The sequence below is a fragment of the Amphiura filiformis genome, chromosome 14 (genome assembly GCF_039555335.1).
Source record: "Amphiura filiformis chromosome 14, Afil_fr2py, whole genome shotgun sequence".
NCBI classification, from domain to species: domain Eukaryota; kingdom Metazoa; phylum Echinodermata; class Ophiuroidea; order Amphilepidida; family Amphiuridae; genus Amphiura; species Amphiura filiformis.
Window position 1 is genome coordinate 35,441,178 of NC_092641.1, and position 144,179 is coordinate 35,585,356.

The 144,179-nt window shown below is 37.7% G+C and overlaps 2 protein-coding genes across 2 annotated transcripts in view; one reads left to right on the forward strand and one right to left on the reverse strand.

The window, feature by feature from the left end:
- The first annotated feature begins 8,658 nt into the window (after positions 1 to 8,658).
- LOC140169387 (guanylate cyclase soluble subunit beta-2-like) lies at positions 8,659 to 96,935 on the forward strand. The gene is made up of 14 exons (XM_072192645.1): positions 8,659 to 9,037; positions 38,726 to 38,799; positions 46,854 to 46,948; positions 50,707 to 50,976; positions 53,839 to 54,014; positions 54,670 to 55,150; positions 70,498 to 70,661; positions 74,041 to 74,197; positions 74,540 to 74,688; positions 75,087 to 75,233; positions 76,228 to 76,382; positions 83,566 to 83,720; positions 94,980 to 96,165; positions 96,683 to 96,935. Exons 1-14 carry the CDS (start codon positions 9,035 to 9,037, stop codon positions 96,933 to 96,935), a joined length of 3,465 nt encoding a protein of 1,154 aa, XP_072048746.1. The 5' UTR covers positions 8,659 to 9,034.
- Positions 96,936 to 133,196: 36,261 nt separating this feature from the next.
- Positions 133,197 to 144,179, reverse strand: part of LOC140169388 (SID1 transmembrane family member 1-like) — a gene marked incomplete at its 5' end in the record, with an annotated part of 162,726 nt that continues 151,743 nt past the window's right edge. The window contains 7 exons of the mRNA XM_072192646.1: positions 133,197 to 133,657; positions 134,110 to 134,223; positions 135,459 to 135,569; positions 136,050 to 136,155; positions 137,474 to 137,520; positions 143,723 to 143,796; positions 144,102 to 144,179. The exon at positions 144,102 to 144,179 is cut by the window's right edge and continues 25 nt beyond it. Of these exons, the coding sequence (XP_072048747.1) occupies positions 133,595 to 133,657; positions 134,110 to 134,223; positions 135,459 to 135,569; positions 136,050 to 136,155; positions 137,474 to 137,520; positions 143,723 to 143,796; positions 144,102 to 144,179 (593 nt within the window). The remainder of the gene's footprint in view (positions 133,658 to 134,109; positions 134,224 to 135,458; positions 135,570 to 136,049; positions 136,156 to 137,473; positions 137,521 to 143,722; positions 143,797 to 144,101) is intronic.

A 144,179-nucleotide genomic window follows, 5' to 3' on the forward strand; every position in this document is an offset into this window, starting at 1 on the left:
AACCCTTCGGTGTTTTCTTCTCATATAAATTGTGTTTTGTTTTGTTTTGAAGTCCCAATGCATATCAGGGACCTCAAATAGGAACAAAATATTTATAAGCAGTTGGACAACTGCATCTTAAAAACATTTTTATGGAGATTATCCAAAGCTACAAAGTGATGCTTACTAAGCTTTTGGCTTTTCCGAGGTATCAAATATGTATTCGCTTTATTAAACCAACATAATTATATTAACAACCAAAAACCAAATTTTTATCAAATAACTTTTATTTTGTAGCCAAGATTTAGAATATAATCATGAGTAATTTCAATATCCTGACACGTAAGATTACAGGTAGAACTTTTGAATGACCCTCATATATTATTATTATTATTATTATTATTATTATTATTATTATTATTATTATTATTATTATTATTATTATTATTATTAATTATAATAACACCGCATGCTGCAACAATCCTGTAACATTTACCCGTAGTTGTGACAAATTTTAGATGTTGAATAAAACGACGGAATACGTGGTTTAATTATTACGATCGAAATATTGGTGGAACGCGTAACACTGTGCGTACACAGCGTGCGGGAATGTCATAACACATCAAAAGGATCGAACAGACTCACGATCGAGTGAGTGACACGTAGTGACGTCATATACGCTGGTTAAATAGCAATTTTCTTTGTTTTGCCTAATCTGTTCGGGTTAAAATTACACTCGGTTTCAGAGAAGAGCGGCAGTACCTTGCTCAGATCATGACGCGAGCGTCCTGTTAATGAGCGACATACGCGGAGCTCTGTGTTCCCTGCAAGAGCGCCGATCCGCTTTCTTACAGCTTTTCTGATTGGCTGCTTTGATATAGGAGTGTATGAATGTGTTTCATTTTCTTACAGCTCAACTGAAGAACAATATACGAGACGACAAACAACTAGAGCTGACCTAATGTGAAGTCACTTTTAAATGTGTTGCCGCAACAATAGTCGTAGACCCCTATCTGACGAAACGACATACTGGCAGTGGATATTAACGTCATCGGTTTTGATAATACCCCGGGGTCACTCCCATTGTGGCCTGTACACCATCCGCGATAATGAAAACGCGTAAAAGGGTAGTTTTTCGTTTCACGATACGCGCGTAACGCGTTTAGGGTGTCAAAAACATGAAATATTGGGATAAAGGGTAGCAAAATTGCAATTGCTAATACGCGGAAATGAAATTTAGGGTATGAAATTTGATGCAAGGAATAAAATCCCTGTTTAGGGTATTGTTTTAGCCAAGGGTTAAATCCTTGTTTAGGGTGCTTTTCAAAAGTTGATTACATCGTGGATGATGTACAGGCCACAATGGGAGTGACCCCCCGGGGATAATACACATGCTCAATACAATATTAAACAATAAATCAATTTACAATATAATTGAGTGCTTTCTACATCATCTGCTTTATACTTACCGTTTTCATACATGGATTAATCCTAGAAAAGTATATCGCTTTGAGAAACACAATCTGCACCCACTTTTCATTTTTCTATTTGCAAATGGGCCTCTGATTTACGCAGTAGCAAAATGAAAGTTTTTTTCGACATTTTTTAGCATTGCGCAGTTGAAAAGCGAGCAGTGAACGAGGGTAGCATGGTTGAGAAAACGATCATCAGAAATACAGAGGAAAGAATACAAGTACTTTTAAAATCACGAATTATAGCAGCACCATTGCAGCACATAAACATAATATTTGGAAGAAAAGTATTCTAAACAATTGAATAAATAAATTCTGGTAACAGATCCAAAATAAAGTACTCACTCGGTATATTTCAGTTCCTATCAGGAATCTTTTTCACTCTGGAATGACGTTGGAAGGATCCTGATGAATGTCATCAATAAAGTATTTTATCAATCGTACGATATAAATGCAATGTGATCAGTCGGACCCATCAAATCAATCGAGAACATCAGTTAGTGAAAATAGTTTAACACATTAGGAAACGAATTTGGAGAAAACCTTCTGTTAATAAAATACTATGCTGAGCCACCAGCCTGGGTGGCTCACGCTCCAATAATTTCAGATGATTGAGCTCAGTAATACATCAAAGAATGTCTTCCAATTCATGAAAACAAATAGATAATCAGCTTATCGGATTAAAAGCTTAGAGGGAAGGTCTTGCTGCTCAGCGAGTGTTTGTAATTATCAGAAGGTTTTCTCCAAATTCATTCTCTAATGATTGTGTAATTATATGCATATTGTCGTTTTATCATGTTTATTGGCACAAGTTGGAATTAGACACACATTAGGAATAAGCTCATATGACAACGATTATTGGATTGTACATGTACATACTCAATTGAACAATAAAATGACAGCAAAGCAAATTTGTAATATTGCAAAGAGTCTATTTATTTGCGTATCCGATCTGAGAGTGCCCAATTAAGTGTAACTTATATGATATATTTGTGTATATTCTCAGTCATCCAGGTATATAATATATCAAGTTGATTTAAATTAAAATCTAGTCAACTGGACTTACTATTTATTGACTGGCGACGTTTCACATCCTATCCTGGATGCTTCCTCAAGCCGTCTGAAGTCGTTACTTTGAGTTTCGCGCCTAAAGGGATCGACAGACGACACGATGGAGACGTTTTGGCTGGACAACAATCTCCTTGGAATGGAAGAATTTACATTCCATTTACATTTACATCTAAACTATTTTTCAGATACGTATTTGTGTAACGTTGTCTGAACGTATTATTCAAACGTTGTCAACAGGTCTGGTCAAACATTGCATCAACGTCGAAACAACGTCAATACAACGTCATAATGATGTTATATCAACGTCCAAAAATCATCGTTCAAAATAACGTTGTCACTACACGAATACGAGTTCACAGATTTACGTGTTTACAACGTAAATGACAACCTAAGTCCAACGTAAGCGAACGTTGTGACTACGTAGTGTGTTAGCTGGGATATGCCTATGTTTGTGCTTCTAGTGATAAAAGTTCAATTTGCTGAAAGTTCAATTGTGTGGCTATCTCATCTTTCTTGTTCTTTATTCATTATTAATGCCACTGTACCAGCACGTATATCATTAGTGGTGACGTCAACAAGTCTGTTGGACCTTGGACGATCTTCAAGGACGCCCATTCCATCCTTGAAATGAAATCTAAGGACCATTTCGTTGCTGTTGAATATCAAGGACTTCATCACCATTTACAGCAACTGTACATTATTCAATTTCATTTTAGGGTTTCACCACCGTCGGGAGAAATTTCCATGATGACCCTGTGTTCACTTCTGGTAGTACCTGTGAATCAAGGAGGTAGGCTTTCTGTGCAGAATATCCTGCCCATATGCAGTGATGTTTTGAAGGAACAGGCTTTCAAATGAGACCAAATTCATTACCGGGCGACAAGTAGCGTATCTTGTTCTATGAACTTTTGTGACCGCCCTAGCCTTCGTAATTTAGCGTCTTACCATTTTTTTTTCTTAACAAAAACCTACTGACGTGAGGTTTTTTTTTCCGTTGCGTAAAGGACCAATATTTTATGATGGTAATTTTTTTCTTTTTTTTTTATAATGTATTAACTTTTTATTTCATGCTTTTTCTACGCTAACCTTGACCGAGGTTACTCCATTTAAACACTGGTCATCCAACTGGTTATTGATGATCATCATTCGTGTCTTAATCTCCAAGGGGACTTCCATTATTTCCATTATGAAAATTAATTTTATCTGGTAGAATAAGAAAAGATTCGGGCTTAATGTAGTTGCTTCTTTTACTGTGTCCTTGCGTAATATCCAAGGACAATCAAGAACCATGCATTAAGTATTAAATTATGTTTAGTAACATCTAGCATGACTACCGTGCCATCGTTTTCTCGTAAATCGTAATCTAATCACTGTTGATTGTCGACATCTTGAATACGCTAAACCAGTCTGTGATGCTGTGACTATGTCATTTCTAACAAAATTGACATAATGGCACTAACTGAATCATGGTTATTCCATGGTTATTCAGAGATGACAAAGCTGAGCTGAAAGAACAATCGCTGATATCAAAAGCATCATTGCTTCCTGGTCATGACTTCTACTACCACTCTCGGAAATCACAGATGCGTGGAGTTTGCGTCATCACTCAGAATGGGTTCAAAGTAAAACTTCTGCTGTAATGCGCTATAAAGTACTTCGTATTATTATTACCCAAGAATGTACGTTACTTTAATATAGAAATTTATTTCATATGGAATGTTACAATATAGCGCCGAGTCATGTGGGTAATAATAAACTGTACATCGACGGCTAAGGTCTATTTGTGTTCCTGAAACCCCTAATACGAGTTTCTGCTATAGCCAACTCTCATATCTGGGAAGAAAGTTTAATACATGATGAACTTTATCAGTTTATCCGCGCAAAATAGGACTTTTTTGAAGAAGAACAGAGAAAAGAAGGAAGGAAAGTAATTTAAAATTGGTAAGTGTTCTTTGTTTCTTTTAGCAATCAGTTGTTTATTTTAGTATAATTGCATGATCTTTATGATTATGTTGTATTACCAGGTTCTCTTTCCATTCCTCGTGTATAGACGAATCCAATTTCACGCATTCCTACACCTCAACGGCAGCCATAGCTGGGTCCCCCCTTAGGTCTATACCACCTAAAATGTGAAATGTTGTGGCCTTGGCGGGGATATTAAACTGCATTCCATCATCCGCGTTACACGTACACAAAAGAAGAATGAAATTTACAACACAATACAATTCAACATTGATTTCAATCCAATTTCAATCCAATTCAAAAAGCGGATTCAATCCACCCAATTGGGCAGTCACAACACGGGTCACAACTCCAGTTTGGTGCAGACGGGACCCAGTAATGGCCGACTGAATTCTGACCATCACTTGGCTCGTTGGATTCGATAGGATAGGATAGAAATATCAAAGGTCATACCATCTGCATATACCATATATTATGCTTTGTATTGTTTGTAATAGTTTTTGGTTCATGTAGCTGTATATATTCTTTTGTAAAGCGCTCTGTTCTTTGTGGGGCGCTCAATAAATGCCTATTATGTTATGTTATGTTATCTATATACAATGTATAATAAAAGGAAGCTGTGAAATTTTTTCCTTCCTACACACAGATCACGCTAATATGCAGCTCCAAATTTAGAACACTTGCTCATCTTAATATAGGGCACTTTATTTGAAATGATTTGAGAGGTAAATAATAAATGAAATACGTATTTGTTTGTTTCAACTAGCAATGCACTGAATATCATTGGCTATTTGCCTTATTGGTACAGGAGTTTTATGTGTGATGATGTAACATTTCTCATATTGCTCATATTACACAAAACCTTTGATACAATCGATCATAACATACTCTTACATTATGGCCTTCGTGATGCCGGGTCGTGATGTTGTGTTAGAATGATTAAGAAACTAAGCAACAGAAAACAATATGTTTATTATAATTCTTATAAATCAGAATCACAAGATGTTACATGTGGTGTTCCACAAGCATCAATCCTGGGTCCACTTCTATTTATACTCTATGTCAATGATATAACTAATGCATCTAAAGTACTCGAATTCGTCTTTTTTTGCAGACGATACCACCATTTTGTACTCCCATAAAAACGTAGATCCCCAGACAAACCTTGTTAATTAAGAATTAAAGGAATTGGTTTAAAGCTAATAAATTGTCAATTAATGCCACCAAAACAAATTACATGATACTTGGCACACCCAAAATGACATCGGTGAACCAAGACCTTCACATCACATTAGACATGCTAGATCATTGACTTTACAAATAGTGCATCAAACTTCCCTGGGCTTCAAGGATGAACAGGTGATTAATTGTGTTTTCAACTGATTGAGTATCCCAGGTTAATGGAGAAATAAAACAAACAAACAAACTAAATTTCTTGGTGTGCTAATGGACGAATGCAAGTGCCACATAGGTTGTTATCCAAAACTATTTCAAGAAATGTCGGTATCATGAATAAGTGGAAGCATGTGGTTCCAAATCGTATTCTATATAGTACGTTAATATTGTCTTACTGAATTATGGAATACTTTGATGGGGAAATACATGTAAAACGTAAATAAAATTGTAAAATTTCAAAAATGGGCTATAAGAATGGTGGCAAACGGCCACTATAGAGATCACATAGTGCCATTGTTATTATAAGTATTAAAAGTTGAAGATATATACACACTGGAATCAGGTACAATCATGTACAGGCACTCCATAAATGAGCTGCCCTGTTCATTTGATAATTATTTTATTAAACGTTTTGAAATTCATGACTACAAGACAAGATATGGAAATGACCTAAATTTAACCAAAACACACGAAAGTCTTTTCTGATCATGCCATTCTTACAAGAGGTCCCATTCTTTGGATTTCTTTAGATAAAAATCTGAAAGCTTTTTATAAATAACATATAACTAATAACATTTCTGCAATCAATTCAAAATAAAACTTATCTCTAAATATAACTAATCTTCTCCGCCAGCACTTCCCTTCCCATTGTCTTGTCTTTTGGTTATGTTATGTAAAGTTGCTTTGATTTGGTCATTTCACTTCATTTTTAGAGAAAGGCTAACTTTCAGGCCTTTATGGTCTTCCAGTCTTTTCCTCCATATGTATCGTGTTTGTTTATTTTTTGATGTTTTCTGGTAATGATTTTGATTTTTATGGACATAATATGTAAGAATGAAATGAATGTATTTATTCCTAGCTATATGTAAAAAGAGAGATATAATATAGAGCTATATGCACAGCTGAAAGAGTGCTCAATACCTAGGTAGAGCAAAAATACATAAATTTCAACACATTAAGTCGGGATGGTACCCTGGGTTTCACGTCCGTTTTCTACGGGCGATCATCAAGCCAACTGATTATTTCTTTTTACACAGCTTGTTACCTTTCTCCTATGACGACAAGTCGATATGAGTTCAGATTTCTTATTTAAAGTGTTTGATTATTGATGATTTCGATTTTCTCCTCTAAGCAAAGGTTGCATAACCCCGATTGACGCATCGATGTATTTGACCTTTTACTATGTCCCATCGAATTTCAAAGTCCCTTTCCTCTCTCTTTAATTTCCATACACACTTGGAAAGTTCTGTTTCAGTTGAGTATTTTTCGTGCCGGAATGATTTCGTATGATTATGGTAACGTGTTTTAAATGGGCCACCAGACAGGCCTACATATACATTTTCTGTGTTATCTGATGACAAGTGGTAAGTGAATCGGTAAGTGAATCAGTGCTACTATTTGTAAGGCACCTCACAAGACACAGAAGTTGCATTGAGTTACACATGGCTTTCCAATAGAGGTTGTCCGTGTTCTATACGCTGCATATCCTATTAGCGACTGCTATAGAGGCCCTGCATCATTTCATCGATTGGCTCCAAACAAAGGATTTGAACCGGTGTCCTTCACCGTAGTTATGGCGGAGTGCAGTCCATTCAATCAAATGTTGTCATCAACCTATTTGATCGTAGTGCAGGTTTATGTGTGTGAGACGAACTGTCACGGTAGATTGCAATCATGCTTTTGTTGAATGCATTTGAGTAGTCCGCCATATTTACGGGATGATACGTTACATGCAAGGCCTCTATACCTTGTTTAGGATTTTCAAAAGAAGTACCTGGATGTGCAACGATGACAGTTTAAGGCCCCGTATCCATATGCTGTTCCCTTGTGGCGTGTGCCCTTGTTCCGTGTTCACTTGTTCCCATGTGACCCGCCACACAGACAATGAACCTTTGTTCTGCTTAGTGGCCGTGTCCATAGGTTTTCTGTGTGGCAGGTCACATGGGAACAAGTGAACACGGAACAAGGGCACACGCCACAAGGGAACAGCCTATGGATACGGGGCCTTAAATAGCCCGCCAAAGACATGCAGGTAACTCTGAGGTCGTGCATTGAATTGGTTTGAATGAGGAATACGTGGATTATCTCTATTGCTTTACTAGATACTAGTGACAGGAGACCCGATACTTATAAATCATATAGCCTAGTGATATGTTGTTTCTTTGTATTGATTGATCGATACATTTTCATTTTAGGGTTGTCTAGTCCATCGACCATACACGCAGTCAGATGTAGGGCTATCTAGTGGGTCCTTACTATGTGGACTAGTGCAAGGTAATCTTAATTTAATAACCATAGCGATGGGTTTACACTATTTTAATGTATTGCCCTGCACTATAAGTAGGTTGCAGTAATTGTCTGTGTATGCGTGTATTTATACCTCTCTTTCCAAAGACACTCATCTTACAAGTGCGAATGAAACATATATGGCCATGTGTCGAAAGTTGTGGCCCTCTTCCTCTGTTTTTTCTATAGCTGAAAACATCAATTTTGAGATGAATGGTTATACCATTTTATGTACCAATTATATGTATGTAAAAGTATACATTTGATACACTATTGCTATAAAGGGTTGCGCTCTTCGCACGCAATTCTAGTTTTATATTCTTTATAATATTCAAAGTATAGTTTCATGCTGAGCAGACAAAAAGGGCGATGGTCCAATCAACTATCACTGCTGTTCATACTGTTTCTATGGTGACCACTCCAACTAGCGAGCCACATCTCACTACAAATTGGTACGCGATAGATGGATTAGGTATTTCATGTCACACCGTTGACAAGACAACACAGAAGTGAATCAGTGCTACTATATGTAAGGTACTCCACAAAACACACAAGTTGCATTGAATTATACATTGCTTTCCAATCACCTGCTTCCGTGCCTGGGCGTTAAACATACGCAGTTCTTATAAAGAATATTTGAGCCGCTTATTATTCGCGCGGAAAATAATCACGACTTTGTGCTTTTACAAGTGCAATACAAACCTTGATATTACAAAATATATTTCGGCATTGTAAGTAAAAACGTGGCATTTAACAGATGACAGAAGCCAGAAGAAGATTTTGATATTTTCTTACGCAAACAAGCAGAATTTTGAAAGCAGGCGACGGGATTGGATTTGGTATTAAGAAGGAAGGAAAGTAGTTCAACAATGGTAAGTGTTCTTTGTTCTTTATAGCATGTCTATTTCAGTACAATTGCATAATCTTCCTGAAAGTAATCAATCAGATTCGTCAAACGCATATCTCATTCACGACCTGAAGTGAAATAGCGACTTTTTGTCATTAACAAAGTAGTTCGGCTCAAAAGGAAGCTTATTGATCATGTTGATCTGACTGTGAATACGGATAACTTTTTGTCATTCTGTGACAAAATAATAAGGATCTAATAAACTCATTTTCTGCTTTTTACCGGGCTGACCACATCGGGATGACTTGCACGGAGGAAGTAGGGCTAAGTGACCGCTTATAGGTTGAATTCCCAGTCTGCCTAATCATGAAGCTCCCGTGGCCAAGTGGTTAAGGCGCTGGTCTCGTAAACCAGAGGTCCTGGGTTCAATTCCCGGGCGGTATCACTTTTCCTCTTTCCTCCTTTAATCATTGTTCGACGGCGAAACTGATAAAATTGCATCATAGTTTGCTTATTCCGTCGAAAAAAGAAAAAAGCCGCTGTTTTTCATGATAGTTGGTCTTTTTAACAGTCATTTGTCATGGGTTTGTTTTACATAGGCCTATGTCAGTAACTGACTGAGAAAGAGATTAGGTATTTTCGTGTCAGGTCATCAGCATGGTCAGTTGATATAAACAGTCTTATCTCTCACAACTCCCGTATTTTGCGTGTGAGTAATAGGCCTGGATGTAGTTCACACAGTATTCAGTGGAATATTAAAACGAATAGGAGTCGACAAAAATGTGGTCATCCATGTTAGCGATTGAGCGCCAAATAAACTTGTTCTGCATAAAATATTGTCAATTTTAGACCAAGGCTATGCTTTTATGTACCCAACAAAAAATGTCTCGTAAAAATGATGATTTGAAGGTGTATATAAATAATGCTTTAATTGAAAATGTGTATAAATTCAAGTATCTGGGTGTGTGGCTGGATCCAGCCCTAACCTGGAATGAGCAAATGAACAAAATCTGTAAAACTGTTTCAAAACGTAATGGTCTGCTGCGCAGACTCAGAAAGGTTTTACCTCAAAAAACCCTCAATCTCCTGTTTAAGGCTCTTATTTTACCTCACATGGACTACTGCGACTCAGTGTGGGGAAATGCTGATACGACCCTTCTGAAAACCCTTGATAGGTTGCAAAACACTGCTGGCAAAATTATTCTTGGTCTCCCACGTAGATACCCCACTGATGTTCTTCTAAATACCTTGAAGTGGGACAAACTTGATGCCCGTCGCAGTATCCACCTTAACATCATGGTCTATAAGAGCCTTAGCAACATCCTCCCACTCCCTTTATGTAACATCTTTTCCACAGTCAGTAACAGTCATGGCCACTCCACTAGATCAGCATCCCAAGGTAATCGTGTCCCTCCAACTAACAGAAGTGCCTCTGCCAAAAGAAAATTCTCCTCCAGAGGTGCACTGTCCTTTAATCTTCTTCCTACCAGAGCAAAAAATCCGTTGCCAGCTACAGTCGGTTATTTTAAATATGCTTGCAAGTAAATTTCACCTTATGATGTCCTGTAGTGCAATATCACTGTTTTTATATATCATTGTTGTTTGTATGCAAATTTTATGCCTAGCTGGTCTAGTTCTTAATGTATTCATAATTTTGTTAAAATGTGCAATCTTTCTTTCCGTTTCTTTCTGTTCTTAATTTGTCACCTTTCTTTTTTCTTTTTTCATTTTTTACTTTCTTCCTTTATTTTCATCACTCTCTCTTCCTCTTTCTTTGCATTTCATTTACCTACAATTTGTACGCGGCTGCTTGCGCTCGCGCTGCTTTAATTTGCGTGTTGCCCTATTACGTACTTTTAGTATCGCGTTTCTTCTATTTTGTTTTAGGCGCTTGCAGACATTTTCTATTTTGTCACTTTGATAAAGTACTCTTGTGCGGAACGTCATGTCAGTATATTAAAAAAATCGGTCGAGTTTTCATTTATGGGAGATAACAACCTCTTAACTTATTTTACACTCCAAGTACTCCGAAGATGACCGCGCTGGTGATCTACCAATGAACTACCCCTCCAACTAATAGTATCTGGGTGTGTGGCTGGATCCAGCCCTAACCTGGAATGAGCAAATTAACAAAATCTGTAAAACTGTTTCAAAACGTAATGGTCTGCTGCGCAGACTCAGCATGGTTTTACCTCAAACTTAAAAAACTCAAATCTCCTGTTTAAGGCTCTTATTTTACCTCACATGGACTACTGCGACTCAGTGTGGGGAAATGCTGGTACGACCCTTCTGAAAACCCTTGATAGGTTACAAAACACTGCTGGCAAAATTATTCTTGGTCTCCCACGTAGATACCCCACTGATGTTCTTCTAAATACCTTGAAGTGGGACAAACTTGATGCCCCGTCGCAGTATCCACCTTAACATCATGGTCTATAAGAGCCTTAGCAACATCCTCCCACTCCCTTTATGTAACATCTTTTCCACAGTCAGTAACAGTCATGGCCACTCCACTAGATCAGCATCCCAAGGTAATCTTGTCCCTCCAACTAACAGAAGTGCCTCTGCCAAAAGAAAATTCTCCTACAGAGGTGCACTGTCCTTTAATCTTCTTCCTACCAGAGCAAAAAATCCGTTGCCAGCTACAGTCGGTTATTTTAAATATGCTTGCAAGTAAATTTCACCTTATGATGTCCTGTAGTGCAATATCACTGTTTTTATATATCATTGTTGTTTGTATGCAAATTTTATGCCTAGCTGGTCTATGCTGGTGTATTCATAATTTTGTTAAAATGTGCAATCTTTTTTTCCGTTTCTTTCTGTTCTTAATTTGTCACCTTTCTTTTTTCTTTTTCATTTTACTTTCTTCCTTAATTTCATCACTCTCTCTTCCTCTTTCTTTCTTTGCATTTCATTTACCTACAATTTGTACGCGGCTGCTTGCGCTCGCACTGCTTTAATTTGCGTGTTGCCCTATTACGTACTTTTAGTATCGCGTTTCTTCTATTTTGTTTTAGGCGCTTGCAGACATTTTCTATTTTGTCACTTTGATAAAGTACTCTTGTGCGGAACGTCAGTATATTAAAAAAATCGGTCGAGTTTTCATTTATGGGAGATAACAACCTCTTAACTTATTTTACACACCAAGTACTCCGCAGATGACCGCGCTGGTGATCTACCAATGAACTACCCCTCCAACTAATAGTAAGACTACAATCATAGAAGTTAGTCTTGGGACAGTTAAGCACCATGAACTAAAATCGATCCCTCTCCCCACCCCCGTTACAATGTTGATCGGGGTCTTATCATCAGGCTCCGTGTTGGACTCTGCAACATTGATTGGTGGGGGAAGGGGAGGGATATGGCATAGAGGCGGGGTTGAGGCACACGTAGAACATTACTTGAAAAACATCCATCAAAATTTACGTAACTGGGCATGAAAACAATAGAGAGATTGCGAAATTTACGTGAAACGTGACACGGGAACGCGAACAGCAAGCTACACTAGTCGAAAATCGGTTATTATGCCCTCTAGAGGGTGAAATCTATTGTGAATTGGTCAATCGTGGAATTACCGTAAGGCGATTACGTTGCGGTTGGTAGCAAAAAATGACGTTCAAAAAAGACAAAAAAACCGCATTATAAAATGCAGAAAAATGTTATGTTTATCTTGTTATGAAGCGAATCAAAGTATCCTAATAGAACAAGTAGAGTCCGACATGTAATAAAATCCATTTTGGGGGTTAAATTTTGATCTCGTATAGACAAGAAGAAGTGAACAAATTTCAATTTTTTTCGACGCGAATTCGAACGGGCAAATTGCCTATTCATTTGTGTGTGGAAAATGCCGTCCAAAAATCAGCTTGCGAAGAGGCGTTTTAGGCAAGATTGTGTCGTGTTACGGCAAAAATGCGGTATAATTGTCTGTTTGGGACGGGGAACAGAAGTTCGTGCAACGCTATTTTTCGCCTTGCTTGTTCGTTGTGCATTAAAACAGCTGTCAAAGTGTTTTGCTTATGGATACTATTCAGCAAACTCAAAATGTTTTTAAAACATGATAATGCATGTGTTTTTGGTTTTAGTTAAAACATTTTGATAACATATCGATGTATGTTTATATAAAAATCATGAAAACTCGTGTTATACTGAAAAAGTAATACAACAACATTTTAAGCCAAAATTCGAAATGCTATAGTAAAATATCACTTGGCAAACATATTTAAGTGTCTATTGTGTTAGAACGTTTATCAGCAAGTTTTGAACAAAAGGTTTTTTGCATGTTATTAAAACGTTTTATGCCCTTGACCCTCACATAACCTTTAACCCGACATTTAACGTTTTCTGTAATATTTTTGTGTTTGCTGGGTAGTAATCGAACTAGGCATATTAGATTATTTATTTTCATTTTGCTTTAGAAAGTAAACAGGGTATTATTTATATGATAATGGAGTTTGTTTCTTGTTATTCGAATAATATACACCAAGACTTCCTAGGCATCCAACATCAAACTCTGTTTAGATTATTTAGACAAATAGCATACACGTGTGAACATAGGCCTATACTCATTTTCCAAAACTCAAATATCGCTAATCTGGACTGAATGCTTAGAACATTATAGATACAGCTAGTCGTATTTGCATATCAATACCGAGGAAAGTAGTTCGATGAAAGAAGATAATCTTCTCTGGTTCGATGCACCCAAGGTGAATCAATGGGTGCTTCCTATTACCTTTAGATTATTTGTCTCAGCATAGCGCCATCATGATTGCAATTGCGTTTACACGTAGTCTTGGTTCAGACTCTATGCGGCTATCACGAACATACTAGGAACGACGAGCGTTAGGACCGACACAAACTGGCTGTGTAGGAGGCTAGTTTGGATGTGAACGGGACTATGACGTTCTACCGCAAAATGCAGAAATCCGTAACCCGTATGGCGTTTGCAGTGAACGCCTCTCCGCAATCTCTCTAATGAGTGCAATTGACCACGTGTCCCAACACAATATTTCTATGATTGTAGATTCCTGAGACCAGTCATTGTCCTACACCACATTTCGCCATACTGCATTCTAGAAACGCTTGCTGTTAGAATAAGAAAAATTTTAATGCTAATTTATTGCACATTCTAGGGAAGCGTGGTAACCTTTTTAAAATAACCGAGTGAGAGGGTTTTCAAGAAAATATTTTTCCTGTCAAAACTGAAGCATCCTCTGTATAAAAGAAAATATGAATATGAACTGCACATCATATATAACGATTCGTGATACCCAATTGTAGCACATTTGATGTCGTTTAAGAGGCAGAGAATTTTATTTCAATTTTATATACGCCAAAATATTTTTTTAATTGAGTAAGAATAAGGATAGAAAAAACGTTGAAAATTCTATGTGAATATTACATTAGACCCAACCAAAGATTACTGTTTCGTTTTTATGGTAATCTAATCTTTTATTTCCTGAAAAAAACATTAAGGGTCTAATGTCGATTATTCACATACTTGATCAAAACATCGAACGTTTATACAAGAAAAATGGTAGGTTCCTCTATAGTATTTTACTGACCATGGAAATGTACTGACACACGAGCACGTGTCAAAATCGATATAATGTATTGTCCATATAGACGCCCATTTATCATGTTTATTGTTGGATTTTTTGTATAGGCCTATAGAACACGCATCAGTTAACAACAATTGAGCGCTAATAATACACATTAATGTTTTTAGGTAAATAAAATTCCAAAATATGGTACGTTTTCTGCCTTTGCTTGTCACGTGGTAGGACTATGTTGAAGTTGCGATTATATCTTCAAATAAGTTACAAATGGATTGCAACAAGACAAGTGGCCGAGTGGTCTAAGGCGCTGGGTTCATAGTGTGTCCAAAGTAGTGCGCCGTGAGTTCGAACCCCGCCTCCGCCAATCTTTAATGAAATAAAATTAAAATTAAAATTTTACTTTTGACATTGCACATCCCAGTTCCAGCAGTGCAAGCTATGCTCAGCTCGGTGCTCAGCTGACTCTAGCTCAAGGGTCTGCTGGGTAAAATAGGGGCATTGACTGGTTTACGCCACTCATACCACACTATTACCATTATTCAAAAATGGGTAATTGTATTACAAATCTGTAAAATGCGTTGGAAGCAGAATTCATTTCTGCACATTTTGACACCTCATTTACAGCAATTGACTAAATATTGACGTCACATCGTACATTTAAATCAGTGTAACCCAAGATTTGAAAGTTGCAGTAAATTGTATTGATTTTGTATTCAGTGTAATGGAAGAAAATTTGTGTAATGATATCTGAGTGTTTTTGTATTGTAAAAATTTGTATGTAAGTGGAACTTTCAAATCTGGACCTTACTACATTAAATTGACCGGTGTTTTATTGTTTTCTGGGCTATCGTATCAAATGAGGTGTCAAAATGCGCAGAAATAAATTCTCCATTTTTGAATAATGACTATTATTTAAGGGGAGTTACTTTTTTTGAGATGTTTATTTAAAAAGACACATGGCGTCAGTTCAATTGTTCATTATACCCGTATGTTTATCTGACGTGTTCTTTGACATCTGCGGTTCAATGCCTAGGTACCGTGTGAACGTTGTAGCGCAGGACGATATACTCAAAAATTAAATGTATTCATCTAATAATAATAATGATAATAATAATAATAATAATAATAATAATAATAATAATAATAATAATAATAATAATAATAATAATAATAATAAAACTTTACTGTGGAATTCCATAAATCCAAGTATCCAAAATTCACGTACTCTCTTAAGCTTCGTACTCTAAGTGAGTTGTTCTCCAGTTATGAATAACTTAGTAATTTTTTATAAAAAAATATTATACTGAATTTATTATTATGTTAAAATAGCAATGTTTAAAGACCATTGCCAACATTGTCTGTCTCTCATGTCTTGTCCGGTCTTTGTCTCACATGTCCTTAATCGAGTGTATAACTTTTGTAGGGTTGCCTACATTTTACGAGCTTTGCTCTGTTTGAAAAAAAAATATTAAAAAAAAAATATATGCAGTTCTGATGCCTTCCGCAAGGAATGCGACGAACATCATTCGAACCTAATACCTATAGATTAAAATCTTCCGCTCTTCTCCAGTGTTCCTCCGTGGCTCAATTGGCAGAGCGTCGTGCTAGAAATACGAAGGTCGCCGTTTCGAATCCGGCCAGATGCACTAGGGTTTTTTTTTCAACGTTTATGTGCGCTGGCTGCTCTGGGTAAAGATTTAATTTTTTTTATCTTTGCTCTGTTTGCCCTCCAACCTTTAGTGGTTAATAATTAAATAAATTAGTGATGAAAGTAGGTTGATGACAGTAGTCACGCACACAGATCATGAAGATGCTCTGAAAGCCGATATTTCAAAATGTTCAATTTACGACTCGCAATATAAAGCTACCAAATATTATGAAATTTTCAGGCAAGCTAACTTTAGTTATTATTTATCATGATATCCATTTTTGACGCCCGTGCATTTCCTTGCTGGATGATATGAACACTTTTGTGATTGTGATTTTTTCTCATTTTTCCGGCCACTTTGAGCATGTTCAAGCATCATTATTTTCCATAAAATAAAACTTTATAAAAAATATTTAACATACTACAACTTGAAGTAAAAAATATCACGATTTAATGGGATTTTATGTGCAGCAAAGGTCGTGATGAATTCTGTAGACATAACTGCATTAGTGCCCTTGGATCATTAGAGTCTGCGAAATGTAGTTCTAAAGCTCATTATAGAGGATTATAGAGGATTATGTATTCAAAACCACTCTGCCATTAAAGCCTCTAGAAGTCGAAGTGAACACGAAAATCAATAGTGGGCTGTAAATTATGAACGAAAATACGTCAATTTAAGAATAATATTTTCCATATTTCCTCATAGACTACAAAATTACCTCTTATGTGTTAGGTAAAAACACGCCACAAGTTCTTTGAAATTAATGATTCAATCAGGTTAAAATAATTTACTGTTCCAAACGTCCAGCTTGGTATACTTTTGTGTGTGCTGATATTGCGACCGTAGTGAGCGAACCAAATAGAGTTTTTTTAAGCCCTTTTTGGTCAAAAGAGGTCCAAATTTTGAAGAAAAAAAGTCCACTTTTTCAAAATCCGCCCCAAGTCCACTTTTTCAAAATCTGCCCCCCCCTCAAAAAATCCTGGTTACGGACCTGGGGTCGCATTCAAACTCTCATATCTTGTTAAAAGCCACACCAAAGTACTCCTGTAGTCATAGGCATTCAGAAAATTTAGTTTGACCTCTCTTTGACATACTTTTTTGAGTAATAAGCAAAAAGGTCAAAGGTCATCCAGACCTTAAAAAACCGTGGGAACGGCGTTACCAGAAAATATGTGAGATTTTTGGCATTCGGTGAGAGCAAAATGTAAAAAATATGGGGTCATTGGGTGAGAACATGACCTTTGGAACCTGTGGATGAGAGCCGAAACAGCATCAAAAAACCTCGAAAATCGAATTTTTAGTTCAAAAAGGCTTCAAATTTCTTTGTTTTTTTCAAAAATAGGTAACAAAATCAGTGATAAATGAAAGTTGCTGTTCAAATTGAAAAATAATGGTCTTTGGGTGACAGATCAAATGGAAAAATAAGGGGTCTTCGGGTGACAGAACATATGTTCGTAAAAAAATATGAGGTCTTTGGGTGAGAGCGACGCTGATAAAGGGGGTCTTAACAGCCCTACATACGCGTCACCTCCAAAGTGGGAGTGCCCCCGGGATAATCCCTTGAACAAGTCACACCACAAATGAAACAGTATTACATAGAGCTGGGAGTCAGCGGATGCTCCTGAAGAAGACCCAGAAAATGCAATGATTTCCAAAGCCATTGTATGAGGAAAGTACATCTGAAATGTTTGTTCCTTACGGGGAAGATTAATGGAAGGAGAGACAGAAGGCGCCAGAGGACAATATATCTTCAACGTATCGCAGCCTGGTTGGGTGTGGATTTTTGTTACGAGTCGCACTGACTCAAGGCCAAAATCACCTTTTACCCGAACTCACACGAATGCACAACACAAATACACTGTTTGATTTTAAGCTAACAAAATCTAAGTCTTTAATTGAAAACAAAGTATGCTTGGTACATATAACAACAATTACAATAAAATCACACAATTAGTTTTATTCTATCGGTACTTAACCAGCTGTCTTCTTGTTGGTGATTCTAGAGTTCTTGCAATATTCGGGACGACTGATGTAATATATCCTTATTCACTTGTCCTGCGAAAACCAGCGAAGTCCAGTGTACATTTGCGTTTATAAATATCCTTGCGTATGAAATCCTCACACGAAAATGATGCTGCTTTCTCCTATTGCTTATCTCTCCAAAATATATCTCCTTGCGCTGATTTCTCCAAAATATATCTCCTTGCGCTGCTTTCTCCAATAATGGTGTTTATTTCACCAATCACTCTTTTTCCAAGGAACATGTTTCTTTAACACAGCTCCGCTGTTTTTGACAGATGCGTGGCCTTCACAAACCCAGCAAACTCCAGTAATTCGACAGAAGAACTTAAATCCTTTGATGAGGAAGAGCACTTTCGTGTGCTCGCAATCTCCTTCGTTGCTGTATTAAAATAGCTCAATTATTGGCTACATAAACTGGTTAAAATGTACTTCTTTTTTGAAGCCCGAAGACCATCACACACATGTGGAGTTAACAATCTCCCATGACATTCTGTAAAGTCCTAATTTAAGCCTGCAGCTTTTTGTATCAGTACTCATGCAAAAAACCCATCATCTATTAATAGACCATTACTTCAATCACATTTTCACAACATTGCTGCAATCTTGGGATTTCCCAATATTAATTATACACATTCAACTTTCACATTACACCACTTCCTGGGGGTTTTCCTGATGGTGCAATAATGAACTGGGGATTTCCAAGTTCCAAACATAGCTCTGACTTTGTTTACAATAATTTGGGGGAATTCCAAAATGACTTTCCACACCAACTATTACAAGTACAAGGGGCTTTCCCATCTCATGAAATACCTTCAGCTTGTAAACAAAGTTAACTAATTAAATTAAATTACTCAGGGCACATCACACCCTCCCCCTTAAAAGAAGAAAGTTCGAATGTAATGAAAACTTTCTTAAATGTTTTCCTCTTTTACATCAACTTCAATATATTATTAACTTTGAGGATTTAACTCATCATACACAGTGACTACTTGTCACACAAGTTCCCTTTTTAAAAGAATTCTTGTTTACCAGGGTTTTTATGCAATTTTTCCCTTAATATGTTTGATGTCAAGTTTGTACTCTTGCAAGGTCAAACTCCACCTCACCAGTCTTTGGTTTTTGTTCTTCATCCTGTTGAAGGTGAGGGGATTGTGATCTGTGAAAACAAGCACAGGGTATACTGTGGTACCCAAATACACATCAAAATGTAGCAATGCTAATAGCAATGCTAGACACTCCTTCTCAATTGTGGAGTAATTTCTCTGGTGCTTGTTGAATTTCCTTGAAAAGTAACATATGTGACCATCCACCACGAAGTGGTAGTAAAGTCGGCTCTAGATCATTTTCTGTTTATTGCAGATTTTGAAAGAATTCACTTTCAGCTTTAAAATGACACCTCAACTATATTTTACATAGAAATCCATATACTGTTTTTGATTGTATCTCAAAATGGAAAATGCCGACTTTACGACCAGTTTGTGGTGGATGGGCACATATAGGGTGGTCAATTTGATCTTCACCCCCACAGCCTATGTCACTGGCATCAACAGTCAGCTTGAACTGCTTCTGAAAATCAGGTGCAGTAAGTACTGGTGAACTCATGAGTATTGATCTGATTTTGTGAAAAGCATTTTCACACTGTTCTGACCAAATGAATTTTGCATCTTTCTTCAACAAATCAGTCAAAGGACTTGCTATCTCTGAAAAGTTTGGACAGAACTTTCTATAATTGCCAACCATTCCTAGAAATCTCATGAATGCCTTCTTGTTTACAGGTGTGGGGTATTGCTCAATTGCTTCAACTTTGGCTTTGATAGGTTTCACCTGACCTTGACCTACAAGATATCCCAAGTATGTGACTGTGGCATGGCAAAACTCACTTTTTACCAGATTGACTGTCAATTGTACTTCAGACAAAAACCAGCCAGCCCACTTTAAACCAGCCAGCCCACTTTTTGCTCGCACCTTCTGATGTACAGCACCAAATTTATGTTTTTAGCACCGCACCGACTGTGAGGTCCAAACAACTCACTTCCAGTTTAGCTCAATGAGCTGTTATAGGAAGCCACCCACTGAAGACTGAAGACAGCTTCTTAAACAATTAAATCATCTACATACGCTTCACATCCCTCTATGTCTGACACAATTTGGTTCACCATTCTCTGAAATGTTGCTGGCGCGTTTTTCAACCCGAATGACATAACTTTGTATTGGTAAAGACCAAATAGTGTACAAAAAGCAGAAATCTCTTTGGCCCGGTCTGTGAGTGGAACCTGCCAATACCCTTTCAAAAGATCAAATTTGCTAACAAATTTTGCATTCCCAATTTTGTCTATGCAATCATCAATTCTTGGAATTGGGTACGAGTCTGTCTTTGAATGAACATTTGCAGCTCTCATATCTGCTACTAATCTGTATGACCCATCAGGCTTGGGAACAAGAATGCATGGTGAACTCCACTCACTACTACTTGGTTCTATGATATCATTGTCTAGCATATAATTGATCTCATTTTTGAGATGTTCCATTTTCAATGGATTGACTATGTAAGGATGCTGCTTGATTGGTTTTGTATCACCAACATCTACATCATGAAATGCAGCATTTGTTCTACTTGGCGTATCAGGAAATATATTGTCAAATTTGATAATCAAATTTGCAATTTGACTTTGTTGATCTTGAGAAAGATGACCTAACTTTGAGTCCAAATTAGTGAGCACATCAGAATTGTTCAATTTTACATTATACTCCTTGTGCTCCAGCTCTTTATCCTGGTCAAATGTGACATCAGAATTGTCATCTTTACTTTTGTCCCGGGTTTCGGCACCAATAGCAAAATTGGAACTTGAAAAACAAAAATTGGAAATGGCAGAAAAGGAAAAAAATCTAATATTTAGGCATTATTTAATGACCTCACCCATCCCCACCCATCTCCACCCCAACTATCAATTTCTTCTGTGAACTGTGGAATGTCTAGATATGAAATGTTATAAATATTTATATTGCTTCTTTCTTTGCATGTTCTTCTCCTCTTTCTTTTATTTGTTAGCTTTGTGTAATTGTATGTTGTAACTTAAGGCAGTGTAAGGGGGTGCTCGCTTCAGGCTTTTTGAGCATCTCCTCATTCAAATGTTGTGTCTTTTATATATATTTTGTATGTCGATTTCCGGGGTCGATTTGTATGAAAATAAAATGATGATGTATGATGATGATGATGTACATCATTTCCTACAGAGTCGTGAGATATGTCAAACTTTTCCCTTAGTCATAAGGAACAAAAAAAAAGTCAGCGGTCGCATATCTGTAGGATCATTGGTCAATAAGATATAGTCACTTTTTTAAATTTTTAACCAAATATCTTAGAGAGTCGTGCCATATGTCAAAAAGGAACAGAAAAGTCAGTGGTCGCATATCTGTAGGATCATCGGTTAATGAGATATAGTCACTTTTTTTGTACGTTGTGCACTTAACCCCCTTGTTTTTTACTTCTGGGTATCGTTTGGAGTCAAATGATTTTTCATTTTAAAGCTTATGATATATTTTCTAAACACGAAATAAAACAAAATTGACCGCCAGCCGACTTTACAGCTGTTTCGTGATGGACGGTCACATATATTCATTAACATATTAAATCGTTTATCCCTTTTGGTCAATATCGAATTGGTTTGTGGCTGACTTAGCTTGGGGCCAATGCATGAATTGGCATATGGCCAAGTCAACTGTGGACGAATTGGTTTGGGCCGAATCGACCGGATACCAGGAAATGCCGAAAAATTACGTACTTTTACAAGGCAAAAAGCAACTTTTCTAGGCATTGTTGACATGGTGCCCCCGCTAAAGAAAGTTTCCTACTATAAAGACCTAACTTTTGAGATGGTTTGTACGGTTTGAAGGTGCAAAATTAACAATAAGCTTAAAATAGGCGCCGTTACCGCCGGGTCATCATCAACAACTTTGACAGATGACGTCATCAGACGCAATCTCTGTCTTGATAATATCGACATGGACTAATATAGAGCACGTAGTGTGATGGACTAGAAACTTCACGCATCGATCTGAGGACAGCTTTCAAACATAAGTCTTGATAGTAATACGCTGTTTTAATTAGCCTATATCTGGTGGCAGCATCATTTTCTACAGTCACGTGATAATGGCACCGGCGAATAATACACGGGGAAGCCGACGGTGTCCACATCTTTTTTTTTTTTTTTTTCCTTTTTCAGCTTTTTGTATTTTATCTGTACTTGGAGCTGGTGGGGGAGAGAAAGCATAAAATACATTCAGGAAAAAATACAACTCGAACCAAAGATCAAGGCTCCATTTCAAATTTAACCCTAAAAAATCACTCATTTTTGAAACCGGACGTTGTTCAAATTTGCGCCAAAACTTCACCTCTGAAATAAAATATTGGGATTTTTTCTCAGATTCCTTCATGTAGACACTTGCCAGAAGCAAATGAGCTGAAAACGGGCGAATTTTGACTATTATCTTAGAAAATTAAGCCGCAACAAGCTCAAATAAGTGGTGGACTATTTTAACCGAATTTCACTGGTACATAAATCGTGGAGTGATTTGGTGGTGCGCCCTCTGAAAAGATTTGAAGAATAGAAGGCTGACGTTGCGCCAAAACATGTGGGCCTATTTAATGATATATGAACTACCACTCATGTTCTTGTCAGCGCTACAGTGCAAAACTTCTCTTTAACATTACATTCAAATAATAATTACATTGTAAATTGGAACTGACACCAATTTTTTTCAGGAATACTTGTTTAAATAGCACTGTCGGAAACTCATGATCTCCCTGGCCACACTCAGTAATACTCATTGAGTATCCTGATTTTAACTGGTTAACATTATTTTCTCTCTTTTTGAGAGCTAATAGCTACATCCATTCACATTACAATCATATCGATACAGGTCTGCCTAGAATTATTATTAACATTGTGTTTTATCCCCTATCTGGGATTTTCCAAATGTTCAAATAATAGACATTGCCATTTCACATTACATCACTTCCTGTGGGTTTTTCCCACTATTATGTCCATTTCACAATCTGTCTCAGGGGATTTTTCCCCTTGACATAAATAGTCTTCATAAATGATGTTGTTATTGCATTCATCTGGGGTTTCCCCCTGATGTCGTAATAAACAAACTATTGCATGATTAGAAAGGTAACTTTCCCTATTTCATGAAATACAATTATACAGGGTACATCACACCCTCCCCCTTAAAAGAAGAAAGTTTGAATGTAATGAACACTTTCTTAAAGTCTTTCTCATTCACGTGAACTTATGACAATGTCAACTTGGAAGTTACATTACAACTCTTACACTTAACACAGTGACTACTTCCCAGCAAACACAAAAACTTTTTCAAAACGTTTTAAATAAGTTATATTTTGGGTTTTGGTTTAGGTAAAACCGTTTTAATAACATTAAAATGTCGGGTTATATAGTCATGAAATCGTTTTAAAACGTTTTGTATGGAAACACACTACAACAATATCTTTTAAATGTTTTCGAAATGTCTTTGTAAACTATTTTTGCAAACATTTTCGGCCAAATATTTTGTCAACACTTAAATAACATTATGTTAAAATATTTGCACCCAGCAAACACAGAATGTTCTTAAAATGCTTTTTACAAAACGTTTTAATAACATTTAAATGTCGAGTTTTTAAAGGTCGTGAAAACATTTTAAAAACGTTATTGTAAATATTTTGGGCAAACATTTTTTGCAAAATATTTTTTCAACCCAAAATAACATTCTGTTTAGAATGGTTTGTACCAAGTTTTCAAAAATGATTTTGGTATGTTATTAAAACGTTTTTATACCCTTTATATAACCCGACATTTAAATGTTTTCTGTAAAACATTTGTGTTTGAAGTGCAGTAAATTACCAACAAATGTTATTTAATGTTATGAAAACGTTTTATACCATTAATGTACCCTTTATATAACCCGACATTTAAACGTTTTCTGACAACCTTTTATAACCTTTTGCGAATGATGTCAAAAACGTTTTGTGTTTGCTGGGTTGCCACACACATGTTCCTTTTTAAAGGAATTTGTTGTTTGCAAAAACATACAGAATTCTGTTCTGCTTCTTCTAGGGTCAATGCCCTTTGATTGGTTTCCTTGAGTTCTGGGTCATTTTGTTGCTCCAGAATCAGCTTGTCATGACTTAATGGGTCTCTCAATGTTTCCCCAATTTGTTCATGCTCAGAGGCTGTGTCATTTTGTCTTTTTATCCCCTGGAGAAGTGGGTTTATCTTCTTTCTCATTCAACTTTGACACAAATGTGTCGTCCAAATTGTAGCCTAAGTCATCAATTTGGTTGTCCTCAATTGTTTCTAATAGCTTCTAATGAGGCCTTCTTACCCATTGCCCGTGTCACTGCACATGCAGGAAATATCTCCTTTTCCTCACTATTATCATCCTGCAAACAGGGCTTATTATCTGTGACTATTGTGTCAGGTAAAACCTTCCCCCCTGCCAAATCATTTCCTAGCAACATGGACACTCCCTTGACTAGCAATTCATGTCTAACTCCTATGGTTACCGGACCAGAAACCAAGTCAGATGTCAAGTTAATTTTGTGGAGAGGTACATTAAGTATTTCCATCCCAATACCCTGGATCAAAGCATTACCAGCTGAACTATCCTCATTAAAGGGCAAAGTTCCTTCCAGAATCATAGACCGTGCACAACACGTATCTCGCACAGTCTTAATGGGCTTTGGACTACCATTATCACCAAGTGATACCACTCCCTCTAACACAAATGGTTTAAATTCTTCACACACCTTGTCTGTCTCACCTTCCTTTTGTGGGAATTCTTGTTTCTTGATTTGACTGACTTGTTTCTTTGACCCAAATGACACTGCACACCCTACAGTATTATTAGTAGATGGCTGCTGTTTTTGTGCGTCTTGTCTGCCTTTTAAGAAATAACACTGGGTCATCGTATGCCCTGGTCTCTTAAGGGATCTAAAATGAGCGTTTATTGCGTTTCGACAGTATTTTTTGTGGGACATGAGAGCACCTCGGACCTATCGAATTGCATTCTGAATACGAAGCATGTCTTTCTGATATCAAATAATTTTCATTTTTGAAAATCACAATATAATACAAATTTTATGACAAATTATAAAAATCTGATATTTGTCAAATTTTTGATATATAACAGTCCTCGAAGTAAATTATATAAATCTAATGATATATTCTTAAAGTGTATGTAGCAGGGAGGAAAAGCCGACGGTCAAATGAAAATTTTGACCTTTCATATTGAAGATATGGATTTTTTTCCCAAAAAGACCTAATTTTTTTTGGTGTTTTGGGAAAAAAATCCATATCTTCAATACGAAAGTCAAAATTTTCAATTGATCGTCGGCTTTTCATCCCACCTACATACACTTTAAGTATAAATCATCAGATTTATAAAGTTTACTTCAAGTACTGTTAAATATCAAAAATATCAATTTTAATGATTTGCCATAAAATGTGTATTAAATTGCGAATTTCAAAAATCAAAATTATTTGATATCAGAATGACATTCTTCGTATTCAGAATGCAATTCGATATGTCTGATGTCCCAAAATAAATACTGTCCAAACGTTCATACCCCAGCCCTTAAAGTGAATACAAGTTACTTTGGTTTTAAATTCAGTCCCAATTTTTGATTTGTTACCTGAACTTCCTGAGGTCCCTCTACCACCAGCACTATGCTGTGAATTAGACTGAGGTTTCACTTCTTGTGTGCCACCCTGATTTGCTCTAGGTTGATTATGGCTGAACCTGTTTGAATAACTTATGTTATGACTAAATTTACTCGCATTCAATTTGTGAATTGAGCCATAGTCGTCCGGCATTGTCGCCGCGTCACTTAGCGTTTTAATTTTGCTAGCGCTTTCATCCAAATGGGATTTAATGTCAACATGGACACATTTCTTGAACTCTTCTACAAGAATCAATTGCCTAAGTTGACCGAAATCATCTTTGACTTCTTTTGAACCAAGCCACCTGTCAAACATTTGTTCTTTTACTCTAGCAAATTCTACATGGGTTTGATCTGCTTGCTTTCTTGAATCTCTGAACTTTTGTCTGTATGCTTCAGGCACCAGTTCATAGGCCTTAAGGACTGCTTGTTTGACTTCTTCATAATTATTACACTTCTCTATTGGTAGAGCTGAGTAAGTCTCTCTGGCCTTCCCTACAAAACTACTTTGTAAAAGTAGGGTCCAATGCTCTTTAGGCCATTTCAAATTTGTAGGTACCTTTTCAAAATGTTGAAAATACTCGTCAACTTCTTTTTCTTTGATAGACCATTACTTCAATCACATTTTCACAACATTGCTGCAATCTTGGGATTTCCCAATATTAATTATACACATTCACCTTTCACATTACATCACTTCCTGGGGTTTTCCTGATGGTGCAATAATGAACTGGTGATTTCCAAGTTCCAAACATAGCTCTGACCTTGTTTACAATAATTTGGGGGAATTCCAAAATGACTTTCCACACCAACTATTACAAGTACAAGGGGCTTTCCCATCTCATGAAATACCTTCAGCTTGTAAACAAAGTTAAATAATTAAATTAAATTACTCTGGGCACATCACAATAATATCAAGATGTTGAGATTGGCAAAGAAATACAGGATGGATTGGTATTACATGGTCGCCAACGTCACCGGATATGTGTGATGTGCCCTGAGTAATTTAATTTGATAATCTATATTTGTTTACAACTTAAAGCTATATCATGAGAAATAAGAGAAAGGGGAAACCAAGAGTTTGTGTGTTATGACATACAGTAAACAAGCTCAGTCAGGGTTGGAAAATCTCCACTATTCCAGAATGTTCAGTTTTGCTTATGTCAACTGGGAAAATCCCATTTGCTAAAATATCCTGAATGTGACAGAGTGGTCTATAAATAGATTGTGGGTTTTGTGTGAAAACATTGGAGTTCGCTCTTTACAGATTATGAAGAGAGCAGAATATGAAGAGAGTTTGTGGGGTCTCTATGTGTTGGACGTCGTTGTGCTTCAAAAGGAGGTACATTTTAACCAGTTTGCATAGCCACTAATGTGTTATTTTAATATAGCAACGAAGGAGATTTTGAGTGTATGAAATACTTGCTGGAGTCTGGTTTATAAAACAACACATCTGTCAATAAAGTAGAGCAGTGCAGGAAGAAGCATGTTTCCTGGAGAAAGAGAGTGATTGGTGAAAGAAACACCATTTTTGGAGATTGTCATTTGCGCAAGGACACTTAAAAGTGTTTAGAGAAAGCAGTATCACTTGTGTGCGAGGATTTTATAAGCAAAGGATATATATATATAAATGCAAGTGTACAGTGGACTTCCCTAAACTGATTTTCGCAGGACAAGCTATATGCATCAGTCGTCCAGAACAATGCAACATAACTCTATGGTCACCAAGAAGAAGACTGCCGGTTAAGTAGTGATAATTAAACAGAGTGATTATATTGTATGTGCATTTATTGCTCATGTACCAATCATATTTTAATTAAAGACCAGATAGTATAACCTTAATCAAACAGATTACTGCTTGCTCACTGTTGACAAGGGACAGTCTTCTGTGAACAGCTCTTTTCAGAGCCACCAAACCGTTTGGATTAGCATATAGGCGAGGTCTGCTTGCTCACTGTTGACAGGGGGTAGTTTTCAGTGAACGGCTTTTTTCAGAGCCACCAGTAAGCAAGAGGCGGCCTATATGTCTCATTCTAAGGTACTTTAAAATCAGAGCTACTCCTGACGAAAGCTTGACAGGTCTAAATTGTCCGACGCGAACCCGCTAAAAACTTACAAATTGTTATGAACTCCCGTCGTAAAAGCCTATCCTGGCGAACCCGCTAAAAACATACAAATTGTAAAGAAACAGAAATTGCGGAAAAATACAAGTTTGAGAAAGAGAAGTCATCCAAACTAGATCATAAATACTCATCAAGTTTCTCCTCAAAGTCAGGGTTTGATGTTACAAAGTATGTAAAGCTTATGCCTAAATTAAAAAAAAGTTGACAAATATTTAATATTTTCAACATTTTGAAAATACAGCTACAAATTTGAGCTGGCCTTAAGAGCATTGGAAACTACTGTTACAAAGTAGTTTTGCGGGGAAGGTCAGGAAGATGTACTCAGCTTTACCAATAGAGAAGTGTAATAATTATGAAGAAGTCAAATAGGCAGTCCTTAAAGCCTACAAGCTGGTGCCTGAAGCATACAGACAATAGTTCAGTGATTCAAGAAAGCAAGCAGATCAAACCCATGTAGAATTTGCTAGAGTAAAAGAACAAATGTTTGACAGGTGGCTTGGTTCAAAAGATTGGATGAAAACGCTAGCATAATTAAGACCTTGCTTGAAGCAGCAACACTTGCAGATGACTATGACTTAACTCACAAGTTAAATGCAAGTAAATATAGTTATAACGGAAGTTACTCAAACAAGTTTAGCCATAATCAACCTAAAGCAGGGTAGAACACAAGAAGGGAAAACTCAGTCTAATTCCTAGCATAGTGCTGGTGGTAAATGAACCTGGGTGTGTTCAGATAAGAAACCAAAAGGTGGGACTATATTTAAACCCAAAATAAGTTGTACTTGCTTTTCACAAAGTCAAATCAATACTCATGAGTTCACCAGTTCAGAAGCAGTTCCTATTGACTGTTGATACCAGTGACATAGGCTGTGGAGGTGTTGTGATGCAAGAGGGTGAAGATCAAATAGATCATCCTATATTATGTTACTTTTCAAGGAAGTTTAACAAGCGCCAGAAAATTACTCCATAATTGAAAAGGAGTGTCTAGCATTACTATTAGCATTGCTACATTTTAATGTGTTTTGGGTACCATGGTATACCACACACCGACATCGCCTGGCTAATAATTACTTTCTCTGCAGAGATACTAAAATCAATACCCGGGATCGATACACGTGAATGTCCTATGCACGAGTTTGATATGAGACGAAAATCTTTGGATACCGGGGTAGAAAATGATGAATATCTCCCGTAAATGATTTCGTATAAAGAAACCAGATATGGTTCCTTGCACTTGAATATATATTTTGAACAGATATGATAGTCGTTACCTTGCGTCTTGAGAAAGAACCGTGCGTCTTACGTCAAAAACTGACAATAATTCTGATTTATATGTGCCGAATTATATAGCGCAGTGTATAGGCCAATTGTGTCGGTAGTCTATAAGAATATGACCTATGGCGTACCATGGTCACTCACACACTAGCGAGGTCAGTCACCGGGCTAATCGGGGCTATTGTCAGTAGCCTTAGTCAAGATGTCCTTCGGCCCATTATGCGACTCAAAACTATTAAACAGGTCGATACAAAATGGCCATGCGTGGCGGTGGATTCAACCTACCATGGCAATTTCCGCCATGAAGATATCGGGGGCGATGACACTCTGTACCATGTGCCTGCATATATTGACAGATCACAATCCCCTCACCTTCATCAACAAGATGAAGAACAAAAAACAAAGACTGATGAGGTGGAGTTTGACCTTGCAAGAGTACAATCAGGACATCAAACATATTAAGGGAAAAGACAATGTAATGGCTGATGCCCTGCCCAGAATTGCATAAAAACTGACAAACAAAAATCCCTTTAAAAGTAACTTGTGTGACAAGTCGTCACAGTTGATAATAGTTTGAAGTTGATGTTTTCATTACATTCAAACTTTCTTCTTATAAGGGGGAGGGTGTGATGTGCCCTGATTTTTTATGTTTGTTTACAACTTAAAAGCTATATCATGAGAAATAAGAGAAAAGGGAAAACCAAGAGTCTGTGTGTTATGACATGTTTTAGGGCAAACCCCTTTGGATACGTAAACTAACTTAGTCAGAGTTATTAATAATCTTGGGAAATCCCCACAGTTTCAGAATGTCTAGTGTTGCATAATGTTAACTGCGAAAACCCCATTTGCTATAATAAGCTGAATGTGACAAAATGGTCTATTAATAGATTGTGGGTTTTTGGGAATATAAAAAGGTGAAAACATTGGAGTCCGCTCTTTACAGAATACGAAGAGAGTTTGTGGGCACTCTATGTGTTGGTCGTCGTTGTGCTTCAAAAGGAGGTACATTTGAACGAGTTTGCATAGCCAATAATGCTGGCTATTTTAACAAAGCAACGAAGGAAATTTTGAGTATATGAAAGATTTGCTGGAGTCTGGTTTATAAAACAACGCATCTGTCAATAAACTGGAGCAGTGCAGAAAGTAATATGCAAATTACCTTTATTTTAATTAAAATTTATGAAGCCATACCACTGATTATATATGCATTGATAATATTATTGAAGCATGTTACCTCTCTATTCTAAACCACGGTCTATCAAAGTATACTCAAATTTGAATTAGCATTGTGGATAATACCTGCACAGGCAACATGCTGCATAGTTAGGAATCATTTCCTAACCAGTTGGTCGCACCGGACTGTCCAATGGTTCCCGGTTGCAACGATGTTTGTAATTTTAGCTTACATTTTCAATATTGTGCATTATTTATTTTCCCCAAAAATGTAAACCTTTTTTTCGCGAAATAAAATTGAGTTCGATGTAAAAGTGAACTTTGCTCCCCCCCCCAGGCTTTCTCAACTTGTGGCGCTTGGAGTCAGTCAAAGTGGCGCATGAAGTGGCGCACGGTAATTTTAATAACTTTTTCACATAAATCTTGAACAAAAAAGAGGTGAAAATACCTAATCTGAGCCTGTAAAAACCTTAAAATCCATGAGCTTCTGGGGGCGCTGCCCCATGGACCCCCGATAAAGCACCACTGCACCTTAACCGCTTTGCATGTTTTTCCCCTTTGTGTTGGCGCTTCATGATCACTAAAATTTTCCAGTTGGCACTTCAAATAAACTAGTTGAGAAGGCCTGAATTCTGGTGGCTAATTTTATCATACTAATCTCCTCAATAACATGGACATTTTGTAATTGTAAAATTTTCTTAAGAAAATGGAATGGTTTAGTTTTTACCGCTATATAAATGGCATGAATAAACCCTCATACAGTGTTATGATTAACTTTACTTTCATGAAAAGTACATACATTTCACTGTGAACATCTAAAATCTGAAACCAACTTTCATTTCTAGCTAGTAATAAGAAGAAAATAGTTCTAATGAGGGGGTGCTATTAGCCAACTTCTGCCTTTTTAAAGCCTGTAAAAAAGGCCCAGCGCATAGGGCTACACGGTAAGATGGCTTTCACATGCTCATGCATGTGAGTTTGAGAGACGAACTTTCATTTTGTTGGCCTTGAAGCATGTTAAATAAAACTCGCGAAATATTTTATTTTTTGATTGACACATGCAAATAAATCCCACTGCTTTTATATTACACGGCATTAATGACAAAAGCTTTTAATATGTCTTAAATTAAGCCTCAGACTTATTTTAACTGCTTTTTAAAATGCAACAAAATGAATTAAAATGGGTCTGTTCTTGGCTTGATTACTTCAGGGAATTACCACCGTATATTCAATTGGTTATTGTTTTGGCAGCTAGTGGAATAGATTTATAACGGATTAAACTGACCATATTACAATTGAATACCTGAGTGGAAGAAGGGCCAACTCCAATTTTTTTTACAAAAATGAGTTAAACCCAGCATTTTATTGCCAGCAGACTGTTCTTCGGTGTGTGTGAAAGATGAGCCAAAATACACTCTCTAAATGGTCTTCCACGTACACTTAATCATGGTTTTCATGGAAGAAAGACCCAACTCCGTGGAGTTGGGCCCTTCTTCCACAAATATAGGGTCAAAGAGGAATTTTGTTCATCCATGAAATCTGCTTTTCGCTACAATAAACTTTCTTGTTAACATATTACATAAGTTGCACTTGTGCATAATGGTGATTACCTAATTTCTGTAGCTATTTACAAAAACGGAACTGGCACTTGCAGTATATTAGTGGAAGAAGGGCCCAACTCCAGCTTCTATTAAGACCTGTACCGTTGCCATGGAAACTTCATATATAATTTCGAATGTATGCTATATTGTATGTTCATGTATTAAAGGTCCCTGAAGATGAAAACATTCAGTCTATAAAACTTTTCCAAATATTAAGTTTTTTCTTAATATCTCAAAAACAGTTTTGATGGAGTTGGGCCCTTCTTCCACTCAGGTATTCAATTGCGTAAAATCATTCAAAATAGAACTAAGAAATTAGGTTGAGTTTAAGAGTTCATGTTATTAAAGATCAGGTATATTGCTCGGACAACATCATATCATTGGCAAGGTAATATTATGAGGACGATGAAAATGACTCCTTTTTTGAGAAAATAAGACGTTTAAAATTGATATTCCGCAAAAACCAACTCAAGCGGCGAGTTCCTTCGAACGAGACTGATTTGACTTAGAAAAAGATTGACGTCATGAACTGATATGTGCCTGCTTTGAGAAAAGGGATTGTAAACGCTCTCAATGCACAGAACGTAGAATGTTGTTGTACTCAGAAAAAAGTCTAATCAAGTGTTACAAATTTAATGGTTTTTAAACATATGGACAAAATCAGTCGCTTCCTTTTTTATATATTAGTAAATTGTGATATTACTATTCATATAACAAGTATTATTTTTCAGGTGACTAACTTTGGAATTAAAAGTGCTCAAACCCATTACAGGTGAGCGTAGGAACAAATTTAAAGTATACACCTCTGGAAAAGGTAACCGTTACTTCTAGTTTCACAGCATACCCTACATATGTTACATCAAATATTATACGTCAAATAACAAGTCTGTAGGGTCACTACTCACTAAAGCACAGATGTGGCCATTTTAATCACAAACAATTATTTAAATGACGTGTATGGAGCTCGAGCAAACTGACATATGAAAATTTTGAGAAAGAAAAAATCAGGACTCAGCAGGGATTGAACCCGGCTACTGGATTAACGGTCCAGCAACCCGGATTCAATCCCTGCTGAGTCCTGATTTTTTTTTCTCTCCAAATTTTCATATGTCATGTCAGTACAGTTTGCTCGAGCCACAAACACGTCATTTAAATCATAATTTCTCGGGCTTGCATCATTTATTTCCGATCCTCGCATTATATTCCTTTGTGTTGCATTATCTTACGCCCTGCTAGGGTGAAGCATATAGGCCGACTCCTTCTTTATATAAACAATTATTTATTTACATTTATTTTACGGTATAAAAATGTCAGTAGCTGAAGACTTACATAATATTAATAATACTAAGCACTACATAAATTCATACAAAAACATCGAAAAATAACAACTTTTGTTGGTTACCGAGACGATGGCTGATTTGGGGCCCGCAGCTGGCAGCCCTGGCCACGATTGTTGGTAACCCTTCGGTTAAATGCCTCTTTGTTCACTTCATCTGTCAAGCTATCAAAGGAGTTATGCACATCAACCTGGTAAATTGAGAAAAGTGAGCTAGCAAAATTCAATCGCACGATGGACAAATCCAGTTGAAGCTTTTCATGGAAATCAATGTTTCATAACTCCGCTTGACATTAAATAGTACAGTGACAACCGGTTTAGGGGACCGTTCACAAACACTTGTAAAGGAGTGAGGCAAAAAAGGGGGGGGCAGAAAATTTTTGACCCTCCTAAGGGGGGCCCTGAAGAAAATGACCACAAATTTTCCTAGAAAAATTAAGTTTATATGCTTTTCTATGGGGTTGACGCATAATTTTCATGTCAAAAAAAGGGGGGGGGGGCTAAAATTTTTGAGATCTCTAAAGGAGGGGCCCCGAAAAATTTTCGCGATGAAATTTTTTTGTATCGGCCCCCCTTTCAAGTGTTTGTGAACGGTCCCTTAACCTATTATATATTCATAGCTGCATCGCTACTCTATTAGCGATTGGCTTTTAGTACGGAGTACAAGTATAAGCTTATATTGTAATAGAAGCTACTCTCAGCAGCCCGGTGGGCAGTTTATAAAGACATGTGCTTTGATGGCTATACAAAATTATTCTTTACCTGACGCGGACGATGTGACCTGAGCATTTGTTCTGGTATGAAAACTTTGATGAAGAAATGTGAGAAAATGGATATCTCCTACCATATGTAATCCAGTCTTCATTTGCAGTTGAAAGATGTACCTCTCCGTTGAAAACGGAACCACCAAGCACCATAGCCAGTAGGATGAAGTAAAATTCGACGATGTCCCGGCGGTATTGCGTAATTTAGATTTAACATGGTGAATTCCAATTCAAATGACACTGATATAAAGTTTAATTTTTTGTGGTTGCGAATTGCTAAAAAACACCAAAATGTGCTTCAACTACTAAAGGAAATGTCCAATGTATCATATATATCAAAATTAACTAAGGATTTGCGCGATAAAAAGATGATTTTTAAAGATTAACATTCTGGGGTGCAGAATAAAACAGGTTAGGGCACCCTCAATTTATTGATTACGGAATAAAGTGCATACATACAATATACTATAAATAGTACCAATGAATACGTATATAATTAACCCTAACCCTAAACCCTAACCCTAAACCCTAAACGCTAACCCTAACTCTAACCCTAACCCTAAAACCTAATCCTTAACCCTAACCCTAAACCCTAACTCTAACCCTAACCCTAACCCTAAAACCTTCCCGCTAAACCCTAACCCTAGCCCTAAACCTCGGACTATGCGGTTAGTGATATATTGCGGTCCAGAATGGTTGCAGAAAGAAACTAAGTTGACCGGTCTAGTCTAAAAGTAACTATCGGACTTTCTGGTTGATTGGCTCAAGAGAGTCGCACAAGCGGACGGACAAGCGGAAAAATACGATAGACTATGGTGTCTAATCTTTTTCTCCAATATCAGGGAATTTATTGAACTCTACGTCATTGGATATGGCGGATGGTGAGTGAAAAAACCTTTTATTCTTATTTTCTCATTCTTATTTTGCAAATACAACAAAGGTAGAATTTGTTACTTATTACAGGTTATTAAATTCATTTTCCTTTTGCTGTGATTAAGGTCAATATGAGAGAAAACATTGCGGCAATATTTACCATTATTATGTTTTGTTGAATCCAAGGGCGTAAAAATATTGGATCCAAAACATAATAATGATAAAATTGGATGCTTTACGCCCAATATTATTTTATTGGACGAGACTACCAATGAATATGGGCTTAATCGATCCAATTTTATATCAATGACGTACGGTAATATGGAAATGAACCGTGAAATTAACAGTGTATTATTATAGCACCGTGTGACCACACAAGTTATGAAATATAGGCCTAATCGATATTTATATTTTTGATCGTGTCACGTTGAATAATTGATCGAAGCCGGGATCGAAGCAGCAGAAAAAAAGTGGTTCACAGCATCTTGCGAATGGTAGTAAGCTTTAGCAAAAATTGCATTGCTCAATTCATAGCGAGCGTGTAGAAGAATTCAAAATCACATTATATACTTTCGTAGGTCCTGTGTTTCTTGAGTTATGTTGTAAAGAGGGCTATAACAACATCACTTTTGTAAAACGTACATAACTCATTAACAACAATAAATTAAACAAGTTTTCAAAGTATATGATTTGTAGAATGAACTTGTGCAAAACACCAAAGTGATATTTTTCAATATTATATTGATTCAGATAATGAAAATTGATTTTATTTGGCTGCTTCGACCAACAATACCTCGTATACCCTTAAGCTACTAAATATAATATATTAGATATCTTAAAGCATATTAAAGCCATATTATAACATTTGCTGTTGAGGACGCCCTCACTGATTTTTTAAAATTCATTTTTTTACACAATTATATTGTACTTTATTAAACCAATATACCCTGCAAAAATCAAGACTCTAGGTGCTGTAGTTTTGTCAAAATCCGATATTTTGAATAAAGCGCCGGAACCGGCGTCTTATTATTACGATGGAATTATTAGTCGAACGCATACACGATGTTCATAACACACAGTGCGGGACGGTGATCTACACAACAAAGGGTCGTACCATAACATGACCGAAGGAGTGGTACGTATTGGCGACATACGCGCTGGTAGTAAATTCCAATTTTCTTTGCTTTGACGTAGTTGTTCGGCTCAAAAATAAAAGGGGATATATCTGACAGTATAAACTAACATTTTATGTCAAAGAAATGCTAATCTATTTTGTATGATAATGTTATATATTGCTTTAAGTTCGCTCCATCATTCGTTTGAGCGTAAGTAAAAAAGGAGGACCCCTAGAAACACCAGTTTATTTTGAAAATGATTCGAAACAAAAACATGTGGGTTATTAGGAAAAACAAAATTAAGACAACTTTATGACAATAAATCAATTTGCAAAGATCCGATAGAAAACTCAATAGCACTTAGTATAACCTGCGTGTTGTGATGAAATTAATAACGACATTTCGTTGAGAGAATCGAAGAGATATATGCTTTATCAAGGCAAAAAAACACTACATAGATGGAAATGAGTATTTTGCACGTGAAACTTGACTGATAAGAACCTACAGGGATGGAGTCTGGACCAAAGACTACGAATCGGCTTGCAATGACAAAGTCCCAATATCTGGAGGATTCTTGTGAGGATGCGGTGGATATTGCCACTTTATACAAACATTCCTCATAGAACACCAAAGTTTACTTCAGAAAATAAAAGATCGGGTTACCATAACACCGAAACAGTGTTCTTTTAGATATTTAGCTATCTTCCCAGGCAAACACAAAAATGTTATTAAAACTTGAGACGAAATTACCTTTAAATAACCTTTAAATGTCGGGTTATGTGAAGGACATTAAACAGTTTTATACAACTCAATGAAGAACCTCATACAAATTGCGTGTTATGTACCTAATAGAAGCTAAATCTCTATATGAACGTTTCTCATTTCATATCATAACATAAATTACTTCATGACATGTTCATGATTCATCTGTTTTTTACACTTTGCTGGTACAATATAAGTAAAATGACTAAAAACCATCTTCACGATCGATCTGTTATTTCACGTAATTTATTGTAGTTCTGTTATTTGTTGTCATCATATTTTTGCGACTCTGATATTATTTTACATTAGTTGTTGTTTATTTTGCCTGTTTAGCGGTAGTGATGTTGCCTTTTGACAATATCTGAGAGACATATCACACAAAAGCTCGAACAAATAAACTGAAACAAAATATTGGCATAAAGATCAAAACAGTTTCTTATTCTAAGAGAATAAGAAATAAAGCCATCAAAAACTGTCACAATAAACATGATAAATGTGAATTAGTAACTATATAGCAACTCTGTACCAAAACAACTTGTATCTACATCGATGCTCAAAAGATATTGCATAGCCTTCTGCATGGATTTTGATTAAAAGTAGAGAAATATTAACAGATCAGATAACTCACATGTATGTACAATGATGTAAGGGATGTTAAGTTATGTTAACCTATTTCCCAACTATAATAATTATTTTGCCAATTCGTTTATAAAGTAAATATATACATACGATTTATTGCATGCTCACAAAAACTTGAAATCAGCAAAAGTATAATTATTTGGATTTATTTTAAACCATATTTCAAATCTATTAAAACACACCTCATTCATGATTGAAAATTTGAGTTGTAAATTGAACTTCGATCAAATCGTCGCTCGCCCTGGCAAGACATAGTGGCGTATCAGCCATTTTTGACAAAATGAGATAAGATCAGTTTCACAATCTATATAATGCTCTACATTCTGACAAACTTTCAAGACATGCATGTCATTAATTAATTAAGTATTGTTACTAATTAGGTTTGGCGTATCTCACTCAATGGAATTATTGTGTACGACATAGTGGCGTATCAGTGACATACGCCACTATGTCGTAACTGAATAAGTGACATTTTTAAACTCGGTATATAGATAATTTACGGACGACGTATTTTATGCAATTTTAACCATAAAATGCATCAATACCGGGATCAATACCCATCCCAACTTCTGACTGGTCTAGATCCACCCCTGCCACCACTACTTGCCCCACGCTTTGTTAACGAGAATGTTTACAGGCTTTTACAATGTCCATCCGGAAATTTTCAATTTGCCGGCGTGCAGTGACTTTTCACCCTAAAATAGCCCCTGAAATAAACGACAATAAGCCATCCAGGCTGAGGCTGACACTCTTTCTTTTTAGGAGATGCTGTAAAATATGGAAAAATTGCTTATATACACGATACATTCTTATTTGTACACGAGTATTTTGCCTTCTACAATGTATATGCTGGCGATTTCTGTATTTTGTTTCAGACATAATTTATTACTTATTTGGGCAATGAAATTATACCTATCTTTATAATGCAGTCATCGATTACGTCATTCTACAGAAATCACGAATCAATAGTTGGACGTCTCAAATTAGTGAATTTACGAGCAGATTGATTTAGATTGAGATTGAAAAGAAAGAAGAACAGAAACAAAGTCTGCTGCCCGGTATGACTCTCTATCTAAGTCATTTTCTTTCTGTTTGTTTTACTACAGTATGGGCTTGTGAACATAGCGATCAAAGATTTGGTCCTAGAACGGTTTGGAGAGACTACGTGGGAACTGATGAGGTAGGAAATGAAAACAAAATATAAGTAACAAAGTACCCAGCAAACCCAGAACGTTTTCGACATCATTCGCAAAAGGTTACAAAAGGTTGTCAGAAAACGTTTAAATGTCGGGTTATATAAAGGGGGTATTAAGAGTATAAAACGTTTTCATAAACTTAAAAAACATTGTTTGATAATCTACTGCTCAGCAAACAAAAATGTTTTACAGAAAACGTTTAAATGTCGGGTTATATAAAGGGTATAAAAACGTTTTAATGACATTCCAAAAACATTCTTGAAAACTTGATACAAAACATTCTAAACAGAATGTTATTTTGGGGTTGAAAATATTTTCAATAACGTTTTAAAAACGTTTTCATGACCTTTATATAACCCGACATTTAAATGTTATTAAAAGGTTTTGAAAAAAACATTTTAAGAACATTTCTGTGTTTGCTGGGTTCAAATATTTTAACATAATGTTATTTAAGTATTGACACAATATTTGGCACAAATGTTTACAAGAATAGTTTACAATAACATTTTTGGAAAACATTTAAAAATATTGTTGTAGTGTGTTTTCATACAAAACGTTTTAACACGTTATCATGATCTTTATATAACCCGACATTTTAATGTTATTAAAACGTTTTTACCTAAACCAAAAGCCAAAATGTAACTTATTTAAAACGTTTTCAAAACGTTTTTGTGTTTGCTGGGTAATAGTAGAATGCCAAATATTGTTGCTTACAAAATGGTGCTAAACCATTCATACTGCAGTTATTATATCACTCATACATATAAATTCTCGACAGTTCATTGGTTGATTACCGTTTATCATTTTTACTATCACCCTCTCCGTGTGATAGTCTTTACCGTCATGTGCTCTGCCGAAGTGCGCCTGCGCAAAGTCGTGCGCTGACTCTTAGACTCGCCGACTTTAGTTATGGAGTGGACCCCAAAATGTGAAGTATATCACGGCAAAACATGGTGTTATGTTGATGAAAAATGTATTTCCTACTTTAAATAGTCTTTTAGTAATATAATTTATGCATGAGTGATATAAAACAAATATTAACTGTCTTAAATTCGTGTAATGGTCGAAATACAATCACTCGGTGAAAGATGGATTGTTCCATTCCACTCGTCGTTCCGGCTCGTGGAATGGAACAATCCGTCTTTCACCTCGTGATTATATTTCGACCATCACACTCACTGACAGTTAATATTTGTATATTGTCCGTTTTCCTATACACAGTGCTCTCACCATTGACGCGCGACCTTTACAAATAGTGTATGTTTAAAAGTATAGGCATTTGCCTAGTTAACATCACTGTGTGAAAAATAACCGGCCAATATTTAAAGTATTCTCCAAACTTCTAGCAAATATATGTCTCTAACATGACCTAAAATTACAGCTAGGTTAGATGTTCAGAAATAGTCGCACTTTGGTAAAATATGAGTGAGGGCAAAGAATATCTAACTCATAGCTAGCCAACTTCCCGTGTTTATTGAATGGAGATTTGACCGAAAATATTGGTAACGGACCGCTCACTTCTGAAGGATGCCACAAAAAAACAACGGTACAAGCTACATTTAAAGTATTCTATGAAATTCTAGAAAATATAGTTTTGTAACATGTTCTAAATTTTTAGCTAATTTAGCTGTTTGGAAGTATTCGCACTTTTGTGTTTTAGGAAGAATATGTAAACGACAGATAACACCAAAAAATATGAAGAAATTATTTCCAAACCGTGTTAAGTCAACAATCATTATGTTGCTCATTTTCAAGAATGCTGGTTAATAATAAGCAGACCATTGTCTCATTTTGTGAACAAAGACTCACATACCATTGTTACCTTGCGTTTCCTTTATAATTGGTTACCCAACTGAAACTATAATACCAGCTCATTGCGATACCGCACAGGTAAAACTGACATATGTGCACAACCAGAAGAGATCTGATTTAATCAGTTGAGCTGTTTTCAATGAGTGTTAACTTGGTTTAATAGCTTTTAATGGGGTTTAAGTCCTGCAAAGGTCGTAGTGAATTCTACTGTAGACATGACTGCATCATGTTTGCATTACACGTGGATTTTCTGCGATTTTGGCCGACGAAGAACTCCCTTTCTTAGGAGGAAACGAGGGAACTCCCTTTCATATCCCCTCGTAGCGCCGCCCGAGGGTACTTGAGAAACACAGGGGACAATTTACGGAGCGTCATTTGGGACCTATAATAGCTTTCGATGCGTTTGAAATGATCTGATTAGAGATGAAATGAAAACTCGACCGGTGTTTGACCGCCCGTTCCGTCCGGTTTCCATTGTTTAGAACAATATAAACCGGACGGATCCGGCGGTCAACCACCGCTCGAGTTTTGATTTCATCCATTGTTTATTAAGGCTAAGGGGCACACCATTACATTTGCAGGGGTGGAAGTTTGAGTCGCCGAGTGGAACTTATTTTCTTCCCGAACATAGTGGTGAAATTTAATTTTCTCCGATTTTTTAAGTAGCCCATACATACCTTATTCTTTTCTTTAAGTTTGACTTATTAGTATATGGGGGCTAAACAAATTTTCGTCTCACTAGTGAGCGAATATTTTTCCAAACAACAATATCACATACAATCGAGCCTCGACTAAATGCACAATGCCAGCACGGTAACACGTGATGGTCTATTGATCTACAGATCAGCAGTCAATTCTCCTAACAATACCAAATGTGGTACTTAAAAATAACTGCCCAAGACAGTATGCTATTTGGAGTGGGAATTTTGAACCAGAATTTGCGTGTTGGTGCAGTTTACGTTTACAGCTTGCACGCATGGTAAGTGAAACTGTGTGCGGCTAAAAAGTGGTTTTATTCATATGAGTATAACTCTGGATTTGTATTAGCAAAGACGACAGTTCTATTTTTATTTAGACGTTCAGAATTAGCTCTTTTTAATTTGTAGCGGATTCCCTTTTTTTTTTTTTTTTATAGATTTCGTATAAAATCACCACAAACATGAATCAGCCTGTACACGGTCGATATAAATATTCCCAATATTTTCCCCAATATTTTCAACATCAGATTTGATAATACCTATCTACATAACATGTAGCAATACAGAGGTCCTGGTTCACAAGACATGCAAGAAGGAGCAATTTTCGAACGACAATATTTTTCACGCGTTTCTGCACATCATTTTCGCATTATTTCTTCAGTAATTTATTTTTCAATCCATATCTTGTGGTTAAAGAATAGGATAGCAACATTTGCACAGTATTTCTTGTGGGACTTGAGAGCATATCAGATACACTAAATTGCAATCTGAATACAAGGAATGTTCCTCTGGTATCAAATAATTTTGATTTTTTTATATTTTTGATATTTTACAGTCCTTGAAGTAAACTATATCAAATGTATGATAATTATGTCCTTGAAGTGTATGTATAGCTGGGAGGAAAAGCCGTCCACCATTGACCTTTCGTATTGAAGATATACATTTTTTCTCAAAAAGACCTAACATTTTTTGGTCTTTTTGGACAAAATCATATCTGCAATACTAAAGATCAAAATTTTGCAAATGATGGACGGCTTTTCCTCCTCCCAGCTAAGGGTAATCCCAGAATGATATATACCGTGTTTGAACAAAATCTCAAAATATATAGTCCTACTTATTCTGTGACTTTCATGGAAATAGCTTGATTCGTTTTGGCGTGACATTTCTATTACTGAAAATGGACAAAAACTGCATGTGTGTAATTTACAGTGCAAAGGCATTATAACACATGGATCCTTTATCACCATCGTCCAGCCGCACTGTGCAATATATTGGAGAAATCCTACATTCTTTTATGAGAAATACAACACCAAATTTGGCACAGATGTAGAGTTTACAATGCTAAATAATTCTTGATATGGGATTAAGTGAAACATATCAATATGACATCAGATATAAACTATTAAACAGGTCGGAACAAAATGGCCATGCGTGGCGTTGGATTCAACATACCATGGCGATTTCTGCCATGAAGATATCGGGGCGATGACACTGTGCACTGTATCATGGTAAAACAAGAATATGCTCATTATCCCTGCAGAATATTCCTTGAGAATATTTATTTTTTACTCAAGGACGATCACGATTGATTCAGTTTTTTTAAAAATCTATCTGTATACTTACCGTCGTTTTATCTTTTCAATTTCTGTTTCCGTAACCGTATCCGTTTTTGTAAGTCATTGTTATTTTGAAGTGGTAGTCTCCCAGGTGTGACCAATCTTTTATTCTAGCCTTTTGTTAGTTACTGAAAATTTGAAGCTCGTGAATTTCAGTTTTCGTTTTGGTAAGTTATATTGATTTTTTACATAAAACCTTGATATGTGCGGTTGGGTGCTAATCTAGACAAAAGAAGAGTCTAAATTTTACGGTCCTAAATTCGCGGGAAATTGTACGGCTTCAATTGAATTGTGTTTGGTGTATATGCACTTACGCCTAGACGTAAGTGGCTCGTAAAAATTGTCTTGCATTGAAATATATACTAACCATGTTGCCAAGTTATAAGCAGAAGTCTTTCATATTGGCGATGAAACGAGCGTCTAAAATAGTTCAATATCTCCCAATGAGGCGCGTACAAGTGTTGCTTTGGTAATCATGTTTTATATTGAAATGCAATACAAAAGAATTGCATTGGAGCAAAGATAATGTATTCTATTCATTCGTACCAATTGTAAGCTAATCTGATAATTGGTTGGGTCTATAGACGATTCCAAGTAGCCAAGTCATGGTCAGGATTTGGTCGGACATCTTTGGGTAGCCGCTAGCACCAATCTGGTGCTTTGAGCGTCAATTGTGCAAATAAAAGCCGCCTAACACCTAGAGAAGATGCAAGGACGAGGAGGGTTAATAGAATAATAGCTAATAATATATATATTGGAGATAATTCCGCAGGTAATCCCGTCGCATCTATTCATACATATAGTCCTTTTGTTCGCAAGTACATCAATGCATAGATACCGCGTGTAGTTAATCCGATTATTATGTCACTTCAACAGCGAATAGACCATGCTGTGTGTTTTGTCGAAGGGAACTGTATTGTGTTATTCTTTTGTCTGCCTGTGTTTTCGCGGAAGGTGTAAAACGGGTGATGGAATGCAGTTTAAAATTTCCGCCAAGGCCGAATCATTTCACATTTTGAGTGCATTGTAGCCGACGGCTACCCAACTAAAGGCTGCTAGTCAGGTGTAGGAATGCGTGTATTTGGATTCGTCTATAGACGAATCCAACGAGCCAAGTCATGGTCAGGATTTGGTCGGCCATCTTTGGTTTCCCGCTAGCACCAACCGGGGGTTTTGAGCACCCGATTGTGCAAATAAAAGCCGCCTAACACCTGGAGAAGATGCAAAGACGAGGAGGGTTAATAGACTAATATATACAATAGAGGTAATCCTGTCGCATCTATTCATACATAGTCCTTTTGTTCATCCATTTGTACATCTATGAATAGATGCGATGGGATTACCTGCGGAATTATCTCTATTGTATTATTCTAGGCTCCTCGACCTTCTCTAGGTGTAAGGCGGTTTTTATTTGCACAACTGTCATGACTGTTGGAACTGTATTGTGTTGTCATTCTTTTGTCTACCGTTTTCGCGGAAGGTGTAAAACGGGTGATGGAATGCAGTTTAAAATTTCCGCCAAGGGCGAATCATTTCACATTTTGGATGCATTGTAGCCGACGGGGACCCAACTAAAGGCTGCTAGTCAGGTGTAGGAATGCGTGTATTTGGATTCGTCTATAGGGACTTACATAATTGGTATAACATTTGCGTTAAACCTTGTTTGCTTTGGGGAAGAAAAGTACAATACTAGAGGCCTTGCATGTGACGTATATCATCCCGTAAATATGGCGGACTACTCAAATGCATTCAACAAAAGCATGATTGCAATCTACCGTGACAGTTCGTCTCACACACATAACCCTGCACTACGATCAAATAGGTTGATGACAGCAGGATTGGACTGTGCTATAACTGCAGAAGCACTTCAGGGAGGAGGGATAGCATGATTGATATGATTCTCGAGTTCTGTATGGAAGTATTCTCAACGCTGACACCGCCACGTCAATGGGTTACGAATGTAATCATTCCTCTACCAAAGAAAGGTGACCTCTCTCTCATGACAAACTACCGTGGTATTTCGCTTATGTCCATTGCCGCAAAAGTGTACAACAAGATCCTTCTGAACAGGATCCGACCCACATTGATCCTTTACTGAGAAGCAACCAGGCTGGCTTTAGATCGGGTCGCAGCTGTGCTCAGCAAATACACATTTTGAGGAGGATCATGGAAGGCTTCAAGGAGTACCAACTTCCTTAACAGTCACTTTTGTGGAATTCAAAAAAAGCCTTCGACTCCATCAACAGGTCCGTCATGCATTTTTCAGTGCTGCGGCATTATGGAATACCAAAGGTTGTGGTCAATGCCATCCAGGTGCTCTACAAAGACTCCAATAGTGCCGTTATGGTAGATGGCAGTATTTCAGAGCCTTTCAAGTAACAACTGGAGTGCTTCAGGGTGATGTGTTGGCACCATTCCTGTTCATTATCCTGGTAGACTACCTTCTGATGAAATCAACTTCTGGAATTGACGCTGGAATTGTTACCTACCCACGTCGGTCAAGCAGGTATCCTGCCAAGATGCTGAATGACCTGGACTTTGCTGATGATATTGCCCTGCTGGAATCTTCCATAGCCTGGGCCCAGTCACAGCTTACTAGGACTGCAACCGCAGCAGCAGATCTAGGCCTTGTCATCAGCGCACCTAAGACAGAATATATGACTGCAAACTGTAACGCCCAACCAGCACTTGAAGTCTATGGTAGTACCATCAACCATGTCACAGACTTCAAGTATTTGGGTTCCAAGATGGGCTCTAGTGTTGCAGACCTAAAAAGAAGAAAAGCGCTAGCCTGGGCAGCTTTCTGGAAACTGGAGCGCCTTTTGAGAAGCCCGTCCCTGCCAATCGAAACAAAAATCAAGCTGTTTCAGACAACGTGTGTTACTGTCTTTCTGTACGGGTGCGAGTCATGGGTAATTACCAAGGACATGGAAAACAAGATCAATGCATTTGCAACATCTTGCTACAGAGTCATGTTAAACATCAAGCGTGTGGATCGGATTCCAAATGAAACCATCTACAACCTGACCAACACCACTCCATTGGTTGCCAGAGTCAAGATTCATCAACTAAAATTTCTCGGCCATATACTGCGTCTTGAAGATGGCGAGCCTGTGAAAGAATATGCGCTTTATATTCCACCACATGGGAAGAGGAAACCGGGACGGCCGCGCACACTGTACTTACAGTATGTCCAGCACCTCCTGGGAGATACTGAAGAGATGCTGCAGCCAAACAAAATTGTTTCGCTTGCCCAAGATCGCAATAGTTGGAGAAAGCTTGTAGTCGCCTGCTCCGCAGCCGACTGATGATGATGATGATGACCTGAAGTCAGTGGGGTGATCACGAACTGTACATCAGCGGCTAATGTGTGCCTTTTGTGCTTACGGCTACTCAATCACACCCTTGTCTGTTATGGTAACAAAAGGTACTTTTCATTCCAGTAGTCGCTTTCACGCGCCTTTCGTTTGATCACTTATTGACAGTAGCCTACTAGGTAAAGCGTTAATACACTGTCGGGTCAGTTTACCGATTTAATGGCGGAAGCCCTTTGTCCCAAACAAAAGGTACCTTTCGATGAATAGCTTGTCAGATTTCAAATCGGCACAAGTTAACAATGCGTTACATAATCTATTGCTTCTCCATCTTTAATAGCTCCATGGCCTCTTCTGCCACAAATAATAGTGTGATGCCTCTTGCATATGCACATACGCATTAAAATTACACATTGTCTGTGAAGGTAGGGTCTTCCTAGATTTGGGGTCATAACTCATTTAAGAGGTCACTGCCGGCTGTGCATGCTCGCGGTTGAAGGCGAACGAAATCCGTATGTAGTTCTTTCATCTGTCAATCGTAAAGGGAGCCACCGCATCCATAATTCTTTTTTTTTTTTTTTTTGTATATTTTTCCCAGAACCAAGGCCGGTGTGGACGATAAGTTTGTCAATTTCAGTCAATACCCCGATGACGTGACATATAAGTTAGTTGCAGTGGCGTCCGAAATGTTAGGTAAGCTTACTTCGTTTGCTTATACGAAGGTCGGTCAGTATGTAATGAAAGTTGACCTTTGACCCCATATGTGACGTGGTATATCGATAGCAACACTTTTGGGCAGGATCGTAAATGGAGAAATAGCCAAAATTGTCAATACTATTACATAGGTTAATGACATTAAATGGGGAAATAACCAGTAATATTTATGCAACAAAAGCCTTTCTTAACAAAATAAGGAAAAGGCTAATGTATGTGAAATTTATTACGACGTAGATTATTGCTTCTTTTTTTTTTTTTTTGGCCTAAAAATAGAAAGGTATCAATCGAAGTGGACAAAATAATGTTGCAACGTTACAATGTTAGGATTAAACCCACACAAGCAGATGTTATATTTGGCCATTACCACACAGGAAAATTTTACATACAGCCTGTCTCAAAAAACAAATGTGCAAGTAAAAAGCGCCCTCTTTGGCAATTATAAAATACCGTTGTGACATGATGCTTACATCAACATCAAGGGCGCAGTCTTAGCTCTCAAATGCCGTTTGTTCTGCTCAATTTGCTTGTTTTATTCTCGAGATATGTTTAGTTAACAACAAAAGGGTAAAATCACAATTGTGCCACTTTTACTAGGGAAGAGGGATGTTTTTAAAACAATGATAGCTGATGTTGATGCGTCTAATGCACTTCCCCCTTCGTGGCTTGTGCATTAGACGCATCAACATCAGCGCGCGTGCATTATTTTGTCTAATTTCTCTCCCTGATGCTATCATGTATCGTGTGCAGATTTTCGTGTACAGCCCTCTTCCTGAGTAAAAGTGGCACAATTGTGATTTTACCCTTTCGTTGTTAACTAAATATAATTATCTCGAGATTAAAACAAGCAAATTGAACAGAACAAACGACATTTCAGAGCTAAGACACATACTGCAGTTACTGTCCGTTTTCTTATATACAATTCACAGTGCTCTCACCCATTGATGCGTGACCTCTACAAAATAGTGTATGTTAGAAGTATAGGCAATTGCCTAGTTAACGTCACTGTGTGAAAAATAACCGGCCAATATTTAAAGTACTCTTCTGAAATTCTAGAAAATATAATTTTGTAACATGTCCTAAATGTTTAGCTAATTTAGATGTTTGGAAATATTCGCACTTTGGAGTTTTAGTGTATGTTATAGGTAATAGGACATTGCCTTGTTCACGTCACTGTGTGAAAAATAACCGGCCAATATTTAAAGTACTCTTCTGAAATTCTACAAACTATAGTTTTGTAACATGTCCTAAATTTTTAGCTAATTTAGGTGTTTGGAAATATTCGCACTTGGGTGTTTTAGGAAGGATATGTACACGACAGATAACACCAAAAAATATGAAGAAATTATTTCCAAACCGTGTTAAGTCTGCAACCATTATGTTTCTCATTTTCAAGAATGCTGGTTAACAATATGCACACTATTGTTTCATTTCGTGAACAAAGGCCCTCTCAGTATTGTTACCTTTTTATAATCGTTCATCCAACTGAAACTATAATATCAGCTCATTGCTCATTGCACAGGTAAAACAGAAACATGTGTAGTGTGGATTTAACCAGAGAAGATCCGAAGTAACATAGTTGAGCTGTTTTGAATGAGTGTTATCTTGGTTTAATATCTTTTAATGGGGTTTAAGTCCTGCAAAGATAGTGGTGAATTCTACTGTAGACATGACTGCATCATGTACGCCCTTGACGTTCATGTAAGCATCATGTCATAACGGTATTTTCTAATTGCCAAAGAGGGCGCTTTTCACTTGCACAATTGTTTTTTGAGACATGCTGTATATTATCAATAAAATAATGAGAGTTACGGGAAATATTCCGATATGATCGAATTCTGCATTAAGCTTGTGTATTGAATGTAGTAATTTAAAATACAGAAATAGAAAAGTATGACGCAATGAAATATGCAAATCAACGAAGTAAATAAAATGAAAGATTAAAAACCCTCATTTCAGCATCTTATTTCGCTTTATAAATCGACTCATAAATTCGGCAGTGACTGCAGACCTATTTTTAGTACTGAGTACTATGAACTTATTCTTATTTCTGTAACATCCTTTGTATTTTAAGCATTTACCCCAAGACAGAGAAATTGAAAACACTCGGACGCAAAATTTGCATGCATGTTGGCAATCAGACACGACAACCATTTATTGACTTTTGTTTAAGACCCGCACCAGTACCTACAACAAATAAACAAACAAACAAACAAACAAATTCTCAGCCGTATAATTGCCAAATATATAATAGGAGATTCTCTAATCGAGCGAATTACCCAACCCAAGACTCTAGCGAAACAACGACCAAAGGCGCAGAAAATCTCGTTTTAGCAAAACCAAATGTGATCCAAACTTGCACTCTGGTGGCCGCCACCCGAGGCTAAATTCTGAGCGTTTGACCCCGAACCCGTGGATTATTCATCAAATATCATGGCTGGAAACTCAACAATAAATTATGGTACTGGTGCATACAGATCCCACGCTCCCAAGTGGAATTCCTGAGACTCTTCAACAGGTGGTCTACCTGAAGTTACAAGGGATCAAGTCTTAATGTTAGCATTCTATGACATATACATATATCATAATAAATAAATACAGAAAAGATAATTCAAAACCCAGCATTATTTTCTTTTGCTTACTGTGTGAAGTCTTTGACCTTATAAAGACTACTTTACTGTTTTTGATGACACCGGACTTGTGCCTGCATGTAACAATACGATTGTCAATTCCTGTACATATATATAGTTTTGACGACTTACTTTCCCTCTTGAACTATCATTCTAAAAAGTTTGATACAGAACAATTATATAAATTTTATGTAGCAACATATTGAACACATGATCTAATTAAACAGTGTACATTGTAAATATGAAGATCTGAGAAAGGAAATTAATTGCAAGTCACATGTAATTTTAATGATCGGCGTCAACTCTTTATTCCTCCCTCCTTATCTACAGGGACCATAATTCTTGATTTTTCTTTTAAACTTACAGACAGTTAAATGCTTTAATTAGCTATTATTTAACACACTACCATGTAGTAGATAAAATATATCTGTATTTATACAGGTCATTATCTCATTACTGTCACACATAATTATATTTTACTTCCTTCTCACATGTCCACACAGGGCGCGGTGGGTGGGAAGATTTTTGTTGTTGTCGTGTCCAATACAAAACCAACAGTGAATAAAAACCACCTAATCACGTTGAAACCCGCGAAGGCAGCAAATCCCATTGGTTCCCGGGTCAGCCAAACAATACAAATTTATCTGCATGACAATGATTGACATCTGACCCGGTAAACAATAACATGGATTGGTCCATTTCTCAGCAAGGGTAAATTGAGTTTAACTTGTTGCACTGTGTTAAACTTTATTATCTGATCATCTGATCATGTAAGATTGAAACTATATCTGCACACATATTTTCATGATGTAATGGATTATTAACCGAATCCAGAGCGCTTAATTTGACTGGTTGGTCACCATGGTCACAATCTGTTTAACCATGTTAACACGTGTAAGAACTATAATCCGATTAACTTGTCATGATTAAGCGTATAACTACGCATTTAATATCGTGAAGACCGCGTGAAATTTCTATAGAATGCATAGAATTTTGTTACGGACTTGCAACGAAAAGACGGCAAGTCATTCTAGTCAATTTTGATGTCACTCGTCTTGGCTTGACCAAATCAAATAAGCAAAGTTTAACAAATTCCTTCTTTTACAGGTGTTTCAGAAGATGACGTCTATGAACTTTATGGCGTATACTGGGTATTGTGGACTATGCGCAGTGGACATGATGCCTTATTTAAAACGCTCGGGGACACCTTGCCAACTTTTCTTTCTGGTTTAGATTTCTTGCATAGTGTGTACATGAAAACAATGTATGCAGACATGACAGTACCCCAATTCAGAGTAGAAGATATCGAAGATGATGAAAATACTATTTTGCTACATTATATTTCTAGTCGATACAACATGTGGGCGGTAGTTGCTGGTACGTGAGTATATTAAATATATCAGCTTACGATAAGACTGAGATCAGTTGAGTCAGAGTTAATAAGGGTAAAGTTGGGACAATGGGTTACAAAACGATGGGTATACAACAACAAATGTTACACTTTTATAGCATCATCATTCAAAATACTGTTGTAACGTTTCTCGTGTGTTATCTTCAGTAGACAGCATGTAACGGCAATTGAAAAGTCTTTCACATATTGTACATTTTAATAAGTAGTACACATAGACCATGGAGGTATATAAATAAATGGAGGATGATCCAGCCAAGCCTCTTTTGTACTACGTTGGTTATGACCAATTATTGTTGAATAGGCAATTTCAGGTTTATATTGATTATGCTAAGCTGATTACATTGTGAAGTCTGTTTCACTGGCCATTGATTTCAATGGGGTAAAATGAAGTTTATACTTATTGGAAATTAAGTGCTCATGTTTCATAAAAGTTTGATATCAAAATCTCATTTTCGCCAAAAATTGAGTGCTTAAATTGCATCAAGAAATCAGTCTTTTTGAAAAAAGAAACACCTTATCTGTTGTCATCTTGTGACTCTCTACATTTTGGTCATGAAAAATTGAATTAGGCCTATGACTTTTTTTTCCCAAAAAGTTATGACCCCCCCCCCCGTATATTTGGAAGCCCCTCCCTCCAAAGAAAATGATAGCCTCCTAATAATATTAATAATCATTTAGGCCTAAATACTGCTAATTATTTATTATACAATGAGAAGTTTAGTGATGATGATTTAGGCGGCCTATACGATTTCATGACAATACAGAATTAAAAGTTTAAAAACAATAACATGACATATCCGTCATGGCACTCAATCAATTTGACCCGAAGCTTCAACCAAAATCACGATTATCATACACTAAACTATGAGAAACTGTTTAAACAAAGTATATAGGGCCTATACATTCCATATATCAATTTCTCTCTAGAAAAGATTGTCAGGTCATCACTTTTGCTTGAATTCCGAAGTACTTCCGGTAAATTTTTCTCGCTCGTAACTCAAATGGCCCAAATTGGCCCAACATAATTGTTTCACAATCGGAAGGTAAAAACGTTTTGCTTTCATTTGCACTATATTTGAACTCCCTCAGACCCCCTTAAAAGCTTGATATATGAACATGAAAACTAAGTATATTTGTCAAGTTACGGCACAACTAGTGTAGAAAACAGAACATCCGAATTTCTTCGGGTTTTCGCACGATCATACATTGAAACTATAAGCTATCAAAACTGGTGACTTTGAACTAGCTGATTGACTAGCTGACGTCATTATACAGTCTCTTTTACAAGGCTTCCGGTACGGGTTATTGTAGGGTCAATTCCTATGAGGAAATTTTGGGAGTGATAATCAATGAACCATGGTAGAGGCTCATAACCATCGTGGATATCAATAGCTTGGCTGAAGTGGCTGGTCAATTCAAGTTTGGTGACTCATTGAATAGAGGTAACGGGATAATCTCCACTTAGGAGATTAGAATTCTGGCGATCATTCTCCATTTATTTATATACCTCCATGCATAGACCGCCCAGTGTAATAATGATATGAAACAAATTATATTCAGCGTAGATGACATAACAAGGATAACAACATGTAAAAATTGTGTGAAAAACATAAGAATGTGTTCGGGAGATAGCTGATGGATTTTGTTTTATATCTGACTCGGACATTCCTGTTCGAAATTTGCTGCCCACACCCAGCATTGCTGTTTTACATGCACTCACCTGAGTACATGTATGTTATACTTCGATATAAACTTTGCAAAATAACTAAAAGTGCACAGCTAGCTTACATTATCCCCCTCCCAATCATTTTTCTATGTTGGCAGACTATAATGTAGGAATGGTAGTGCTGTAGTCCAGATCAACATTCAACATTGCAATAGGGAGCGAGAAAGATGTTGGCAAATTTACGCTTTGGTGTGACAACATTTATCACCAGGATTGTAGCTAGTGTGTAAATTAAAGCAATAATGCTGCAATAATATTAGTACGAAATGACAGGAATAGGCTGTCCATTTTAAGCCAAATAATGAGGTGAAGTGAACGAAACCCCACTGGCTATTTTGGACACATAGAGTTCTATGGGCAGTGTACTTCGGTTATATCTATATGCACTTTTATAAATACGCACGTGACCCATGGGCACGACATACCAAGACCAACAAGCGTGACCAAATCCTCATGCATTGACCACTATACAGAAAGGGATACGAACTCCGAAGATAAATATCATCACATTTAAGTATTAATTGAATTGCAAAATTATTACACATTAAGCAATTCCGAATTTGTAATATGTTATCAAAAACAACATTTTGAAAGTATTTGACGACGGAAAAATATTCAACGACGGAAACGCTTACAATATAATCACAAAGTTGAACAAAATAGACAATTTTGCTGCACAGTAGTCGCATGTTGTTCCGCCTTTGCATTCAAATGTATAGAAAGACCACTCGCTATTTAGAAGGTCACTTCGAGACTTACCGTCTATAAGCGGTTATGGCAGCACGGTGGTGGTCACGTAAACATTTATAAAAGCGCATTTATATTATATAACATGGGGGAACTTTATGTCTGAAATTGCTCTGTTGACCTACTTCATGTAAATATACACAACGAATTTGGCTGATTCAATTATTATTGTACATGTTTTGAAATCATGGATTTCAGACATAAAGTAAGCATTGTGGTATAAAAATGACAGCATTCAAAGATGTAATTATGAACAGTCCTTAATGGACACAAATCTTAAGTTTAATAAACCACCGATGAAAGCACCTCACCAATCATAACTTTGGCCTCTTATCATTTATTGTGGAATACACAGGAGCTGTGAAAGGCGTTGCCAGGTTCATCTTCAATACCAGGATTAATGTAGAAAAAGTTGGCTTCCAGGAAGAGCACTACATGGATATCAGAAAGTCACACTACATAATGAAAATCACATATTTGGAGTTCCATCTTCCATCTATGGGCATCACGGCAAATGAAATATTGCAAAAGGTATGCGGGAATTATTGGATTTGTACAGCAGTTTGCAATTAATTATAAAATCAACATTACAATAACTTAAAGCCATATTATAACATTTTCAAACAAATTAGATTAGCATTTCTCTGCCATAAAATGTTAGCTTTTACTGTCAGATATATCCCCTTTTATTTTTGAGCCGAACAACTACGGCAAAGCAAAGAAAATTGGAATTTACTACCAGCACACATGTCGCCAAATACGTACCACTCCTTCGGTCATGTTTTAGTACGACCTTTTGTTGTGTATATCACCGTCCCGCACGCCGTGTACGTACTGTGTGTTATGAACATCGTGTATGCGTTCGACTAATAATTCCATCGTAATAATAAAGCGCCGAATCCGGCGTTTTATTCAAAATCTCGCATTTTGACAAAACTACAGCACCTAGAGCCTTGATGTTTGCAGGCTATATTGGCTTAATAAAGTACAATTTAATCGTGTAAAAAATGAATTAAAAAAATTCAGTGAGGGCGTCCTCCTCAGCAAATGTTATAATATGGCTTTAAGTTGATGATGATGACGACGACGATGATTATCGATACAAAGTGCCATTCTTGCCGATGTTTATATTTTGGGGGGCTTATCATTATTCTTATTATAATCGATACTTTTTATTTTTTTTTAGGACTGGACAAGTGTTGCTGGTGATCAAAAACAAGACGAATTAGAAGTAATTCCAACCTCGCCAACTTCAGAGGGCAAGTGTCCCTTTGCACATGACAACAAAAAAGAAGACTCAGTGCTAGCGCAGTCCATCTTAACTGCGGGAGAAATAGAGGCTGCTGTCGGACTCGGCGGAAAATTCAAACCTAAAATACCAGAGCGTGTTGAGATCGACGGACAAACATTCATCACGTCATTTCCGTATCACGTGGTGTTCGATAAAAATATGGTCGTCAAACATGGCGGTGCCAAGATGCAGGAAATATGTCCCGGTTTGAACACTGAGGGCGCGCGGCTGGATGACTTTCTGATATTAAGACATCCTTTGATCTCGCTGACTGTGGCGAATATACAAGTGTTTATCAATAATATCTTCATGGCAGAAATCAAGAAAGAGGTGATGTCGCACACTTTTAAGAACAAGCCACCTATGTCAGTCAGAGGTAAGCTTAAGGTGGTACTACACCCCTTGTATTTTTCTCAAAAACTAATAAAACATTGGTAACAAAAGTTATGTATATTATAGGGCCAAGAAATCCAGTTACTACACTTGAATTTCAGTGACTCAAGACAAGCGGTACGTTATTTATGATAAGAAAAAAGGTACCGCTAGAATGTTCCTCATTTTTTTTATATGATGAACCAAAATTTATCAGGGGGTGTAGTAACACCTTAAAGCCATATTGTAACATTTCCATAAAAATATATTATTTTTTCTTTTCTATAAAATAGTAGCTTTTACGGTCAGATATATCCCCTTTGAATCTAAACAAGTGAGATAAAGCATATGACCGTCCCGCACGCCATGTACGTACTGGTTTATGACCATCGGGTACGTGTTCGAGTAATATTTCCATCGTAATAATTAACCGACGGTTCCTGCGCTTTATTCAAAATATCAGATTTTTGACAAAACTGCAGCACCTAAATTTTTCCAGGGTATGTTAGTTTAATAAAGTACGCTGAAAGCTTGCAAAAACCAGAATTTTGAACAATATTGAGGGCGTCCTCCTAGGCAAATATGGCTTTAACAAGTATATCAAAGTATATGAATTGCACTAGAAGATCATAATAAATTTCGTTGTGATCATGGCATATTGCCGAATTTAAATTAAAACATTTCCGGACGGACTTTGTAAATGCTGTCGTTAGGGGAGGGGGGGGGGGGGGGGGCTGGGACAGGAGCAGATCTAGATCAGTCAGGGGGCACTGCATAAGCTTCACCAAATGTGTAAATATGGCCAAGGCGTCGCGCTTGCTACAAAGAGTCTGAGTTGGAAAAGGTTTACAAATTACAAAGTTTTGAAAATGAATGGCCAATTAAAGCCATTTGGTGCATCATCTTTTATACTATTATTGAAAAATAAAGGAAAAAAAAGAAGCAAAAAGAAAAGGGGGTTTAAAAGCTATCTAAGTAATAGAAAACAATATGTTTCATTTAATAATTGCTCATCAGATTTCATATTGCCTGCGGTGTTCCACAAGGGTCGATATTGGGTCCACTTCTATTTATCTTGTATATTAATGATATTACGTATACATCCGACATACTTGGCTTTGTATTGTTTGCTGATGACACCACCTGTAGCTTTTAAGGATTACTTCAAGAAACGATCAGAAATTCATAATTACAAAACAAGACACACCAATGATTTGCAATTAACAAATAATAAAAAAACCTTTTCAGACCAATGTATCAGAACAAATTGCCCGTTCCTTTGAACAAGTTCATTTGGATTGTTAGATTTCACTGTTAACATAGTTCGTTTTATGCAAATCCAAGAAAAATGAAGATGTTAAACTCACATTTTTGGTGACATTTCACCACTACACTAGTTGTTTCTTCAGACTGGCAACCCATCACATCTGACTGCTTCCTTTTATAGGCAACAGGTACCTCTATAGAGGGCGTGATGAGTTGGTCAAAGATGTTGTTGAGTGAGTAGGCCCCCTCGTCCTTGTTTAGAGTGTCTTTTCCTTTTCGGCGTATCCAGATGGCTTCTTTCAGCCACCTAGTGGTCTTGTCAGCTTCTCTGTCTTTGACTTTTGAGTCCTCCCAATTGATGGAATGATTGGTAGAGACAACATGATCAGTGATAGCTGACTTGCGAATGTCTGTGATAGATGTGATAGTGATAGACGGGTCAGTGAAACTTAACATACACAGGAAGAAAACCCACACCGATCAGTACCTTCAGTTCTCCTCCCACCACCCTCTCCATCAAAAGTTAGGAGTCGTCAGAACTTAACTAGACCGGAGTGAGTCGCTAGTCACTGAGGAAGCGGACAGACAGAAAGAGGAGACCAATATACGCGAAGCGTTATCTGGCTGTGGTTACCCAGATTGGTCGAAAAAAAAGTCAAACAAAATAGAGCCACTCCAAAAACAAAGACTACCTCAAAGAATAAAGATGACAGTGAAAAGTCTAAAGGTATATGGTTGTAGTTCCCTATGTAGAGGGGCTTACCGAGCGAATATCAAGAGTTTTCAAAAAGCATGGCTTTTCTACCGCTATGACACTTCACCGCACCATCCGCAGTATGCTTGTTCACCCTAAGGACAAACTACTTCCTCAACAAAAAGCAGAGGCGATATATGAAATTCCCTGCGGAGATTGTGCTGGTACCTACATCGGAGAAACCTGCCGTCCATTCGGCGTTTGCCTCAAAGAACACCAAAAAGAGGTGGAGAAATTTGAAATGAAGCCCTACACAAGAGCCAGCCGCACGTCATCTATCACAGACGTTCACAAGTCAGCTATCGCTGATCATGTTGTCGCTACCAATCATTCTATCAATTGGGAGGACTCAAACGTCATCGACAGAGAAGCTGACAAGACCACTAGGTGGCTGAAAGAAGCCATCTGGATACGCCGAAAAGGAAAAGACACTCTAAACAAGGACGAGGGGGCCTACTCACTCAACAACATCTTTGACCAACTCATCTCGCCCTCTATAGAGGTTTCTGTTGCCTATAAAAGGAAGCAGTCAGATGTGATGGGTTGCCAGTCTGAAGAAACCACTAGTGTAGTGGTGAAACGTCACTAAAAATGTGAGTTTAACATCTTCACTTTTCTTGGATTTGCATAAAACGAACTATGTTAACAGTGAAATGGCCCCGTTCTTCGGAGTTCTTTAACAAAAACAATAAAAGAATCAACTTCTGTGAAACATTTTCACATCCAATTTAAGCACCACCTATTATATATCTACATACAATCTCACTAGTATCCCCGATCTTTGAGCCAGTTCTTCACTGTAAAAATAAGTTGGTCATTTTGACCAAAAAAATTAGTCAAAACAATGTCTATTAGGAGCCATTAAAATTAGTCACAAATGTGTTCTGACTAATGAATATTGGTTATACATGACAAATTAATATTAGTAGAGCAAATGATGTCTGACATGACTAAACATTAGTCAGGTGACTTTCCCATTTAGTCAGTCACAAATTTAGTTAGTCGCAAATTCATGACAAATTAATATTAGTAGAGTGCAAAGGATGTGACGTTTGTCGTGTGTCTTTCCCTTTTAGTCATTCACAAATTTAGTTAGTAGTAGGGCAATGGATATCTAAAATGACCATACATGAAGTCATGCAACTTTCTGAGTAGTCATGCGACTTTTTGATTCAGTCAGTCATTGTAATGACTAGCTATTTAATGACTAACCATTTTTGTCATTATGATATGTACAGCTATATAGTCAAGAATTACAACAGAACAGGTTACAGTAATTGTAAATATGCTGACAGCTTTGCATGGATAAGAGCATCAAATCTAATGTAATGTTAGTCACTGCTTTGACTAATACTAAATAAAGGGTTCACACAAAATAACTCCCCCTTAAAATTACAAAACATTTCTTTGCACAACTTGACATACATTTCGTTGATTTGAAAAATCTAAAAACCTGTTAATAAAGGAATCATTTTCCTACCCTCCCAAAGTTCTTTAAAAAAAATTTTGTTTGTTTTGGCCAAAAATAATCACATTTTCCAAAAATGATGCTTTCAGAAAAAGTTGCACTTTTCCACATCCTGTACATGTAATGTACAAACACATTCTCGATATCAATGTTTTGATTGATTTAATGGTGTTTTTGTTTTCTTTGATTTTTATGTATACGATAACCCAGTCACCCATGCAATCATCTTGCAGTATAAAACAATGATTTATTGACGTGTACGGGGTATTTCTAGAGGTTTTATTGAGCCGGTGTTTCAAAAATGGTAAAATCAATTTAGAGTTACAAAACATTTCTTTGCATAACTTGACATTCATTTTGATGATTTCAAAAATGTAAAAACCTCTGAATAAAGGCAACTTTTTGCTACCATACCAAAGTGATCCCTTCTCAAAATCGTTTTGTTTTGGTAAAAATTAATCACATTTTTCAAAAATGATGCATAAAAAATTGCACTTCGTCCCATACATGTAATGTACAAAAGTTTCTCGATATCAATGTTATGAATGATTTAATTGTTTTGTTTTTATTCACCTTTTTGTCTCTGATCTCTTAGTCACCCATGCAACCATCATGTAGTGCAAAATAATGATTCGTTGAAGCTCATTTCTACATAAATGAGGATGCTGAAAAGTGCAACTTTTTCTGAAAGCACAATTTTTAGAAAATGTGATTTTTTTGGCCCTCCAAAAAAAGATTTTTAGAAGAATGAACTTTGGGAGGGTAGAAAAACGATTCCTTTATTCACAGGTTTTTAATTTTTTTAAATCAACGAAATGTATGTCAAGTTATGCAAAGAAATGTTTTTGTAATTTTAGGGGGGAGTTATTTTTTGTGAACCCTTTACAAAAGTCACCATTCAGTCTAGTGAAAGCATTTACACACAAAATTGATAAAATAACAGCTACAAACTGCAAATCCGATTTCACCGTACACACTTTCCACAAGTCATCGATTGAGTAAATGAAGTAGGTCACATGCACAATGACCTACTTAGTTCAGTTTTTGAGCCACTTATCACGTGACTCACTTAAGTGAGTCACATAACCACATAAGTTTTTTTTATGTTGGTCAGCATTTCCACCAAATTTTCTCACTTTTTTACATTACGTGATCCTCCGCTATTTTTGATTTGTTTATTTGATCATCTTGAGTGCAGTCTTAGCGATTATAGACACCAGAATTACTATTTCGTCAATCACTGGCATGATGACATCTTGACATTATTACCACAGTAAAACTATGCTTTATCATTGTTAACTTATAGTAAGTTTACCTCGGTTTCCACTTGAGAAAGGGTACTTGTTTTAGTAATTACGCTGCATACACCTTGCTGGCCTATCTTTAGTGAGAATATTCTTGAAAAACAGGATGATTTGATCCGGGGATTTGATGTCCGTTATCACCCTCACTAATTGGAGTTGATTAAACACACAAAACAAAATGGTGGAAATTTAGAATGTTTAGCCTTGCTTTCGAATATAGGCACTGACTAGTATATAATTAGTCAACATTAATGACTAAGGAAATTTGGTCATTGTGACTAATTTATTGAACTAAATTACTAACTAAATTGGTCAATTGGAACACAAAAGTTATTTAATGGTGAAATAAAACTAAATAACAAAATTCGTCAAAAAGAAACTTTATTTAGTCAAAGCATATGACTAAGAAACATTGTTATGTTGACTAGTATTAGGACAGAATGACTAATTGAATTAAGTCAATGGGAAACTTACATTAGTCCATGTGCAAAATAGTCAAAACGTTTGACAAAGCCAAATTGGTCGTTTTGACTAATTAATCGGACTGAATGACTAACTTATTTTTACAGTGTTGCTGTGTCTGATTTTTTTTTTTGTCTGTTATTGATGTTAGTGTAACTTTAGTTATCTTATTATTTATTGTAATATGTTTTAAGGGGTAGGCTACTTATCAGGCCTCATTGGCTTTCCAGCCTACTCCTCCATAAGGTTTTGTTTGTTATTATGATGTATTGTTTTTAATATGGAAATAATAAAATTGAAATTGAATTGAAATTGAAGAAATTGACATAATTTCAACCACGAGGAGCCAGAGAGGTGGGCAGTTCAATTTTTCTTGCCCATAAATTAGGCAATTAGGCAGACAAAATTAATAGGCGAGCAGTTGTAATTAATGACCTTCATGCACGTAGCCCCGGCCCGTAGCTGGGGTGGATCATACAAAGGGTAATCAAATTGTAAAAAGTGGATATTGACCACGCTCTCTAAAAGATCGCTTGGTGGCTCTTTTCACTTTGAATATACTACTAGGTAGGAAGAAGAAAATGTTTTACGTTTATAACTTTGCCACGATTCTACCTATTTCTAATATTCCGAGTTATTTGAATGCGCATATATCACGTTTCTCTTATTCATTTCTATCGATATAGTCAATAGTGACATTAGCATACCAACATGTAACCTTGATAAAAAAAGACTAATAATGCATGTTGAGAACGAACGGTTGGTAAATTTGAATGCAACAGAGTGTTTGCAAAAGCAAATAAAATAACTAAAAACCATCTTGACGACAGATCTGTTATTTGTTCTCATCATACTTTGTTGACTCTGATTATTGTTATCTATCACTTGTAGAATGAAGTTGTATCTTTAGTTGCAACTGCAAGATTGTAGTATATTTTGCTTGTTAAGTGACTACATCTTTTCGGTTAGGCGCTATGATAAATCGTTATTGTTATGTGTTATGTTAACTTATATATTGGCGCAAAGCGCAGAACGTTGGTTTTTCTAACAGCTTCTTATTCTATGAAAATAATGGTTTTATCTGAAACTACCACAATAAACGTAATAATGTGTGAATTAGTAACTATAACAACGTTGCATCAAAAGAGATATCAACTTCGATGCTTAGAATATTTTCTTTATGGTCTCCTGCATGGATTATTTGACTAAAATTAAGAAATAGTAACAGATTAGATAACCCATATTCAGCATGTCAAGTAAGGGCTGCTTGAAAGTTATGTTGACCCATTTCCCAACCATATTGACGTAATAATTATTTTGCCCATTGTTTTATTAAAGTAAATACACACGGGTGTACAAAACAATACACAGGTGGAATCACATTCGAAATGTGTAAAAAGTAAAAGACAACAACAAACGTATTCTTTCAACATTGCAAGTAGGCCGATACCGGTAACTATATTATCTTAATACTATTCTGGTGTTTCTGCATGCTCAAAAACTTGAAATGAGCACATGTATTATCTGCATTTATTTAAAACCATGTTTCAAATCTATTAAATGGGATCAGTGAATTCTTTTAGAGTTTGTGTGGAAATTGATCAAATTAATTTTAATAAATTTAGCTTTCTATATCATTGTGTACTTTTTTGACAGTTATTCCTGCTCCGAAATTATTTTGGGCAATGGACAGGTTGAATATACTGAGTTGAGCAAAATAATTAACTGGGTGTGCATTTGCCAACTCAGCTTACCAATCTTCTTTACCACAAAATGTTTATTTAAAAATAGGGTGCACCTGAAAGACAATGTCAAATTACACAGAAAAGCGTGTATAAATCGTATCTAAAAAATATCATGAGATTTCACTATTTTCACCCCTACTAATATTAAGGGATCTGGAATGAGCGTTTTGAGCGTTTCGGCAGTATTTTTGTGGGACATGAGAGCACATCAGACATATCGAACTGCATTCTGAATACGAAGAATGTCTTTCTGATATCAAATAGTTTCCATTTTTTGAAATTCACAATATAATACAAATTTTATGACAAATTATTAAAATTGGATATTTTTCACATTTTTAATATAACCGTCCTCGAAGTAAATTTTTTTAAATCTAATGATATATTCTTAAAGTGTATGTAGGTGGGATAAAAAGCCGACGATCAAGTGAAAATTTTGACCTTTCATATTGAAGATATGGAATTTTTTTTTTTTCACAAAAAGACCTTTTTTTGTTTTTTTTGTGTAAAAATTCCATATCTTCAATACGAAAGGTCAAAATTTTCAATTGATCGTCGGCTTTTCATCCCACCTACATACACTTTAAGTATAAATCATCAGATTTCTAAAGTTTACTTCGAGTACTGTTAAATATCAAAAATATCAATTTATAATCATTTGCCATAAAATGTGTATTACATTGCGAATTTCATAAAACGAAAATTATTTGATATCGGAAGGACATTCTTCGTATTCAGAATCCAATTCGATAAGTCTGATGTGCTCTAATGTCCCACAATAAATACTGTCCAAACGTTCATACCCCATCCCTTAAGAGTACCTATTATTTACCTCCTTGGCATGAGTAAACTATGAGACTAGCTACGCCCCTGTTTGGGAAGTTAAAAACAATCTTGGCCCCAACCCATCCAACTTCAGATATATATATATAAAAAAGCAAAAACAAAAACAAAATCAAAACAAAAAACCGCTGACTTGAAAAAAATATTTGCAACATTTTAAAGCATTTTATACAAAATACAGGCTGAGTAAAAAAACCTGCAGTAGAGCAAAGAATCGATATTTATGTAAGAACCAAGTCGAACTTTCCCAATATTGAAAGATTCTATAAATGCCATACTCAATGGCCAGCTTCTGCGAAAAATGAAGTGAATCGCGACAACCGTTTAATTGTTATGAGTCCTTTTGCTGCGATACCCAATTTCGTTATTTGTCCACGAAGTACCATGTATTTTGGATGAGAGCACACAGTGCACGGTAAAGCACGAAGATCTGAAACTGACTTTAACTTAAATAAGGTTGATTTTTGCGTTATTTTAATTTCTTTTTTTTTTCTGTTCAAACAAACTTTCTAACATTATTTTAAGTCCTTCATACCTCACTCGACTCCAACTTCAGTTTTTAAAATCCCAATATGTCCAACTTACTGGATATTTTGTAATTCACTCCACTTCTTATGGCCAGATGAAAAGTTTGACATATGGCACGACTCTCTAGGATAATTGGTTAAAAAGATAGAGGGTTAAGTGCACAAAATTAAAAAGTGACTATATCTTATTAATTAACCAATGATCCTACAGATATGCGACCACTGACTTTTTTGTTCCTTATGACCACAGGAAAAGTTCGACATATGGCACTGCACGGATTTTTAATCTCACTACACGAACGTGTCAGGTGGCACGTTAAAATAGCCCCTGGATTCAATCATGTTTCACCGTTGTTCATCACCGATTACAACGATGTGTCCGCGTCGTCTGAGTGGTTTACTTAAGCGAAGTAAACCACGCAGACGCGCCGGACGCGAGTTGTTCATCGGTGATGAACAACGGTGAAACATGATTGAATCCTTTTCAACAACGAAACAAGCTAAAGATGTCTGATTCACAAGATTATTTCATTCGGAATGTCCATTTGCCATTGCCACTCAACCTTACAAGAAGATCGCGGTATTTTCTGTTGATATCGGCAATAAAACTAAAGAATAAAGCGGTAATATTTAGCTGCTACCGCCAACATAAGAGAGTTCATGTTTACGCATACGTTCAAGGCATGGCGAATTTTACGCGCTCATGCGTAATGCGTACGCGTAACCTTGCGTTCGCGTATACGCTACTGGACTGTGGATTCATCACGGATTAACAATGGTTGGCTCCTGTACAAAGGTATAGGAAGAGTTGTTGAATTAGGGATTCAATCATGTTTCACCGTTGTTCATCACCGTTTAACAACGATGCGGCCGCGTCGTCTGCGTGGTTTACTTCGCGAGGGCAGCTTTAGCTGCCCGAGCGAAGTAAACCACGCAGACGCAGACGACTATTTTACGAGTATTTAGACGACTATTTTACGACTATTTGACGAGTATTTTACGAGGAATGTCAGTTAATCATTGCCACTCAGCCTTACAAAAACTTCGATGATTTCTCTTTGATATCAGCAATAAAACTACAGAATAAAACGGCAATGTTTAGCCGCTACCTGAAAAATACTAACTTCAACTTGTAAGCTGGCATACGCACAAAGGTTCCAGGCGTGACGAATTTTACGCGCTCTCGCGTAACGCGTAGTCTCGCTCGCGTTCGCGTATACGCTACAGTAAAAGTGTGGGTTCATCACGGTTTAACAACGGTTGGCTCCTGTACAAAGGTATAGGAAGAGTTGTTGAAAGCTAATTTATTCCTCAATCACGCCAGTTATTTAGTTATGTTTAATTGTGGCGTTAAAATACCCAAACAATTAAGTTTCCGACGATACAGTTCTTACTAGACAGTGTCCATGGTGACGGTTTATAATACACTCTTCCTAAGCATACTGTACAAATATTTCCCGTATTGTTTTTGTGTCAGTTCCTGCAGAACTGACACCTTCTACTACCGTAGGTTTGACGATCACGTGACAATTCGAATCATGTCGAAATATCACGTGATCTGTAAAAATATCAATATCGATATCAATACTATTTGCAGCAACGAAACGGACTGATCATGTACTAGACTGTCTATTTGAATACAAGTATCGGGAGCATAGCCGTGCGCGTGCGCAGAAGCTAGTCTCAATTCTAATGTAAATCGGGACAAACCGTATCGTCAATTTAGTCCCAAACCAATTCGCCCACATGCCAATTCGAACCCTGTATAATTGATGAACAAAAAAAGTTGGCCAACTTTAACTTTTTCGTGATTTTCTCCATATTTAGATGCCTTGATGTCTTGCATTCGGTCACTTAACCCTCTATCTTTTTAACCAAATGTCCTAGAGAGTCGTGCCATTATGTCGAAATTTTTCTGTGGTCATAAGGAACAAAAAAGTCAGTGGTTGCATATCTGTAGGATCATTGGTTAATGAGATATAGTCACTTAAAAAAAAATTGTGCACTTAACCCTCTATCTTTTTAACCAAATGTCCTAGAGAGTCGTGCCATATGTCGAACTTTACCTCTCGTCATAAGGAACAAAAAAGTCATATCTATAGGATCATTGGTTAATAAGATATAATCACTTTTTTGTGCACTTAACCCTCTATCTTTTTACTCAAATACCTTAGAGAGTCGTGCGATATGTCGAACTTTTCCTCTGGTCATAAGGAACAAAAAAGTCAGTGGTCGCATATCTGTAGGATCATTGGTTAATAAGATATAGTCACTTTTTAATTTTGTGCACTTAAGGGATCCAAAATGAGCGTTTATTGCGTTTCGACAGTATTTTTTGTGGGACATGAGAGCACCTCAGACCTATCGAATTGCATTCTGAATACGAAGCATGTCTTTCTGATATCAAATAATTTTCATTTTTTAAAAATCACAATATAATACAAATTTTATGACAAATTATAAAAATTTGATATTTTTCAAATTTTTGATATATAACAGTCCTCGAAGTAAATTATATAAATCTTAAAGTGTATGTAGCAGGGAGGAAAAGCCGACGGTCAATTGAAAATTTTGACCTTTCATATTGAAGATATGGATTTTTTCCCAAAAGACCTAATTTTTTGGTGTTTTGGGGAAAAAATCCATATCTTCAATACGAAAGGTCAAAATTTTCAATTGATCGTCGGCTTTTCATCCCACCTACATACACTTTAAGTATAAATCATCAGATTTATAAAGTTTACTTCAAGTACTGTTAAATATCAAAATATCAATTTTAATGATTTGCCATAAAATGTGTATTAAATTGCGAATTTCAAAAATCAAAATTATTTGATATCAGAATGACATTCTTCGTATTCAGAATGCAATTCGATATGTCTGATGTGCTCTAATGTCCCAAAATAAATACTGTCCAAACGTTCATACCCCAGCCCTTAACCCTCTATCTTTTTAACCAAATGTCCTAGAGAGTCGTGCCATATGTCGAACTTTTCCTGTGGCCATAAGGAACAAAAAAGTCAGTGGTCGCATATCTGTAGGATCATTGGTTAATTAATAAGATATAGTCACTTTTTAATTTTGTGCACTTAACCCTCTATCTTTTTAACCAATTATCCTAGAGAGTCGTGCCATATGTCAAACTTTTCATCTGGCCATAAGGAACAAAAAAAAGTCAGTGGTCGCATATCTGTAGGATCATTGGTTAATGAGATATAGTGACTTTTTTGTACTTTGTGCACTTAACGCCGCGTTCAGCAAGTCATCATCATGAGGACACTCACACTACGTGCTCTATATTATTAGTCCAGGATAAATATCGAATGATCTTCGATTCATCTTCGTCCTGTGAAAAAATTTGAAGAATAAGCTTGAAGCCTGACGTTGCGCCAAAACAGGCTTATGTAGGCCTAAGTGTAATGATAAATGAATTACCACGGCACTATTTAAAATGTTCACTCCCTCATTTCAAATATATAGTTTTGGTTTCTCTATTGTTCAGAAACCAAAAATCAAGGGATTAAAATGTGGAGATGAATTGGTATGCAATCATAACACTATTGTGCTGGGAGGACACAAGAGGGTATATATAATCAAAAGTATAATGGCCTATAACCATACGTATATAATAGCCTATTGTGCTAACATTTTCATTATCGATAATCTATCAACGCCGGCGACTTTTGATGCTCTCTGCCGTAGATGGCACACTTCCATGACACCATAAAATTGCACCCTTGTTCCGAGATTCGTTTGATAAGTTATGCATAGACATCGTTGAGACATAAATGATGGATACGAGGCCTAGACCTACATGTAGAAATCATGTGCATATATTGAGGGGTGGGGGTGTTTTGTTTATTTGTCTGAAATATAAACGATGCATGATGATGTAGATGATTTGATTATGAATTAGATTATTCCCCGGAAAGCACAACCCATACCTCTTACCTATGTTCCCTCCGCCACCTATATATATCCTCCTCCCTCCCCCTCCCCACACTCGATATCGACTCTTCCCTATTATTCCACTCCACTCTTGAGCCCCCCTCTCCCCCTCCTTTCCTTCCCACTTCCAATGCTCTCTCCCCCCTGTTTCTCTTTTCCCCTTACCCTTACCCCCTCCCCCCCTCACACACACACCCCTACCCTCTTTCCCTGGCGATCTCTTCTATCTCTCTCTCTCTATTCTCCAATAAATAAATTGAATAAAAGTTAGTTTAAACCAGCTTTCTGTGATATTGATCTTCCGTCATGCGACATGCACATAAATAGGGTTGTGAATAATAGTGTTTATATCACTGAAGTCATAATCTGTCAAGTGCCTATTGTAATGTATGTGGAAATATTTTGATGGTCTATATATTTTCACAGTGAAATCAGCTTAGGCTAATTCGTAGTCTCAAGTCAATGCTTTCAAACTAAATCAATGCTTTCAAATGTAGACTGCTTTGTTCGACTTCTCTGCTCGTGAATATTGCACTGCGAAATTTAAACATTTCTTTTGTATACTTAGAGTAGGTATCTTCAAATCAAATAATTTTACGATCCACACCACTTGTAAGAAACTGAAACCAAAACCGAAACTGACTGACGCAAATGTTCGGTTTTAAACAAAAGGTAGAAACAATGAGTTCGATATCTTATGATTCAAGTGGTTAGGCAGGACAATAGGAAACCACGTGACCAAAACCAAAACCAAAACTAAAACTATATATTTGAAATGAGGCACTGTCAGTCCTGCGGTGCAAAACTTCTCATGCAATTCCATCTTTAACATTACATTCAAATTTTAATTACATTGGAAATTGGAACTGACACCAATTTTGTTCAGGAATATCTTGTTCTATTTGTTCACTGCCAGAAATGGGTTGAACAATAACAATTACATGTACCATTCATTTATATATTTATTTTTACTAGCGGGACACCCGCGCTACGCGCGGGTCCCCGCTAGGTGAGTAAATGGGAGCGTTCACTAAAACGGGAGGAATTACTGAACAGGTAGAATCATTGAAAAGGTAAATTTCATTTATCTGAGTCTGACCCTCGTTAAGCCTAAGTTTCCATTTTAGTTTCTTTCTTTCTTTTAGTTTCTTCTACATGGGCCAATTTTGTTCCATTTTTTAAAAACATTTTGCTGCTAAGCTTGCAAATTTCCGTTACCATGTTTTTATTTACTCAATCCTGTTCCCATTATTTTCTAAGTCTGTCCTTTCTTACATTTCCCTGTTGACTTCATTTTTTATTTGCTGCTTAGCTTGTGATTTCCCGTTTTCATGTTATTTATTTAGTTCTGTCCTCAGTTTAATAGCTTTTTTTTATTTAAATCATCTAATTTTATTAGATTTTATTATTCTTTCCTTCTTTGGCCTATTTTATTCCGTTTTCATTTTCTTACTGTGACTAACTATAGGCTAACCCACATACTCGTAGGCCTACCTGTTTGTCCTCATTTTGTTTTCTTTTTTAATTACAGTAGGCCTACCTCTTCATGTTGTTTGTACTTTTTAACACACATCTTTTCCCTGTATTTATTACGCCTACGGTCGGTCGTTCACCCGTATTATCATTCATTGCGCGACTCTGCGTCGTTTACGCGCGACATGGCGTAGTGCTGCGTTACCCGCGCGCAATCGCTGCGCTACGCGAGCGGCTTGGCATTAGATACGCCCGTACGACGCGCACGGGCTAGCTTGACAACTGACTCCCTTTTTTGTTTACCCAGCATAGCAACGTACCACATTTTTACTGATTTTGAGGCCAATTCTTGACCGTTTTCAACCAAATAAAGTTTAAACACGTTCCCGTATATTCATCGATCTCCCGTATGAATTTGGCGACATTTGGATCGAAACTGACGGAGCCTTTATAGCATACATAGATACATAGATAGATACATACAACATTTCCCTATTTATAGTAAGATATAACACCTAAGTAGATCCTTGCCATTTGATTGGTTGATTGTTGGTCACATGTCATTCAATAAATAAACTATTTTACGGCCTACGTCACTACCGTGGAGTTTGGTTATATGCGCCGTGCATTTTCGTTATATGCACCTTGCATTTTTGTTATATTCCATACGTTCTATTGCATGGCTAGAGAATTGCATGTTTTTTCAGTCCGATCGGCCATACCGGGGAAATACGGGAGATTTTTAAAACAACACACTTATTTTGTGGCAATTCTGGATGATGAATAACCGTTAAGAAATATAATCCACATCTACAAATAAAGCTGCGAATATGCCTATTCTGATTTTTTTTTTTCTTTGGGGAAAGTAGAAAACAAAGTGAAAAGGTAAGCTTACAATACGCATTGGTTAGGCCCTGCATGCCTGTGGCTAGGTAAGCTTAAATATCATTTTACCGCATAGGAAAAGCCTGATATTAATAATAAAATAGGCCCTTATTATAATACTTTTGAACATGTTGAATGGCTTATTTTTTGGTGATACAAGAATATATTGCTAAAAAAGGGCCTACTTGTCTATACGATTCGTATGATTTTTAAAAACTCGTCTCGTGCAAGGCCATTACAATCAACCAATCAAATGACAAAGATCTACTTAGATGTTATATAAAACAAATAATGAATGTTTTTCATTCGTGCAATGGAAAGAATATTTTCATTCGTTGACAAATGCAATGTTCCATTCAACTCAGCTTCGCTTCGTTGAATGGAACATTCCATTTTTCAACTCATGAAAATATTCTTACCATTGCACTCATAAACATTCATTATTTGTATAATATGTTCACACATTGTCAAGAAAGAGCTAGAGTCGATATGTTATTTGATATAACATCATTGATTTCTTTTCGTCCTTGGTAATCTCAACTTATTTTGTGTTTGAGTTTGGCAGAACAAATCCCGGTGAAGATCGATTTTCCTTTACATGTACGGTCAAGATGAAAGAAATGGAATAAAGTGTGGGTTATTCCATTTTGTAATTAATTTGTTTGTTTTCTAACAGGACAGATGATTTGGATGGAGCAATGTGGTTGCATGGTGTTTCTTTGCTCACCGCGAATTACTTCGCTTGAAGAATTAAAAACAAGAGAAATGCACTTCTCCGACATTGCACCACATGACATTACAAGAGATCTTATCCTATTTAACCAGCAGAGAATTGCAGAGGTAGGCCTTATCATGATAATAGGATTTAGATATGTATCTTTGGCATCGAGGAACAGGCGAAAGGCAATAACTAATATAGTTTACTCTGTTCATTTAGTCCTGTAATTATATTGTTATTAAGGTGATGCCATCAGTATTGTCTAAGAATGGTTACTTACTCCACTAAAGACCTAAGCTGTATGCCTTTGACAGACTGTATTAAGCATAAATATTGAAAAGATATGGTGACATGACACACACCCTGCCGTACACCCTGTCCAATTATGAAATCTATATATCTTCAATTATCTTCAATTCCAGTGCGTTCAACGGGGATTAAATTTGTCTATACTACTAGGGTCATTCAAAAAGTTCCAGCTCCATCATCGCATCTCTGGTATCTTACGTGTCAGGATATTGAAATTATTCATGTTTGCGCCCTTAAATCCAAGCTGCAGAATAAAAGTTATTTAATGAAAATGTGATTTTTGGTTCTTAAGATAATTCGTTAAAGCGAATACAGATTTGGTGCATCGGAAACGGTTAAAAACGGAAGCCAAAAGTTTAAGCATCATATTGTAGCTTTTGATAATGGCCATAAAAACGTTTTCAAGAAGTGGTTGTCCAACTGCTTACTCTGGATATTTTGGTTCTAGTTGAGCTCCCTGACATGCCTTGGGCCCTCAAAACAAAATGAAACATGTTTTATATGTGAAGAAAATATTGAAGGGTTCAACAGACACATACATGTTAGTAACATTTGCTAGATTTCGACTAGACCCCGCGTTTAAGGGTAATTCGTAATTATGGAAACGTGGAAATAAGATGAACAGTTTGTTATTAACCTTGTATATACTTACAACATACAAAAACTGTGCATAAGACTTGTTTTATTTTCACTTATGAACCAATTAGTATGACTTGAACCAACAAGTGCTCACCCAATCGAAGTCAACAACCTATGGAAAAGGGTTAATATTAAGGCTATTCTGAACATGTATCAATTTTGTTGTGCAAAAGCTATGACGCTCAGTAAAACTGTACTATCTGCAAGCGTTAGATATTTAACGCATTTGAACAAAAAGAAAGCAATTTAATCATTTTCAGAAATAAATCTGTAATGATTTCCACATAGATGTTGGCAACCTTTTAAATCAGAATTAGCCTTTCTTTGCAGATCGCTGCCGATGATCCAAATCTTCACTTTAACCATGTTAACCAACATATCTTAAATCACACTTTAATCAAATAACTTTTATTTTGTAGCAAAGATTTAAGAGTGTAACAATGGGTAATTTCAATATCCTGGCACGTATGGCAGAGATGAGATGATGGAGGTAGAACTTTTTAAATGACCGTCGTAGGTCAATTGTGACCAAGAAATTTGATTATCTACTATACTGCAGCAAACAAAATTAATAATGAAAATCGGGAGTTTTAAAAGCTATGTGGACCGTCTTCTAAGAATAACCTTTTTCTTTCATTTAGTTTTTATACCTACACATTTTCCCCTTTTTCTGTCTGTAATATATATTGAGAATTAACTATACAATCAAAAGTTTAATTGTCGGAAATATATCTGTCAAACTATGTGCACTCATTTTGGAAACCTTGAACTATTATATCAAATTATCAGTACATGAGGATGAGGCACACAAGTAATTATACAGGAATTCTCAACAGCCCATGAAATACGAATTTGCTTGATTGATTTTTGTTACAAATTATGTGCAATTTCGCGTTGACAGAGACAGATATTTTAGGTCAGATTTGTCTGTTATTTGTTCCAAAAAAATCAATTTAAGCTTTTTATATATATATAGTCATTGCAGATGACTAATCTGACGTTGATAATATCGTTTATTCGACAGATTTATTGATATTTTTTATGTCCCTGCTTTCTTTTTTATATATTTTATCTTGGTGATTTTCTTCTGCTTAAATAAGCATGTTCCGGGTCGTTAGCGCTATTGTGTGACTTCAATCATTTCATTAATTTATTTATCTTATCAAATTTATGGTTCGCGAAAATATAATCGAGCTACTAATGGTTTCTTGTGGGTTGATCTGAAATTGGTATCTACATGTAAATATTGACGTAAATGTATATATATCCAGTGAAAAAGTATGCGATCACAAAGGTAGAGAGTGCTCGATGTTCGAAAACAGAGCTAATAATATTTCATTAAAGTTGAACTTGGCTAGTACATTACACTACAGTTCTGTTTCGTATGACAGGCGTTAAAACGCTGCTACACTCATCAGGTGCATTTGTATAAACTGACAAAGATCCTAAATCATGAGATGAGAGAGATGCCTGGTTGAAAAAAGTTTTAACTTTTTTCAAAATATAGCCTACATTATTGATCAAGTGTAAAAAGTGTCCAAACACCTAGCTATTACACAACTAAAACTTCCTCCTGTGCCTACAGGCCGTGACAAATTCACTTCTACTGTTTAAAGTACATTAGGCCAAGTAAAAAATAAAACATGTTTCACGTCCGGGTTTTCGAAAAAAAGGAGGAAGAGGGGGCTTTTTATTTTCTATTTTTTATCGCAAAATTGGTGTAAAATACCCATACTTAGAGCCGTTTTAGCGTACAATCTGTACATACAATAATGCCTGGAAGATTATGAGGAGGCCCTTTTTTATTTGTTGTTCTGAGAGTTACACCCCCTCTAATGATCACAAAACCTTCCTAAAATGTTTCTTGTATCTTAACAAGGCTATAGAAAGCATCCCAACTTCCTAGACATATTTTTTGAAAAGTTATAACTGAATTTCAAAAACAAAAATTTATTTGAGAAAACCCTCAAAAAAGGAAGCGGGAGGGACGTGAAACATGTTTATTTTTTTATTTGGCCTTATGTTCCACCCTGACCCCTTGGGCCAATGGACTTCGTCCACCTTGTCCACTTGCTTGCTACACCGCTGGGACGATTACATCAAGAGCCACTGTAGGGATTGCAGTAATTTGGGAAAATAGTGACAAAATAGTTTATTCTACTCAAATGCGAATCTCCCAAATATTGCTCTCCGGGATATCACTGTTTCTTAAAGCCATATTGCTTGGTAAGTTTAAAAATGTGAAGTGTTGTAGGGTCATTGTTTTTAAGATTCATCTGACCCTCGGGATGATGGTTGGAGAAATGTGGTTTAATTGGCCCATGCATCATCTATGATGAATCCTCTTTCATGAAAGTGATAATTTTTGTATCGAATGTGCTATCTGTTTCTAGATCACAATTGCCTAATTTTGCCGATTTGGATATCACCAAGGGACCTAGTACCTGGTTTTAACAAAAAACCTGTAAAAATATCAGTGATTGCTCAAAATAGTTTGCATAAGTATATATAAAAGTAACGTTGCGATGAATTTATGCCCGTATCAATATCCAGGTAGAATTAGCGAGGCAACTTGAGCAAAAGAAAGAAGAATTAAGAGTGACTATGAGAGACCTGGAGATTGAGAAGAAGAAAACAGACACTCTACTCTATCAAATGCTACCGGTGGAAGTGGCCAATGAATTGCGTGAAGGACGGACTGTCGAAGCTGGTAAATATAATGCACCATCTAGGGACTCAATAACAATTTGGTACGGATAGCAATGTTTGCACAGTATTTTGTGTGGAACCTGAGATCACATCATACACACCAACTTGCATTCTGCATACAAGGAATATACTTTTGATATCAAATAATTTTGATTTAAAAAAAATCGCGATATAATACAAATTATCTGATAGGCTTTTACCACTACGCCAAAAATACTCCACATTTAGAGTGATACCGTTGACATGTCTTCTGACGAGTTGTCACAAGACAATTCTCGAAAGAAAATATATTGATATTAATCCGTGATGTTATAAGGCATTGATGACATTTTTTCTAATGCAGGAGAGTTTGCCGCCGTGACGATTCTCTTCAGTGATATTGTACGATTCACTGATATGTGTTCACAGTGTCAACCAATACAGATTGTGAAATTACTAAATGAAATGTACGTCAGGTTTGATGAACTTACCAGCGTTCATGGAGTGTACAAGGTACGTGAAGAGGCTCTTCAGAAGATCCACACAACATAAAATGGTTTAGTCGGTCTTCTTGACCAGACGGGATTTAAAAACCAAGCAGACTTCATAAGATAAAAGTGCATGGTATTTTAAGGGTATTTTTTATCTTTTCAGTTTTTGTAAGTCTATTGTTCAGAAACGAAAACACAAGGGATTAAGTGAGTTGATCTGTAACTTGAATTCATTGTTAAGCTTGAAGTACCAATCAGCTTATTTAAATAGAGGTGGATGCCTGTGTCAATAAAGGCTGGATAAGAAGACATTGTGGAACACTAGTGTTTTAGTGGTCTAGTACCCCTCTCGTTTTAATGATCGAGTATACCATGACATTATAGCTATAACTGGTTTAATACAATGTTTTATATTGCTAGGTGGAAACCATAGGTGATGCATACATGGTGGTCGGTGGTGTACCAATCCCTGATGATGCTCATGCAAAACAGGTGGCGAGTTTTGCACTTGATCAGGTGCAATCTGTGAGTGATCTCACATCACCTATCTCGGGAGATCCAATCAGGGTGAGTTGCTTTGATTACAATCTGTGAGTGATCTCACATCACCTATCTCAGGAGATCCAATCAGGGTGAGTTGCTTTGATTACAATCTGTGAGTGATCTCACATCACCTATCTCAGGAGATCCAATCAGGGTGAGTTGCTTTGATTACAATCTGTGAGTGATCTCACATCACCTATCCCGGGAGATCCAATCAGGGTGAGTTGCTTTGATTACAATCTGTGAGTGATCTCACATCACCTATCTCGGGAGATCCAATCAGGGTGAGTTGCTTTGATTACAATCTGTGAGTGATCTCACCTCACCTATCTCGGGAGATCCAATCCGGATGAGTTACTTTGATTACATACAAGATGTGAACATAAACCCGGAAGACATGGTCTATGCTGTGCGTGGCATAACCTCACCTCTCTCAGTAGATCCAATACCATGAAGCTGAAAAAGAACAATCATCCATCTACTTGACCTGTCACCACACCCCGGGCACCAAATATGGCCTGCCATTATGTGACAAGATGGGGATAAATAACATAAAGTGGAAATGCCATACAATCATCATCACCGTAACATGAGAAGAAAGAAAATTGTCACATTTGATTAGAAAATAAATAAATTGATTAACAAAGTTAATTAACAAACATATTATTTTATGCTGCTGCCTGTTTAATAATGTATGATTCATTGCAATAGAGGTATTTGTTCTTGGTAACCGAATATCCGATTAAAATAAAATTTTCAGTCTTGTATTAGGAGAGAATGGACTCGCATATTTCAATCAGACAAAAATATATATCCAACAGCGCTACCTTAAAGCTAGCATTATAAGTATCTCCTTAACTAATAACAAAAGGTGCTCACTGGTATCTTGGAGGCATTGTCTTTTTTAGAGACATTTCTTGTTTTATGCTGTTGCATGTTTAATAATGTATGATTCATTGCAATAGAGGTATTTGTTCTGGTCTTAAATTGGTCGCCATATTTTTGTGTGAACACATAGATTCGCGTTGGGATGCACACAGGACCAGTAGTTGCTGGTGTTGTAGGTGTGAAGATGCCTCGGTATTGTTTATTCGGTGACACAGTGAACACATCATCACGAATGGAGAGCAATGGAGCTCCAGGCAAAATTCACTGCAGTGAGCCCCTAGCTAGGTAAGCATAAAGAAAGGGGCGGATGTAGGGGTGGGTCCAGCGAGCCCCTAGCTAGGTAAGCATAAAGAAAGGGTGGATGTAGGGGTGGGTCCAGCGAGCCCCTAGCTAGGTAAGCATAAAGAAAGGGCTGATGTAGGGGTGGGTCCAGCGAGCCCCTAGCTAGGTAGGCATAAAGAAAGGGGGCATGTGTAGGGGGATCCAACATTTGTAAAATGTTCCTTTCCTATCTTCCTCCTTTATTCATGTTTTCCCTTTCCTCATTTTTGGTCTTTTCTACCCTTGTTTGGAATTTTAGGAGGGGACTTGGTCCTATGTGGATCGGCCATTCTATCTACAATTAGTATAACCTTGGCTTGGTATTGCGTTATTCCATTTTCATGCATTGTATTTAAGAAGTCGACAAGTGTGGCAATTTGAAATCTTCATAAAATAGCAAAATATATACAACTCCGAAATATTGATTTTGAGATACAGCCAAATAAAGTTTTGTTTCCGGTAGTCCTTCAAGAACGACTCTCTGCTGACAGAAGTTTAAAACTATATATCGAGGCGAAGCCGAGGCGCTACTCGGTCTTCGGCCTCGTTGTTCGGCCGAGCCCCCCCCCACATAGCCGAGGTCATTCTTGAAGGACTAGTTTCCTGTTGTTTTGGAAACTCTTTAATTGCTCATATCTTTGGAACTGGTTGTTCAATTTGAATGGGGTTTTGTAAATGCTTTTTACTATCCTATAAGAAACTGAAAATGTAATATTTCCGAGTTCCGACTGATTTTGCTTGATCGCATCACATTATATTGTCACCAATAGCTAGTATCATATGTAGGGTTTGCTGTCCACCGGATGATAATAAACAAGCAACGGGAATTCATCATGACAGAGTGGCCGTTTATTCCATGTCGACCCATGCACTATTTATTTTTACATTCCATATTTTACATTAGATAATTATATCTAACTTAAAAATAAATATAGTATCGTAATTATATTTGCTTATATTGGCAACTCCAACCTGTATTGATGGTTGGATATCATTGGAGGCAAAGAAATCATGTTCATTTGTTTAATAGAATCAGCTTGATCAAGTGCAGTATGTATGGCACGTTGATGCGCAGGAAACTTAGTCAACGAATGTTGTGTCGCTCTTTGCCGACAGACCGGATGATCAAAAAACAAAACAAAATCGGGGGAGGCACACATTTTGGGTCGGCTTGTTTCATAGGAAATATAAATATAAATAAGAAGATAAAGAAACTGCACTTTGGGTCTTGCCATTATAAATAATGTAATCGAATTTCGTAATAAAAAGAGAAAGTAATTGGTGTGATGACCCATTTTATTCTGTTCTGCCTTCCGCCAAGACCCGATTCATAGTCCAAGCATTCAACGCCGAATATTTATACAACAAGTATTCGTTATTCAATTTCTTTCAATATATTTGACTTTGAATATCTGGTGGAAATAATTATGCTATCGGTCGACTTTATGTCAACAAGCGTTCCTTACAAGTTAAACATGACTAGAAAATGGCAAACACATGCAATCTCACATAATTTTATACCCAAATGAAGGTGTTTACCGAACGTGTACGTATTTAAACATGATACTAACGACAACTTTGAGATTTTTACACCACTGGATACCTCTGGCTACATAATGTTTATGTACCAACTATTTCTTGCAGATTAATTCGTTTAGCAAAAATATCGCCAAATTTGAATTTCGTTCTGGTGCACTGGTGCACCAGAACGAAATTACTAACACATTGTCTATGGAGCAGTGTAATACACATAATCATGCATAACTCGCAAACGCAAAATCGGAATCAACTGAAATTTTGGAAATAAGCTTTATTCGTGGATATCAACTGAAAAATGTCATAAAAAGAGGATGCTAGGATCACGAAATCCTCCTTTAAATGAAAGGGCCATGTGGTCCTATAATATTTGATCATTAGAGTTTATATAAATAAATAAATTGAACATTTTGTACATGTTGCATCGAATATTCTGCTTCGATGAAAAACTATGAACCGGGCCTGAATCTTGTGTTGTAATTAATATCGTCATTATTATATACATGTTTCTCATTTGCAATTTTGATTTTCTGAGTAACAAATCCATAATTAATCAAATTTCCAGCCGCATTCTTTATTAACTTGTGGAATACATCAAAAGATGTATTCCACAAGTTAAAGGAGTATTTCGTGTTCCCAGCATCCTCTATATGTCATTTTTCATTCGATATCCACGAAAAAAAACTATTCCCACAATTTCAGTTGATTCCGATTTTGCGTTCGCGAGTTATGCATGATTATAGAGAGATTGCGAAGAGGCGTTCACTGGAAACGCCATACGGGTTACCTGTTACGGGATTGTGCGGGCGGACCTCATAATGCCGTTCGCCTCGAAACTTAACTACAATAAATTTATGGTGGCGCTATGCTGAAACAAATATATCTATAGATGCCCTGCATGCTTTTATCGATTGGCTCCAAACAAAGGATTTTAACCGGTGTCCTTCACCGTAATCATGGCGCAGTCCAGTCCATTCAATCAAATGTTGTCATCAACCTATATGATCGTAGTGCATTTTGCTTTGTGTGTAAGACTAAGGATCATGCTTTTGTTGAATGCATTTGAGTAGTCCGTCATATTCACGGTATGATACGTTATATGCACAACCTCAATAAAGAGATATGAATCGCCATTTCACCCTTGGGTGTATCGAACCCACATTTGTATTGGTATGAAATACGATTGGCTGCATTCAGTTCAGTTTAGATCATAGCATCGATGTTTTGCGGGCTTTTTTTTGTCTAAATAACCAAAACAGTCTAAACGCAGGACAACCGAACTTTTGTTCTGCTTAGTCGCGCTAAAAGTCGATCGATACATGTTAAAATCAACACAATTCCGAGATACACCTTTTTGCTATGAAATTTATTTTCTCGGTCAAATATAAAGCAAAATTTTTTTTTTTCTTCAGAAATGTCAAATAAAAACATAGTGCTTGGATGAACATTTTTTTTAAAAATCCTGGTGTTAAAATTAAGCATCCAATTGTGTCTTTTAGTGTGATATTTTTGATTTTTATAGGCCTTTAGTTCGCCCGTGAGCTTTTTACAGAAATTATTTTTAGCGTCTCAAACTAATATAGTTTGCTAAAGAAAGATATTTCCCACCTCTGTAAAGCACATCGTGTGGGTCTATATATTATAGTTTTGTCAGAATTTCCGTTTTTATTTTACCCTTTTCCCCTTTATGCTCCGAAAATGTCAAACTTAGTTACTTTACCTCGAGAGCAACCAGCAAAAATAATCGATATTTCAATTGTTGTCAACCCAGGTCCCTTTTCCATTGAAAACCAGGATTGCCTGACCAGCGATTTGGTAGCCCAAATCCCCAATTCTGGTAAATGAGGTGGATTTTGGAAATTTGCTCCCGTGATAGCCTGCAATTTCAATTTATAGGGGCTATGGATTCCATGATTATGAAAACCATTTTGTCTGTTTGTTTGTTTGTTTGTTTGTTTATTTATTTACCTAGGATGAGGTCCATGGGAAAATCCACTGTCCAAACCTAGAACAATTCGCGTGTTATTAGAGGGATTTTAATTTTCTGTCCCTCCTATCTCCAGGTGAATTTTGAATGACCCCCCCATCGCGGGTTGGCATTTTCATTACACCCTTCAGACTTGCGTTCGGGTTTGTGTAGGCCTATTTGTCATAATTTAGCGCTATAGGACCTACTTTCTAAATGTATAGCTATAGCCGTGCTATATAAATATTATAAGGTACCGGTATGTAATATTATGTAGGCCTATGGGGGTGGGGTGGGTACTCAACACATTTTAACCATGACTTACAATGCAAGGCTCATTGTTACCATAAATGATTTTTCCTTTAGGTCATTATAATAGGTTGTTATAAACTTCCGTGTTTAACCTTGTATTGTTTTGGCTGCTTCATTATGACTTTCGGTGGGTTTAAGCAATTTCAAACAAACACAAACAAAAGGCACTATACCGAAACACTAGGTAATTTCTTTGCTATATTGAAGTTCTGGCAAAACTGTATCCAGGCCGGGCACCCAGAGATATCGATCCACAATGCTAGTATTTCACTCGTGGATTTTAAAGTTTTTTCAGCTGGTAGTCAAAAATTATGGAATCAAAACGGAAATTCTGACAAAACTATGATATATCGCTCACGGTGATGTGCGTTAGAAAGTTGGGAAAAATCCTTCTTTAGCGAACTATATTACTTTGAAAAGCTAAAAGGTTGATCCAAAAAAGGCTCACGGGCAGAGTTGAAGCCTATCAAAATCGAAAATCTTACACTAAATGACTGAATTTCACGACTAAGTTTAACACTAAGATTTGAAAAAAAAATACAGTATCAAGCATTACAGTTTTTCCTGACATTTACTAAAAAAATGAAAATTATTGCTTTTCATTTGGCCGAAAAAAAAATTTTACACTGAAAAGGTGTAACTCAAAATTTTGTTCATTTGAATACCAAATTCGATCGTTTGTATTGCCTTATTAAATGACTGAGTGAGCCTTGCAGAACAATAACAATCGGTTGTCCAGCGTCCTAACTGAAAACAAGAGTTTGGTGTCGGATGGCGAAGGGAGTATGATCAGTAAAAAACAGAGTTTATACAGTTTGTACGAATTTGTGCCAATTTAAATCCACTGGCTTTGTGTTGTGTTCGTTTTGATCGTGGTTCCGTGAGTAAATCAGTTAACTTGGCATCGATCGATTTTGACATCAGACTACGACGGCAAATAGTTATACAATCTTATTTCATTCATGGTTTTATTTATAGACCACTTGACATCGTCTATCGATATGCATGAACGAGCCGCTACACTGTTCAATGGCTTTCTTGTATATGAAATGCGGTAGGCGATTTAAAATGCACGTGCCCTGAGCAAACTACAATGCGTACGCACACTGTAGGGCAAAGAACAATGGAAATGGCACCCCTTTTTGCTTGGTCTAACTGCCCTTTTCACCTGCTAGCTGTACCATCCATTCACTGATTTTTTTCAGAGCAAACTCTCTGTTTGTGAGACCATCTGCTTTTACCATGCTGATTATTACACTACTTATCCATGGATCAATTAATTTATTTGCACTTTGTTCAATTATATTTCTCTTCTATCTATAAATATCCTCCATTAAATACTTTTATTACTTTAATTTAATTTATTTATACTTCATATTTATTATTGATTTACTACTATTATTATTCTTATATCATTTCAACTCTAGACATGATATATTGCGTGCTCCAGTTCTATTTGTTCATGATCATGATGATTGAGTGAACGGGTGAATCTTTTTCTTCTGTTCATCATTGCTCTTTTTCATGCTCGCTTACTGCTTCGTGCATCATGCATCGATTATGAGTTTATGACTCGTCGTCACAACGAATTCCCCCGGAACACTGATCGAATAGAAAGACATAGAGATAGATATGTTGCGGTCTTGTAAGACCGCGAAGTCCAGTCGTGACCTTGAAATGACCTCTGATGACCTTGAAATGCCTTTGGTCAAAATTGTGAATTATTTTGTGAAAAAATATAGGCACTAAGTTTAATGACAATCTAATAAAAACAATTTGATCTTGACTTGACCTCTGATGACCTTAAAATGACCTCCATCGTGTTTTGAATCATATCAACATCACATAATACTAATTTCATTCAAATTGGATAAACTTTTAGAATTTCCCCAAAACAGACCCCTCCCCATGTTTAAGCCAACTGTAATTATAACCCTATGCACATGATGCCATTGTTCTGATGATCACAGCACTTAATATGCAGCAAAAGGGAATTTCAAAGTTGTTTTCAGTAATAAACTATGTTTGACCCCTACATGATCTTGAACTCAAAATCTGTTACAATATAGACACCAGCTAATGTCAATGCTTATGTGTCAGTCGCACCTCTGTATACCATGTAATCTGCAGGAAAAGCAGCATTTTGAAGCTCTTTGTTATGTACTGGAATAACACCCTTAATGACCTTTGACCTCAAATCTGTGCTTACCCTATAGGCCCCGGCTATAGCCAAATCTCAATCCCATAAGCAAAACACTTTGACAGCTGATTAACATGTTTAAAACAATGAAAAAGCAAGGCGAAAAATGGCGTTGCATGAACTTCTGTCCCCCGTCCAAAAACAAAAATTCAACGGCAAATTTGCCGTAACACGACTCGATCTTGCCTTAAACGCCTCTTCGCAAGATGATTTTTGGACGGCATTTTCCACACACAAATGAATAGGTAATCTACCCGTTCGAATTCGCGAAAAAAAAAATCGGAATTTATTCACTTCTTCTGGTCTATACTAGGTCAAATTGTAACCCCCAAAATGGATTTTATTACATGTCGGACTCTACTTGCTCTATTAGGATACTTTGATGCGCTTCATAACAAGACAAACATAACATTTTTCTGCATTTTATAATGCGTCTTTTTGTCATTTTGGAACGTCATTTTGCTACCAACCGCAACGTAATCGCCTTACGGTAATTCCACGATTGACCAATTCACAATAGATTTCACCCTCTAGAGGGCACACTAACCTATTTTTGACTAATGTAGTTTGCCGTTGGCGTTCCCGTATCACGTTTCACGTAAATTTCGCAATCTCTCTATTGTGTATTACACTGCTCCATAGACAATGCGTTGTAATTTCGTTCTGGTGCACCAGAACGAAATTCAAATTTCATGATATCTTTGCTAAACGAATTAATATGCAAGAATTATTTTGTACATAAACATTATGTAGCCAAAGGTTTCCAGTGATATAAAAATCTCAACTTTTTTTTGAGAAAAGTGGGGGGATGAGGCTGTGGATCACGAAATGCCCTTTTAAGTGAAGAAGCCACAGTTAATAAAATTTGCCGCCAACACAGCTGATTTTACATGATTTTAGCAAAATGAAAAAAAACCCCACAAATTATGGGTCGGTCGGGCCCGTAGAACAGGTTTTTTTTTTATCGCCTTAGCAGTTTTTATTTTTCGTCATTCATCACCGGCATTTCGAAATCGATATCAGTTAGCAGTGTCTCAAATTGACGATAAGTTTCAATAGTAATATGAATTCTTATTTATATTTAACATTACATTATATTTTAATTAAGGACTCTGTTTGATATTTGCTTACAGGTTAATTGATGGTAACCCCAGTTTTGATTTGGAATCACGAGGCGAGATTGAGATCAAAGGCAAGGGCAAGATGAGAACGTACTTTGTTACACGAGGAGACAAGAGTTCCCAAAAAACAACCAAAGTTGTACCAGATATATTATTCGAGGACGGAGGTAATGTTACCCGTACTTTAAGTTTTAAAATATCGGTTTTCATCTACTGTTTCATTCTTACCATTTGCATAACATTAAAATGCTAAAATCGTGATTGCTTGATTTATTTTGAGACAAACTACACATCGCACGGCCCCGCATATCAGGTGAATCTTTATTCGAAGCAACACCTCGATTATCGGCTGAAATAGGTCAATAAATGCGTATCACTTGTTGGGAGTGAAATTGTACAAAATGATGCACGCGTACTGAGATACGGCTAATGCACGAGCCCTGCATCATCAGAAAAATCCCATGATTTTTGCTATTTTTATAACAAAATTTTCACTAAGAATGTTGGAAAATACAAGCAAATATAAATGCATCAACCCGCAAGAAAGAATGAATGCGTCCAAATGCACTGCGTGTTGTACGCGGAGTGCGAGCCCGTGCAATTATACAATATTTATGCATAGCTCGTATTTCACTAACGTTTGCTCTGATTATTTCTCACTATTATATAAGAGTGTATTGAAAAGTAAGTCATAACTTTGCATCGTTAATATGTCGGGCATTGTGCAAAATCTAAACATTTTGCTTTGGACCTCGGAATATCCCTCGGGGTCGTTCGTAGATATTTCTCGGTTCCAAAGGCAAATATTTCACATACTGATATTTCACAGTGCCCTCCAAAGTCCAAATAACCGATGCGCATTGTACGATCTTATAATATGAAATTGGTTAATTTTTTTCAAACCTGATTTTTTTGCACATTTGTAATGTTTACACATATCCCAACTTGCACCTAAATGCAATCGGCCAAATTTGTTGTCTTTGTAGGTCAACAGAGCAAAAATTGACATAAAGTCATCAGTAATTTTTTTATTATGACTTTATGTCCTCCCATAGAACTGCATGTTAAATGGCCAAAATAACCAGTTGGAGTTCTTTCACTTTACCTGGTTGTTTCAGCTTAAAATGGACAGCAACCCTTACCGGCAGTTATTACTAATAGTATTTCAACATTTTGAACAAAGAATAACAAAATTAAAATTTGATGGAAATCGTACATTAAGGCTTTAAGCTCTAATTAATCTGCACTGTTTTCCTTAAAATCCATGTATTTTGTTTTGACATTCACCAATATAAAGGTAGGATTGAGGTAGCTAATTGTTAAGGCTACTGCAGACTTTTTAGTGGGTATAGAATATTCGATGTAAACATGTCATCGTTATTTAGTATATTCAACTTCTAATGAATATTTGATGACGTAAAATCGATATTTCCACCAGACATCGTAAATAATATTATTGTTATTATCATTATTATTATTATTATTATTATTATTATTATTATTATTATTATTATTATTATTAGATTAAATAAGGAAGACATGTTACTTCGAATATTCCACTTCAAATACTCGGAGTCTGTACTGGCCCTTACTCTCTATGAAAGCCAATTTTGTTAATGTAATTGATTACCAATAACAATCGTCAATCCTACCTATATAATTGGTGACTGTCAAAACAGAATACACCAGATTTACAGGAAAACGGTGCAGATTAATTACTTGTGTCGGTGAATCATCCAATTGTGAGTTTAGAGTCGATTGTGTGTTTTACGCAAATGATCGATTAGTTAGTTACAATTCACTTTCGTGTCGCCTTGAGGCAGAAAATTGAATTTACACACATCGACGTTTTTAACTTGATTTGTATCAGCCAATTCAAGGTTCCAACCAACAACCAACAATCTAAAGCCAATCTCAACAGGAAAAGCCTAAGAATTTTATACAAAGCTAGCTTTATTCTGCATAATCAATTCCTTGATCCCTTTTAAAGGATTATTTCGTGATCCTAGTATCCTCATTTGATTTCAGCAGATATCCACGAAAAATTAGCTTTATTCCCAAAATTTGACTATATTTTTGCTGAACGAACTAACCTGCCAGACTTTTTTTTGTTGTACATAAACACTATGTAGCCAGAGGTTTTCAGTGTCATAAAAATCTTTTTTATGAAAAGTGGGTGATGAGGCTGTGGATCACGAAATGCCCCTTTGACATGATGCTATGTTTACACTATAGGTTGCTCCATAGAAAATAGTGTAGGAAACTGACCGTAAATATAAATATCTTCAGAACTTGTTGGTGCAAGAAAGTAGTATGAACCATGGTGTGACGTCACAATGCTTCATACGTACGACTTTCGTGTTCTCACCTAGAACTTGACCAGTTCTCTCGGTTCCAACGCAAGGGAACTTAAAGCTGAAAAAATGTTTCCGCTAAATGTCAACTGAAGTTCAGCACTCAGCAACGTGCTCAATGGAAAAGATAGCCTTCAAGGTCAAAGACGTTAGGAAGCTTCTCAGGAATCTGCAACCAGATAAAGCTACGGTTACTGACGAAATCCCTGCAAGAGTCCTGAAGGAATGCAGTGCAGAACTTGCAAGACCATTCAGCCTGCTGTTTGATCTTTGCTTCTCCAAGGGAGCTTTCCCAAGCCAATGGAAAACTGCATCTGTCATCCCTATTCACAAGAGAGATTCTGTTCTGCATCATCACCAAGGTCATGGAGGCTGTTGTACAGAACCAACTTCAGAAGTACCTCCTTGGAAACCAACTGATTTCAGATAGACAGTTTGGATTCAGGCCACACCACAGCACAGCTGACATCCTCACCATTCTGATTCAAAGGTGGTCCAACTCCCTGGACAGAGGCAACGAAGCGCGCCTGATTGCCCTGGACATCAAAGGAGCATTTGACAAGGTCTGGCATGACGGCCTTTGCTCGAAGCTCATGGCAAAAGGAGTACCCGGCAAGCTGCTCACCTGGATTAGAAGCTACCTGACAGGTCGTTCCATCAACTTTGTCCTATCTGGCCAGTCATCAAGTAATTTTCTTCAAGTTCCTCACTTGTTTCTTGGACAGATTGTCCTGTGCTGCTTTTCTCCTGGGTTCTTAATTCTTCACTCTCTTGGAGACGTAGGTCGAAATAGTTGGACACTTTGATTGTCTACATGTCCTGAAACTGTTTGCTATGACATAGCTTTTGAAGTTCGAGGAACGGGTTGTATTTTTCTTTATTTGGGGAGTACGAAGACTGAGCCGTAACAACTCTGTGATCTTAACCAACGATTTCAAATGCGTTGTAAACATTTTAAACTAAATTGGCTCATTTATTTCACACTAAGACGTAGTCAAGTTTTTCGAGCTTTTGGAGTATTTGTATACTGGAAGGTCCCTAACTTCCTGCCTGGTTTAGTGTAATTGAATGTGAATGCAACATGGTTGAATGCGTTGACAAAGTCAAAGAGACGTGTACCGTTCCGATTTGTTGATTTATGGAAGGAGTATAATTATCATGGTTTCCTTGCTCAGGTGAACATCGACGTCTCCACATATCATAATCATATTGCGTGCATGAATATCTTTGAGAGGATTTGACAAAGTGTTGTAGAAGGTCATCACATCTTCTTCATCCTAACTGTAGCAGCTAGCGCTTATGATAGTTATTGCTAGTTTCCCAATAGATGAGGCAGATATGATTCCTGGCTGAAGACAAACACTTCAAGGAGCGAGAGTTTATTAGAAAACCAACCCCTCCAATAGCAGCTCCTGTAAAAGTCTTGATAGCTGAAGTAGTTATCATGGTGTAATCTACGGACACTTTCGCATAATCCGAGACAGTATCATGTGCAAAACATTGTTCATTTCTTTAGATATTAATATTAACAGCTGCCCTCCTGATGTCATGGAGGAAGGTATAGCAAGAACTTTAACCCTGTTTTTTGTCAGTATACTTCGACTATATCGTCGGTCATAACACACAGTGGCGTAGAGTGACTTTCAAAATTTTCAGTTTCATATAGTGGCGTATAGGTTTAGAGCTAGCTATTAGAGAGATTGCGAAATTTACGTGAAACGTGATACGGGAACGCCAACGGCAAACTACATTAGTCAAAAATAGGTTAGTGTGCCCTCTAGAGGGTGAAATCTATTGTGAATTGGTCAATCGTGGAATTACCGTAAGGCGATTACGTTGCGGTTGGTAGCAAAAAATGACGTTCCAAAATGACAAAAAGACGCATTATAAAATGCAGAAAAATGTTATGTTTGTCTTGTTATGAAGCGCATCAAAGTATCCTAATAGAGCAAGTAGAGTCCGACATGTAATAAAATCCATTTTGGGGGTTACAATTTGACCTAGTATAGACCAGAAGAAGTGAATAAATTCCGATTTTTTTCGACGCGAATTCGAACGGGTAGATTACCTATTCATTTGTGTGTGGAAAATGCCGTCCAAAAATCATCTTGCGAAGAGGCGTTTAAGGCAAGATCGAGTCGTGTTACGGCAAATTTGCCGTTGAATTTTTGTTTTTGGACGGGGGACAGAAGTTCATGCAACGCCATTTTTCGCCTTGCTTTTTCATTGTTTTAAACATGTTAATCAGCTGTCAAAGTGTTTTGCTTATGGGATTGAGATTTGGCTATAGCCGGGGCCTATAGGGTAAGCACAGATTTGAGGTCAAAGGTCATTAAGGGTGTTATTCCAGTACATAACAAAGAGCTTCAAAATGCTGCTTTTCCTGCAGATTACATGGTATACAGAGGTGCGACTGACACATAAGCATTGACATTAGCTGGTGTCTATATTGTAACAGATTTTGAGTTCAAGATCATGTAGGGGTCAAACATAGTTTATTACTGAAAACAACTTTGAAATTCCCTTTTGCTGCATATTAAGTGCTGTGATCATCAGAACAATGGCATCATGTGCATAGGGTTATAATTACAGTTGGCTTAAACATGGGGAGGGGTCTGTTTTGGGGGAAATTCTAAAAGTTTATCCAATTTGAATGAAATTAGTATTATGTGATGTTGATATGATTCAAAACACGATGGAGGTCATTTTAAGGTCATCAGAGGTCAAGTCAAGATCAAATTGCTTTTATTAGATTGTCATTAAACTTAGTGCCTATATTTTTCACAAAATAATTCACAATTTTGACCAAAGGCATTTCAAGGTCATCAGAGGTCATTTCAAGGTCACGACTGGACTTCGCGGTCTTACAAGACCGCAACATATCTATCTCTATGTCTTTCTATTCGATCAGTGTTCCGGGGGAATTCGTTGTGACGACGAGTCATAAACTCATAATCGATGCATGATGCACGAAGCAGTAAGCGAGCATGAAAAAGAGCAATGATGAACAGAAGAAAAAGATTCACCCGTTCACTCAATCATGAACAAATAGAACTGGAGCACGCAATATATCATGTCTAGAGTTGAAATGATATAAGAATAATAATAGTAGTAAATCAATAATAAATATGAAGTATAAATAAATTAAATTAAAGTAATAAAAGTATTTAATGGAGGATATTTATAGATAGAAGAGAAATATAATTGAACAAAGTGCAAATAAATTAATTGATCCATGGATAAGTAGTGTAATAATCAGCATGGTAAAAAGCAGATGGTCTCACAAACAGAGAGTTTGCTCTGAAAAAAATCAGTGAATGGATGGTACAGCTAGCAGGTGAAAAGGGCAGTTAGACCAAGCAAAAAGGGGTGCCATTTCCATTGTTCTTTGCCCTACAGTGTGCGTACGCATCGTAGTTTGCTCAGGGCACGTGCATTTTAAATCGCCTACCGCATTTCATATACAAGAAAGCCATTGAACAGTGTAGCGGCTCGTTCATGCATATCGATAGACGATGTCAAGTGGTCTATAAATAAAACCATGAATGAAATAAGATTGTATAACTATTTGCCGTCGTAGTCTGATGTCAAAATCGATCGATGCCAAGTTAACTGATTTACTCACGGAACCACGATCAAAACGAACACAACACAAAGCCAGTGGATTTAAATTGGCACAAATTCGTACAAACTGTATAAACTCTGTTTTTTACTGATCATACTCCCTTCGCCATCCGACACCAAACTCTTGTTTTCAGTTAGGACGCTGGACAACCGATTGTTATTGTTCTGCAAGGCTCACTCAGTCATTTAATAAGGCAATACAAACGATCGAATTTGGTATTCAAATGAACAAAATTTTGAGTTACACCTTTTCAGTGTAAAATTTTTTTTCTCGGCCAAATGAAAAGCAATAATTTTCATTTTTTCAGTAAATGTCAGGAAAAACTGTAATGCTTGATACTGTATTTTTTTTTCAAATCTTAGTGTTAAACTTAGTCGTGAAATTCAGTCATTTAGTGTAAGATTTTCGATTTTGATAGGCTTCAACTCTGCCCGTGAGCCTTTTTTGGATCAACCTTTAGCTTTTCAAAGTAATATAGTTCGCTAAAGAAGGATTTTTCCCAACTTTCTAACGCACATCACCGTGAGCGATATATCATAGTTTTGTCAGAATTTCCGTTTTGATTCCATAATTTTTGACTACCAGCTGAAAAAAATTTAAAATCCACGAGTGAAATACTAGCATTGTGGATCGATATCTCTGGGTGCCCGGCCTGGATACAGTTTTGCCAGAACTTCAATATAGCAAAGAAATTACCTAGTGTTTCGGTATAGTGCCTTTTGTTTGTGTTTGTTTGAAATTGCTTAAACCCACCGAAAGTCATAATGAAGCAGCCAAAACAATACAAGGTTAAACACGGAAGTTTATAACAACCTATTATAATGACCTAAAGGAAAAATCATTTATGGTAACAATGAGCCTTGCATTGTAAGTCATGGTTAAAATGTGTTGAGTACCCACCCCACCCCCATAGGCCTACATAATATTACATACCGGTACCTTATAATATTTATATAGCACGGCTATAGCTATACATTTAGAAAGTAGGTCCTATAGCGCTAAATTATGACAAATAGGCCTACACAAACCCGAACGCAAGTCTGAAGGGTGTAATGAAAATGCCAACCCGCGATGGGGGGGTCATTCAAAATTCACCTGGAGATAGGAGGGACAGAAAATTAAAACCCCCACTAAAAACACGCGAATTGTTCTAGGTTTGGACAGTGGATTTTCCCATGGACCTCATCCTAGGTAAATAAATAAACAAACAAACAAACAAACAGACAAAATGGTTTTCATAATCATGGAATCCATAGCCCCTATAAATTGAAATTGCAGGCTATCACGGGAGCAAATTTCCAAAATCCACCTCATTTACCAGAATTGGGGATTTGGGCTACCAAATCGCTGGTCAGGCAATCCTGGTTTTCAATGGAAAAGGGACCTGGGTTGACAACAATTGAAATATCGATTATTTTTGCTGGTTGCTCTCGAGGTAAAGTAACTAAGTTTGACATTTTCGGAGCATAAAGGGGAAAAGGGTAAAATAAAACGGAAATTCTGACAAAACTATAATATATAGACCCACACGATGTGCTTTACAGAGGTGGGAAATATCTTTCTTTAGCAAACTATATTAGTTTGAGACGCTAAAAATAATTTCTGTAAAAAGCTCACGGGCGAACTAAAGGCCTATAAAAATCAAAAATATCACACTAAAAGACACAATTGGATGCTTAATTTTAACACCAGGATTTTTAAAAAAAATGTTCATCCAAGCACTATGTTTTTATTTGACATTTCTGAAGAAAAAAAAAATTTTGCTTTATATTTGACCGAGAAAATAAATTTCATAGCAAAAAGGTGTATCTCGGAATTGTGTTGATTTTAACATGTATCGATCGACTTTTAGCGCGACTAAGCAGAACAAAAGTTCGGTTGTCCTGCGTTTAGACTGTTTTGGTTATTTAGACAAAAAAAGCCCGCAAAACATCGATGCTATGATCTAAACTGAACTGAATGCAGCCAATCGTATTTCATACCAATACAAATGTGGGTTCGATACACCCAAGGGTGAAATGGCGATTCATATCTCTTTATTGAGGTTGTGCATATAACGTATCATACCGTGAATATGACGGACTACTCAAATGCATTCAACAAAAGCATGATCCTTAGTCTTACACACAAAGCAAAATGCACTACGATCATATAGGTTGATGACAACATTTGATTGAATGGACTGGACTGCGCCATGATTACGGTGAAGGACACCGGTTAAAATCCTTTGTTTGGAGCCAATCGATAAAAGCATGCAGGGCATCTATAGATATATTTGTTTCAGCATAGCGCCACCATAAATTTATTGTAGTTAAGTTTCGAGGCGAACGGCATTATGAGGTCCGCCCGCACAATCCCGTAACAGGTAACCCGTATGGCGTTTCCAGTGAACGCCTCTTCGCAATCTCTCTATAATCCTGTAATATTTATTCCTTGTTAACTAAGATATAGTTTAATAGTTTGAACCTTAAACTTCAATTACATATGAAATCGGGTCACTGAGAGATAACAGTGGAGGAGTATCGACTTCGTTACTAGTCGTTACTAGTAGCATCTCCTTCAAAATCGTTTTGATCAGAAACGTATTTTGTCCTTTACGTACGCCACTATGTGTTGCGACCGACGATATTTATTAATACGTATTAATTTTATAAAAATGCACCTGACCACATCCGCGCTGCCATAACAGCTTGTAGAGAGTAAGTTTCGAAGTGACCTACTACATAGCGGGTGGTAAAGGCCCGGTCACACTATGACGGACGATAACCAACGAAAGGTGACGAACGTGAAAATCACAAAATGTTGACGGCAATGCGACGGCAAAAAGAGGAAAAACAAGATTCGCCGACGAGTGGGAACGACCTTCAGCGATAACACGACGGCAAGGGACAAAAGGCTGCGACAGGAAACGGAGACTAGCGATTAAAACCGGACGTTGTCTGGGCGGCGAGTGACGATGTCTCGACGGAGCCCGACAACAAGCAAAGAGGTCAGACGGCTGGCAGCGGATTTGCTTGCGGCACGGAACGGCAGCTGACAGCGGCCGACATCAAAGCCTGTGTGTGTGCGGGTCGTATAGTGCATCTAAGCGTTCCCACTCTTCACAGCGTTCTGGTTATCCACTCAAAAATATCAATAATAATTAAAAATATTAACCTCAATAATAACCAAAAATAATTATTAGCATCAATATCAACAATAATAATCTTGGTTAAATAATCTCGATTAGTACGCTAGGCATACTCCTCATGCCAGAAACAGTATTTTTTTTTAATTTAACAAATATTATCTTATTTTGCCAAGTAATAGCTATATCCTAATTCGTTAGTTCTAACTACCAATTAGCGGGAACCTGACACACCATCACAGATTGTTGGTCCGATATGTCTTGTCTACTTACCTTAAAACCACTTGTAGTATCCACCTACAATGTGCGTACACTATACCAACAAGGAAAGACCCGCCAACTATTTATGAGTTGGAGCGATCCAGGCGTCGATATTGTCGGTGTGCAAGAACATCATCCCACACCGACTAACTAATTATGGTCAGGCCGTTCCTAGGGATTTTGCCGCCCTAGGCAAAGCCTCTCCCTGCCGCCCCACCAAAGCATACCAAAAAATGTTGACCTACATGTATTTGTATACGGCCCACGACCGTTTTCCTCAGTGGCGTAGATTTCTTTTTGATATTGGGGGATGAGGTTGGAAAAATTTTCTTGAAGTATAGTGAATTTAGCACCTTTTGGCAACATAATAAGTTCATAGTACAAATGCGCGTAAAACGCGCGAAAAATTTGCCTTTTTGAAGCTAAACTGTTGAAATATGATGCAAAAATGGAATACATTCGGGTGAAGCGGGAAAAAATTGCACTTTTGGGACTAAAAAAAGACCAAAATAAGGCTAATTTGTCAGAAACTCACACACAGGCGTCAACATTGGGGGGAATAATTGTATGGACCATCCCCCTGGCAAAATATTGGGGGCTTTAACCCCCCATCCCCCCGGGATCTACGCCTATGGTTTTCCTTCTTTTCTGTATTTTTATCCCACTTTTTGTTCTTCTGCGGCACTTAGTGTTTTCTGTTTCTTTTCTCCTCTCTTCTATTTTTTTTTTCTTTTCTTTTTTCCTTCTGTTTTTTCACCGCCCATTTCATCTTCCATTTCTCCACCCGTTTCTTCTTTCTTTTTCTCCGCCCCATCTCTTCTTTCTCCGTCCCATGTCTTCTTTCCTTTTCTCTGCCCGTTTCTTTTCTTTTTCTTAGATCTCTTCGCCCCCCTTTTGTATTTTTCCTCCCATTTTTTCTTTTTATCCGCTCATTTGTATGCCCTTTTCTTTCTCCATTTCCCGTGTTTTTTCCTTTTTCGCCTTATTTTTTGCGCCCCTCTGCGTTTGCCGCCCTAGGCGACCGCCTTACCTGGCCTAATGGTAGGAACGGCCCAGGGTCAGACGACAAGAATTGGGTACTTATTTACAGTTCTGCCACATTGGTGACTTCGCAAGAATTCGCAAAGATAGCCATATATTTCATCCAGCTGTGATGGGTCTTCATTGTTTTTATGTCACAACAAATGACAATGGAGATAGACTAATGAATTTATGCCAGTAATTCAAGCTCCGTCCTTCACAATCAAGATTTCCCTAACCCAAAATTTGTCTTTGATGCATCCAACAGGCTCAAAACACCAACTTCCCACATCTTTGCCAACAGTAAGTGCGCAATTGCAGAGCTTATAATTACAGGAACGTCGTCGCTGTGAGCGTCAGTTTTGTAAATCTGGACTTGAAGTACACAGACAAACCTATCGTGATCAGTGCAAGAAATACTCAGCTAAGCTAGAAGAAGCAAAATCTAACTACCATAAATTGCAACTGAAGGACTGCGACCAAAAACAGTTGTTTCGACAGGTTGACAAAATGTGTTCGACTGGCTCCAACAGAACTCTTCCCTCCCATGACAGCACTGAAAAGCTGGCAAATGACTTCGCGGAGTTTTTTGCGGATAAGATCCGGAAAGTTAGAGATAAGCTTGACAACATCACTCTGCAACCATCCGTGCCTTCTGAACAAAACCATACCTCAACTTTCAGTAATTTCTGCGAGGTATCTGAAGAGACTATCCATCGTATCATCATGAAATCACCATCGTCGACATGCTCGCTGGACTCAATTCCAACTTCGCTCCTAAAAGAATGCCTTCCTGAATTACTTCCATCGATTACTAAAATTGTCAATCGTTCGCTCCTATCTGGCATCTTTCCTGCATCATACAAGGTTTCTAGTGTAACTCCCTTGATCAAGAAACCTGGACTGGACGTTAATATACTGAACAACTACAGGCCTATCTCCAACCTGAAGTTTGTCTCAAAGGTTGTTGAGAGGGCGGCGTCAGCCCAGCTTCAAGAATACATGCTTGATAACGAACTGTATGGTAGTTGACAATCAGCGTATCGCAAGCATTTCAGCACGGAGACTGCTCTAGTGCGAGTACAGAACGATATATTGCGTGCTGTTGACCAGCGTTCTGATGTTGTGCTTGTTCTACTCGATCTCTCGGCCGCCTTTGATACAGTCAACCATCAGATATTACTTCGGCGGCTGAGAGATCGTTACCGAGTCCACGGAAAAGCGCTTGCCTGGTGTACTAGCTACCTTTGTAATCGTCAACAATCAGTTGTTATTGGCGACAGTGTATCTGCGACACACTTCATGAACTGCTCCGTACCTCAAGGATCTGTCGCTGGACCATTCATGTTTACAGTTTATGCTGCTCCGCTTGAAGACTTGATTAGGTCATATGGTGTTGAAACTATGATCTACGCGGACGATACACAGTTGTATCTTGTATTGGATCCCAGTAGCGACGGCCAACTTCAACGCCTTGAAGACTGCGTTCGTGGCGTGAAAGCGTGGACTGCAGAAAATAGATTGCTTCTGAACGATTCAAAGACTGAGGTGTTGCATTTATCTTCGCGATTTAGCAGGAATCCGACACCAATTTCTACCATCAAAGTTGGCGACTCAGAAGTTGACATTGCTTCAGAAGTGCGCAACCTTGGAGTCCTATTTGACCAGTACATGACGCTCATACCTCAAGTGAACAATGTGTGTCGCGCTGCGTGTCTGGCTATCTCCAAAATTGGCCGTATTCGGAAATACATCGACCGTCCTACGGCAGAACGTTTAGTGCATGCATTTGTGACATCCAGACTTGATGCTAACAATAGTCTGCTCTTTGGTCTAACAAGTTCTGCAATTTCTAAGCTTCAACGGGTACAAAACAGTGCCGTGCGACTTGTTTTAGGAGTGAGTGGCCATCGCGTTAATATCAACGATTTACGCCGAAATGAGCTGCACTGGCTTCCTGTGAAAGATCGAATTGTCTTCAAAATCCTCATGATCACATACAAATCGCTGAATGGACTAGCTCCACCTTACCTGAAAGAACTTCTTAACACCTACAAACCGAGCCGCTCCCTTCGGTCGTCGTCGCTTTCTCTCCTTGAAGTACCACGGACTGTAGCAACATCAACGTACGGAGAGCGTGCCTTCTCAGTTTCTTCACCTAAGTTGTGGAATGGGTTACCTCAGCAGATTAGGAATGCCGCGTCACTTGCCACCTTCAAGAAACTGTTAAAAACTCATCTTTTTTTATCAATCCAACAGTTTAAATTATATGTGATTTGCTGCTATGTTGTGCGTGGTATCCAGTTAAGCAGACGTTTTAGTTTCTCACCTCTGTCGGTTTTTTCCATCATTCGGTTTGTCAGTTCCACGGAGGTGATGGTCTGTTTTTGCTCTCTCCAACTCGTCTGCTGCCTGGATACCATGCATAAATCAATTTTGTGCAATCTTTCTTTTCAGATTGCTTATGTTGTTTTTAAGTCATATGTATATTGTATGTTTTGGACCTATACTATGTTTGCTTTTTAAATCACGTTTTATCGTATGGTCATGTTTATGAGTGCTGCTTTCACTCTCTGAAATTTGTATATTTAATGCGGTTTTATCATTGTTTTTTTTATAACTTTTAATTTTGTGTATTGGTTGTATATTTATGTAAAGCGCTTAGAGGCCTTTTAAAGGTATTTCTGCGCTATACAAGCGCCTCATTATTATTATTATTATAACTATGTAAACATCGTAAAGCTGGATTCAGACCACCGAATACTCAGCATACGACTGCACACCAGTCTTTGAACCTTGTAGAAGACCGAAATACAACTGGAAGAAGCTGCAACATGCTCCTACTAAGAACCATTTCCAGATTGACCTCTCAAACAGATTCCAGGTCCTCCAGTGTGACAACAATCCGACACCAATTTTCGAGGAGTACGAGATTGTCGAGAAAGCTGTAGAAGAAGTCGCACAAAAGGTTGTTGGAAAAAGACCCTCAAGTTGAGGTCATCGGTGAATAATCTGATGTTGGACTTTATCCCATTTGCATTATCATTGATATAATATCAAGAAGAGTGCAGGACCAATAACAGATCCCAGTAGTATTCCTGATTGTGGACTTACTAGGAACCAAGATGAGCACTGTCCATTGATGTTAACATCCCAGGCGGGGTTAACACACTGTTTGCAATCTGCCTGGAAATTTCTCCCCCTGATTCTGTAAGCATGGTTATGGCCAATCTATAATGCGGGATCAAAGGCCTTACTAAAGTCCAGCACCAGAACATCTATTTGCCCACTTCTGTTTAAGCATTCTGCCCAGTCATGGAGTGCATTCTATAATGTTATTTGCAAAGAGGTGTTTAGACATTTTGTGATGAAACAATATCCTCTATTTTCTGGCAAGAGATACAGGTCAAAGTGCGTGTAATTTGCTGGATTTAGTAAGGTGTCCTTTTTGTATATCCCAGCCTATACCAACCACGAGCTGTCCTGTAGCAATATTCCATTCACAAATCAGGTGTATGACAGGAGAGTGGTGTACTGAGATTCTTAACTTACCCCAAGTTTTATAATCTAATCTGTAAATTATTTTTGTTAATCAGTAAGATGTTTTTGTTTTCTCTTCTCGAATGATAAACAGGACAAAGAGATCAAACTGAGAGCCCCGTAAAGCCACTCGTAACTGCCGCACTGCATGGAAACGAAACTACGACCACGGGGAGCGCCACTGCAAATGACGAGGGACTTCATCCTTCCAAAGTTTGTGTGATCCTGTGAACAACAGGAGTGAATTATTGGTTTATCGACCAAGGCCAATACCTTAACAACTAAACCTCGAAGAACCATAATACGCCACCCTACTACGCTAATTATCTAAGTCATTGTCTGTAATTTGAGAACAAAGTACAATATGGTTTAAATATGCATTTAAACATACTTATTCATCAATCTTTGCACAAGGACAAATGATAATGGGACAAGTGAAAGAGAATAATCAGAAATAATTAGGGTGATTACGTAACTGATGCATGCTTGAACCATCTTTATATTTTGTTCTTAAAAGTATTAGGGTGACGATATTATCCCGGGGATATTATATCTCATAAGCAGAATTTATAGTAAGTCACTAGTAAGTCACGATTCAGGGTTTTTGTGACAATGTTTTGTCATAATTTCCAGGGCTGTCAACTTTTTGGAATTGCTTGGCGTGAGACAGAGGTGACCGGGGTTTGCCGACTCCAATGTTCATTTTTTGTACCATGATTATTTGAGCCACGGCGCTCGACAATGTGAAAAGAGGGGGAGGAGCAACAAATTATTCATGACGATGCGTGAGATTTTACTCATTTTCCAGCTTTTTGCGTGAGATTTACTACCTAGGCGTGAGATTATACTACCTTTGCGTGAGACCGTGAGAAAGTGACCCAATGCGTGAGACTCACGGCCAATGCGTGAGAGTTGACAGCCCTGATTATTTCTAAACACCTCTGTGCATTAATGTAATAATAGTAATTTTTAAATTATTAAAATAATATAACATTTCTGAGATGTCATTTTTTCTACTGTTATATATTTGTAGACTGATTCTGTTTAAGAAAATCGCGTTCCAATCGGTAGGTTTTCGTGAAAGTGGGCACTACCATTTTTTGTTAAATTGGGTATGCTGAATTGGAATATGTTGTGTCTGTTATTTGCCAAGCAGTATTTAGAGACCATGACCCTGAAAAAGGCCCCCAAAATGGCCCACGTAGTCGTATAGGAGGCAACAATTGTATTCCGGCAACACTTTCAAAAACATGATGTCATATGTAAACATGGTTCGTTTTGAACAATAACATGCAAAATGATGTTGATCTACTCACATTTTCAGTGACGTTTCACCACTGCACTAGTGGTTTCTCAGACTGCAACTCATCACATCTTGACTGCTTCCTTTTATAGTCAACAGTAGCCGTTGAGGGCGTGATGAGTTGGTCAAAGATGTTGTTGAGTGAATAGGCCCCCTCGTCCTTGTTTAGAGTGTCTTTTCCTTTTCGGCGTATCCAGATAGCCTCTTTTAGCCATCTGGTGGTCTTGTCAGCTTCCCTGTCGATAACTTTTGAGTCCTCTCAATTGATGGAATGATTAGAAGAAGCTACGTGGTCGGTGATAGCTGACTTGTGAATGTCTGTGATAGATGATTTTCGGCTAGCTCGAGTATATGGTTTGCTTTCAAGTTTCTCCACCTCTTTTTGGTGTTCTTTCAAGCGGACTCCGAAGGGACGGCCGGTTTCTCCAATATATGAACTAGCACAGTCTCCGCAGGTGATTTCGTAAATCGGCTCCGCTTTTTGTTGAGGGAGGAGTTTGTCCTTGGGACGAACGAGCATGCTACGTATTGTATGGTGTGGTTTCATAGCAGTTGCGAAGCCATGTTTTTTAAAAACTCGCGAGACATGATATAAGGAACTACAACCATGCCTTTTGACTTTCCACCGTCATCTTTTTGCTTAGAGGTAGGCTTTGTTTTGGGAGTAGCTCTGTCTTGTTTTACTTTCTTTATTGACCAATCCGGGTATCCGCAGCACGAAAAGGCTTCGCGGATATTTTTCTCCTCTTTTTGCTTATCCGCTTCCTCAGTGACTAAAGCATCACTCCGATCTAACAGAGTTCTGACCACTCCTAATTTTTGATGTAATGGATGGTGGGAGGAAAACTGCAAGTATTGATCAGTGTGCGTTTTCTTTCTATAAATGCTAAGTTTCACTGAACCGTCGGGTTTTCTGGTGATAAGAGTATCAAGGAAGGGAATAGAGCCCTCTTGCTCTTGCTCGTAGGTGAATTTTACACTGTTGGTGGGATCAATGGTGTTTAAATGATCTGTAAGATTGTCTACTTGTCCTTTGCGTACTATTTCCAAAACATCGTCAACATATCTCTTCCAGAGACGGGGGCGACAGCTTGCCGGAGCTGTGGAAATAGCTTTCTGCTCAAGCCACTCCATAAAGATGTTGCAAGCGAGGGGGCTGAGGGGACTACCCATGGCCATGCCGAAACGTTGGCGATAGATTTGACCTTTGAATATTCACTCAACAACATCTTTGACCAACTCATCACGCCCTCAACGGCTACTGTTGACTATAAAAGGAAGCAGTCAAGATGTGATGAGTTGCAGTCTGAAGAAACCACTAGTGTAGTGGTGAAACGTCACTGAAAATGTGAGTAGATCAACATCATTTTGCACTGGAATTGTTCAAAACGAACCATGTTTACAGTTCAATCCAACATTCCAAATGAACTTGTTCAAAGAAGATGATGTCATATTATTCGTCTGGCCCGACGGATTCCACAAATGTAAATTTTGTGCGCACACGAACTATAGTTATCTAGTTACGGTCTAAGGGTCAAAAGTCAAAGTTATTCATATTTTCGTTATAGTAAGGCAAATCGTTCGTCTAGCTTAGAGATTTTGAGAAAAGAATAGTTTGCACTATCTGCGATGACTAGTTAGTATGTATCAGAAAAGAGCTAAAAGATATGTAGGATTCAATGACGTTTTTATATATTAATCATCTATCTTCTGAACTTCACATAGCATAATTATAGTATACAAATATTGACTGCTATGAAGGGCATGGTTAAGATTATAGGCCTAAGGTGATATCAAAACCATGCTATGACCCGAGGCGCAGCCGAGGGTCATAGCATGGTTTTGAGATCACCGCGGGCCTATAATCTTAACTATGTCCCGAATGAAGCAGTCAATAATTTGTTTTATATACCGAATGGATACATGGATGTTGCGATTGTGCAGTTTGATCGGGACGCACGTGACCGGTCCATAGTTCATTTCCATGGACCGGTCCATTGTTCATTTTGAGGGCATGGTTAATTCAATGACTGCACGTTCAACCAATCAGATGACAGGAATCTATATATGAGGTATATAATAACAACTATTCTGTTCCTTAATCCATTAAACCACAGATCCTGCGCTTAAGGATACGATACATGATTTACCGACAAGTGACTCATTTCGGAATGCGATCATGAATTTTGAAGAAAAAAAAGTTTCCACAGGGTTCGTGGGGACTCGAACCAGCGATTCTAAACTTCCTTCGATTACGCGTCTAGCGCTTTACCGCTCGGCCACCGTGACAGTTTAGCAGATGAGTGTAATGATAAAAGATAAATCTCATAATGTCATCTTTAGCCTTTTGTTTACTAAAAAAGACGCGTTTTGTAAAGAAAGATTAGCCGTTTTATGCATAAATAGCACGAACGTTTGGGAAAGATTTCAAACAAATAATAAAGACACTGATGTGATGATGAAATTGCGTAAGTCGGGAATTATCTGCGTCGCAATGTTTTGTTTTGGTTTTAGGAATTTGGGACCTTAAAATTTACGACTTCATGACATTATCATTCGAAATCAACAAAAGATATTTCAACACTATATGTCCTCATTCTTTCTCTAGAATGTTTTGTACATGTATGTGAAATAGCTTCAACAATGGTTCGCTGCATAATGGTAAAAATAGCCTTGACCTTAAAAAGGGCGAGAGTTACCATATTTACGGATTCAGGCTAAATTTAAAATTTACATAAAACGTTTGTTTTTTGATCGATTACAAAAATTAATTTTTGTCGAATAAAGAAATTGTATCTGGCGTGAATTACACTACAGTTTTTATTCCTAGGGCTCTTTGACTTTGAATTTTTTTAATGATAGAGTGAATCCGCTGGCCCTCTATAATTACGCACAAAAGATCGAGTCCCCTTAAACTTAAAAGGGCATTTCGTGATCCACAGCCTCATCCCCCACTTTTCTCCAAAAAAGTTGAGATTTTTATACCACATTTTGGGATTAAGCTTTTTTCGCGGATATCTACGGAACAATGTCATAAAAAGAGGATGCTAGGATCACGAAATACTATTTTTTTCACTCCGATCCTGTACAACATGTAAATTTACCTTGGTCTTTAGCGGCTCATCATTTACGTACTCATGTGATTGAAACGGGGCTTGGCACACGCCATCAGGCATATCATATCAACACTGACTGAGAATTTGAACCTAACAAGTGCTTTCATATTGAATCACGAGTCGCTCATTTTAAAAAGCTGCTAAATGGTGCAGTATTAATTTTGCTGATCAGCAAGTATTTTTCCAGCGTTGCTATGTGTTTCCTGTTATAAAATTTGGAGGGGGTACGGGTGTAATGTTATATAAGCGGGAATCCGGATATTGTTCCCATCAATGACAACCTCAAGGCCAATCGTTAGGTATGTTAACGAGGTATCGCAACCCCATGTGATTCCTTAAGTTGGCGCTGGGCTAGCTCGAGATCCCGGCTCGAGATACTCTAGCTAAAATACAGGTTTACATTTACTATCTTATAATAATTATCTTGCTGTATTTCAGCTAGAGCTCCAAACGACAAGCTTCCGGTGTTTTTTTGGAGAACAATACTGTTACGTAAGATGAAGAAGAAACCCGCCTCGGAGCCCGCCCTACTCATTATTTCATTGTACTTATTGCATTTTGCCTCCACACATTAAGTAATCAACACAAAGCTTTTGTGAGGATTAGTGAGTGGATAAGAAATTGACAGTGGAGGATACGAAGGACACGCCGATTGTTAGTTGTCAATCATGAATTGCCGCAACGTGTTAATATTTATACTGCATGGCATTCCGCAAACACCAAGACAAATTATGCCGTATTTTTCCAAAGATCATCTCATATGAAGTAAGCTGAATGCGATCTGTACTTTTGTAACATTTCGATCGCTTTTGATCACCTATTATCGGCGAATTTGCTTGAAAACACGTGAGTTCATGTTGTGTAAACATAATTAGCATAGACACAAATGAAATAACGATGCAATACAATGCAATTTGAATGCGCAGCAGATCTATAGAAATAACGTTGCCCGGTTTTATGCAGAATTAGACCCTGTCTGCGCTGGGCTGTGGGCAATGGCTTTGTTTCATGGACGACAATGCGACCTCACACAGGAGAAGGGTTGCCAATCCGTTCTTGAAGGATTTAGGTATTAATCGTACGGCCGGCGAACACTTACGGCAAGCCATTGGGGTCATAACGTGTATTGCAAGCCAGAAGGGTCAGAACGTGGGACTAGCTACGCGCAGCTTCTTTCTCGTTACGTGCAGCTTATTAACCAATCAGATTTGCGGTTTTAAACACGTGGAGCTGATGTAAACATCCTCTCTCACAAATATTACGTTGTTAATATTTGTAAATGAAAATATCTGTAGTATACAAGCAAAAATGGTATAGGTGCTATTAAAGTAATATCTGAACAGAATGATGATTGTTCTATATTTAGGGGGCTATCATTTTCTTCGGAAGGGGGTCCCAAATATAAGGGGTCATACTTTTTTGGAAAGCAAAATAAGGGGGAGGGGGTCAGAAATTGAAAATGACAAAATGTAGGGCGTCATAAGATAGTGTGTTTATTGTATTCAAAAAGACTGATTTCAATACAATTTTAGCCTGTCTAGGGGGTATGGTGTATTGGTGGTGGGAGCCGGGGTCATAACATTTTTGATGCCAAAATTGACGCCGACTTTTTGTAAATTTTGGACCCCCCCCCCGTTCCGAAGAAAATGATGACCCATTACTCTCTCCATATTTACACAGTGGCATGTGATATCGCTTTCCGTGCAATATCTTTACACAGCGCTTTACATCAGTAGTAGTTGTTGTTTGACCTTCATATCCCCTGCATGGCAAATACAGAACACGGTGTAAACTTGGAAACACTAAATAGAATATGCTGTGTGTCATTTTAGCCAGGCATTGGCAACATGTTCTCTTGACACGTGCTGTGATTTGGCCTCCTTACCCGCTCGTTAATATCTATGCTAATTCCGTAAATTAATCACAAAATAATACGCGTGAAAGAGGATACCTAGCACTATACTAGTACTACGCGCAGCTAACGACCCAACCACGTAATTAGATTGACTATTTTGATTGGTCAAACAGCTGCACGTAGCTTTAAATAAGCTGCGCGTAGCCATCTGCACGTTATGACCCCAATGGCTTGCCATACACGCCTCATCAATGCCGTACAGCAACACAGTAGAAACATTTATATATATGGTCAATTCCAGCCAAACCGGGACAAAATTCTCTCTGGGGGATTTTGAAAATGTTTTCCTTTTCAATTCTAGACTTATCAAATGAGACGATCATATCTAGTGAATCATAAGGTGGAAGTGCCATCGGATTGAAAAATAACTTTTCTAGCTAGACCAAATAAAGTGTTAAAGCAATTTTCGTATCGATTATGGGCAAAAATAGTGTCAAATTCAATTTTTTTTGCGCGCTACGCGAGCATATCGTCCCAATAGAGCCTTTTTGGAAGCTCGAAAACATGTAGTCTCTCTAAAAACAAAAATTACATGTTGCAACTGCAATTTTTTTTCAACTGTGCCCCTGAAATTTGTTTTGCCCCCCCTGACCAAGAAAGTTGGCTACGCCCCTGCATACACATATATTTTTGTATACATATAAAGTTTTGTAGCAATTTTAAACCTAGATTTTTGTTTCTATATCAAATTATTCATCTTTTAAAGTATATTTATTCTATAAACTGTACATTTGTGTGCAAATAGAGGGCGATATTTACATATATTTAAAATTTAAATAAGCCAAGTAATCTACAAGTGTCTACCTCTTGTAAAATTGCAAACAAGATTTAAGTTAAATAGCGGCATCATTGTTCACCTTTTCTTAAAATGACTCGGTTTTACATGCCATCAAACAACTGTGGGACGAGCATATATTTGTTCCTGTTTTACTGGGACCTTTTGTGCGCACGCGAAAAAATTTCAGCAAAAATGGCGGTTGATTCAAAATTGTGTCAACATCTTTATCTTGATAAATGATCTTAAACAATGCTAGTTAGCAACATGTAGAACGTTTCATAACCTAGATTTCGCATCAAAACAGGTCAATGACCATAGAAATCCATATGAACGTGACATGTTTTGATGTGTACATAGGTATCGCGTTCCTAGCGGCAAGTTTGCGTAAAAGTTGGCAACAAGCTTATTTTTGTTAATTTGGGTATGCTGAACTCGAACCTGTTGTCTGCCAAGCAATATTTTGAGACTGTGACCTTCAATACGACCCCCAAATGGCCCATAGGATCGCATAGGGGGCAAAAATTAATTGTATTCCAATAGCTCAAAAGGTCACAGGTCGATTTGCTTGTTGTGTATGGGTTCAAAGTCAAAGTTGCTCAAATTTTCGTAAAGGTTGAGGCAAATTGTTCGCCTAGCTAAGAGGTTTCAAAAAAAGAATAGTTTGCACTATTTGCGATGTCTAGTTAGCATGCTACACAGCAGAGATTCAAAAGATATGTCGGATTCCATAGGATTGAATTGAATATATATTTATTTATTTATCATCTTCTGAACTTGACATCGCAGGTAGTAAAAACTTCTTTTTTTCTGAATCCCTTGAACTTGAGGAACAGTTTGCATCCATTTTTGGGCAATGGGGAACAGGCGTGGAAGCAAAGATTTCGGCGTAGTCGGAGACCATACATAGTTTTGGCTACGGTCTAGCCACTTCTGCTGATTCGGTCTGGTGTGGCTCTGAGAAGACTCCGTTTGGTTTTGAAATAAGAGCAAGGAAAAGACAGGAAAAGCATGTTTTCAGAAATAGGAGAAAAAGAGGGTGCAATAAGGGTTCTCTTTTTTTGGGGGGGGGGGCAAACTGTATATAACATAACGGACTTAAACTGAACTGAGAATTACATTCAGTGAATACAATTGTCAACAACAAAACTCAGTCACTCATTAAAAAGACATTTAGTTTGAATTTTGTTAATCGTTGTCAAATACATGTAATTTAATTGAAATTGTTATATTTGTATGATAACTATTTGATTTTGAATTCCACGACATTGACTGAGGACTTGATTATATGGTGATCACAATACATTGGCTGTATTTTAATTTTGAATGTGTAACTTCAAAATAGGTCATTGTATTATTTAATATTATTTTCGGCTATCATTTCTGAATGAAATTGCTTTGTGAGCCAGTCAATGTAAACCTAACTTTGTAATTATTGACTTATCTGGAAAACACAATTGGTTTAAAATTTAGTATTGATCAGTTGTTGTAAAATACAACTATTCCTTATATAATGATGTTGCAAGTAAAGTGAGATCAACTATAAGAATTAATCACCTCTCTCAACACCCATTTTAAACTTTGATTATTTGGTAAATAATAGAGGCCTTGCATGTGACGTATAATATGGCGGACTACTCAAATGCATTCAACAAAAGCATGATTGCAATCTACCGTGACAGTTCGTCTCACACACATAACCCTGCACTATGATCAAATAGGTTGATGACAAAATTTGATTGAATGGACTGCACTCCGCCATAACTACGGTGAAGGACACCGGTTCAAATCCTTTGTTTGGAGCCAATCGATAAAATGATACAGGGCCTCTATACTTTGTTAAAATTGTTTGTTTTTTAAATTTATGATTGGATAAAAATAATGTGCATATGTGTAAATTAGTAAGATGTTATAATGTAAATAGCCTTGTTACTACACAGAAACAAAAAAATATACGAATCTAAGAACATATTAAATGAAATAATCATTAAAAATTAATATACTTTTACATTGTATTCATAATTCTATTTGTGTGTATAGTACTAGCTATTTTATCATCTTTTGGGTGTGACCATACTGCAGTTACTGTCCGTTTTCCTATACACAATACACAGTGCTCTTTCCCATTGACGCGTGACCTCTACAAATAGCCTACGTTAAAAGTATGGGGATATGCCTAGTTAACGTCGCTGTGTGAAAAATAACCGGCCAATATTAAGTACTCTTCTAAAGTTCTAGAAAATATAGTTTTGTAACATGTCCTAAATTTTTAACTAATTTAGATGTTTGGAAATATGCGTACTTTGGTGTTTTAGTTAATGTTATAGGTAATAGTACATTGCCTAGTTAACGTCGCTGTGTGAAAAATAACCGGCCAATATTAAAAGTACTCTTCTAAAATTCTAGACAATATAGTTTTGTAACATGTCCTAAATTTTCAGCTAATTTAGATGTTTGGAAATATGTGTACTTTGGTGTTTTAGGAAGGATATGTAAACGACAGATAATACCAAAAACTATGAAGAAATTATTTCCAAACCGTGTTAAGTCTGCAAACCACCATGTTTCTCATTTTCAAGAACGCTGGTTAACAATAAGCACGTATTGTCTCATTTCGTAAACAAAGACCACACACAATTGTTCTCTAGCGCTCGCTTTATAATCGTTCACCCAACTGAAAGGATAATCCCAGCTCATTGCTCCATTGTACGTGTAAAGCAGACACATATGTTGTGTGTATTTAACCAGAGAAGATATGATTTAATCAGTTGAGCTGTTTTCAATGAGTGTTATCTTGGTTTAATATATAGCTTTTAATGGGGTTTAAGTCCTGCAAAGGTTGAGTTGAATTCTACTGTAGACATGACTGCATCATGCAGTGCTGCGCATATTATCGGATACATGTTCGCTTTTGTGTTATGTTATGTTGAAGGCCGGGGTTGAAGGAAACAAATAAATTGTATGGATCGGACAACAATCACACGCGTGCATGGTGACTGCTGCATTCATAAGCGACATTAAAACTTACCAATTAGTTTCATGTCCCCGGAAGGCATCTCACCTAGGCTCTCCTATCCCTCACCTATCAGAGGATGATTTAAGGAAGCCCCATCATGCACTGTAAACGTGTTATCACTAGAGTTTCAACTGCCACTTTACTTAACTTTTCAAATCCCATTGAATTCTGTGCAAAAGATGTTGTGTAAGAATTGTGCGTGTGTCATGATGTATGCACAAAGGGTAATTCACACCTTCTGTAGGTAACACAAAATGTGAAATCGACTAGCATTTTGAATGCGTTTTTATTGTAAATATATCAGTCGAAATTCAAATTTAACCATGCCCGTCAATGCAATGTGCGAGCAGTGGTGTCATGTTCACTCACACAGCTGTGCTAACCGCAAGTCAACACAGTGGCGTGGTGGGAAGTGCTTAAATCATCCTCTGCTCACCTATATTACCTCCTCTTCCCTCTCCTACTCTCCCCGGTGTCTCCTTCTTCTCTCCCTCACCTCTCCCCGTACACTGCACTCTTCCCTCCCCTACACCCTATTCCACTCCCCTCTCGAGGTCTCCCATTCCCTTCCGTCTTCTAATCCACTCTCTCCCCTCTGTTTCTCCTTGTATCTCCCTAACTCACCTACCTCACACACACACCCAGCTACACCCCACGCCTACACACCCCACCTACTTGTAAAATGTTGGTGCCAATTTCTGGTTGTGCGCCCAAAATTTAGGCTCATTTGCATATTTGATAGATCGATACAAGTTCGATGGATTGGCCACTCGTGAATTGGAGCAAGCTGTATTTACCTGGATCTCTTACTAAGTTTTAACCTACAAATAGCTACAAATACTGAATCCTGAGACTTTGTGTTGCTGTTTCTACATTAAATGAAAGATGAAAGATACATGCATCGTCTTGTTGAGTAATTTGGCAGTGTGAGAAGGAGTTAAAACGAGAGGTGAATTTTAGTTTACCGGTAATTACATAGGCTTGCCCGGTAGAGAAATAATGCTTCAAAAAGGCTCTACATAAAAAGTGCCATATTGCATTGCATGCGTGGATAATCCCCACTTTGCTGGAAAATATCATGTGTGTGTATCCCAGTTAGATAGTATGGAAGTGCAGTTATGCTGCACAGCAAACATGATTCGACCTTTGCAGTACTTAAACCTGGTTAACAGGAAATTATTCCAGCAAAATCAATCGATAAAGTCTAGTCCTTCCTCCACATTGAATGGTGGGCTGCACTTATGCCCAAATCACTTGTCACTTGCCAATCAATAATCACCCACTTGAAATCCCCTGACTCTCTCCACTGACCAAAGTTATGGACAGATTTGGGAGTTGTTTTTGCTGTTATCTGTCATTTACATATCAGGGAAGTACGACCATTTGCAGATGCCCCACCTACTCAGTTTTTAGCATACATGTAATGTATACATTATTCTTGATTGACAGCAAGTACAAAAAATATCCGTCAAGTGGTATAATTTTAATGCCTTTCGGAAGAGAGCGGTCCACAAAATGAGTGATAGTCACTAAAAGTTGCATTCGATTTACACAGGGAATTTTGCAGGCCATGCCGTGCCCTTCCTTACTAAAACACAAAAGTACGAATATTTCCAAACACCTAAATTAGCTAAAAATTTAGGACATGTTACCAAACTATATTTTCTAGAATTTCAGTGAGTACAAAAAATATTGGCCCGTTAGTTTTCACACAGTGACGTTAATTAGGCAATGCTCTATACCTTTTACATACAGTTTGTAGAGGTCACAGTCACACGTCAATGGTGAGAGCACTGTGTATTGGGTACATAGGAAAATGGACAATAACTGCAGTATGGTCGGATTCTGTACTATGCAATATGCAATCTCACCCCTAAATAATACATTTAGCGCCCTCTAGGGGGTTGTATAGCCCTATTAGCGTCAAAAGTAAACCGGGGATATCTCGTTTGCAGGTCTGGTCCCAGTTTATGGGTATAGAATCAGAAATGTATCCACGTTTTATGCACGCACACCCCACATACACCCACTCTCTCTTCCCCCATTTTTACACAGCCGTGACGTTTTACACAGCCGTGACGTTAGTCACGGCTGTGTCTTTTTTCTTACAGGTTCTTTCTTCTTCTTCTGCCGACCATTACATTTGCTCTAGCACTCACATGCGTACACCGATTTTGACCTAACTTGGTCACAACCATCAATGACCATGCCCCTACATGTCATATGAAACTTGTGAGGTCAAAGGTCACGCAGGGGTCATAGAGGTCAAAAACGTGATTTCAACTCAAAATGCTTCTTCTCTCACAGATTACGTAGGACAGTGACGCCACTTGCACACATGCATTGTTATTACCCAGTGTCTACGGGGTCCTCACAGATTTGGGGTCAAAGGTCATTAAGGGGTCACTTCCGGTATAAAACGAAAAACCTTCACAAATTTATATTTTCTAACAAAAACATAGGACAGTACCGGTATGTTCACACATAAATTGCAGTTACCCTGTGCATATGTGGTATTTTTTTTTTATTTAGGGTCAAAGGTCATTAAGGGGCCACTTCCGGTATAAAACGAAATACCTTTAAAATGCTTCTTTTCCCACAAATTACGTAGGACAGTGACACCACTTGCACACATGCATTGCTATTACCCAGTGTCTATGGGGTCCTCACAGATTTGGGGTCAAAGGTCATTAAGGGGTCACTTCCGGTATAAAACGAAAAACCTTCAACATTTTTTATTTGCTAAGAAAAACATAGGACAGTAACGGTATGTTCACACATGAATTGTGGTTACCCAATTCATATGTGGTATTTTTTTATTTGGCGTCAAAGGTCATTAAGGGGCTACTTCCGGTATAAAACGAAAAACCGTCAAAATTTTTTATTTGCTAAGAAAAACATAGGACAGTAACGCTATTTTCACACATGAATTGTGAGTACCCAGTGCATATGGGGTATTTTTAGATTTGGGGTCAAAGGTCATTAAGGGGTCACTTCCGGTCTGAGACGAAAAACCTTCAAAATGCCCTTCTGCCACAAGTAACATAGCAAAGTGGTGCCACATGCACCCATGCATTGACTTTAGCCAATGTCTATGGCCGTTTTCATATATTTTTGGGTCAAAGGTCATTAGGGGTAACAACACGGCTGTGTTCGTGGGTTAGACCACAGCTTAGTCTAGTTACCTAGCCGGGACACCGGCTAGGTCTTGTGATGCTATCGGATCTTTCTTTCTTCTGGCAACACGTGACATTTTGCGTGACTTGCCACGTTTCGTCCTAGCTCTGTTATGCTTTGACTGATTTTGACCATACTTGGTCACAAACACCACTGACCAAGTCCCCACATGTGACATGAAATTGAACTCCATTTGACCTTTGACCTGCTCACAATGGCAAAAATGCGATTTTACTCTAAAATGCTTCTTCTTCCACAAATAACATGTGATGGTGACATGCTTAGGTCATGTGACTTGACTTTGGTCGGTGCCTATAGGGTGTTCACAGATAAGGGGTCAAAGGTCATTAAGGGGTCATTTCCGGTCTGAAAGCTAAAAATATTCAAAAATCACTGTTTTACAAATTACATAGCAGAGTGTTGTCATTAGCACACATGTATTGCTACTAACCAGGGTCTTTGGGGTGTCTATAGTTTTGGGGTCAAAGGTCATTAAGGGGTCGCTTCCGGTCAAAAACCAAAAATCATCAAATATGTTCATTTTTTTTTATCTCAAAACGTAACCAGACCAGAGTGACATAAACTTCATATATGCATTAGTGTTACCCGATGTATGCACGGTATTTTTATTTTTTTTGTTAAAGGTCATTTAGACGTCATTTCCGGTTTTAAGCTAAATAACTTAAGAATTTTTATCTCCATAACCAAGCATAGTAGAATTTTTTAATTTAAACTGTAACAATGCATTTTCCCGGTGTATATGAGGGTTTTTTTGTATTGGGGTCAAAGGTCATTAAGGAGGTCAAAACGTCACAGTTGCAAAAAATGTTTAAAATTACGGAAAAGTAGCTGTATCTCAGCCTATGGAAGACGGATAAAGCCCCTACATGCTACAGTGATACACCATTAATGGTGTGAGATATCCATAATAGCCGGTCAAAGGTCAAACTTTAAGACTGGCATTTCCGGCCCCGGCTAGGTCCAGATCTGTAGCCAGATCTAGTTCTTTCTTCTTTCTTCTGTCAACCATTACATTTGCTCTAGCACTCACATGCTTACATCGATTTTGACCTAACTTGGTCACAATGATCATTGACCGTGCCCCTACATGTCACATGAAACTTGTGGGGTCAAAGGTCATGCATGGGTCACAGAGGTCAAAAACGTGATTTCAACTAAAAATGCATCTTCTCCCACAACTTACGGTGGAGAGTAACCCCACTTACACACATGCATTGTTATTACCCAGTGTCTATGTGGTGTACACAGATTTGGGGTCAAAGGTTATTAAGGGTCACTTCCGGTATAAAACGAAAAACCTTCAAAAATGTTTTTAGCTAAGTAAAACATAGCACAGTAACGGTATGTTCACATATGATCTGCAGTCACCCAATGTATATGTGGTATTTTTTTTTATTTGGGGTCAAAGCTCATTGAGGGGTCACTTCCGGTATAAACAGAAATACCTTTAAAATGCATCTTCTTCCACAAATTATGTGGGACAGAGACGCCACTTGCACACATGCATTGTTATTACCCAGTGTCTATGGGGTGTACACAGATTTGGGGTCAAAGGTCATTAAGGGGTCACTTCCGGTAAAAAACGAAATATTTAAAAAAAAATGTATAAGCTAAGTAAAACATGGGACAGTAACGGTATGTTCACACGTGATCTGCAGTCACCCAATGTATATGTGGTATTTTTTTATTTGGGGTCAAATCTCATTAAGGGGTCACTTCCGGTATAAAACGAAATACCTTTCAAATGCATCTTCTTCCACAGATTATGTAGAACAGTGACGCCACTTGCACACATGCATTGTTATTACCCAGTGTATATGGGGTGTACACAGATTTGGGGTCAAAGGTCATTAAGGGGTCACTTCCGGTATAAAACGAAAAACCTTCAAAAATTTTTATTTGCTAAGAAAAAACATAGGACAGTAACGGTATGTTCACATATGAATTGTGGTTACCCAATTCATATGTGGTATTTTTTTTTATTTGGGGTCAAATGTCATTAAGGGGTCACTTCCGGTCTGAGACTAAAAACCTTCAAAATGCCCCTTCTGCTACAAATAACATGGCAAAATGATGCCACGTGCACACATACATTGACATTAGCCAATGTCTATGGGGTTTTCATATATTTTGGGGTCAAAGGTCATTAAGGGGTCACAACACGGCTGTGTTCGTGGTCTTAGACCACAGCTAAGTCTAGTTCTTCTTTCTTCTTCTTTCTTCTGTCAACCATTACATTTGCTCTAGCACTCACATGCTTACATCGATTTTGACCTAACTTGGTCACAATGATCATTGACCATGCCCCTACATGTCACATGAAACTTGTGGGGTCAAAGGTCACGCAGGGGTCACAGGGGTCAAAAACGTGATTTCAACTAAAAATGCATCTTCTCCCACAACTTACGTAGGACAGCGACCCTACTTGCACACACGCATTGTTATTACCCAGTGTATATGTGACCGTACAGCACGAATGAGCCGTAAATGTCCTCAATTGTATTCCGAGTTACAGTGTAAAATGGGCATGAGGGTCATAGTCATAGGTATTTCAATTTGGTGCTCCGTGTATCTCATTAAATGAGGTACACGTAGCACCACATTGAGGTACCAATGAATACGACCTTCATGCCCATTTTACACTGTAACTCGGAATACAATTGAGGACATTTACGGCTCATTCGTGCTGTACGGTCACATATGTGGTGTACACAGATTTGGGGTCAAAGGTCATTAAGGGGTCACTTCCGGTATAAAACGAAAAACCTTCAAAAATTTGTATTAGCTAAGTAAAACATAGCACAGTAACGGTATGTTCACATATGATCTGCAGTCACCCAATGTACATGTGGTATATTTTTTATTTGGGGTCAAAGCTCATTAAGGGGTCACTTCCGGTATAAAACGAAATACCTTTAAAATGCATCTTCTTCCACAAATTATGTGGGACAGAGATGCCACTTGCACACATGCATTGTTATTACTCAGTGTCTATGGGGTGTACACAGATTTGGGGTCAAAGGTCATTAAGGGGTCACTTCCGGTATAAAACGAAATACATTCAAAATTTTTTATTAGATAAGTAAAACATGGGACAGTAACGGTATGTTCACATATGATCTGCAGTCACCCAATGTATGTGGTATTTTTTATTTGGGGTCAAATCTCATTAAGGGGTCACTTCCGGTATAAAACGAAATACCTTTAAAATGCATCTTCTTCCACAGATTCTGTAGGACAGTGACGCCACTTGCACACATGCATTGTTATTATCCAGTGTCTATGGGTGTACACAGATTTGGGGTCAAAGGTCATTAAGGGGTCACTTCCGGTATAAAACGAAAATCTTTAAAATGCTTCTTCTTCCACTAATTACGTAGGACAGTGACGCCACTTGCACATATGCATTGTTATAACACAGTGTCTATATGGTGTACACACAGTTGGGGTCAAAGGTCAGTAAGGGGTTACTTCCGGTATAAAACGATATACCTTCAAAATATCCCTTCTGCCACAAAAAGCATAGCAAAGTGATGCCACGTGGACACGTGCATTGACATTAACCAATGTTTTCATATATTTTGGGGTCAAAGGTGATTAAGGGATCACAACACGGCTGTGTTCGTGGTCTTAGACCACAGCTAAGTCTAGTTCTTTTTTTTTTCTTGGAATAAAAGTCAACTAGACTTTATATCGGAAGTCATATAGCTTCAATCGTTTATCCCGTATGCGATATGAATATGAATTACATGTGTATATCACTCGAGTGTCTATTCTTTTGTAATCTCGGGAGGAAATATTTCGATGGTTTGTATTTGTTCACAAGGTGATAATCTTAGGATTATTCGAAGATACAAAACACGCTTTCAAATGTAAATTGACTTGTTGGATTTCTCTGCTCGTGAATATTGCTCTGCGAAATTACTGCGAAAACTACTTTTGTGTACTTTCATCAAGGTAACTTCAAAGCTAATAATCTGGGGTCACACGATTATGTTTCAAGCCGAAATGAAAACCAAAACTGCTTTCTAGAAGTTTTAAGTTTCTAACAAAGGGTACAGACAAAGGTATTGGTAATGACGTCAGTCAAGAGCTTAAGCAGGATAATAGGAAACTATGTGATCAAAACCAAAACCAATACCAAAACGTTTTTTTTTAAACGACCGATTGTTATTTTGAAGTGTTAGCTTCTTAGGTGTGACCAATATTGTTATTCTAGCCTTTTGTCACCTAATAATAAGCTGAAGGAAGTGAATATTCGTTTTCGGTTTCCTGAGTTGTGAAACATTTCCGACTTCAAAACTCGAGGTCAGGTGATACGTGCTCATTTAAACAAAAGATGGATCTAAATTTTACGGCCCAAAATTCGCGAGAAATTGCACAGCAAAACGTAAAAAGGGGCCAAAGTTTAAAAAATCTTTCCTGTGTGGCTTTTCACTCTTTTTTCACGGTAGTGAAATGATGCCACTTTCCCCCATATCTCACATGCACAGTTTATCCCTTACATATCCTGTGTCATGAATAGGTATGTGGCCACCAGCCCTGTGGTTAAGAGTCTAGGAAATTATTCCTAATATCTCATACCCTAGTTTGTATGCCTTTATCTAATCTTGCCACACATGACAACTTACTAATTAGCCCTAACCCAGAAAAGAGTCTGTCCAGGAGTAGGAATATGTTAGCCTTTTTTATAAACATGTTTTCAATTGGCTTATAGCCATCACATGCTGACAATACACATAACTGATTGGTTAATCAAAACTAGCAGGGTTCATGGCCAGGCCTGATTACAAAGTAAACATATTCTGTATAGAAAACTGTGCAGCAAGAGATTTACTTCAGAAAATTACTACATTGCACAAAACTAAGTCCATTATCTATACTCTATAGTTAATTGAATGTTAGCTAATGTTTATTGATTCCTGTAATAACCCATGTGTAGGCCTATAAACCTGTATAATATTGGTGTTCATACATATGACCCTGACAAAAGCTAGCAAGAGCAAGCTGTGTAATTATTTTGTTTACTTGTGATAAGATACAATTTTCTTCGTAGTTATAGCCAAATTTGTTTCTTAGTACCGTAGGTGACTTAATAAAATTCCTTTAAAGGAATGGGCGCCCAATGTGAGCTTGGTCGTGATGTGGTAAATTTCATGGTGGTTAGATTTGGTATTATTATCGCTTGCAAACCCGGTGACACCTCATTATAGAAATCAGACCTGTCGATAGGTTGTAGGAGGGGATAGCCTTTTCCAGGCACGAATTGGGCCATATAAAGAAAGTTTTGCTACTTTGCAACGTAATAAAGACCTAAATGCAAAACGAGATCCTGTAGGTGGCTCCCAAAGTGGCTTAAAAAACTAAATGCAAAATGAGGTTTTTAAAAAATATTGTTTTCCAGAGTCAAGACGCAGGTATCATTATTAAGCCTCATATCACGTATTTATTGTCGAATAAGTGCAGAGTAGGTTAGATATGAATACCGGTATTGAATGTTAGACCAAATTAGCTCAAAGTACATGTACTATACACCTGATCCGTGAACTTGTCTTTTTAAAGACAAATTCTTGTTAAAACTTGGTCCATTTAGTAAAGTCGTAATAACACACAGAACGGGTCATAAATGTTATTTTTACATGCAACAATTTGCACTTATAATTTAGTTTTAAGACTGTTCGAAAGCGGTGCAATATGCAGTAGGCTATGTATTATCAAAAACATTCTGAAGGTTTATGTTTTATTATATTGCGTTCACAGAGTAGTAGAGTACTTAGCAAATCGACTGTCTGTCAACCTACTGCATAGGCCCTATATCTGTACATAAGGCGCAGAATCCCACATTACCATGATGACGATGAAGAAATTAGCAAAGCGAGTCTTTGCTACTTTTTCTTAAATCAAAATATATTATAATGTCTAGGCCCTATCGGAAAAACTTCAATCATGCACGTACATTAATTTTATTTACTCTACGAAATAAACACTGCCAACTAAGAAAACCATCAAGTATAGATGACTATGGGTCTTAAGAAACTTTCATAAATGGGACCAAGTTTTAAAAAGGCTGAAAAGCCACACAGGAAAGATTTTTTAAACTTTGGCCCCTTTTTTACGTTTTGAAACGTTTTTTAGTAGATATTGATGCTTATTTTGAGTTGGATATCCATATTGCGCGGTTAGTGATTCTTTGTAGTCCTGCGGGGCAAACTAGTTGGATATACATATTTCGCGGTTATCGGTTCTTTGAAGCCCTGCGGGGCAAACTACTTATTACACCATACTCTTTCTTTTCCTATTGATTTAACTGAAATAATTCTTAAAATAAAGTTCTTTGATGATTTATGTTAACAGTTCTAGAGTTTCAGTATTGGCAAACATGACGCTTGCTGCATTGCATGTTCAAGACAAGCCACGCGCCATCTAAAAACTCTGCAGATATTAATTCTTTCGATCAGCGTATTATGCGTGCTTAGTCAAGTGAGGATAATTTGTACCAACAACTCGCATCAAGTCCCTTCATACACAACTTGGTCTGCTTGGTTGATGTTGCCATTTGACTTTTGATGAGCCCAAAATGAATCAATAAAATCGTGTATGAGATATTTGGGCGCAACCCACACCACTCTTCGTCATACATAAATGATCCCAGCCACATTTCAACTAATTTATGAAATTAAAAAAAATTTGTAACCCCAAAATGATGGATTCTACTCGTTCTATTTGGATACTTTGATTCGCTTCATAACACGACAAACGTAAAATTTTTCTGCATTTTGTAATGCGTTTTTTTTGTCATTTTGGAACGTCATTTTTTGCTACCAACCGCAACGTAACCGCCTTGCGGGAATTCCACGGTTGACCAATTCACAATGGATTTCACCCTCTAGAGGGCATACTAACTAGTTTTCGACTAATGTAGCATGCCGTTGGCGTTCCCGTATCGCGTTTCACGTAAATTGCGCAATCTCTCTAATGGCATCTTGATCGGCATGTTTTTTGTACTACTTTTGCAAGCCCAAAAGCTACCTTTGCAAGCCCAAAAGCTTCAAAAGGTATTCTCCATCATGGGCTCCCTTTAGTAGTGGCAATACCCCGGGCAATACTGGGCCATTTTGTAATAGTAAACAATCAGTGCATGTGTGGTTGCAGCACTGCATGTCGGCGCCTTCAACCAATGACCATTTTGCTGGAAATAAATGATTTTGAGATCTCCTTTGGGAATAAAATTGGAAGCAAATGTTAGGAAAAGTACCTCAAATAATTATGTGCACATCTTTGAGCTGGCCGAAACAGTGAATTTACGATCTACTTGTCTAGTGGAATGGCTGTCAAATTCCGCACCCTTGACTCAATCCATCTCATGCAATGCATGGACAAGTTCAATGTAAATGTTTTTCTTTACGGCACTGAAAAAACAAGTATTCCTGAAAAAAATTGGTGTCAGTTCCAATTTACAATGTAACTATTATTTTAATGTAATGTTAAAGAGAAGTTTTGCACTGCAGCACTGACAAGAACATTTAGTGGTAGTTCATTTTATCATTAAATAGGCCTAATTATACACTTGGCGCAACGTCAGCCTTCTATTCTTCAAATTTTTTCACAGGAGGAAGATGGCGAATTTCATCATTCGATATCAGCAAAGTATCAGGCCCTTGCAACTCCTATACCAGCGCAATACAAAAAGATTTTTGTTTAATTAACACTGGACATGCTGGATGTTTTTATAAAAATATTGTATGTGATGAAGAAGGGGGCTGGTGGTTTATTTGTGTAAAGGTCAAAATAGGATTCGGATAGGGTCAGGACTCTGTTTTGTCATCTTCCTTCTGTGGGTCTTTGAACCTGCTCATTGTCTGTTTTTTTTTTTTTTTTTTTTTTTGTAATTTTGATTTTGAAATGGAGCCTTCATCTTTGGTTCGAGTTGTATTTTTTCCTGAATGTATTTTAATGCTTTCTCTCCCCCACCAGCTCTAAGTAGGCCTACTGATAAAATACAAAAAACTGAAAAAGAAAGAAAAAAAAAAAAAGATGTGGACACCGTCAGTTCCCCCCGTGTATTATCAGAAAAATGCTGCTGCCACCAGATATAGGCTAAGTAAAACAGCGTATTACTATCAAGACAGAGATAAGTGTCTGACGTCATCTGTCAAAGTGGTTGATGATGACTTGCAAAACTCGGCGGTAAACCGGGCCATGATTTTAAGCTTATTGTTAATTTTGCACCTTCAAACATACAAACCATCTCAAAAGTTAGGTCTTTATAGTAGGAAACCTTTTTGGGCGAAGGCACCATGTCAACAATGCGTAGAAAAGTTGCTTTTTGCCTTGTAAAAGTACGTAATTTTTCGGCACTTCCTGGTCAGCATGGAAGCAGATCGATTCGGCCAAATCAATTCGTCCACAGTTGACTTGGCCATATGCCAATTCATGCATTTGGCCCCAAGCTAAGTCAGCCACAAACCAATTCGATATTGACCAAAAGGGATAAACGATTTAATATGTTAATGAATATAATGTGACCGTCCATCTCGAAACAGCTGTAAAGTCGGCTCGCGGTCAATTTTGTTTTATTTCGTGTTTAGAAAATATATCATAAGCTTTAAAATGAAAAATCATTTGACTCCAAACGATATCCAGAAGTAAAAAAAAAAAGAGGGTTAAGTGCACAACGTACAAAAAAGTGACTATATCTCATTAACCGATGATCCTACAGATATGCGACCACTGACTTTTTTCCCTTATGACCAGAGGAAAAATTCGACATATGGCACGACTCGAGGATATTTGGTTAAAAAGATAGAGGGTTAAGTGCACAAAATTAAAAAAAAAGTGACTAGGCCTATATCTCACTGATCCTACAGATATGCGACCACTGACTTTTTTTGTTCCTTATGACCAAGGGAAAAGTTTGACATATCTCACGACTCTGTAGGAAATGATGTACATCATCATCATCATCATACATCATCATTTTATTTTCATTCAAATCAACATACAAAATATAAAAGACACAACATTTGAATGAGGAGATGCTCAAAAGGCCCAAAGGCCTGAAGCGAGCACCCCTTACACTGCCTTAAGTTACAACATACAATTACACAAAGTTAACAAATAAAAGAAAAAAGAAAGAGGAGAAGAACATGCAAAGAAAGACTCCAATATAAATATTTATAACATTTCATATAGATATTCCACAGTCCACACAAGAAATTGATAGTTGGAGTGGAGATGGGGGGGAATGGGTGAGGTCATTAAATAATCCCTAAATATTAGATGTAATTTTTTATTAGACTCTTCTTTATTTGTAACTTAAACTGGTTTACTGATTTTGCCATCTTTATATATTTATCAGTAATATTCCATTTCCTAGGACCGGAAGCCCGTGTTGTGGGGGCCACAAACTGCGGCTACGTACAGATACGCCGCTGACATGTTTTGTTCTTTATGACCAGAGGAAAAGTTCGACATCGCACGACTTATTAGGATATTTGGTTTAAAAGATAGAGGGTTATTGCACAAAGTACAACGAATTGGTTTGTGACCGAATGCAAGACATCAATTCATCTAAATATACAGATTTGGTGTAAAAACAACGGTTATGGAGAAAATCACGAAATAGTTAAATTTGGTTTGGGGCTGAATTGACGAATAGTATCGATATCGATATTGATATTTTTACAGAGCACGTGATATTTCGATAAAATTATCAGACGATGGTGGACTACATTATTCACTGTGGCAACAGCCAATATCGTAAACAAAACAGACAATATGACGGCAACACTGCCTGAACATTGGACGCTCCGTGCTGAGTTGTGTTTTTAGCTCTATTGGCCCCGTTACAGAAAAAAAAATGCACAAAATATATTTCTCAGTGAATGTATAAATTTTCACATAAAAATAAATATTTTTGGATTCAAAATAAATGTGAAGAAAAAAAAAAAAAAATTATAGCCGGGAGTGAGCGGGACTCGATCTCGGGACCCTATGCTCCGCAGGCGAGACCCATTACCATTAGACCACGCGAACCGTGATACACAATGTGGGAAATTTTAGGTATATATCATAAACATACCGTGCGTTATTCATACAAAACATTCAAAAAACAGTACTTACAATGAGGTTCACTGGCGAACCTCAACGGATTTAGACTGATAAAATAGTGCTTAATAACATACGTACAGTTTTGGAATAATTTGAGACATTTTTGTGTTTACGTGTAAAACCAATGACAACGTCAAAATTCAGCCAATCTTGGCCGGCCCCCCCTGAAAATTATGATGATTCGAATTGTCACGTGATCGTCAAACCTGTACTAAAGGTGTCAGTTCTGCAGGAACTGACACAAAAAATGTGGGTTTGTTTTTATGGCGGGATTTCATGTAATGCTGCTGGCTGCTGCTATAATTATCAGTAGGCTATAGGTAGGTCTACAGGGTCTAGTAATTTTGATCCCAATGCTGCATTAATGAGATTTCCATCGTAATAGGGCCTTTAGGCCAAGTTTGCATTAAATTAGTTTTCTTAGTTTTTGTGTCAGTTCCTGCAGAACTGACACCTTTAGTACAGGTTTGACGATCACGTGACAAATCGAATCTGTGACGTCAATATTAATATCGATATCAATTTAAGACTGTTCTTGTTAAATTACATACCCATTGGAATTTTGGCTGTTCCATTTAATTTACATACTCAACATTTCCCTGTGCACTTAGTCCATGAATTGATCCTGATTTGCATTGTCGTATAGAGTTATATTTTTGTACACAACAGGATGTTACTATTGTTTTAACTAAATGAAGCATACTTTTGCTTTTATCTTTCTTTGTTCTTTATTAATTATAAATTAGGTGATTTAATTAATATAATTCTTTGTTTCAGCGACCCAGGGGTAAACAGACAAACAAAAACATAGGTCAAAATCCTTCAATTTCTGTGAAAATTGAACAAAAAGTACCCTAATCCCTATATTTTATATCTCCCTGTGTTATAGACAAATTGTATACGTCACATTTAAAATCATTTAAAATGACTTATAAATTGCCTTATGCTATAATGGGGTACATACATTTGTATTGTGTGAACTTTGTTTTTTTTTAAATGCCTTTGGCTTCCAGGTTAGTTTCTCGGAGCTGGTGAGGTGTATCTGGGTGTAACTTGGTAGGGTGGTGGTAAGTGGCTGCCCTAAGACTTTATGCATTTTTTTGGCGCAAAATATGCAAATTAAGTAGCTAATTTGCATATTTAACTTAAAAATTGTTTTTTGTTTTTGTTTTGCCATTTCGAAGAACTGGTGAGGCGTATAGGGATATAACTTGATGAGGTTGTGGTAAGTGGCAGTTTCACGGAGCTGGTGAGGTGTATTGGGGTATAACTTGGTAGGGTGGTGGTAAGTGGCTGCCCTAAGACTTGATGCAATTTTTGGCGCAAATTAGGTAGCTAATTTGCATATCTAACTTAAAAATTGTTTTTGGGTGGTTTTTTTGCCTTTTTGAAGAACTGGTGAGGCGTATAGGGATGTAACTTGATGAGGTTGTGGTAAGCGGCAGTCGTAAGATCCGATGTAATTTTTGTCGCAAGATACACAACTTTATAGTCACCACATTTGCCTGTTTTTTTATTTGTCGAATTGCTTTTGGCCATTTTTCGGAACCATCTTTAACATTACATTCAAATAATAATTACATTGTAAATTGGAACTGACACCAATTTTTTTCAGGAATATCTTGTTTTAATAATTTAATGCACAATTCAAAGTGAAATCGATTCCTTCAAAAATCTGTGGCAAAAGGGCAACAATTTTTTTTGCTGGCCAATTAGTTCCCAAGACCCTCTTTTTTGTCCGGCCGATCAGTTCCCCAGACTCCAAGTTTGAAACTGGCAGTGGCACACCCCTACAAAAAAAAAGGGTCAGTGAGTGATGTGGCCAGAGGATGTATAAAGACATTCCCATAACCCAGTGGTTTTAAGTGACCTTGGTATGTCTGGCTTTTTGTACACATGTGGCACACTTGACCATACCTTGCATTGGGATTGTGTGCAAATATCTGGTGTTTTCATCCTTTTATTTAACATTCAAAACATTGAGACTTATGAATAAAATTAATGTAGTGGGACATTAAAAGGGCATTTCGTGATCCACAGCCTCATCCCCACTTTTCTCAAAAAAAGTTGAGATTTTTATATCACTGGAAACCTCTGGCTACATAATGTTTATGTACAAAATATTTCTTGCAGATTAATTCGTTTAGCAAAGATATCGTGAAATTTGAATTTCGTTCTGGTTCTCGCATTGTCTATGGAGCAGTGTAATACACATAATCATGCATAACTCGCGAACGCAAAATCTGAATCAACTGAAATTTTGGGAATAGGTTTTTTTCGTGGATATCTAATGAAAAATGACATAAATAGAGGATGCTAGAATCACGAAATACTCCTTTAAGAATGTTTTCTATAAGAAAATCCAATTTAATTTGATAAGTCTCAACTATTAGCTCATTGGCTGCAATTTTAAAATTACCATTTTGTATGTGTGGTAATGGGGACTTTGCCTTTAAGATTAGGTTATAGTGATCAAATGATGGAGATGAAAAAAAATTCTTGAAGTATAGTGAATCCAACACCTTTTGGCAACAGAATAAGTTTATGGCACAAATACATGCAAAGTGTGTGAAACATTTCCTAAACTGATGAAATATGGCGCAGAAGTGGAATAGAATTGTGTGAAGCGCGCAAAAAATATCACACTTTTGTGGCTAAAATGGCCAAATATAAGGCTAATTTGGTCAGAAACCTGTATACAGGCATCAACATTGGGGATGATTGTATGGACCATCCCCCCTGGCAAAATATTGGGTGGATGTTTGAGAACATGCTGCAAGTGCAAGTGGGCTCCAACAATATTGATAATTTCTTTAAAAGCTTGAGCCCTAATAGGACCGATTGGGTTAACCTCAGATCAGTAAAAAGAAACAATACAATGAGATCAAAATAAACAAGGTTTACTGTTTCTCTTGTGGTGAGTATACCATTTATTATGTAAACATTCAATAGAAAAGAATTTACAGTGATTTATCTCTATAAATCACTGTAAATTCTTTTCATCAGACACTCAATATGTGGGTCTCTACCAGACGGTCGACACTGAAAAATGTGCATGGCAAAATGACCCGTCTCCTCCGCAGCCAATTTGGTTCCGCTCCATCGAAATCAAGCTGGCCATGGAGGAGACTACCCTCCTTTAAGTGTTTGCTCATTTGTGTATGGAGAGCCATTCTTGGAGTCTGTAATGACTTAGGCTACGCTCTCAGCTATAGTCCGACGCTGCATTGTACTAGAAATACCTTTTCTGTGAAATCGCTAGAGCCAACCGGAAACACACATTCATTTAATTATAGCATTCAATTAGTACTCTTTCATTAAAAAGAAATGAAAAAAAAAAAAAAAAACACGGATCCACCTGTGCACCTATAAAATGGGCACAGAAATTGGTCTCAAATATGAATGAATTTTAAGAAACATACAGGATATGATGAACCATTGACCTGACTCCATGATACTATGATTTATTTCACTCATACATAAATTCTAGACAGTTCATTGGTTGATTGCCATTGATCATTTTTACCATCAGCCTCTGCGTGTGATAGTTTTTACCATCATAGTGCTGCGCCGTACTGCGCCAGGCCGTTCGCTGACTTTTAGACTCGCCGATTTAGTTACAGGGTGGACACCAAAATGTGAAGTATGTCAAGGCAAAACATGGTGTTATGTTGATGAAAATATGTATTCCCTATCTTAAATAGTATTTTTAAGTTATAGAATTTATGACTGAGTGATTTAAAACAAATATTAACTGTCTTAAATTTGTGTAATGTGGACATGCAACAGCCTGTCCACATAGAAGTACAAAATACACCTCGGAAACTGGAGGTATGAAAATAATTATTTCGATGCAATGCGTGTGTAAATGCTTCTTTGGAGCGCAAACTGCTGCAGTGCATGTGAACCAAAGTTTCTGAGGTCTATTTACTTTGTACTTCTATGTGGATAGACTGTATGTAATATGTAGAGGTAGCAATTTGAATAAAATAACAGGAAATCACATTTTCTGCCATAAAGACCTTTGTTATGGCCTTTACCTCAAGTTGGTTCCTTTTTGCAACAAAGGTCTTTGTTATGGCCTTTACCTCAAGTTGGTTCCTTTCTGCCACAAAGACCTTTGTTATGGCCTTTACCTCAAGTTGGTTCCTTTCTGCCACAAAGACCTTTGTTATGGCCTTTACCTCAAGTTGGTTCCTTTCTGCCATAAAGACCTTTGTTATGGCCTTTACCTCAAGTTGGTTCCTTTCTGCCACAAAGACCTTTGTTATGGCCTTTACCTCAAGTTGGTTCCTTTCTGCCACAAAGACCTTTGTTATGGCCTTTACCTCAAGTTGGTTCCTTTCTGCCACAAAGACCTTTGTTATGGCCTTTACCTCAAGTTGGTTCCTTTCTGCCATAAAGACCTTTGTTATGGCCTTTACCTCAAGTTGGTTCCTTTCTGCCACAAAGACCTTTGTTATGGCCTTTACCTCAAGTTGGTTCCTTTCTGCCACAAAGACCTTTGTTATGGCCTTTACCTCAAGTTGGTTCCTTGCTGCCACAAAGACCTTTATTATGGCCTTTACCTCAAGTTGGTTCCTTTCTGCCACAAAGACCTTTGTTATGGACTTTACCTCAAGTTGGTTCCTTTCTGCCATAAAGACCTTTATTATGGCCTTTACCTCAAGTTGGTTCCTTTCTGCCACAAAGACCTTTGTTATGGCCTTTACCTCAAGTTGGTTCATTTCTGCCATAAAGACCTTTATTATGGCCTTTACCTCAAGTTGGTTCCTTTCTGCCACAAAGACCTTTGTTATGGCCTTTACCTCAAGTTGGTTCCTTTCTGCCATAAAGACCTTTGTTATGGCCTTTACCTCAAGTTGGTTCCTTTCTGCCACAAAGACCTTTGTTATGGCCTTTACCTCAAGTTGGTTCCTTTCTGCCACAAAGACCTTTGTTATGGCCTTTACCTCAAGTTGGTTTCTTTCTGCCATAAAGACCTTTGTTATGGCCTTTACCTCAAGTTGGTTCCTTTCTGCCATAAAGACCTTTGTTATGGCCTTTACCTCAAGTTGGTTCCTTTCTGCCACAAAGACCTTTGTTATGGCCTTTACCTCAAGTTGGTTCCTTTCTGCCACAAAGACCTTTGTTATGGCCTTTACCTCAAGTTGGTCACTTGGCATTTTGCTAACAGCCATTGATCCCAGTGACCAAGTGGAATTATTGTACTATATAATTGGCAGAGGTAACAGCATTTGAGTAACCCCTAATGACCTCTGACTCCAATTCTGGATGATGACTTTTAGACACTGGCTATTAAAAGCTGATGCACTGACGTAGTCGTGCTATGTAATTTGTGAAAGGAGTTGTATTTTTAGTGAACATCATGTTTGTGGCCATTGATCAGAAAAATGCATAACCTAAAGGCCTCTTCAGTGATTAAAATTGTTTATAAATTGTCTAACAGTGAAGGATGAGTTATTAAAATTGTCAGGTGTTTTTGAAATGACAAATTTGGCAAAAATCAAGGAAAGCAGCAGTATTAAGAAAGCTGAAACCCATTCAAAATACATGTAGCTAATTTCTTTACTTAAACTTAGTCAAGAAATTACAGATTCACAACCTCAGATGGACAGACAGAATGAAGGACAGATGGACAACCAGAAAACATAACACCTCTGGTGGAGGCATAAAAATGGCTCCCCTCTGTTTCTGCTTTAGCCAATTAGGTATGAGAAACAAGTTGATGCTGCTTCGTTGCTTGTAATGAACTAACAACTAATTAGTCAGAATTAATGCTAAATTTATATTGATCATTGTCAATACAGGCAAAGATTTATATATTATCACAATTAACAATAGTCATTTAATTGATTTCATAAATAAAAAGGATTAACCAAGCATCGATTGTCGTTCGATAGAGCGAACTAATTTGTTTCTATTGCCTTATACTAATTCACATTGCTCAAAATAATACCAAATCTTGGAGGCCATTTGGGCCCTTGGGTTTCATGGCTCAAACCCACATTGTGAAATTGGGATGTTATACTGGTCCACATTAGTGTGACACTTTCTTGGCATCTAACTAACAAATCAACAACATGTAATTATGCTATAAAGTATAGAGGCCCTGCATGAAATAATCGATTGGCTCCAAACAAAGGATTTGAGCGGTGTCCTTCACCGTAGTTATGGCGGAGTGCAGTCCATTCAATCAAATGTTGTCATCAACCTATTTGATCGTAGTGCAGGGTTATGTGTGTGAGACGAACTGTCACGGTAGATTGCAATCATGCTTTTGTTGAATGCATTTGAGTAGTCCGCCATATTTACAGGATGATAGTCACATGCAAGGCCTCTATAGCTTTGAGACCCACAGCGATTTTCAAGGCCAGTAAGACTGCTGTTTTCTGAGCACTGAATTCACACATTGTTTGATCATACAGGCTAGGCATGGGTTAACTCCCAGGGGGTCCACTCAAGTATGATAGGGTACACATGCGTGACTAATTTTTTTTTAAACACCCCCTAAACAAGTTTTAGCCTACCAGCAAATTTAGGTAATTTAATATAGAATTTACCCCCTAATGAGTTTTTGGCTAGTAAAAATGAAGAAATTGTACCCTTTTTGGACTTGTAATTTACCAAAAATTTGAAAAGGTGCCATAAACAAGTTGTTCAGTTTCAGAAAACTACCCTTATTCATGAAAATCAGTGTTTTTTAGACCTTAAATATGTCACATGCGTAACTTGCCTTGCCTAGATAAAACACCATTGTTTTTTCAGTCACGCATGCATACAGACCATTAATGTGAGTGCCCCCCCCGGGGTTAACTCCTATCAATTTTACTGTGTTCCTTGTCTTGATAAATCTTCTTTCTTCTCTGTCTGTCCGTGTCTGCATTAGAGAATAAAAGGTATTGTTTTTAGTCGCTGTTGTGCATCTATCGTCTCATATAACACAGGCGACATCATTATTTGAAGTAAAGCAATGAGGCGAAGCTGAGTTTTTTATGCCAAAAATTATGATATTGCATGTTCCATGAGACGATAGATGCACGATAGCAGATAAAAACAATACCTTTATTCTCATTCTTAAACACTTCAATTCAAATAAATATATTAATCACAAGTATACTAAATTTTAATCAAATTATATCCTACATTTTACACGGAATTACGTAGGGCGTAGAATATATCAGTCCTGTTAGTTACTATGCACCTCTGATTGGTTCAAATAGCATGTATGAGTATCGTGTTGACACACACACGCTAAAGTACATTATATTTTGTCATATCACATGGCTAAGAACCAATAAGATTGCAGGAACTTTCTTAACTGTTTAAGAACATCTAATACACCACCAACTACTAAAATAACTACTACAATACTAGGGGTCTTTTTATCTTTTCAGTTTCCGTAAGTCTTTTGTTCAGATACAAAAACGCAAGGGATTCAGTAAGTTACTGTAATCTGATTTCATTGTTAACTCTGAAGTACCAATCAGCTTATTTCAATAGAGGTGATTGCTTATGTCAATAAAATCGGGAGAGCAAGGTTATGTTAACACCAGTGTTTTTAATGGCCTAGCGCCCTCTTGGTAAATTGATCTACATTGATTTGACAAAATGCATGCCAATCCGAATGACAAAGTCCACTTTTTTTTGTAAAAACGTTGCAAATAAGCCCTAAAATCACAAAAGGTCCGCTTATGAGCCTGTCGAACCCCAAAGCACTTGTGCATGGCCACAGTGTCGCCCTTCCATCAATGTCTATCTCCCTATTTTGCTTCCTCCTGCCCCCCCCCATGATCAGTCTCCCCACTCCCTCCCCAGTCCCTACTCTCTCCTCTCGAGTTCTTCTCTTTCTAGTCTTTCAGTCTCTCCCTCTCCTTACTTTCTTCCTCACCCCTCCCACTCTCACTTGTTCAGTTTCAAGTATTTCCCTCCCTCCTTCCCTCCCTCCCTCCTTCTCCATCCGCTATGAAATTTATCAGTATGATCCATGACTGAAAATAAGCTCTGCAAAAATAACATTTAAAATAAACCTGAGCCTTACATGTAGACCCAGCCAATTATCAGATTAGCTTACTATTGGTACGAATGAATAGAATACATTATCTTTGCTCCAGTGCAATTCTTTTGTATTGCATTTCAATATAAAACATGATTACCAAATCACCACTTGTATGCGCCTCATTGGGAGATATTTGACTATTTTAGACGCTTTCGTTTCATCGCCAATATGAAAAACTTTTGCTTATAACTTGGCAATATGGTTAGTATATATTTCAATGCAAGACTATTTTTAGGAGCCACTTATGTCTAGGCGTAAGTGCATATACACCAAACACAAGTCAATTGAAGCCGTTATAATTTACCGTGAATTTAGGACCGTAAAATTTAGACTCTTCTTTTGTCTAGATTAGCACCCAACCGCACATCTCAAGATTTTATGTAAAAAATCAATATAACTTACCAAAAACGAAAACTGAAATTCACGAGCTTCAAATTTTCAGTAACTAACAAAAGGCTAGAATAAAAGATTGGTCACACCTGGGAGACTACCACTTCAGAATAACAATGACTTACAAAAACTATTACGGTTACGGAAACAGAAACTGAAAAGATAAAACGACGGTTGGTAGTAATATAAAATAGCTTTCAAATTACCATACCGACATAGGTATAAGCCCACTTATGGCTATAAAACCCCTTTTTCAAAATATTCAGAAAGTAGGGTAGTACACTCAGGTAAGAATTTTGATTTAAATTTGACATAATATAATGATGGGTTCCAAGTTTGACAACCAAAACCTATAGACGAATCAATTTCACGCATTCCTGCACCTCAATTGCTGCCATAGCCGCGGCGGGGACCAAGCTATCTCACCTAAAATGTGAAATGATGCGGCCTTAAAGGGTATTTTAAGCTGCATTCTATCCGCACCCGTGTTACACGTAGACAAAAGAATGATGACAGTTTACAACACAAAAGAATCTAACATTGAATTTTAAGCGGGTTTAATCCACCCAATTGGGCACTCACAACACCTGTTTGGTGCATGCGGGGACCCCATAATGGCCGACCAAATCCTGACCATGACTTGGCTCGTTGGATTCGTCTATAGCAGCTTCATTACAGAATTTTCCTCAAAATTAATTTTTGTGAATAATTTTCATTGCTAGATAATTTATTTACCTTCAAATAAATCATCATCAAAAAAGGATTATACAAATTTCACAAAATATCCACCTTCCATGTAAAGCGTGCTTAAAAAACACAAGAATTTATATATCTCTCCTTTTGTTGATTAATGCACCGCTTAGAAAATAGTGCCAATGGATTTTTTCACAAATTTTCTTGCAGTCTCATTATTTTTGTCAAAATCAATTCTATAATCTTATACCCACATTGATATGGTATATGTAAACTTATTACTTTTGGCATATGTTTGGTTTAAAATTTCAGCATAGATTTGATTCTTTTGTTTTTACAATTTTTTTACAATTTGATAAATTTACAATTTGATAAATTTACAATTTGATAAATTTACAATTTGATAAATTTACAATTTGATAAATATATACATGGAATTATTCACATTTCATATTGGTTAATAGAAAGTAACAAAATAATTTTATATACATTGATTAAGACCATCAAGAATTGATGCTCTACTTTCTAGTGGAAAAAAGCTATGGGTAGGCGTGTGTAGAGGTGTGCAGATAAGCAAGACAGGTTTCTGCCGAGTTCTAACTTCTATGGCTCATGTAATTACTGACATTCAGAGCCTTGTCCCTGTATCACAACCTCATTTTAAAAGTTTTCCAAAGTTAAATGCTAGAGGGCAACAATTTTTCATGGTGTTAATTATAATGTAGTATAGGCACATTCATAAAACTTGTATAAGATGCATAATAATAATAGTAATAAACAAAGATAAACAAAGATTCAATATAGCGCCTTTAACATTTTTTATGTCAAGCATATCTAGGTATTAATAGCCAACAATTGGGCGTAATTACCCTGATCAGAATCAACTATAACAAGTTTTTTTTATCACAAGTCATCATCACCGCCTTTTCCAGATGAGCCACAGGGATTTTATTGCACCAAAGGAACACTTGCATAAAAGTAGAACTGTTTTAAACCTTATTTCTGTTATACTTGACATACTAAAACTTTGCTTTCTTTGGTGTAAAATCTGAACCGTTTCCTACTACTACAAACCTCCTCCGTCCCACCAATCAATGTTGGATGTCTCTAGGGTTACATGACAAAAAAACCCAACCCAACTGCCAACATTGATGGGAGAATGGGGGCATATTTTAAAATTGTTCCAACAATTGTAGGATTGTAGGTGCTTTACAAAGGAAAGTGCAAATCAACTGAATAAAATGCATCAAACTATTAAATATAACATAAACTTACACATGATTCAACTTGAAATAGACAAATATAATACAGCTACAACCTGATTAATTAGAAAGAAAGCAATTAAATAAAAGCACAATACATGTAAAAATGGTACGGTAATGTATAATCAGACATGGTACAACAATATCCACAAGTCTGTACTGATATAAGGCAAAACAAATATGTTTGGTTGCCCTAAGAGACCAACCCAAAAAAATTAGAAATCTTGGGTCTGCTGGTTTTTTTCATTCACTTTTTAGAAGAAACCTTAAATTTGGACAGTATAAAGGACATTTTATATTTGTTATTCACTCATTTTATTTGTTTAATGTATATTTGATTTAAAACAAGAAGCACTTCCATTTAAATCCAGTCCAAAAACACACAATTTTTACCATAAAATGATCAAGCATTTGTCAATACTAGCCTTTTTCAAAATGGAGGAAAAATGGAGGAAGAGCCCATTGAAAAAAAAGGATTGACCTACCGACCCTCCAAATTTTTGTCTTGGAAGGGCAACCAAACAATTTTTTTGCCTCATGGCTAAGCATATATTAACTGCATTTCTTTAACATAGGGCACATGCCATAACAAAAGCGTGATTGTCTACTCCATGATATTCAATGTAACACATTACAACATTTAAATTTCTCAATTGCTTTTTTCTTTAGGCTTTCAGCAGCCAAGTTAGCTCAATCAGTATGATGCTACATGGTGTCAACAAACATATTCCAAAAGAAGTGTCTGACGGCAAGAAAATAAGTTGTATATTAAGGTTATTAATTATTTTAAACTGTTGTGATTTGGTAGTTCACAGCATCTTACGAATGGTCGTGAGCTTTGGCAAAAACTGCATTGCTCAATTCATAGCGAGTGTGTAGAAGAATTAAAATATCACAGATATACTTTTATAGGTGCTGCGTTTCTTGAGTTACGTTGTAAAGAGGGCTGACACAACAACACTTTTGTAAAACGTAGATAACTCATTAACAACAATAAATTAAGCAAGTTTGCAAAGTATACGATTTGTAGAATGAACTTTTGCAAAACACCAATGTGTTATTTTTCAATAATATATTGATCTATATAATGAAAATCCCCACTGCGCATGTTATGACAATTTGATGTACAGTCATGTACAAGAATTGTATTAGCTCCAATTTGGTACCATATCGACAAAGATTGATGCCAGTATATAAAATTTGATGCATTTTTTAAAAGACAGTGACTATGACATAGCCCGATATGACTGCTTGGTAATATTGATCACACCATGTGTAAAAGCATTGCAACAATCTATAAATTAACCACCCTTTGTATGGGAACTTGGGATAAGCTACAGGGACTTGCAGCGACCTACAGCAACTGCATGATAGTTTTGATTTGCAACTTTTAATAATGTACCAAATTTCAAATACTGGTATCATTTTGTTTACACTATTAAAATTCTAATAAAGTGAAACCTGAGATGCCAGTCACCCAGTCAGTGTTGTCAAAAATCCTGCAATGGCTGAAAAATTCCTAGACAGGGCTATTCCAGTTGAAATCCATCCACTCCCTATATGGAAAACATGGTCTTAATCTCCCACAGAGGGAGTGTAGAAAACTGTAGATTTCCAAGTGAGTCACCCATTCAGGTAACCCCATTTGAAATTCCACTCCCTATGTAGAAGATTTTAAGTCATGTCTTCCATAGAGTCTTTATGGATTACAACTGGAACAGGCCATTTCAATTCTTTCAGAATTGTACCATGGTGAGAGAACTTGAGATATATATATTCATTTCAACAACTCTTCCTATACCTTTGTACAGGAGCCAACCGTTGTTAATCCATGATGAATCCACAGTCCAGTAGCGTATCTGCGAATCGTTCACAAAAGCGTATGCCTGGAACTTACGGCGTAAATATGCACTCTCTTATGTTGGAGGTAGCGGTTAAACATTACCGCTTTATTCTTTAGTTTTATTGCTGATATTAACAGGGAAATCACCGATCTTCTTGTATTAAGGTTGAGTGGCAATGACAAATGGACATTCCGAATGAAAGAATCATACGAATTAGACATCTAGGGGTAGGAATTAGGGATTCAATCATGTTTCACGTCTTATCGAATTAGGGATTCAATCATATTTACTTCGCACGGGCAGCTAAAGCTGCCCTTGCGATAAGTAAACCATGCAGTGATGAATCGGTGATGAACAACAATGAAACATGATTGAATCCCTAAATAGTAAATGCTAAACCAGATCTTCATCTTTCAACAGTTCTGATGTTATCTTAAAAAACAGGAATCTTGTCTCTAGGTACATTGTCCAAATCATCATCTAACGTGAGCACCAGCTGAAAAAAAAGGTTAAAATGATGCTAATCATTTATATTTCTTTTAAGACGGATCTGGCTTATAAAATAGAAAAGTGTTCTCAGTCAAATAAGCTCAACATGGGTGCTGCAATTTTATATCACTGAAAATATTAATTAGAAAAAACACAAGTTGTCTTATTTGACAATTAATAATTATTCATTACAATGGATGACATCTACCACTATCACTGGATTGAAATAATGTATGCATAGGTCAGATAGGACAACCAGATGGCTTTATAGATTGCTACTTCCATGGTTGCCCTACTGTAAATGAACTAAAGCAACATAACCGCTCATAAGCAGAGTTCAAGTATAAACACACATAAAATAAATCAACTGTGCAAATCATCTTTGTAAAGGCTTACAAGTTGTTTTGGGTTTTTGCTAATAAAATTAGAAATAAAATAAAAACTACCATTATTACTTACCAGGAATGAAAAGAAGAGAGCAAAAGATGAGAGGAAATGCCATACATCATGGCCATCATAAAACTTAAGGAGAATGCAGCCTTCGTTGAACTCTCTTGATACAGCAGGCGTTTCCTGCAAGTATATGGGTCATTTAGTATTGTAATTAATATCAACTATATTTGTAGTCAGTCTGGGCCATTGTGGCATCTGCAATGGCTAAAAAGTCCTTACACATAATGCTCAAGTTCATTAGTTTGTCAACAGCTATATTAACTGTACTGACGGAGGATGCCATTTTAAGTTCAGCCATGCAAAGGAGTACCTAGGGAATTACAAATTTGCTCATGATAAAAAAGTGGATGAGTTTACAACAAAAATACTGACGCTGGAAAATTGAAAAGATTTCATAAGTTCCTGAGATCCTGACTTGTCTTAACTATTTATCTATTTTTATATATTTACTTTTTCCTTATTTAAAACTGGCTAAGTAAGAAACAAACACGTCAGGATCTTACAAAGTGAACTGCATGACCCTTGGTTACTTCTGTACATATTTGATTCTTTATCATTTATGTTTTATGTATGTAGTATTAAAAGTATTTTAAACATGTTATTGTAAAGTTACATAATAATTTGATTTATTTGGTAAGGATTGTATTTTTCTAAATTAGTGATTTTAATATTGTGTATTTGAATGTATGTAGTATTTTAAAACCTTATGAATAATTGTGTTATGTAAATGTTGTATTGATACCAGGGCCTTAAGGAAGAACAGATGATTAATTGTGTTTTTAACTGATTGAGTATCCCAGGTTATAAAGAAGAAATAAAACAAACAAACAAAAAACCCATCTGATTCTCCTATCTTTCCAAGGACTTGATGACTACACAATTCTTAGGAGGATGTATGTTTCACATGGGTTCTCTTTAAAACCCACCATCCTGGGTGGGTGATTTTGCCTTGTTGCTGAGCGCACAAAATTCAAATCAACGTATAATCTAAATGTTGAAATTTGACAAATAACTTTGTACAATTACCAGCCAAAATGGCAAGTATATGAAGAAATTAAGTACAGCTCTGATATCCTGACATTTCAAGTTGTGAGTGCTCGGAAGGTTTGTTTTCACCTACAAACATGGACTTTGAGTCCACAAATAGCAAACCGTAGATGTCCACAGTAGTAAACCAGGGTGCTATACAGCATAACTTTGCATATGGGGTAGGGACCTTATCATAGGTGTAATACCAGGTCCACGATTAGTCGATTAACTCACTAATTTAACACAGAAGTCCACATTTGGATTATGACATTTGTGTGTGCAAGGGTGTTGCGATGGGGTGTGTGGGGGGTGCTCATGATACTTACATTCCAGCTTGTTAGTCCCAGCATAAAAAAGTAGAGAGCAAATGCCCAGATAACACATGTAAATACAGTGAACACCATTGCAGCAGGGACGATACGCTCCTTGTAACGAAGCTGACAAGAGTACAGAAAATAAACAAAATCAAATGTAGTTTATGTTATGCCAATCATGTAGAAACTGCATCATGTCTGTAACACACAGTTGTAAGATAAAGATTGAAGTAAGTGATGCAGTTTATTGCAGCAGTAGATTGAATTTATCACAAAATCAAAGCATATGCAGATAAGTATAGAAATGAATCTAGGTATGCAACCAGTCAAGTCATTCCATGGCTTGGCTCAAAAGCCAGATCATTGAGAAATCTGTCCCATTTTGTGGGAAAACACAATTTAAGGGGAAGATGTAACATTATAATGTTCATTGATTCTGTCCAATTTGTTTTCATGTGTCAACACCTGATTACATCTGAATCCATGTCTTGCCTCTGTCAACATGTAATTATCAAGGGTGAGGATGCTATAATGAGTCCTTTAGAATGCTTAATGAGTATTAGAAAATAGAGAAGATTGCATATTGCAATTATTATGAATTACCTTCATTATCATATAAAAGGCCATGTAGAGTAGTAAATTTACAATGAGTATTGCTAGTAAGTAGGAGCTGAAGTCCTTTGGAGTTGTCACAAGCCCAAACACAATTCTGTCAAATACAATAATATTAGTATTTATGAAACATACGTTAATAAAAATTGCTTTTTCTTGCACTGGGATCATCATAATTTATACGCATCTGTGCTTGTCAATGGTACTGTAAACTTACTAACACTGTAATAAGTAGCACAATGCCAGACTTGCCAACCTTTATTCTGAGCTGTATTCTGTATCAAACTGTATTCTGAAACCCCAAAAGTCGTATTTTTAATTTTCAAAAATATCATGCATAGACAAGTTTACGTACAATGTCATACAATCCAATGTGACTGTGAGTGAAACGACTTTATGAATTTCCATTTCAACAAATACTCTGGTTACAAGGATTGCTTTCTTTGATCATTTTTTGAATTTTGAGTTGACAGGAGTGTGATTGACAGCACTCATTATTACCACCCACCCCTATTGAAATCAGATGCATTGATGCACTAAATGTAACAATGAAGTCAAATTACAGACCTACTCCCTTATCCCTTGAGTCTGAGTCTACTTACAAGGAAATAATTCACTGCATTAGGCTGCGATCACATAGAAGTATACTATTCGGGTATATGGTGCACGTTTTGCAGGTGCACACGTATGGCTTAAATCGAGCAAGGTTTTTTCATAGTACCGGGTCACATAAGAGGGCACTATTCGAAAGGCTGTATACCTGTGTATAGTATAGTATAGTGGGAATCGTGCGTGTTTGATTTTAGTGCAGCATATACCGTTCTAATTTTAAAACTAAACCATATGTGGGTAAATTTATTTTTTTAATAGATGCACTATCTAATTCTGCACATTATGACACCTCATTGAATACAATGTGACCTCAAGAAATAATGTTAATTACAAGCATTTGACTAGACGAAGGTTCAGTTTTAAAATGGGCAAACTGACCTATTCTAATAGCGTATAGCGAATACCGTATACAGTATATTTCTATGTGATCGCAGCCTTACAAACACACTCCCCAGACACAGGGGTGTGTGTGTTTGCGGCCAACAGTGAGGACAGTGTGTATTGCTATCTAACCGAGGATGTGTGTATCATGTTTTCATCGCCTAACCGTGGACTAAAATGGCAGATTTTTTATGTGTATAATACAAAACAGAATTTTTTCCATCAACTGCTGATTGTAGTTTTTACATGTGTGGTCCTCGTTTTAAGGCAAATAGTGCTATAATGCATTTAGCATGCATTTGAGGTCTTTTGCAGCAGTTTGCGACTGCGGACTGTCCTCAGTTGGAAGTAAGTCCGCAGTTTAGGGTGAAAATTTTGTGTGTGTCCTTGTTTGCCTGCAAACAAGTACGCAGTCTACTTACAGGGCCCAATTCACTGCATTCCCAATGATGAGTACAATCATTCGGTCCTGCAAAACAATGTGTAAAATACAGTTTAAATTATGTTAAAATTAAATCAAGATGTGTATTTTAATAACATGCTACCCATATATGCTGTTCACCTCCTTTAATCACATAGTTTATTATTCACAAATTTGATTGCATTCATTGATCACATAAGTAACCTAATTTGGACATCACATGGCATACATGTCAGATTGCCAGCAGGGAGGGATGGCAGTGGACATCACATGGCATACATGTCAGATGCATATTGCCAGCAGGGAGGGATGGCAGTGGACATCACATGGCATACATGTCAGATGTATATTGCCAGCAGGGAGGGATGGCAGTGGACATCACATGGCATACATGTCAGATTGCCAGCAGGGAGGGATGGCAGTGGACATCACATGGCATACATGTCAGATTGCCAGCAGGGAGGGATGGCAGTGGACATCACATGGCATACATGTCAGATGTATATTGCCAGCAGGGAGGGATGGCAGTGGACATCACATGGCATACATGTCAGATGTATATTGCCAGCAGGGAGGGATGGCAGTGGACATCACATGGCATACATGTCAGATTGCCAGCAGGGAGGGATGGCAGTGGACATCACATGGCATACATGTCAGATTGCCAGCAGGGAGGGATGGCAGTGGACATCACATGGCATACATGTCAGATGTATATTGCCAGCAGGGAGGGATGGCAGTGGACATCACATGGCATACATGTCAGATGTATATTGCCAGCAGGGAGGGATGGCAGTGGACATCACATGGCATACATGTCAGATTGCCAGCAGGGAGGGATGGCAGTGGACATCACATGGCATACATGTCAGATGCATATTGCCAGCAGGGAGGGATGGCAGTGGACATCACATGGCATACATGTCAGATGCATATTGCCAGCAGGGAGGGATGGCAGTGGACATCACATGGCATACATGTCAGATGTATATTGCCAGCAGGGAGGGATGGCAGTGGACATCACATGGCATACATGTCAGATTGCCAGCAGGGAGGGATGGCAGTGGACATCACATGGCATACATGTCAGATTGCCAGCAGGGAGGGATGGCAGTGGACATCACATGGCATACATGTCAGATGCATATTGCCAGCAGGGAGGGATGGCAGTGGACATCACATGGCATACATGTCAGATGCATATTGCCAGCAGGGAGGGATGGCAGTGGACATCACATGGCATACATGTCAGATGTATATTGCCAGCAGGGAGGGATGGCAGTGGACATCACATGGCATACATGTCAGATGCATATTGCCAGCAGGGAGGGATGGCAGTGGACATCACATGGCATACATGTCAGATGCATATTGCCAGCAGGGAGGGATGGCAGTGGACATCACATGGCATACATGTCAGATGCATATTGCCAGCAGGGAGGGATGGCAGTGGACATCACATGGCATACATGTCAGATGCATATTGCCAGCAGGGAGGGATGGCAGTGGACATCACATGGCATACATGTCAGATGCATATTGCCAGCAGGGAGGGATGGCAGTGGACATCACATGGCATACATGTCAGATGCATATTGCCAGCAGGCAGGAATGGCAGTGGACATCACATGGCATACATGTCAGATGCATATTGCCAGCAGGGAGGGATGGCAGTGGACATCACATGGCATACATGTCAGATGTATATTGCCAGCAGGGAGGGATGGCAGTGGACATCACATGCATACATGTCAGATTGCCAGCAGGGAGGGATGGAAGTGGACATCACATGGCATACATGTCAGATGCATATTGCCAGCAGGGAGGGATGGCAGTGGACATCACATGGACATCACATGGCATACATGTCAGATGCATATTGCCAGCAGGGAGGGATGGCAGTGGACATCACATGGCATACATGTCAGATGCATATTGCCAGCAGGGAGGGATGGCAGTGGACATCACATGGCATACATGTCAGATGCATATTGCCAGCAGGGAGGGATGGCAGTGGACATCACATGGCATACATGTCAGATTGCCAGCAGGGAGGGATGGCAGTGGACATCACATGGCATACATGTCAGATGCATATTGCCAGCAGGGAGGGATGGCAGTGGACATCACATGGCATACATGTCAGATGCATATTGCCAGCAGGGAGGGATGGCAGTGGACATCACATGGCATACATGTCAGATGTATATTGCCAGCAGGGAGGGATGGCAGTGGACATCACATGGCATACATGTCAGATGCATATTGCCAGCAGGGAGGGATGGCAGTGGACATCACATGGCATACATGTCAGATGCATATTGCCAGCAGGGAGGGATGGCAGTGGACATCACATGGCATACATGTCAGATGTATATTGCCAGCAGGGAGGGATGGCAGTGGACATCACATGGCATACATGTCAGATTGCCAGCAGGGAGGGATGGCAGTGGACATCACATGGCATACATGTCAGATGCATATTGCCAGCAGGGAGGGATGGCAGTGGACATCACATGGCATACATGTCAGATGCATATTGCCAGCATCACATGGCATACATGTGGCAAGATGCATATTGCCAGCAGGGAGGGATGGCAGTGGACATCACATGGCATACATGTCAGATGCATATTGCCAGCAGGGAGGGATGGCAGTGGACATCACATGGCATACATGTCAGATGCATATTGCCAGCAGGGAGGGATGGCAGTGGACATCACATGGCATACATGTCAGATTGCCAGCAGGGAGGGATGGCAGTGGACATCACATGGCATACATGTCAGATGCATATTGCCAGCAGGGAGGGATGGCAGTGGACATCACATGGCATACATGTCAGATGCATATTGCCAGCAGGGAGGGATGGCAGTGGACATCACATGGCATACATGTCAGATGTATATTGCCAGCAGGGAGGGATGGCAGTGGACATCACATGGCATACATGTCAGATGCATATTGCCAGCAGGGAGGGATGGCAGTGGACATCACATGGCATACATGTCAGATGCATATTGCCAGCAGGGAGGGATGGCAGTGGACATCACATGGCATACATGTCAGATGTATATTGCCAGCAGGGAGGGATGGCAGTGGACATCACATGGCATACATGTCAGATTGCCAGCAGGGAGGGATGGCAGTGGACATCACATGGCATACATGTCAGATGCATATTGCCAGCAGGGAGGGATGGCAGTGGACATCACATGGCATACATGTCAGATGCATATTGCCAGCAGGGAGGGATGGCAGTGGACATCACATGGCATACATGTCAGATGCATATTGCCAGCAGGGAGGGATGGCAGTGGACATCACATGGCATACATGTCAGATGCATATTGCCAGCAGGGAGGGATGGCAGTGGACATCACATGGCATACATGTCAGATGCATATTGCCAGCAGGGAGGGATGGCAGTGGACATCACATGGCATACATGTCAGATGCATATTGCCAGCAGGGAGGGATGGCAGTGGACATCACATGGCATACATGTCAGATTGCCAGCAGGGAGGGATGGCAGTGGACATCACATGGCATACATGTCAGATGCATATTGCCAGCAGGGAGGGATGGCAGTGGACATCACATGGCATACATGTCAGATGCATATTGCCAGCAGGGAGGGATGGCAGTGGACATCACATGGCATACATGTCAGATGCATATTGCCAGCAGGGAGGGATGGCAGTGGACATCACATGGCATACATGTCAGATTGCCAGCAGGGAGGGATGGCAGTGGACATCACATGGCATACATGTCAGATGCATATTGCCAGCAGGGAGGGATGGCAGTGGACATCACATGGCATACATGTCAGATGCATATTGCCAGCAGGGAGGGATGGCAGTGGACATCACATGGCATACATGTCAGATGCATATTGCCAGCAGGGAGGGATGGCAGTGGACATCACATGGCATACATGTCAGATGCATATTGCCAGCAGGGAGGGATGGCAGTGGACATCACATGGCATACATGTCAGATGCATATTGCCAGCAGGGAGGGATGGCAGTGGACATCACATGGCATACATGTCAGATGCATATTGCCAGCAGGGAGGGATGGCAGTGGACATCACATGGCATACATGTCAGATTGCCAGCAGGGAGGGATGGCAGTGGACATCACATGGCATACATGTCAGATGCATATTGCCAGCAGGGAGGGATGGCAGTGGACATCACATGGCATACATGTCAGATGCATATTGCCAGCAGGGAGGGATGGCAGTGGACATCACATGGCATACATGTCAGATGCATATTGCCAGCAGGGAGGGATGGCAGTGGACATCACATGGCATACATGTCAGATGCATATTGCCAGCAGGGAGGGATGGCAGTGGACATCACATGGCATACATGTCAGATGCATATTGCCAGCAGGGAGGGATGGCAGTGGACATCACATGGCATACATGTCAGATGCATATTGCCAGCAGGGAGGGATGGCAGTGGACATCACATGGCATACATGTCAGATGCATATTGCCAGCAGGGAGGGATGGCAGTGGACATCACATGGCATACATGTCAGATGCATATTGCCGTGGACTAAAATGGCAGATTTTTTATGTGTATAATACAAAACAGAATTTTTTCCATCAACTGCTGATTGTAGTTTTTACATGTGTGGTCCTCGTTTTAAGGCAAATAGTGCTATAATGCATTTAGCATGCATTTGAGGTCTTTTGCAGCAGTTTGCGACTGCGGACTGTCCTCAGTTGGAAGTAAGTCCGCAGTTTAGGGTGAAAATTTTGTGGCATACATGGCATACATGTCAGATGCATATTGCCAGCAGGGAGGGATGGCAGTGGACATCACATGGCATACATGTCAGATGCATATTGCCAGCAGGGAGGGATGGCAGTGGACATCACATGGCATACATGTCAGATGCATATTGCCAGCAGGGAGGGATGGCAGTGGACATCACATGGCATACATGTCAGATGCATATTGCCAGCAGGGAGGGATGGCAGTGGACATCACATGGCATACATGTCAGATGTATATTGCCAGCAGGGAGGGATGGCAGTGGACATCACATGGCATACATGTCAGATGTATATTGCCAGCAGGGAGGGATGGCAGTGGACATCACATGGCATACATGTCAGATGCATATTGCCAGCAGGGAGGGATGGCAGTGGACATCACATGGCATACATGTCAGATGTATATTGCCAGCAGGGAGGGATGGCAGTGGACATCACATGGCATACATGTCAGATGCATATTGCCAGCAGGGAGGGATGGCAGTGGACATCACATGGCATACATGTCAGATGCATATTGCCAGCAGGGAGGGATGGCAGTGGACATCACATGGCATACATGTCAGATGCATATTGCCAGCAGGGAGGGATGGCAGTGGACATCACATGGCATACATGTCAGATGCATATTGCCAGCAGGGAGGGATGGCAGTGGACATCACATGGCATACATGTCAGATGCATATTGCCAGCAGGGAGGGATGGCAGTGGACATCACATGGCATACATGTCAGATGTATATTGCCAGCAGGGAGGGATGGCAGTGGACATCACATGGCATACATGTCAGATGCATATTGCCAGCAGGGAGGGATGGTAGTGGACATCACATGGCATACATGTCAGATGTATATTGCCAGCAGCGAGGGATGGCAGTGGACATCACATGGCATACATGTCAGATGCATATTGCCAGCAGGGAGGGATGGCAGTGGACATCACATGGCATACATGTCAGATGCATATTGCCAGCAGGGAGGGATGGTAGTGGACATCACATGGCATACATGTCAGATGCATATTGCCTGCAGGGAGGGATGGCAGTGGACATCACATGGCATACATGTCAGATGCATATTGCCAGCAGGGAGGGATGGCAGTGGACATCACATGGCATACATGTCATATGTATATTGCCAGCAGGGAGGGATGGCAGTGGACATCACATGGCATACATGTCAGATTGCCAGCAGGGAGGGATGGCAGTGGACATCACATGGCATACATGTCAGATGCATATTGCCAGCAGGGAGGGATGGCAGTGGACATCACATGGCATACATGTCAGATGCATATTGCCAGCAGGGAGGGATGGCAGTGGACATCACATGGCATACATGTCAGATGTATATTGCCAGCAGGGAGGGATGGCAGTGGACATCACATGGCATACATGTCAGATGCATATTGCCAGCAGGGAGGGATGGCAGTGAAACAATGAATGATACTTACCACATAAACAGGTTTAGCACATTGCAAGCAATCGGTTTTTAACACCAAAAATATTCTCTTGAATATGCCAAAATCTGAAATGAAAAAGATGTTTGGTAAGAAACAGTGTCCACAAAGTACAGCTTTAAACAGATTTGTCAAAAATTGGTAATGTCACCCTCTGTTGACAAAATGTGTATTCTTGGATTCTATCAGACATTCTTAGTCACACAATGATATGAAATACCAGAGGTGTATTTATTTTACCAAATTCAAGATGTATTGTGTATAATAATTAATGCTATGTTCTACTTCTTCCTGCCAACAGACTGAAGGCCTACTGATCATTCTGATATAATGAATAAATGATGTCACTTATCACATCACTACTACCACTTACTCATTTTCCATGTTCCCATGTAATAAATCTGTGCACTTAGAGCTGTGCAAGTCAGGAAATGCACTATGGCAAACAGGA

Coding starts and splice junctions, on each gene's coding strand:
- LOC140169387 (XM_072192645.1), top strand. Junction 74,198..74,539: donor AGGACGGACTGTCGAAGCTG/GTAAATATAATG, acceptor TTTCTAATGCAG/GAGAGTTTGCCGCCGTGACG. Junction 75,234..76,227: donor TCTCGGGAGATCCAATCAGG/GTGAGTTGCTTT, acceptor GTGAACACATAG/ATTCGCGTTGGGATGCACAC.